The sequence below is a fragment of the Electrona antarctica genome (genome assembly GCF_951216825.1).
Source record: "Electrona antarctica genome assembly, chromosome: 4".
Taxonomy (NCBI): domain Eukaryota; kingdom Metazoa; phylum Chordata; class Actinopteri; order Myctophiformes; family Myctophidae; genus Electrona; species Electrona antarctica.
This window is the reverse complement of record NC_136809.1, coordinates 28,364,368-28,494,367: the sequence shown is the minus strand read 5'-3', so window position 1 is coordinate 28,494,367 and position 130,000 is coordinate 28,364,368. Positions and strand designations below refer to the sequence as shown.

The 130,000-nt window shown below is 42.5% G+C and overlaps 6 protein-coding genes across 11 annotated transcripts; 2 read left to right on the top strand and 4 right to left on the bottom strand.

The window, feature by feature from the left end:
- Nucleotides 1-45,112: 45,112 nt before the first annotated feature.
- On the top strand, nucleotides 45,113-76,618 carry LOC306921409 (calcium uniporter regulatory subunit MCUb, mitochondrial-like). Its single transcript, XM_079498531.1, has 8 exons — nucleotides 45,113-45,442; nucleotides 69,264-69,324; nucleotides 69,748-69,915; nucleotides 70,085-70,189; nucleotides 74,053-74,213; nucleotides 74,579-74,782; nucleotides 75,186-75,302; nucleotides 76,041-76,618. Exons 1-8 carry the CDS (start codon nucleotides 45,338-45,340, stop codon nucleotides 76,116-76,118), a joined length of 999 nt encoding a protein of 332 aa, XP_079354657.1. The 5' UTR covers nucleotides 45,113-45,337; the 3' UTR covers nucleotides 76,119-76,618.
- Nucleotides 76,619-78,549: 1,931 nt separating this feature from the next.
- On the bottom strand, nucleotides 78,550-85,157 carry LOC306921476 (caspase-6-like). 3 transcript variants are annotated; one of them, XM_079498616.1, is made up of 8 exons: nucleotides 85,073-85,157; nucleotides 83,522-83,566; nucleotides 82,342-82,372; nucleotides 82,041-82,193; nucleotides 81,507-81,583; nucleotides 80,524-80,699; nucleotides 80,222-80,363; nucleotides 78,550-79,987 (listed from the first exon to the last, which is right to left on the bottom strand). In XM_079498616.1, the coding sequence occupies exons 1-8, from the start codon at nucleotides 85,101-85,103 to the stop codon at nucleotides 79,743-79,745; spliced, it is 900 nt and encodes a 299-aa protein (XP_079354742.1). In that variant the 5' UTR covers nucleotides 85,104-85,157; the 3' UTR covers nucleotides 78,550-79,742. The 3 variants fall into 3 exon arrangements, with proteins under 3 accessions (XP_079354742.1, XP_079354743.1, XP_079354741.1); XM_079498617.1 differs by lacking the exon at nucleotides 85,073-85,157 and adding an exon at nucleotides 83,779-84,030 and having other exon boundaries at nucleotides 82,041-82,190; XM_079498615.1 differs by lacking the exon at nucleotides 85,073-85,157 and adding an exon at nucleotides 83,779-84,024.
- A 2,227-nt stretch (nucleotides 85,158-87,384) lies between these two features.
- Nucleotides 87,385-91,094, bottom strand: pla2g12a (phospholipase A2, group XIIA). The gene is made up of 4 exons (XM_079498619.1): nucleotides 90,673-91,094; nucleotides 90,277-90,353; nucleotides 88,998-89,163; nucleotides 87,385-87,863 (listed from the first exon to the last, which is right to left on the bottom strand). Exons 1-4 carry the CDS (start codon nucleotides 90,875-90,877, stop codon nucleotides 87,745-87,747), a joined length of 567 nt encoding a protein of 188 aa, XP_079354745.1. The 5' UTR covers nucleotides 90,878-91,094; the 3' UTR covers nucleotides 87,385-87,744.
- A 994-nt stretch (nucleotides 91,095-92,088) lies between these two features.
- On the bottom strand, nucleotides 92,089-107,231 carry dnajb14 (DnaJ heat shock protein family (Hsp40) member B14). The gene is made up of 8 exons (XM_079498704.1): nucleotides 107,020-107,231; nucleotides 103,364-103,538; nucleotides 96,630-96,775; nucleotides 95,826-96,014; nucleotides 94,662-94,747; nucleotides 94,442-94,551; nucleotides 94,075-94,247; nucleotides 92,089-93,032 (listed from the first exon to the last, which is right to left on the bottom strand). Exons 1-8 carry the CDS (start codon nucleotides 107,150-107,152, stop codon nucleotides 92,908-92,910), a joined length of 1,137 nt encoding a protein of 378 aa, XP_079354830.1. The 5' UTR covers nucleotides 107,153-107,231; the 3' UTR covers nucleotides 92,089-92,907.
- A 145-nt stretch (nucleotides 107,232-107,376) lies between these two features.
- Nucleotides 107,377-114,010, top strand: snapc3 (small nuclear RNA activating complex, polypeptide 3). Its single transcript, XM_079499242.1, has 9 exons — nucleotides 107,377-107,795; nucleotides 109,576-109,659; nucleotides 109,767-109,848; nucleotides 110,293-110,397; nucleotides 110,935-111,084; nucleotides 111,199-111,281; nucleotides 111,599-111,757; nucleotides 112,362-112,469; nucleotides 112,742-114,010. The coding sequence occupies exons 1-9, from the start codon at nucleotides 107,560-107,562 to the stop codon at nucleotides 112,887-112,889; spliced, it is 1,155 nt and encodes a 384-aa protein (XP_079355368.1). The 5' UTR covers nucleotides 107,377-107,559; the 3' UTR covers nucleotides 112,890-114,010.
- psip1a (PC4 and SFRS1 interacting protein 1a) lies at nucleotides 113,807-124,828 on the bottom strand. Of its 4 annotated transcripts, none has more exons than XM_079499239.1 (17): nucleotides 124,705-124,828; nucleotides 124,088-124,187; nucleotides 123,725-123,801; nucleotides 123,344-123,482; nucleotides 122,422-122,514; nucleotides 121,933-122,028; nucleotides 120,122-120,181; nucleotides 119,753-119,813; nucleotides 119,407-119,488; nucleotides 118,533-118,725; nucleotides 117,972-118,054; nucleotides 117,842-117,897; nucleotides 117,461-117,531; nucleotides 117,162-117,263; nucleotides 116,682-116,883; nucleotides 114,740-114,839; nucleotides 113,807-114,608 (listed from the first exon to the last, which is right to left on the bottom strand). In XM_079499239.1, exons 2-17 carry the CDS (start codon nucleotides 124,157-124,159, stop codon nucleotides 114,578-114,580), a joined length of 1,518 nt encoding a protein of 505 aa, XP_079355365.1. In that variant the 5' UTR covers nucleotides 124,160-124,187; nucleotides 124,705-124,828; the 3' UTR covers nucleotides 113,807-114,577. The 4 variants fall into 4 exon arrangements, 3 of the variants coding, with proteins under 3 accessions (XP_079355365.1, XP_079355366.1, XP_079355367.1); XM_079499240.1 differs by having other exon boundaries at nucleotides 119,762-119,813; XR_013789864.1 differs by lacking the exon at nucleotides 113,807-114,608 and adding an exon at nucleotides 115,140-115,266.
- Nucleotides 124,829-130,000: the final 5,172 nt, after the last annotated feature.

Below are 130,000 nucleotides of genomic sequence, written 5' to 3'. Positions count from 1 at the left end.
AAACCACTTCATGGTGTATAGGTCAATTCAACCACAGGTCTCTTACTTCACAGCTCTCACACATCACTATAGGTTCACCAGCCGTAAGATGCACTGACACAGAGTGAGAGCTCATTTTAGTGTGGTGGTGGTTGATGCGCAGACAGGAGGGCCGATCAGGAGCTTCACATATAGCCCACGGTAACAGCACAGTGAAGCATGCATCTTGTTTACATGCCTTACGGGTGTTTCTGGATTTGAGTTTGACAGCAGTTGGGATTAAACTATTCTGTTTTCTTTTTTTTTTCTTATCTACAAGCAGGATTCAAAACATCGGAAGTGGTGGGAGAGAGAGAGAGAGAGAGAGAGAGAGAGTAGAGAGAGAGAGAGTAGAGAGATGTACTTCAGCAGTGATCTAGATCATTACGCAATGAATTGTCAGGGGGCTAAAAAGAAGAAGATGTAGACTCGAGCTATATTACATATAGTTGCACGCAACACTATTACTCTACACAGTATTACCATTGCATGTTTTAATTCTGATGCAAAACTTTGCTCATGTGAGTCCCTTGAGATTCACCAACTGAATTCTTATATTACTAACATTTCCAATTAATTGACATTTTAAGGTTCTGATCATGTCAATTCTGTACCACCGTACCAGTTCATTGTGAGGATTCACGTACTGTAGGCACACATTGTTACACATACCACTATCACAATTCTTACATGACCAAAACATGAAAACATTACAGGCATTATGCATTGTATGAAGGTTGTATAACTTGTGAGGCTGGGCTTCAAAGCCCAGTCACAATCATTGTGCATTATAATTGTGCATTGTGATTACCATATAATCATCATGCTCTTCATTTGTGTCCAGTTGCTCAACCAATGAATGAATCACTACGGCATGGGTTCAGATTTAGCTCACAACCTGTTTCAAACGTCATTCTATAATGCATTTTAAATGTTTCATACGACACATTATAGAGTTTCTCATTGTGATTCATTATGATAAACAAAGTTAATCTGTTAGTCAAAGTCGTAGGATTAGTCACACACGTTACCGCAGTGAAATTTGTTCTCCGCATTTGACCCATCTCTTGGAGCGGTGAGCCGCAGCGTGCGCCACGCTCGGGTGTCATTAGTTGATTTGACCCCCAATCCAACCCATTGATGGGGGTCCAATCCAACCCATTGATGGGTTGGATTGGGTTGGATTGATGCTGAGTGCCAAGCAGGGAGGCATTGGGTCCCATTTTTACAGTCTTTGGTATGACCCGGCCGGGGATCAAACCCCCGACCTCCCAGTTTCAGGGAGGTACACTCTAACCACAATGCCACTGTCTGTCACACCTTACAAAGGAATCAGGTTTAAGATGGCACTAATAGAACAATGTGTATAATGAAAATAACTTGTGCATTACCCGACACTCAGATTATTCTACACAAGTGGAACTGGAACAGAGAGAGCGACATATAGCATCTATCAAAATCCGTCAGCACAAGGCAGCATCTCAAACTGATAAACACCTCTCCTGCGCAGTACTGTATAATGATCAGGCAGGCTCACATCAAATGGATGAAAGACAGACAGAGGGGTGGGGTGGGGCGGGGTGGGGTGGGGTGGGGTGCGGGCCAAACTCCAACAAAGCTACTGTATGTGCCGTTACATGCAGCGAGAGTTCATTAAGCCTGAGTATGTGCAGAGAGATAAAGGGCTCCAGCGTCAGGGGTTTTCCCCTGCTAGCATTTTGTCTGAACACGACTTTGCCCCGCGCTTCTTTGAATACTGCATGGACGCATGGCTGAGGGCGTATTCTCGTCAGGTTTCCTCAGATCCTGTCTTTCTTTCTTCCTCTCTTTTCCTCCCTTTTTTTCTCCACGTGCGCACACACACAGATGGAAGTTCCTTATCCTCTCCCCCTCTGTCTCTTTTTTTTAATAGCATGCTAGTTAAACGGTACATGCAGCTATAGAAATATGCCTTTGATAAGGGATGAGAAATTGATTTATGGCCGGACTTTTTTATCATCACTCGCTCGGGGGGGGCGGGGGGTTTGGGGGGCACCTGCTCTGATTTATGACCCCCATGGATTGGAAGAGAGAGAGGTACAGTAGAGTCTGGCCTGTGTTGAATAGAATTCCTGATGTCTGTCCCAGGTTCAGTGTTCATTGCTTGCCTGGCCTATGTGAGCAGTTCCAGTTCGGAATCAAATAGAAACCTTTGATTATGATCATTCAGTTTCTCAACAGGTGTGAATCGGTCCACACATCACTTTTTTTCTTCTTTTTTTAACAGAAACAGATAGTTGGGACACTACTGGGAATGCATACAGTATGGGGAGAATGTATTGGTATAGGCTTTGACACCATCATCATAAGCTATAAGCATCAAACCGGTTTATAAGCATCATAAGCATCAAACCGGTTTATAAGCATCATAAGCATCAAACCGGTTTATAAGCATCATAAGCATCAAACCGGTTTATAAGCATCATAAGCATCAAAACGGTTTGAGGCGGTATAAGTGCTGTATAATAAAGACGTATTATTGTCTCCACCAGGCCGAAGGCATGGGGAGAGAGTATGTTTTGCACTCCGTCCGTGTGTGTGTGTGTGTGTGTGTGTGTGTGTGTGTGTGTGTGTCCGTCCTTCCGTCCTTCCGTCCGTCTGTGAACAGCTAATCTCCGGCACCGTTAACCCGGTCGATGCCAAACTTTGCACACACACTCCCTGGATGCCAACGATGAACCTCTGCCCCACATTTTCCAGAACGGCCTGTTATAGCGCCACCATGAGGCAGCTTTTCACATTTTTTACCTAAAACTGCACCGATCTGCGTGAAACGTTCCATGCACACTCCCTAGAGGCCAAGGATAAACCTTTGACCTGCATTTTCCGCATCTGCCTTTTATAGCGCCACCAGGAGGCCGACTTTTGTAAAACACATTTTTTGATATTACTCCTCCAGATTCTGTCCAAAAATCTCACAAATCGTTACACAGTATCTCTATGGTCATGTGCTCAAGTCGGATCTGTCCGATATTTCATATTCCATCCTAATTGGCTATAATTGGCTTTCACAGTTTGCAAGATTGCCCCGTTTTGAACAAAAGCCTCAAATCATGAACGCAGCATGCAATTTACGTGAAATCTTTCACACATTTTCTTACTAGGCTGAGGAATATATCCCACCCTTTTCACATTGGCCTGTTATAGCGCCACCAACAGGTTGATTTTTGCAAAACACATTTTTGGAACAAAATGCCTCAAATCATCCAATTGCCATCAAAGGCGTTTGAAGAAATGGCACCCTTTTCACATTGGCCTATTATAGCGCCACCAGGAGGCCACAACCTGACCTGCCCTGGTGGAGACCTGTGCCCCGAGGGGCACTTTTTCTAGTTAGTATTATTATTATTATACTGTAGTATTTGGTTGTTATGTAGCAGACATAATAGATTCTCCTATATTGGCAATTATAAAGTTTGTTTTGAGAGACTGAAATCGTTAGATGGAACATGGAGTTGGACAAATGGCTTAGTTGTTTCATTTTGTTTTGTATAAGAGCTGACGCATACAGACAATAACCAGTAGGCATCTTATTTATTTTATTTGTATGTCAGGTATTTTTTAATTTTTGTTTATTTCATGTTATGTAGGCCTACTGTATATTGTGTAAGTGTGCAATACCCAATTGTCATTGCTGCCCCTTTGGAGGAGTTGATGGACAGAGACATTAACCAGAGTCTTGTGTATTGTATTTGTATGCCAGAGAGAGAGAGGGAATAGAATGAGATCAACTGTGCCAAAGAGAGAGATCCTGGGTTGTTTCATTCTTCCACAAACAACGCAAAGCTACACTGGTTACACCAGGTTTACAGTAAACTAGAAAAAGTGCCCTTCTGGGCACAGGTCTCCACCAGGAGGATAGGAGTGTATGTGATGTTTGGCAAAATGTTTAGGAGTAATATACTGTAAACATGTTTTTTTGTTCGTTTGTTTTTTGCAACAATTTTCTTCATTTTGTTGAGGAAATGCAGAGCCAGATCACTCATAGAATCTCTGAGGATAGAATTGTGGATGAGCAGGACATGTGCAGCATTTTGAACGAAACGGGCCACTCCTGAAAACTTTAGAAGGCAATGTTAGCCAATCAGTGTAGAATCTGATAGATCCAACAGACTCGTCTTGATCACATGACTACAGAGATCATGTGTACCGATTTGCGTGAGATTTGGATGAAATCTGTGCCTAACATAAGCAATGTGTTTAGCAGAAATCGGCCTCATGGTGGCGCTATAACCGGCAGATGTGGAGGGATGCAGGGACAATGTTTTTCCATGTCCTCTAGGGAGTGCGCATACATAAGTTGTATACAGATTGATGAAGTTATAGCTAAAAACAGGAATTGGCCTGTTATAGCGCCACCATGAGGCTGATTTGGAAAATAATGAGTGGCATGTCGTCCTCGGCCTAGTGGAAATGTGCGTGTATAATTTCACGGAAATTGCACACTGTGTTTGTGATTTGTGGCATTTTGTTCGAAACGGACCAATCATGTGAGCTTTGGAAGCCAATATTAGCCAATCAGGATGGAAGATGGGAAATTGTGCAGATCTGTGTTGATCACATGACTATGGAGATAGTGTATACCGAATTGTGTGATGTATGGATAAAATGTGTACGAGTAATCTACATAAATGTGTTTTGCTTAAATCGGCCTCATGGTGGCGCTATAACAGGCCGTTGAGGAATATTTGGGGCAGAGGTTCATCGTTGGCATCCATGGAGTGTGTGTGCACAGTTTGGCATGGATCGGGCCAACGGTACCGGAGATTAGCTGATAACGGAAGGACGGAAGGAAGGAAGGAAGGAAGGAAGGACACACACACACACACACGGACGGAGTGCAAAACATACTCTCTCCCCATGCCTTCGGCCTGGTGGAGACAATGAGTCCTTCCATAAAAGTGTGACTTGGTCAGCCTGGCAATGTCTATGCTGGAGAGTGTAGACCCACCATCCTTCATGAAGTAGCCTAATATAGACGTCACAGTGATACAATTACAGTATTTCTGTTTTTAGTTCAGTTCTTTTTGATGCTGCTGTCCTCCTGCAAACTAAGCTTCAGTGGAATACTCAGGAGATACTGTATATTCTAAAACCAGATTGAGTGGGTGCTGGATTGGGGGGCGGTGGAGTTGGGGTTGCTTCCGATAGCTCTGGGATCTGCATCAGAGATGAACTTGGGCCAGAGGCGCTCCCCTTCTTTGTTTCACGGCTATCTTGACACCCACTCACACCAAAACGGGGTGGGGGCGCGGCACACTGCACCCGTGGATCTGCGATCCTGTCACCGATAGGCAGAGCAGCGCCACAGATTCCATTAAGCTCCAAATTAAAGCAGGCACATCAAAGGGTGCCTGTGAGGAAGCAGCGCACCGAGAGAGACGTGAAACAGAGAGGAGGTGGGGGGGTGGGGGGCAAAGAGAGAAGCACTCATTTACGCAATCCCCAAATGTGACGGTGCCTAATCCAAATCGATATCTGTGAGTGGAGGAATACTGTTACAATGCCAGCATGAAACGTTATGATTAGCTGGAAGATGAAAGCCTCAGAGCGGTTAGCAAGATGAAATTATATATTTTATATTGCGAGATATAATTGGAAAAATATGGGTAACGGGTGAGGCTTGTGAGTTCGCAACACATTTAGTTGTTAACGCCATCATGGCACTGACTGAGCATAACACTTGGGTTTGGCACAAGAGAACTCAGGACCTTAATGCGTCAACGGTAAATGGTAAATAGTGCATTTACATTACGCCTTTACATTCACCCATTTACCCATACATTCGTACACCAATGGCGGCGGAAACCATGCAAGGCACCAACCAGCACATCAGGAGCTCAGTGCACCAACCAGCACATCAGGAGCTCAAGGACACTTCGACACTAACTCTGGGGGAGCCCAGGTTCGAACTGGCAACCTTCCGGCCACTCTACTCCAGTATCTGCCTGACAACTCAAGATGACGCTCTTGCCACTTCACCTGCCAAAACAATTAATTCAAACTTTCACACAAAAATGTCAGAGTATGTCATTTAATTTGAATTGAATATTCTCTCTCTCTGTATTTGTGTTGTTGTTATTTTTGTTATATGTGAAAAAAGGAATAAGGAATGCACGCCATTGTGTTTTACACAATGGCAAATAAAGGCATCTGAATCTGAATCTCTCTCTCTCTCTCTCACACGCACGCACTCGCATACTTACACGCACACCCGCACGCCCGCACGCACGCACGCACGCACACACGCACACACACACACACACACACACACACACACACACACAATATTTCACAATATCAGAATATAATATACTGTTGATAGTAATATAGCATACAGTACACACAGGCTATCCACATTGTCTAGTGTATATGCAAGGGACGTATTCCACTGTTATGTTCGTAGCTTACGTATGATTCACGATAACTAGTCTTTATGTTTATAATGTATCACCATGTTTTGTTCTTGCTTAATGTAAATCGCTCTGGATTAAGAGCGTCTGCTAAATGCCTAAATTGTAAATTGATGTTAATAATCTACTATGGTTTAACCATTAACACATAATACACATTTTTGACATTAATACTATCAGTTGCAGTAAACAGGGATCAAGTGATTAAACAAAATTGCATTGTAAAAGAAAAATTGGCTAGGCTACAATCTGTTTAATAAATCACACATGTTTTGTATTGGAAAATGGAAATACAGACACTATTTTCCAAGGCTGAGAAAATAACTACAGAGGGTTAATGTTGTGACGGCTGCGTTTTCTTTTCGTTGGGGAAGTTACCTTTTCCCCCTAAAGTGATGCTTGGAGGCAGCCCCCACCCACCCATGGTACAAAACTGAAAACTGCACATGCTGCCTTAGGGGCTGCGTCCACAGAAAGATGTTTTCAGCTGCCAGCACCTTTCTGCCATGCATTTGACAGCATGATCTTCATCAAAGATCCACCACGACTAGACCAGTCGCAACTTCGCAAGCATCCGGTATCTGGCATTCATGTTTACCATTTAGCATTATGTATTGTAATTGTTGGCTACATATACTGATTCATCAGGGATCTCAGACAGACAGCCGGTTACAACGGGTATTATAACAAGGTGGGCGATGCATTCCCTATTTGAATTGTTCCCGAGTAGGCTAGTACCCAACGGGCACTTGTCTAGTTTGTATTAGTAACACAGATGAAGCAAGGAGCAATACTAGCAAAAATAAATGTACCGTTCACTTTGGAAGTGCTCTGGAGATGTGTTATATCCAAAGGACTCCACCATGGATTAAGGAATGGAAAATAAAACCTTCCTGTGGACATAGCCCTTAGGACTTGATCACATAGGATGCAGCTGGGGGCATAGCTTTGTAATTGTTTCAATGTACAGTAAGTGAACATTTGTGCTCACTGCTTTTGCAGTGCAGGGCACCTTGCGTTTATGCGCTCTATTCGCCTCAGGTTTTTTAGAGGAATGCCCAGTAAGCCTCAAGCTGAAACGATTTCAACTCAAAGCTTTGTCTCTGTTCTGCTTTTTTGACTGCACAAAAAGGGCAGTGTATTATAGACACCCTGCATTTTGCTGCCTGCACAACATGTCCTGTCTAAGTTTGACCTTATATCCGTGACTCAGGGAATTGAGAGGAGGTTCAGAATCGACACGCTGTGACTGCTGTGGGATTTTTAATGTGTTTTTGCAGAATAAATAATACATTCATTTTAATCTTGTCTGTTAACAGTGATGATCAGTTAACGAGGGTCGGCTATCGGTCAGAAAAAAATAATCTCAATTAGCATCCGTTGCCTATCGTGTTCTGTATCAGTCTCTCTTGCGGAGAGCATAAGAGGTAAGTGAGGCCCACAGGGGACTGAAGCATCTCTCAGATAATCTGTATTTATTTATCTATCCAGAGTGGAAAATTTGTGGACGTTCCCTCTGGGGCTTTCCAAGTGTTTCATCATCGAGAGACTGTCCTCGTTGAGATGTGAACTTGTGATGGAAAGGGAAGTACAGTAGGCCTACTAAAGAGGATGCCCCACGTGAACCTCGTCCACGCAGGACACCTCAAACCCCTCCGTCCCTGTCCCATCATTGTCTCCACCAGGCCGAAGGCATGGGGAGAGAGTATGTTTTGCACTCCGTCCGTCCGTCCGTCCGTGTGTCCGTCCGTCCGTCCGTCCGTCCGTCCGTCTGTGAACAGCTAATCTCCGGCACCGTTAACCCGGTCGATGCCAAATTGTGCACACACACTCCCTGGATGCCAACGATGAACCTCTGCCCCAACATTTCCAGAACGGCTTGTTATAGCGCCACCAGGAGGCCGCTTTGTGCAAAACAAGTTTTTGGACAGTACACCTACAGATTTTGTCCAAACATGCCGCAAATTGGTACACAGTCTCTCTAGAGCCATTCAACTAAACGGGTCTTTCAGATTTCTCAGACTCCATCCTGATTGGCTAAGATTGGCTTCCAAAGTTCGCAGGAGTGCTCAGTTTCAAACAAAATGCTGCAAATCATGAACACATCATGTGATTTCCGTGAAATTGCGCACGTACATTCCCACTAGGCCGAGGAAGAAATGCCATGTGAACATTTTCAACTCAGCCTCATGGTGGCGCTATAACTGGCCAAAAAGTGATTTTACCTCCAACTGCACGGATTTGTGGATAACTTTGTTTGCCAACTCCCTAGAGGCCAAGGAAAAACCTTTGCCTGGAATTTTTCACATCTGCTCTTTATAGCGCCACCAGGAGGCCGACATATGTAAAACACATTTTCTAATATTACTCCTTCAGATGTTATCCAAATTTCACGCAAATCGGTACACATGCTCTCCATAGTCATGTGATCAAGACGGGTTTGTTTGATTTCTCATAATCCACCTTCATTGCCTACGATTGGCTTCTAAACTTTTCAGGAGTAGCCCGCTTTGTACCCGTTTTGTACAAATCGCCGCAACTACTCAACGCAGCGTCCGATTGCGGTGAAACTGTGCATGCATATTCCCACTAGGCTGAGGAAGAAATGCCCCTTGACAGTTTTCAAATCAGCCTCATGGTGGCGCTACAACAGGCCAAGCCGTGTCTCACTTCTGTTGATAGTAGTGATGCACGATATAATCGGTAGCGTATTGAAATCGGCCATATCGGCCATAGAAATGCCATATCGTATTGGATCGGTCTCAAAATAATCCTGATTATTTTCACAGATATTGACGATGCAATAATAATGTGACCGTCAATGGCTTTGTACTCACAGAGCAGCCAGTCTGCCTGTCTCTGTCTCTGTTTAAGAGTGTCAGCCATTAGTGGGGAGGGGGGGCTTACCATCGACTTTCACCAGCAAAATAAAAATTCAAGTTCAAAATACAATATAATAATGTAATATATCTGTTTCAGAATTGGTATCGGCCGATATGACCCTGAAAATAATCAGAGATCGGATATCGCATATCGGTCATAATTTCAATATTGTGCATCTCTCTTTGTGAGATAGAAATGTCCTAAATCTGATTGTATAATGATGATAAACTCACCTTGCATTGCACCTCTAAGGACAACGGACACGTGGTTGTCCTCTTTGCCTCTGCAAGCTTTGGTTTCACAACAATCCATTGTTGTCAATCATGTTATGTGCAACTTTCTGACAATAACTTATTGTTATTGTTGTTGTTCTGCATTGTTTCACACCTGCGACTGTGTGTTCTCATTATCGCCAGCTTGTATGCCGACAAGTTCAAATAAAGTTGTTTGGGGGAGTGCTTACATCACTCAATCTGTATACTGTATGCGCGAATGTGCAATTTTTAAACAGGCGAATCATAGCAAAACAATAAATAAGAGAATCAAGAAATAAGAGATAACACAACCCTAAAGCAAAAATGGTACAAAGATCTTCATCAATCACGGACAAAAACACACACTAATGAATATAAACGAGCAATTTATTTTTTGCTATGCTGAGGAAAGTTGATCAGAATCCCAACTTTCCATTTTGCCCTGGTAACATCCATCATAGTACTTGGATGGACAACCAGTTTTCTGGGTTAGAAAAGTACGACATTGGATACAGGGGGAAGGTGGGTGGGAGGGAGGGGATGTTTGTGGTCCCCCTACAGCACTCTGCCTGATTGCATCGCCACGCAAGCGTGCCTTCAAAGCGGGCCTCTTCCCTCCTAAAGCCCCCACTCCACCCCCACCCCACATCCCCACCCACCCTGTTTGACCAGATAAGGCCCCCTTCCCACTCGCCTCATGCCGCGGTTCAGATCGCGGACAGGAAGAAACAGAGAGGTCAAAACTAGGGCCATCTGTCCCCCCCCCCCTCCCCCCACACACACACACACCCACGCACGCACACACACACGCGCGCGTGCACGCACAAGGCATACCTTCAACTGCAACAAGCCGTTTTACTGTCCAAACACACTGTCTATAAAACAGACGGTATGGTCCCGGCCTGGCATCTTTACCTTTGATCAACTGTGTGACGTTTACAGGGAGCATACGCTGTGTAATATGTGCTGGATGTTTGCCCAGACGATTGTATACATTTTTAACAAGAAGGATCTTGACTGATATATTGACCGACAGATTGATTGTTTGTTCCTCTTGTTCTGTGCCTCAGACATGTGCCTGATGTGGCCTGCTCATGCACACATGGCAAAAGACAACAGAGAGAAAGCCAGTGAGACATTAGCTACGCCTACGTCAACCTAGCATCCCTATTTTGAGTAGGGCCCTATTTCCATCAGAGCCTTACCCCTTCTTTTCTTTTTTTTCTATTTTAATAAAACACACAAAATGTGTTCAATGAGCCGATCTACATCGACAAGTTTTGAGCTTTATAGATCGGCTATTTGAACTATTCAAAAATGTTTTTCAAAATAGTAAAAAAGCTTAGGGATAAGGGGTACTAATGCAATGCAATACATCCCAACACGCTGTGAGCTTGAAGATAAAACACTATTTGTTATACGATGATGAAGTTTAGGAAAGCAGTTCTCAACTTTTTCTGAATCGGCCCACTTGAAAATCTCAAAATCTAATAGAAGAGTTACGATATTGAGGGGGCAGAAACCGAGCGCTCGAGCGCTGTTCATGCAGCCTGAACTGAGACAAGCTGGAGTTGGAAATACATGGTTTTCAACGAGGGCGGCGCAAATAAGAGCTATTTTAAGCATGTGTGCAACATGACAACTGTTTTCAAGTATTGTACAGTAACAACTAAAGTCTCTTTAATGTTTATGTTTTACTATTACTACAAAACAATCTAAAATAAAGGGATTTAAGATCATTAAAGCTGGGCTGTTGCCCGAGTCCAATGCATTTCTGCCTACTTCCGGTCCAGGACATGTCCCAGTTGGTTGTCCATATTCTCAATAGATGTAGGAGAGACGCCATTGGACTGGCCCCATGAAGTGAACGCAGTTTGCGTAACTCTGTCTACTTAAGAACGGCTGCCGTGTTAAGTGGTCAGATGGGTGGGTCCAGATGGTTGAGTCCCAGGCTCCCGGCATGAATCAATTATGGAACTAACATTAAGTTCTTATTTATCGGTCACAATGAAAATAATTTACATTATCATTCAAATCATTAAAAAAGTGTTTTTGCCAAATAGATGGGGGACCAATTCCAATAGCTTTGTTTTCTTTCTGTTGTTAATGATCTCTATAGTTTGCTTGTATTTGTTGTGCTGATCAAATGTTCCGTATGCAACGAACGTTGTTTTTAAAATGTACTTCATAAATAAATGGGATTTGATTTGATAAACTCACAGCCCACCAGTGAGTTGAGCCTACATGTAGGATCTCCAAGATGAAATGTGATCCTGTAAACATCTGTCCTGCAGAGTGCACATGTCATACACGCACGCACGCACGCACGCACGCACGCACGCACGCACGCACGCACGCACGCACGCACGAACACCAACATATACAGACAGATAGTAACTAGGATGAGTGTGATTGACAGACGTGCAACACAAGAGCTCTCAGTCAGTCATAGAGTTGGAGGCACTTTGGAATGAGATGTAATGTAAAACGACCAATTCTCAACAAGAAAAAGGAAAGAAAGAAAAAGCATAATGTCATTTGCCCTGTGGTATTTTTGCACAACTTATAACACACAAGCACATGCAGACGCACATGCACACACACACACACACAGGCATGTGCACGCACACGCACGCACGCACACGCATGCACACACGCACACGCAGACGTGCACGCACACACACACACACCTAACCCCCGACTACACACACGCACACAATGACAGACATACACCCACATACGTGCCTGAGGACCCCCTCGAAAACGAGATGATGCATCTCAAGGGGCTTATCCTCCAAATACATTTCAAATAAAATATGCACGCACACACACTTATAGACACATTATAGATAGATTATTATAGACTTATAGACATGTACACACACACACACACACACACACACACACACACACACACACACACACACACACACACACACACACACACACACACACACACACACACACACACACGCCTCCTGGCCCAGGCTACAGCCGCACATATAGACTGTGGGTTGACACATCAGGCGCTGTCAGCACCTGTCACAGGTCGTAGATCACGTTGCAGTCAGACAGCCCGGCCAGCGCCTGCAGGTCTGCAGTATATCAGTCAGGTGGCTTTCTCTTCCCAATATCTCTCCTTTCATCTTTTATTATATCACTCTCTCTTTGTTTGTCTGCCTCAATCTGATGACCTCATCTGCAGTGGTAGGTAGCCAATACATGTACAGTACATGCATCCGTCCTATACATTTAGTACAGTATGTACACCATTTGGTTATTAGGGGTGCACCGATGTGGAAATTCATGGCCGATACCGATACCGATGTTAAAAAGGTAATCTAGCCGATACCGATGCCGATGTTCAAATCAAATCAAACTTTATTTGTATAGCACATTTACAACAGCCAAGGTTGACCAAAGTGCTGAACAGGGTAAAACAAATTGGATTCCGGGCGTTTATAAGGAACTAGGCTGCTATTTGCAGTAGGCCGTTACTTATTTGGTTACAGTTCCTGTCGAGCATGTTTTTTTTGTGCAAAATTAAAAGGTATACGATAAACATACATAGCAGTCTTTTGTCTTTTTGATTTAATATTGAGAATAGGGGAGCTTATAGGCAGCTCCTGCTCCTAAATTGATTTGACCCAGATTCGTGCAAACAGACTGACATGATGTCATTATTTTGGTAGCACAGCTATTCTAATATTATAAACATTTTAAAAGGCTGTCATATACTCTGAATATATTCTTTCAAATGAGGTTTGGTCTTATCAAAAATACATGTGCTCAGTTTTTTAATGAATACATTTTCAACTATTTTAATAAACACGCTGTGTATATATATATGGTAATATAAATGAGACTGACTAAGTTTGCAAATAACGGCCCATGGGCGCTTATACGGACGAGGGCAGACCCGGTGCCCAACTCTAAATGTTGTCTTTTGTTGTCAGTAAATGGGATCTCAGGAAAAAAGACGCTCAACTTGATCAGAAATGATGTCAAATCCGCTCGTTTTTTTTCTCCTTTTTTTTTAACAGCGGGAGATGTCCGAGACAGTCCGACTCACTCACACAGTTGATTTGATTGACACCCAAACAGTAACACGTTCTAATCTTTCCTTAATAAGACTATAGAGTCTTGTTTTCTCCTTTCCCCAACCGTGTTGGCCCCTGTTACCTCCTGACCGAGCTGACGCACCCCCAACACCCAGTATTTGTTATTTGGCCCAAAATGATTTTTATATATAGACTATAATCACACAATCAAAGACTGAATCGTTTGCAGCTGGCGTCAATTACCTCGCGCTGCGCAAGGATATTCACTATAGCGCTCACACCGTCACTAATTTGTGGATTATAGTTTGGTAAACTGAAAAGAAAAAGAAAAAAAAAGTCTTGAGTTGAAACGGTGCCCGCTGCCTGTGTGTGAGGGGAGGGGTGCGGGGAGGAGGAATATCACTGCACTCATCTCCGTACAAGGGTGTATTACCGGATTTGGCTGCAGAGCAGACCATCGGCCATTACCATCGGTGAAAGTCAAGTTTTTTACCAATGCGTCGATGGCAGTTAACAAGGCGAATATCGGCCCTTACAGATTGTCGGCAGATATATCTGGTGCACCCCTAATATATATATATAGCTTATATATTATTATTAACATACTGTATGGCCAGATTGTGTCATTATGATTCCTAGATAGAAAAGTACACCCACCAACATCACAAACTTATAACACGTTGATAACAATTCATATTTTTGACTTTCAAGGTGTAGACAGAGGTACATAAGAGATAATAGTGCAAATATATTGTTCTGGTTCCTCAGAACCGCCGATCTGACCGATGAGGGACAAGGGCATGAAAGCACATAAAGGGACATGGACTGACAGATACAGAGATCTCCATTACGGGCATATCAGTCGGATCGGCGGTGCAACGTATAAGTGTGAGAGCCGTGCCTGAACTCTGGATGTGACGGCCGCGTAACGGTCCGAACCTCTAGTCCTATTAACACACATTGACTGCCTGTGTGCCTGAGTTAAAACATCATCTATAGCTGCCCTTGCCAGTCATTCTGGGCGTTTTCACTAACCTTTGAAAAATCATAGAATATATATTATTCTTCACAACGATCCACCCACGATTGCTTTGAAAGACGCAGTAGAGTCTTGTAGAGTCACGGGAAAAAAACTGTGCCATCACAATAATCCTTTCCATAGTTATGGGCAGTTGTATGTGTCTTGTTTTCGCCAAAAAAACACCAGACAGACAGACAGACAGACAGACAGACAGACAGACAGACACAATGGGTACTCAAACAACGGGTCCTACTCCTATTGCATAACTGGGTGGGGCATGCATTCCCAACTTGCATTTTCCCTGACTTGCATCATTCCTGAGTAGACAGGAATGATGCCCATAGCTCCTGGTGCTTAATAATGTCCTTGAAGGTGTTGTGTTTCTATCCTTTCTGTTCCTCTAACCTCCTCCGTTTTAATTTAAACAAAATCACACTCATTTGAAGTGAGGGGCGCCTGGTAATGTTTAAAGCGCTCTAAACAAAAAGTCCATAGACTTGGCTGCCATATTACGTAATTTCAAAAGCCAGACTTTGGAGGGGCTAGTTCCCCATAATACACTAGTTCCCCATAGCACACGCGCACGCACGCACGAACGCACGCACGCACGCACGCACGCACGCACGCACGCACGCACGCACGCACGCACATACAGTAACAGCCTTCTTCCCGCTGTCTCTAATCAGCTACCACCATCAAAAACACACATCTCTTTAATGACTTCACCTGAATAGGTGCTTTCCGCTTCTCGTCGGGAGGTAAGACACCCGAGGGTTTTTTCTAGGCCTACCCCTTTTTCCCTTTCCCTCACCTCACTCCCTCTCTCTGCCCCCCCTCCTCCCTCACCTCACTCCCTCTCTCTGCCCCCCCCTCCTCCCTCACCTCACTCCCTCTCTCTGCCCCCCCTCCTCCCTCACCTCACTCCCTCTCTCTGCCCCCCCTCCTCTCACAAGCACACTCAAACACACCCCCCAGAATCACTAAAGTGCTGGCGCTAAAACACTTAATAATAATTACAATGTGTGGTTGGTTGCAGCCATTTGATGAATGAATGGAGGGATAGATACAGTCACACTCACCACATTAAAGACATAAACAGCTGATAAATAAAGAGAAGGATATCAAAGTGTTGAGTCAGGTTGAAGAGGAGAATGACTCAGAGGTGTGAGTCGCTCTGCGGCCATATATCACATTCTCTCTATGTCTCTCTCCTTCCTTCTCTCATTCTCAGTCTACTCTCTCTGCCATGCATGCTCACTTACTTGCTTCTTTCTTTCTTTCTTTTCTCCCTTCTTCTCCCTCTGTCTCCCCCTCTTTCTTTTGTTAATTATTTTCTCTTAAACAATGTTTCTCTCTTCATCTCTCAACTCTGTGTCTCTTATTGTCTCCACCAGGCCGAAGGCATGGGGAGAGAGTATGTTTTGCACTCCGTCCGTGTGTGTGTGTGTCCGTCCTTCCGTCCGTCTGTTATGAGCTAATCTCCGGCACCGTTAACCCGGTCGATGCCAAACTTTGTACACACACTCCCTGGATGCCAACGATGAACCTCTGCCCCACATTTTCCAGAACGGCCTGTTATAGCGCCACCATGAGGCAGCTTTTAAATTTTTTTACCTAAAACTGCACCGATCTGCGTGAAACGTTGCATGCACACTCCCTAGAGGCCAAGGACAAACCTTTGACCTGCATTTTCCGCATCTGCCTTTTATAGCGCCACCAGGAGGCCGACTTTTGTAAAACACATTTTTTGATATTACTCCTCCAGATTCTGTCCAAAAATCTCACAAATCGTTACACAGTATTTCATATTCCATCCTAATTGGCTATAATTGGCTTTCACAGTTTGCAAGATTGCCCCGTTTGGAACAAAAGCCTCAAATCATGAACGCAACATGCAATTTACGTGAAATCTTTCACACATTTTCTTACTAGGCTGAGGAATATATCCTACCCTTTTCACATTGGCCTGTTATAGCGCCACCAACAGGTTGATTTTTGGAACACAATGCCTCAAATCATCCAATTGCCATCAAAGGCGTATGAAGAAATGGCACCCTTTTCACATTGGCCTATTATAGCGCCACCAGGAGGCCACAACCTGACCTGCCCTGGTGGAGACCTGTGCCCCGAGGGGCACTTTTTCTAGTTCTCTTTCACTCTCTCTATCCCTCTCTTCTGTTTCTTTCCCTGGCTGTATCTCCCTTTCTTTCCTTCTCTTATACTTACTCTGTCTCCGTCCGTCTTCTCTGTCACTTTCTCTCCATCTTCCTCATTCTTTATCTCGCTTTCTTTATCTTCTCTTTCCCTCTCTGTCTCCATCAGTGTTCTCTGTCCCCCTGTCTCTCTCTCTCTCTGTCTCTCTCTCTCTGTCTCTCTCTCTCTCGCTTCATTCAGGTGAGTGAAACTGGCATGTGCATGTGGGGCCCTAGACAGAGAGCCAAAGAAAACAGAATTGGCTTTGCATGAAAGAAGAGAAAAGGTCTCACAATAGATCCTGTAATACCTGTTTAAACAAACCTGTGATTGATGTGTTTCCACCCACGATTTAAAAACTAAAACTTTGCACACGTGAACAGAGCGGTGGACTGCACTGCGACTCAGTGCTTCCCTCAGACTATGGCGTTTGTGGGAGACGCCTGCGTGCGGTCGGCCTCTTTTCACTCGGCATTAATCATGTTTTGCTAGGAGAACTCTCCCCGCTATTACAGCTAATGGGAAACAAATTGCGTGAGTATGCTGTTGTCTTGCCAATAAACCAAATGATCGACTAAGGGATTCCCTAACATCCAAATCCATAACGGAATAAAAGACAAAAAAAATACAGAGAGAGAGAGAGAGAGAGAGAGAGAGAGAGAGAGAGAGAGATTCTGTGTGATGATTTTCCTTTAATTAAAAGCAGAAGAGAATTGGGGGTAGATGGAGAATGCGATAGACAGAGGAAAGACAAACAAAAAGCAGAAGATGCAGCGAGAGTGAGAGAGAGAGAGAGAGAGAGAGAGAGAGAGAGAGAGAGAGAAAGAAATACATAGGCTACATACATTATTATACAAGATCGAGAGGAAGAATGAGAAAGAGACAGATAGGCAGAGAAATGCGGCAGACAGACAGCTATTAATCTCATAACTTCTAACGCCCTGTTTGGTTTGGCACAGCGAGAGAGAGAGAGGAAGAGAGAGAGAGAGAGAGAGAGAGAGAGAGAGAGAGAGAGAGAGAGAGACAGAGAGAGAGAGAGAGGACAAGAGAAAAAAGATGACATTGGAGACAGATCGTACTGGCTCCTGGCAGGGGCATGGGAACCTTGAGAATGAATAAATCACATCATAATCCTTGTCACCACAAGGAGATGAGACGAAAAGCAAAACACTATGAACGAGGCCAAACATATGGCCACGAAAGAGAATGACACAGAGAGAGAGAGAGAGAGAGAGAGAGAGAGAGAGAGAGAGAGAGAGAGAGAGAGAGAGAGCTTGGGAAGAGATTGAAAGACCACATAAGCAGACAGCAGAGAAACAATGAGGCTTTCATTTGGGGGCTAATACTGATGAAGAAAAGATGAGAGGGAAAAGGGAATGGTTAGATGGATGGTTAGTTGGATGGATGGATGGATGGATGGTGGGTGGGTGGGTGGGTGGAGGTGGAGTGTCTCTACATAGACACAGTACCACTGTCTGTAGATGTTCCCTGGCTGCCCAGGTCATATCAGGGCTGTTGATGTTCCCTGGCTGCCCAGGTCATATCAGGGCCGTTGATGTTGCCTGGCTGCCCAGGTCACATCAGGGTTGTGTGTTGATGTTGCCTGGCTGCCCAGGTCATATCAGGGCTATGTGTTGATGTTGCCTGGCTGCCCAGGTCATATCAGGGCTGTCTGTTGATGTTGCCTGGCTGCCCAGGTCATATCAGGGCTGTCTGTTGATGTTGCCTGGCTGCCCAGGTCATATCAGGGCTGTGTGTTGATGTTGCCTGGCTGCCCAGGTCATATCAGGGCTATGTGTTGATGTTGCCTGGCTGCCCAGGTCATATCAGGGCTGTCTGTTGATGTTGCCTGGCTGCCCAGGTCATATCAGGGCTATGTGTTGATGTTGCCTGGCTGCCCAGGTCATATCAGGGCTATGTGTTGATGTTGCCTGGCTGCCCAGGTCATATCAGGGCTGTCTGTTGATGTTGCCTGGCTGCCCAGGTCATATCAAGGCTATGTGTTGATGTTGCCTGGCTGCCCAGGTCATATCAGGGCTGTCTGTTGATGTTGCCTGGCTGCCCAGGTCATATCAGGGCTATGTGTTGATGTTGCCTGGCTGCCCAGGTCATATCAGGGCTGTCTGTTGATGTTGCCTGGCTGCCCAGGTCATATCAGGGCTATGTGTTGATGTTGCCTGGCTGCCCAGGTCATATCAGGGCTGTCTGTTGATGTTGCCTGGCTGCCCAGGTCATATCAGGGCTTCCACAATTCAACTTCACCTATGAAAACTACTGGAACACACAGTGGCTGTAAATTGCAATGCTAACGCCTAAATTGCGTGTGTGTGCGTGTGCGTGTGCGTGTGTGTGTGTGTGTGTGTGCGTGCTGTATGTGTGTGGTGAGGGTGCAGCGGGTGGAACAGAGGGTCCTCTCCAGCCCAGACATGAAAAGACATTCTTTCATCAGTGCTAATCTCACCAAACATAAACATGAGAGCATCCACACGTCTCTCTGTGAAGGCCAAGGGGTCACACACACACACACACACACACACACACACACACACACACACACACACACACACACACACACACACACACACACACACACACACACACACACACACAGTGTGCGCAAAACCACACATTAGTAACATTAGCATTATTCACAAGTACGAGTCCATTTGGTACTATTTGTACACTCTCAGAGTTAAATGAACACTGAGGACTTTACAGTGTATGCTCTAGTCTACTACTACTGGAGATGAGAGGACAGATGGGTGACTGTGATGAGAGGACAGATGGGTGACTGTGAGATGAGAGGACAGATGGGTGACTGTGATGAGAGGACAGATGGGTGACTGTGATGAGGACAGATGGGTGACTGTGATGAGAGGACAGATGGGTGACTGTGATGAGAGGACAGATGGGTGACTGTGAGATGAGAGGACAGATGGGTGACTGTGGAGATGAGAGGACAGATGGGTGACTGTGATGAGAGGACAGATGGGTGACTGTGAGATGAGAGGACAGATGGGTGACTGTGGAGATGAGAGGACAGATGGGTGACTGTGATGAGAGGACAGATGGGTGACTGTGATGAGAGGACAGATGGGTGACTGTGAGATGAGAGGACAGATGGGTGACTGTGGAGATGAGAGGACAGATGGGTGACTGTGATGAGAGGACAGATGGGTGACTGTGAGATGAGAGGACAGATGGGTGACTGTGATAAGAGGACAGATGGGTGACTGTGAGATGAGAGGACAGATGGGTGACTGTGGAGATGAGAGGACAGATGGGTGACTGTGGAGATGAGAGGACAGATGGGTGACTGTGGAGATGAGAGGACAGATGGGTGACTGTGGAGATGAGAGGACAGATGGGTGACTGTGATGAGAGGACAGATGGGTGACTGTGAGATGAGAGGACAGATGGGTGACTGTGAGATGAGAGGACAGATGGGTGACTGTGATGAGAGGACAGATGGGTGATTGTGGAGATGAGAGGACAGATGGGTGACTGTGGAGATGAGAGGACAGATGGGTGACTGTGAGATGAGAGGACAGATGGGTGACTGTGGAGATGAGGACAGATGGGTGATTGTGGAGATGAGAGGACAGATGGGTGACTGTGATGAGAGGACAGATGGGTGATTGTGGAGATGAGAGGACAGATGGGTGATTGTGGAGATGAGAGGACAGATGGGTGACTGTGATGAGAGGACAGATGGGTGATTGTGGAGATGAGAGGACAGATGGGTGATTGTGGAGATGAGAGGACAGATGGGTGACTGTGATGAGAGGACAGATGGGTGACTGTGAGATGAGGACAGATGGGTGACTGTGGAGATGAGAGGACAGATGGGTGACTGTGGCGATGAGAGGACAGATGGGTGTCTGTGAGATGAGAGGACAGATGGGTGACTGTGGAGATGAGAGGACAGATGGGTGACTGTGAGATGAGAGGACAGATGGGTGACTGTGATGAGAGGACAGATGGGTGACTGTGATGAGAGGACAGATGGGTGACTGTGATGAGAGGACAGATGGGTGACTGTGAGATGAGAGGACAGATGGGTGACTGTGGAGATGAGAGGACAGATGGGTGACTGTGATGAGAGGACAGATGGGTGACTGTGGAGATGAGAGGACAGATGGGTGACTGTGGAGATGAGAGGACAGATGGGTGACTGTGAGATGAGAGGACAGATGGGTGACTGTGGAGATGAGGACAGATGGGTGACTGTGAGATGAGAGGACAGATGGGTGACTGTGGAGATGAGAGGACAGATGGGTGACTGTGGAGATGAGAGGACAGATGGGTGACTGTGAGATGAGAGGACAGATGGGTGACTGTGATGAGAGGACAGATGGGTGACTGTGATGAGAGGACAGATGGGTGACTGTGATGAGAGGACAGATGGGTGACTGTGATGAGAGGACAGATGGGTGACTGTGAGATGAGAGGACAGATGGGTGACTGTGGAGATGAGAGGACGGATGGGTGACTGTGGAGATGAGAGGACAGATGGGTGACTGTGAGATGAGAGGACAGATGGGTGACTGTGGAGATGAGGACAGATGGGTGACTGTGAGATGAGAGGACAGATGGGTGACTGTGGAGATGAGAGGACAGATGGGTGACTGTGGAGATGAGAGGACAGATGGGTGACTGTGGAGATGAGAGGACAGATGGGTGACTGTGGAGATGAGAGGACAGATGGGTGACTGTGAAGATGAGAGGACAGATGGGTGACTGTGGAGATGAGAGGACAGATGGGTGACTGTGGAGATGAGAGGACAGATGGGTGACTGTGGAGATGAGAGGACAGATGGGTGACTGTGAAGATGAGAGGACAGATGGGTGACTGTGAGATGAGAGGACAGATGGGTGACTGTGAGATGAGAGGACAGATGGGTGACTGTGGACTGTGGAGATGAGAGGACAGATGGGTGACTGTGATGAGAGGACAGATGGGTGACTGTGGACTGTGGAGATGAGAGGACAGATGGGTGACTGTGATGAGAGGACAGATGGGTGACTGTGGACTGTGGAGATGAGAGGACAGATGGGTGACTGTGATGAGAGGACAGATGGGTGACTGTGGAGATGAGAGGACAGATGGGTGACTGTGGAGATGAGAGGACAGATGGGTGACTGTGAGATGAGAGGACAGATGGGTGACTGTGGAGATGAGAGGACAGATGGGTGACTGTGAGATGAGAGGACAGATGGGTGACTGTGATGAGAGGACAGATGGGTGACTGTGATGAGAGGACAGATGGGTGACTGTGAGATGAGAGAACAGATGGGTGACTGTGGAGATGAGAGGACAGATGGGTGACTGTGGAGATGAGAGGACAGATGGGTGACTGTGAGATGAGAGGACAGATGGGTGACTGTGGAGATGAGAGGACAGATGGGTGACTGTGGAGATGAGAGGACAGATGGGTGACTGTGAGATGAGAGAACAGATGGGTGACTGTGGAGATGAGAGGACAGATGGGTGACTGTGGAGATGAGAGGACAGATGGGTGACTGTGAGATGAGAGGACAGATGGGTGACTGTGGAGATGAGAGGACAGATGGGTGACTGTGGAGATGAGAGGACAGATGGGTGACTGTGGAGATGAGAGGACAGATGGGTGACTGTGAGATGAGAGGACAGATGGGTGACTGTGCGTGCTTGAGGTTGTCTGACTGTTTGTGTTTGGAAACACACTGTCTCTATCAATCAACAAATCAACTTTATAACTGCAGTGCGCTGGGAGTCAGACAGTCTCTGCAAAGAGATAGAGCGAGCGACGGAGCGTGTGTGTGTGGAACTGATATTAACTTTAGGCATAGAGTGATGACACATGCAGCTTTATCCAATCACTGTGTGTGTGTGTATGTGTGTGTGTGTGTGTGTGTGTGTGTGTGTGTGTGTGTGTGTGTGCGTGCGTGCGTGCGTGCGTGCGTGCGTGCGTGCGTGCGTGCGTGCGTGCGTGCGTGCGTGCGTGCGTGCGTGCGTGCGTGCGTGCGTGCTTGCGTGCATGAGTAATCAAGTGAGTGGGTGTGTTATTTGTGCATTTGTGGGTGCCTATAGGGTTGCCTTTTTATGTGTATGCATGCATGTTTACAATGGCATAATGTGTGCATATGTCGAATGCATATGTGTAAACATTGCATCTATGTGTGTGCGTGCATACGTACAGTACGTACGTAAATGCGTTCGTGTGTGTGTGCGTGCGTGTGAATGTGTGTGAGCATATGCTCGTGTGTGTGTGTGTGTGTGTGTGTGTGTGTGTGTGTGTGTGTGTGTGTGTGTGTGTACCTCAGGTTTGGTGACTTGACATGTGAGACAGCTCCATCTACACCAGCCAACAATTAGTCAGTTTTCCACAACAGTCATGTAAACCATAATTACATAGGCTAAAGCGGTAACACCAAGCTCATTTTCGTGCAAGTAAATTTCTGCTCCCTTGGTTTCCTCCTCAAGTTTTTCATTTCCAGATTTCTTTTTGTTGCTCTCTTTAAAGGCTATGCACTGTAATTCAACCTCAAGCTGCTTAAGTTTAATTACTGCAATGTTTTTTTATCAGGCTTTGTAGGAGATTTACTAGGCATGTCAGGGGTATGTGGTAAAATTCCTTTGTTCCCCAACGCAGTCCATAACTCTGCCTTGATTGTCTGTTTTCTTTCTCGCTTGCTTAGATACAGATATTTCTAAATTGATCTACAATTAACAATAGACCACCCTTGGTACACAAGTGGTACTTTTCCTAGGTGTGGTACCCTCAACAAGAGAATCACTAAGATGCCTGACTGAACTTCAAGTACAAACAAAAAGCAGCCTTAGACCCAGCATTAACCCCCAAAACTCAAATAAACACTGAACCCCAAAATGTAGAGAAAACTAACCAAGCCAGCCTTTAATAGCATCAACAAACAAACAATACTAAAGTAACAGTGCACACACCGTTCACATGGCTAATACATACAACAATATGACCAACAACAAAGCATTAATATACTGTTACTGCCACCAGAAAACTGTCAAACTAGAAGTCAGGGGAAAACACATCTGAACCATAACATGAGGTAAATCGACCAGAATATCTCAGATGTGTCCTCAAATGATGCTATGACCTCTTCAGTGGCTTGTTAACGAGAAGTCAATAACATAATTGACAAATTACTGTATACTGTAGATAAACCCAAAGCGATATGGGTTTATTGAAAGAAAATAAGCAAATAAAGAAATAAAAAATACAAGGGGAGTGATAAGCAGGCCAAAATCAGTGTTGCAGGGCCACTCAAAGACCAGACCAGCAACACCTGAGTAAATCCTAATTTATACTCTGAAGAACAACAATGTAATTTGTCAAAACTTGCACCCCAGGTCCTAGGGTTCTCATGGTTACGCTAGACGGTCGGCTTGTTTTCCCAATAGAAGCCCTCAGATTGTATTTTATGTCTAGCTTTGTTTGTCTTCATTCACCACAATAATACTGCCTCATGCATCTCTCTGCTGTGCATGCATACATCACTCCTTTCTCCCCACTCTCCATCACTTTCTTTGTAGCCCTCCCTCCCCCACTCTGGCTGTTTCTCTTTTCTCTCTCTGTTCTTCCCTGCCTGCTTTTCAATTTCTATCCCCGCTCACTATCACTCTGTCTCTGTGTATTCCTTCCCCTCTCTTCCTCTCTCCACATGTCTGTTTCAGGCTGTACGTATCATCCTCTCTGGGTCTCTGCATCAGCTTCCTCCCTCCTTCTCTCCCCAATAGCTGACACCGTGTGTGCCTCTATGTAAAACAGGGACGCTCGTTCTCAGGACTGTACGGCTGGCTGGCATGAAATAAGCTCACTAGAGAAACACACACACACACACACACACACACACACACACACACACACACACACACACACACACACACACACACACACACACACACACACACACACACACACACACACACACACACACACACACACACACACACACGGTTGTGCAAGCTTCCACACCGACCACGATTCTCTGTGTACATGGCAAAGCTGTTTTTGCAGAGCATTTAAAAGATAAGGCCAGCGAGTTAATGCAGACGCCCTGCCATAATCCAGTTTTCTCTCCCTCTGACTCTCTCTCTCTCTCTCTCTCTCTCTCTCTCTCTCTCCCTCCCTCACTCCTCCGGCAGCTCCTGGGTCCTTCAGCTGTGTATCTGTGACAGATTAGGGCAGATCACTGAGGATTACCTCCAGCAGACACAGACACTACACGCTGACCAGAGCCTCTCTGCTGCTCACTTCAGCAACGCACACACCCTCTCCCTCTGTGGCACTACACTGATCCCTCTGAAATGGAACTCTGGCAGTGTAAAAAAAGGGTCATTCTCTCTCTCTCTCTCTCTCTCATTATTTCTCTAATCCTTGGTTATTCTGAGGTTACTTATTTCCCTCTCTCGGTGCAGCCCATATGCATCGTTTTATTTTCATCACTCTCACGACTCTCACTTCTCTTCTCTCGTCTTCTTCCCCCCCCCCCCCCCGCCCGACCCCAATAGTCACACCTAATGAGGACTTCAGTGATTCATTCCAGTAGCAGATTGAAAGCCAGGGGCAGACACACACACACACACACACACACACACACACACACACACACACACACACACACACACACACACACACACACACACACACACACACACACACACACACACAGAGAGAGAGAGAGAGAGAGGGGGGGGGGGGGGGGGGGGGGGATGGTATGCGAATATTCTTAGTTTCGTCAAAATACATTTGCGGGATAACAAGTGACGTAGTTCACAAGTTGCTCTCATATTTGTTTCTGTTAGCAGCCCTAAACAGTGCCAGTGCCATGATGTAAAGGCGCACTGTCTGCTCTACCACTCAGAGGATGCTCAGCTCTCTTTCCTCTGGGATGCTGCTGCTGCTGCAGCGACAGTGTGTACAGTATATAGGTCAGACCCTCTTTTTGTTGATTGCGAGATTCATGGCATCTACACTCTCCCAGTTACTCGCTAATGATCACCCATTACCGAGTACACGAGGAGCACTCGGCATCCAATGCCAAATATCAAGATGAGAAATCATTACCATGTTTTCTTTGTTCTACGCTCTGGAACTTAATCGGGGTGCAAGTGTTTGCGTCACAGTGACACCCAGTGGGGGCATTTGGTACTGCGGTGAGAAGACAGGGGGGGATTAAAGATGAGGGGTTTATCGGCCTGATTGTGAGTTACCAGCAAGATGATCTACAACTGATATCTTATCTTTGCCAATTTGAAATGAGAGGCTTTTGGGCATTGGTGCACAAAGTACACAATTTTACTTAATTGTTTGAGTAAAAGTACAAGTATCTATACTCTTGGTTAGATATTGCTCAAGTGCAAGTGCTCAAATATTTACTTGAGTTACAGTACTGGAGTACCTGCTTTAAGAAATACTATAGTATAAAAAAGTTTTTTTTAATATATAAAAGCATTGTTGTATTGTTTGCCCAATGTATTTACAGAGAATTTTAACTGACTGAAACCACATAATGAATGCCCTGACTTACAGACAGTAGATAGACCTACATTATATATATGTGACCAACAGTATAGTAAAGGACTGTGGATGTACTGGGCAGAATGTGTATGTGATTGTGAAGCAGAACTTCTGCAGAGTCAATATGAACAATTATTTGGAGAATAACTTCTGCTGTACATCTCAAATGAGGTGAAATTGGTCTCTAGTGGTGACAGGTGAGAATTCTCAGCCTGGTTAAACTTTTCAAACTTAAAGAAGTCCTAAATTGAACCACTGATTTAAAAGTGATGCTTAAAAGTAACGAGAAATGACAACCTTCATAGCAATGTAATGGAGTCAAAATGATCTTTGAAATGTAATGGAGTAAAATCATGTTTCAAAAAAGTTTCTTAAAGATGGAGTGCCATGGTTTTTGTACTTTTACTGTTTTGTATGTGTCTATGGAGTTAACATTACTCTAATAGACCTACAGGTGTGGTTAGAATATTGAAATACAGTATGTGTAATTTTGGTTTCTCAAAAGGCACAATCGAAGCCCATGTCAAAATGCCCAATTGAAATGAGAGTGATATAGTGACATCCCCTCCCCTAACCCCTCCGCCTTTATCATACAACAACAGATGTGGGTGTGGCTTCAGTTCAGGTGGATCACCACATAAAATCATTATTTTATCACTTTCTGTACACTTTTTTTGAAAAAAAGTCTTTCTCATAGTATAATCAATCATAGTACCTGATGAACATGTTTTAGGCCGGGGGTAAAAATCGCGGCACTCTATCTAACTAAAGTACTCAAGTAAATGTACTTATTGGTTACTGTCCTCCACTGAGTTGGGGCATTTTAAGGACAGCATTTTACAGTCCAATAACTTGTTTAATAGTTTGTTTACTTCAGGAGGAGACTGCCATAGTAAATTATATTTTATCCTTCATTTATCCACAGCTATTTGACTGCAGCTACAGTATGTTGCTTGAAATCAATAATACATTTAATGAATACATGTATGTATGTATGTATGTATGTATGTATGTATGTATGTATGTATGTATGTATGTATGTATGTATGTATGTATGTATGTATGTATGTATGTATGTATGTATACGTATACATCTGTGTGAACTGTGTCAAAATGATGGATACAAACTTTAACCCTGAACCTTCCTGGATGAAATCCCTAATGGGAATTATAAATGTGGTAGTTGCACACAATGTAACGTCACTTATAAATGTACATTGTTTAATCATCCTTCTACAGGAAAGAAATATAATATCAAAGGGGTTATTTCATGTAAATCAACACATGTAGTATAGATGCTAAAGTGTCCATGTTCACTGGCATATGTTGGTATGACGACAAGAGCGCTTAAGACGCGCATCACCGAACATCGGAGTGATCGCAGTCCAGTGGCGGCTCATTTTATGCAAGCTGGCCATAATGTGTCTGCTTTAAGATACATTGGAATAGAAAAAGTGGAAAAACCTCATAGGGGAGGAGACTGGGAGTCTCTCCTGCTGAAAAAAGAAGCATTTTGGATATATGAATTAAGAACCCTTAAACCTTTTGGTATGAATTTGGACCTAGATATCAGACCATTCCTTTAATACACCTGCCTGACATGCCGCTCTATTATTATCTCTGTGTATTCCTTTTGTATTGTACTAGAATTTCGCGGGCCTTCGGCCCGCTCATCCCAGAGTTGCGTTGCCGCGCGTTGCGATACAGAAGTCCACAGATACAGAAGTGCACAGTGACACGCGTTGTATGCAGCTGTTTTGTGTTGCAGCGCGCGTGTAGTGTTGTTGTTCTTATCCATATATGCGCCTCGGTTCGTCCCGTTTGTTCCACGCCAGGTGTCGACACAGTCGTTGGCGCAAATTTCTTATTATTTTAACTGTGTATGTAATCGCGGCTAGTAGCACACATTATTTTTTAGGAGCACGATGAAAAGTTATCAAATAATGTGTTTGAGGGCCCTCCTATATACAGCTTTAGTCCCCACACGTCTCAATATTTGCCATTGACAAAGAACAGAGAAATTAGGTCGAAATGCCGCTAAATATGACGTAAATTAAAATGTATTATATATATATATGTTTTTAATTGAATGTAAATACTTTACTTATAAAAAAACCTGGCAACCCGCACCCCGCGGTCATTTTCCGCTAACCTGAGCGGTGCTCCCTAGCCTGCTGGAGGGGTTCACATCATCCCATGCACCCTCGAGAGGAAAAAGAAGGAAAATAAATGCAGCCTTAAGCCTACGTACCAATGTGGTCTTGTGGAGCTTGATCACCTCCTCCTCCTCCTTTTTTCCCCAAATTGCCAATCCCAATAAATGCCAAAGTAGCCTAGTGTGAATACTTCCACAGCCTAATGACTAAAGGATAAACTATCAGTGTTCTCCGAAATCTGTCAATGTTTGTCAACTCAGCACGTGTTGACAACGCATAGTAAACAGAAGCCGTGTGTGTGTCACAGCAAAAGTGGTGACCTATAGAATCCTGTACATAGAAGCATCACGCAATCGTCTCCCTCCCTGTGTGGGTGACGTGGTGGGCTTTGAGCAAAGTGTGTGTGGCTGGCTGGCCTGTGTTTTGCTGCGTGGGGATCGCCATGTGAGGGGGCTAGCCAATAAGGGCCCTGTGTTGCATGTGGAGAATTGTGTAGGTTAGTGTGTGTGGTGTAGCCGAACGGGGTGGTGAGAACATGAGGGGGATGTAGCACAGCAATCGGTGACCCCTACGTTAAGCTGTGTTGCTCCCAGCATGCAGTGCAAATGCGTGTTGTAGCAACCGTAGCCAATGGGAAAACAGGATGCAGTGTTGCCAGGTCCGCGAATTGTAAGCGAGTTGTAAGTAGCGTGTTGAATGGCATTTTTTCTGGGCTTGTTTTCATAGACCTGGCAACAAATTAGGCGGGGGTGTCGGTGCTTGTGGCGTGTTTGTGTTTATTATTGATAGTGATATTGTGTGTGAGTCTGGACGGGAGGCGGCTTTAGTGGCAGTGCAAGGACAATTTTTACGCGGCTGGTGTTGAGTGTGGGCGTGCTGCGCGACATGAGGAGATAGCCGCCGATCGACGCGGAGGGTAAGGCTGTGTCGTCTTAGTGTGTTGTTGCAGTGTGTGTTGCAGCGTGTTGCAGCGTGTGAGTGACGTAGTAGCTGGTGACTTTGGGTTGGGTCCCTTTTCCTTTTGGGCACACCTTTTCAAATGTATAATAGATATATGTATTATGTTTTGGTGTATTTATTGTATTTTAAACATATTGTTCGTGAGTGTATGGCCCCTTAATTGATGTATTTGTATTGCTCTGGAGTGGATCTTCACATACAGCCTATTGGCTTATCAATTGATTGAATGACGACACCCAGTTATGTTCCACCTATTTAAGGATTTCAAGGCCATACCCATGTAACTTGAGAAAGCCCGGAGGGGCGAAACGTTGTTGTATTTCTAGGTTGAAATAAAAAAGACAGGGAGCAGAATTATATTGTGTGCGGACATTCCACTTTTTTCTTCATTCAGTCATTTTTTGGGTCCAGCACCGTATTCTGAAACTGGGATGTGCATATCGTTTTCCTGCTTTACAACCTTTAACCCACAATCATTTCATTATGGAACATCCCATACACTCAGGCTAGTCTATGATCATAATGTATGTGCGCCCACACGCGCATCTGTGTGTGTGTGTGTGTGTGTGTGTGTGTGTGTGTGTGTGAGAGAGAGAGAGATAGAGAGAGCTTAAACTCACATGTTTGCCCAAATGTTTGCACTCAGAAGTTGGAGCATGCGTGTGTGTATGTGCATGCCATTGCCTACATTAGTATGTGCTGTAAACAGTCTGCGCACATATCTGTTTGTGTCTATGTGTGTATATACCGTACGTGTGCATGCGTGTATGCGTGTGTGTGACTGTGGAGCAGGTGTGTTAAGCTAGGGGAAGGGGGTATGCAGGAGGGGTGGAGGGGGAGGCTCGCTGAGACCACAGACAGACCCCACCTGGACTCGGAACAAGCGGGGGGGACAGGGGACCCGGGACACAACAAAGGGCCAGACGGGGTGAGGTGCACGGACGCCAAAACAACAGCCGAGGTCCCCATTGTTCTCCTCCTGTTTCATCTCCACCTCCTTCTCTCCAAATATTTGGAAGAAACCCCTCTGAATAACATACTGGTACTGAGAATATTGCACTCTGTATATTGTTGAAAGGAACTCTGGCGGTCCGAGTTTTTCGCTCTTCAAAGGCGTTCAGTTTGTTTTGTTTGGGTTTTGTTTGCTCCTGTATTTGAAACGCCGACTGTGATTTCGTGGATATCTCGTTGTTCCAGGATTTCAGATTGTTGGGATGGACGAGAAGTGCCTGCAGTACCCGCACATTTATTTTCATTGCGTCACATGACTCATTGTAATGTCAATACATGAGGGACACAGGGAGGTTGAAATGATGTAAGAACTAATAATAATAAAAACATCTAGGTCCCGTTTCCCTGTTCCGGTACTGCAGGGACATTTGCCGAATAACGTAGATTTTATTATGGCGTCTTCATTGTTTAAACTTCAAATGAAAGGGAATACAAAATATTCCTCTATATTATACATTTCCAGGCCTCACTTTAGCAATTTCATACTAGAGCAAATGGAAAGATGGTGATTAAAAACAAAAAGTCCACGGCTTTGTGTCAGTGTTCAAAAACTTGCAGCATTGAGACTGTGGAACCGCTCTCGTTAATGATGTGATCAATGGCAGCCAAGCCTTAAAGCAGAGGCACAGAGGCCTGGTAACGCAGTCTTCTTATGGGGGTCGTTTGATGGGCCCTGTTCTTGGGGACACCCCCCGGCATTGATTGGACCCTGAGGGTGCCCTGCAGCGATTGTGGCCCAATCGTCAGAGCCCTATAGCTGACTGACAGCTCTTAATGATGTGTGGCAGCACTGGGTGCGAGGGACCGGGCGCCAGAGCAACAAGGCATCGGCAGGAACTTCAATCGGCCCCTGTGACGTCCCATGAGTCTTTTTTTCCTAGCGAGCCGCGATAGCAAAGGGGTTAAAAAAGAGAGCAAGTATCCCCCCGTGGGAGAGGCAGACGTACAGTGCCCCCCACACCCATGGCTTTGAATATTCCCCCGTTTTGCTGCTTGTGTCAGTTCTCAGTGCAGGAGACTACACAGGACAGAGATGTAAGGGAGTGGTGGGTGTTGGTGGGGTGCTGTGCTGGTGTTATGGCATGCAGTGGCTTTGTGAATATTTCATAAGAAAAAAAACCCCAAAAAACATTCATTCGTGTACCTGTCGTTCAGTTAATGTCCCCCAAGTTGGATTAGGCCGGGATCCTGTCAACTTGTTTGTCTGTGTGGAACAGCTCTGTCATTGTGACACATTCACACTCTTCTTTTATAAATATGGTAGGTGGTAGGCCTATAGCAGTAATTTTTAGGCATAGCAAATGAGCCAGCTTCTCAATTCATGTTGGTTCAACAATATTTACGAAGGGTTGAAGACGTTTTGATACTCAGACCTCTCTTGCCCTCTGTATGTCTCTCTCTTGCTATCATATAGTACACACACACACACACACACACACACACACACACACACACACACACACACACACACACACACACACACACACACACACACACACACACACACACACACACACACACACACACACACACACACACACACACACACACACACCTCCCCAGTGATAGAGGGATGTTGAAGAGCAGTGATGGAACCTCAGAAGACTCGTTCCTCACTTTGTTCTATAATTCACGATCTCTGGCTTTAGAACTCTCTAGGATCTCTATGGGCCGTGGGTTCTGAGGGGGCTGCCGCATGGAGTCTGTTTACCCCCACAACCTCCATCCTCCTCCCTGGCCTCACTGAGGCCCTTTGGTGTCCCTCTTTGGCTTGCTAGAACTTAGTCCCTTCACTTCCATGATTCACAACAGTGGGGCCCTTCCATCAAATCCAAAAGCCAGACTGTTGCAAGCCATTTGTTAATCTGATGTTCGCTGGCACATTACTGGAACATCCTTTGCTATATGGCAGTGCCACGAAAACACTTGAATCCCTAAACAAAACCTCAAAACACGTCTGGGACTGGCAGGCCACTTAAAACCCACTGAACATTATTAGACTCCGGAGAGGGTCAAAGATGCTCAGTGCAGCAAATTGTACTGTTATTATTCTACGCTGGGTGAGAATCCTTAAAGGTAATTCAGATGTTCTAATGCTTAATTTATGCCCAGTTGTACAACAGTGTTATGCGCCAAAAATAGTTGATCTACCAGCTTATAGATCGGCTATTTTCACGTGTATCACGCATCATCAACTATAAAGAAGGCTTAAAGCGATTTCGTCTCGTCCAAAAAACGTTGGTCTGAGGAACTACGTTTTAGATCTTTCCACGCTCCGATACAACGTGAACTTCTCTCCGAATGCTCATTTGTACCAGCATAAATAGTTATTTGAAAGATAAAAGCAAACATGTTTGTTTTGTTTTGTTTGTGTTGCTGTTTTCTTTCATTTATTTTCTTCCGTTCTCCCTCGTCTCAACGCCCCAAAGGCATTTATAAGCACTTTGGTAATAGGGACCAGAGAAGAAGGGATTCATAGGAGAAGAGAAAGAGGCGCAGCAATTGGGAAGGAGAGAGAGGGAGGGAATGTACTTTGATGTACTCATGTAGATTATAAGTGAATTCTATGAGGCGATATCTGCAAAAATATATATCGTAATGTTGGGTACACCAAGCACAGCTGGACACATTCTCTCTTCCTTTCAGGATACCAAATGGCTTCAGAATGAAAAAGACAGAAGTATGTGTGCTCTGTAGTAGCTAGAGATTTGTTCTTTGACCTCGTAGACAGTTTCACAAAAACTGTTCCCCAAAGAAACGTTGGATGACTTGTCCTCCCCCCCCCCCCCCCCCCCCCCCACACACACACACACACTCCCCCCGCAACACAGGAATTTCCTCCTCACAGGGAAATCTAAACTTTTCATCATCATCTAAACTTTTAAGAAGGTACAGTTCATAGTTGCTTAGATGTGATATGTCTTGCAGCTTAAAAGAGACTGGGCAACTAGGCAATGCTCAGAGGGGCACCATCGCCTCAGCATCTAGTGTACGCTGTTAATGTTCAGTACTGATGTTTGAGAAAGAGAGGAGAGAGAGAGAGAAGTGGTGAAGAAAGAGCGAGATAGACAGAGAATGAGAAAACAATGCCCAACAAATGGAGGAAGAGAGTGAGAGGAAGGCAGATCAAGAGATAATAAGGAGAGAGAGAGAGAGAGAGAGAGAGAGAGAGAGAGAGAGAGAGAGAGAGTATATTACATAAGTTGTTATGAAACTGCCAACACCTTTGATTTTTACTTTTATCTTCAATTTTGAACATTGTTTGCAGTGTTAGGAGTCATTCAGCCAGAGGCAAGCAAGTGTCAGCTCCACATATAGCAGGCTTTCACACTCCTATAGCAAACTAGTTAGAATGCACTGCAGCAAGGCAGATGACCCCATATGTATATTATTAAAGGGGAATTTCACCAATAATTCACAAGATGTCTTGACAACCTCCAACTGAGAGCTTTCAATACAGTCTGTTGTTCATTTAGTTGGGATGCTTTGTTTGAACTTCTTAAAAAACTAGCAAATTAAGAAGCAGTGGCTAACTTTATCGGTCTACTTAATCATTTGGAACCTTTTTATTTTTCTCTATAGCTTCCCAATTATTTTTAAAAACATTTATTATTGTTTTATTTTTATTTTTTACGGATTCCTGACAGGAAATGGGAGGAGATTTTAACAGGTTCTGATAAGTAAACAAATGCAAACCAATATATCTCATGAACTCTTAACACAAGTTAATAGGTGAAAGACTGTTTATAATTTTAGAAACACTGTAGGCCTATGTCTGAAATTATGTGCTGAATAAATCAAGTGAAATTTTCTATTAATGTAGAACATACAATGTAGAACAAAGCTCGTGTTTCACAGTTTGCTGATTTTCCCACTATTTGTTCAACTTTGTGCAGTATGTGTTGTTGGTTAGTGGCCTTGAGCAGGGCTTTCCCATTCCATCAGGCTATGAAAGCACTTTTCTTCACTCCTGCTAATTTTGCAATATAAATTACATTCCATGGACTCTATTTAGCAGAGCTACTCGTAATCTTTTGTGTTCAAAAGGAATTTATACTCATGCTTATGTTCTATTATTACACTATTCTAATGTATTATGCCTTATATGTAACAGAAATATTCAATTCCATCATCATGCAATACCAAAAGCATTGTATCTCCATCTATTCAAATCAAATTCACTGGTCCAGTGTCTGTTTAGATGGAAGATCCACGGTGACTGACCATTATTTCTCTGCTTGGGTCTACAGATCAACAGACTGATGTTTGCTAAAGAAAACTCTGCCTGGCACAGTGTGTGACTGCCGCTGTTCCCTCTTTGCCGTGCAATTTGTATTTGTTTAGGGTGTTAATGAAAGGTTGCATTAATAATTCAACATAAATGAAGCATGTGATTCCAAATTAACAGCAGCACAAAAAGGGAGGGGGGAAAACGACAACAGGGTCTGTTGGTCTGTTGCTGCCCTCTTGTGGACAATTCCGGTTTCTGAATGAAGGACTGTCATGATAACTTGACTTGACTGACTACTGGTAATCTCCACCAGGCCCAATATTGTACAGTAGATATTGCTTTCGCAGATGCGCGTGTGTGTGTCTCTGTGTTTGCAGCTAATCTCACAAACTTTCACCAATTCTTTGTTACAGAAACATTACTGTTTCTTACACATCATATTCATTACACATCACTGTCCACGCTAGCCAAGCGCTTCGACAGTGATCTCCAAACCCAACTGCATGGGCATCCTAAAAACCCAACGAAACAAGCGAAGAAACAATGTAACTACCATGACTAAATCAGCTAAAAGTAACTTCATCAATGATAAAGCAGAGGAAAACAAAAACAATCCTCGTGAGCTCTGGAAGCTACTAAACAATCAACTAGGCTGCGGTCAGAAACTAAAAAACAGGTTTTCAAACATAAACATCAAATCGAACGACACACTCATCACTGACAAACTTGATGTGGCCAACTACTTGAACATCTTCTTTACAAACATAGCAACAACTAAAAACCAGGTTTTCAAACATAAACATCAAATCGAACGACACACTCATCACTGACAAACTTGATGTGGCCAACTACTTGAACTTCTTCTTTACAAACATAGCAACAACTCTGGTTAACAAACTGCCCTCCCACTCTGGGCTCTTTGGTGTAGAGCACATTAAAACCTTCTACAGAAACCTAGGTGTTTGTAAAGACGATTTTAAACTAGTTATGGTAACAACTGATGAGGTACTTAAGAAATTGAGTGCCCTCCAACCCCACAAGCCAAGGCCACTGGCCATGACAATATTCCCTCCAAATTTCTCAGTGACTCAGCCATCTCTATAGCTCCAATAATCACCCACATAGTAAACCTCTCCATCAAACAGGGACAGGTCCCCCAAGATTTCAAACTGGCCAAAGTAACCCCCTTGCACAAGAAAGGGAGTAAATTAGACCCCGGCAACTACCGCCCTATTTCTATTCTAAGCTCCATCTCGAAAGTGATGGAAGAAATAGTCTATGAACAGGTTGAAAAGTATCTTGCCACAAATAAATTAATGTACGAGTTCCAATCTGGCTTCAGAACATCCCACTCCACTGACACATGCCTTCTCTATTTGAGCGACCACATCAAACATGAGGTGGATGCTGGCAAATACTGCGGCATGGTCATGCTGGACCTCCAAAAGGCTTTTGACACCGTGAACCACTCCATACTGGTTAACAAGCTAAAAGCAATTGGTTTCGATAGCACATCAGTGAGCTGGATGCAATCCTACCTGGAGGGGAGAGAAAAGATGGTGGAGGTGAATGGAACACTGTCCCCCCCCCCCCCTCCCAGTGAGCTGTGGGGTTCCACAAGGAAGCATACTAGGGCCTTTACTGTTCCTAATATATGTAAACGACATGACATCAGCTTGTGACTGCAACTTGTTCCTGTTCGCAGATGACTCGGCACTGCTAATCTCGGACAGGAACAAACTGCAGGTTGAAAAGGCCCTCAGCTCTGAACTCGGTAGAATCTGCACCTGGCTCGCTGATAACAAGCTATCTTTACACCTGGGAAAAACTGAATCCATTCTCTTTGGATCTAATAGTAATCTCAGCAAGGCAAATTACTTCTTGGTTAGAGTGGGTGACAATGTTATCACACGTAAAGATGAAATTACCTACCTAGGTTCCATCCTGGAGGCTAATCTTTCAAAAAAGTCAACCAAAGAACAAGATTCCTTTACAGGATCTCCTCACTGGTCAACAAAAACACCTTGAAAACCTTAACAGGAGCCCTCGTAAAAGGTTGCTTTGACTAAGCATGCACCTCCTGGTACCACAGCACCTCAAAGGCCCTTAAAACTAGGCTCCAGACTTCCCAAAACAAACTGGTCAGGCTCCTACTTGGCCTCACCCCCAGAACCCACCTCACCCCTGCCCACTTTGACAGGCTGGAATGGCTTAGGGTCGACGACAGAGTACAGCATCTTGCAATGGGTCTGGTCCACAAGATTCAATACACCACCAAGATACCCATGTACCTAGATACTTCCTTAATGTTAACGAAGTCCACACCCACAACACCAGAGGGAGTGCAACGAACCATGTACAACCCAGATTCGGCACAAACAAGGGTGTAAATTATTTTCGATCCTATGCCACCAAAATGTGGAACGCCCTACCAACAGTCATTAAGACATGCAAATCCCTTGACTCCTTTAAAACCGCTCTCAAAGGGCACCTACGGACAGCTGCAATTCGAAATTGCCCCCCGTAAAATCTGAATCACCCCCACCTCTTTTTCCCCTCACTGTATATGTTTCTTTTCCCTTTTTACCTCCTTTATGATGAATTCCTGTTCTGTTCTTTGACTATATAGAAGTGTCTATTTGTACGTCTCTAAATGTTTTGATGAATTGAACAAGGTGGACCCTCTTGTAAACAAGTGCTTAATTGGGTCGTCCACTCACAGTTAACAGTCTTTGTATTGAGTTTGTGCTTGAAATGTACTGTAATTCTGCAAACTGTTAATAAATATTTCAATCAATCAATCAAAACTTCTGTTGTTGGACACTGGGGGCTTGCACAATTAGTGGAAGGGTCCATTTCAAAAATAAAAAGGGAAAACGGTATAGGCCTATAACATACCGGTAAATTAACGTCCAGTCAATCCCAAAACTGAATCACATATTGAGGGGCCTCTATAGAGTGCAACTCCAAAAGCACTAACAATAGAGGCTACAACAAATGGCAAGAGTTGAACTGTTTGTCGTAGGAACAAATGTTTCTCTGCAGGATTCCTCTATCCTCAACAGCCGCAATCCACAATTTGCGTCAGGGAAACCATACCCACTAACAAACCTACGCTCACTACTTTCAAAACCGATCCAAATACATGTGATATAATACGTATGAAGGACCGCCAGATGTGTTTGCATTGGTTCTGTGAAGCGGTTCTTTTCTTTTCATTTCTGAATTATTTCCACACAATTTAGGCCAAATCACTGACTTTAGAAGAGGTCACCAGACGTATAATTGGACTGTATGTCCACAGATGGGTTTGTCTGCTTTCTGTAAACAACTTTATTATTAACATATGGAATGTCAGAACAGGCCATATATGGAGATCTAAGAGTGGCAGCGGGGGCAGTGTCTTGAGTGTACTGCTGGGCGAGCGCTGGCTCTTTGGCATGGGGGGTCAGATCAACATATGGAATGAATTCTGTACTGGCCATACTGTACATGTATATGGAGCGTGTCATGACTCAGTGTACAGGGTCTGATGAGGTCAGATCAACATATGGAATGTCAGAACAGGTCAGCTCAATATATGGAGATCTAAGGGTGGCAGCGGGGGCAGTGTCTTGAGTGTACTGGGTTTGATGAGGGCCAAGGTAGGGCCGGGCCTTAATTTTAGGGCCTGTTGAGAACTCTAGTTTTCGCCAGCTGCCGGGCGCGGCTGCACTAATAACTTTGGGGCAGGCCCGTCTAGAGTTTAAATGGACAGGTATCAGTCAAAAGGGAGACATCGAAGAGGAAGGATGGATGGGGAAAGATCAACATTTGGAATGTCAAAACAGGTCAGCTCCATATACTGTATGGAGATCTAAGGGTTTGAGGTCAGATGTAGAGTTGCTGGCCAATATTGATGACATCAGGGATCTCCATATATGGGCATTCCCATATATGGGCTTAATATTGATGACATCAGGGATCTGGTCACAATTAAATGTATATTCTGTAAGCTACTGTGTAATGTTCTGCTTGTGAGGAACATCTCCTTAAACAGAGACACAATGTTTTCAATGAGCTTTTGCTTCACATTTGTGAAACTCTTTTTTAGCTGTCTGAGTGAAGCTGTCTATCATCCATCTCACATAGCCTACACAAACACATGAAACATCTACGCACAAGGGGTTTCCACCGTGCCTCAAGCCTATTATAGGCTGGTCCGGTGCATCTCAGGAGCAGGACTGGTAATAGGTAGAACATAAGGAAGGCACTGGAGCAAACTCAGAGTTCACAGACAGTTACAAGTACAAAAGACGTTTCGATGTAACTATAACATCATCATCAGGTCATATGACAGTATACATTCTAAATCGAATTCATTTGATCATCTAACTCAAACAGTCTGTGTGATCTTGCTAATTCATGGCAGTTCCAAGTCAAACCACCTAGAGTTAGTACATTTTCTTCATTTCTTGGCCTCCCTGCTACTTTCTGACTTCATCTACTCCCCACGACAAACTAGCCTACCCCGAACTCCATTCCCCTTGCTCAATTAACACTGCAGGTCCACGCACTTTCTCCGAGGGTGTGAATTATTTAACGATGAATTATTAATAAATAATAACAAAGGGCTCGTGGGAGAAGCGGGCGGTCAATTAGGAGAAGGGAAGAGTGAGCACACGCAGCAGGGGGGCGAGCCCATAGTAGCAGGGATCTCACACGCTCGATCTCGCGCCTCATCATTATCACCGCCCGTCAGACACAATTACCTCAGCTCGTGCGCCCCTTCTGCCTCTGTGCTCCGACACTTCAAACAACAGGCACGTCCCCAGCGCCTCCAACGCCTCGGCTTGACATCCCCCCATTTTATTCTCCTCCTTCTCCACCATACTCCCATCCCTTTCTATCTGTGCCACATTCCACTCTCAAGCGGTTCTCTGCCCTATCCCTCCATCTAATGTACAGGTTTACACCTGTAAACCTGTGATGTCATGTGACAATGAAGTTGATTCTGATCTAGTTGTCTTCCTCTCTTCCATAGTTGTCTTGTTACAATGTACAATTTAGTCATCAATGCTCCCGACTCTACAAACGACAGAGTAAAAGGTCACATATAGTGTAGGCAAAGAAGAGGTCATTATTAGACCTACATGTATTGTGGTCCAACTTCTTGTTTATGCCCAAAATGATACAGTTTTTGTTAATATTAAATATTTGTCGAATGTTGAATGTTCTAATCATTTAACTTTGCATTACTTTGCATTACTTAAAAGGAATACCAGTACTTCACCCAAATAATTATCTATCAATCACACACAACCTTGAATTTATGGAGATTTATTTAGGTTTTTTTTTCGCATTCCTGAGCCAATAATCCAATATTTGACTAATTGAAGTTAATAGGAGACCAATTTTATAGCAAGAGCAAAACCATTTTTAAAGCATTGTTCCGTATTTTAACTGTAATCATCGCCCATCAGTGATGACACAGTTGTTTTGTTATATTATTCTTTTTATACAGTTTGATTTTGGTCTCCTACCGCAGCAGAGTCCCCAATTTTGAATTATTGGGTCAAGAATGCGACAAAAACAAATAATCTCCATGAATTCAAGGCTTCATGGGTTGAGTAATTGATAGGAAACTGGATATTTCAAGGCAGGTAGCCTATTGTGGGACAGCAATGTTTTGCGGCAACACAGCGTCCGGCTGTGTTCATGATTTGCATGGCATTTTGTTCAAAATGGGCCACTAGGCCCGGGCGGCTGGCGTAGCCGTCTGGGCACCTTGGCTGGTAATCCAGTCTGGCAATGTGCCGCGGGTTCGAATCCCGATCCCGACAGCCTTTACTGCGTGTCACTCCCACATCTCTCTCCCCATTTCCTGTCAGCCTACTTTCATCTATCCCTCTATCAAGACAAATAAATAAAAAAAAGGCAAAAGCGGGCCACTACTGCAAACTTTGGAAGCCAATCGAATCTTAGCAAATCAGGTTGGAATATGAAACATCGGACAGATCTGTCTTGATCACATGACTATAGAGATAATGTGTACCGATTGGCTATGATCGGAGACCGGTCTCCTGGTGGCTCTATAACAGGCTGATGTGAAAGAGTTGGTGCAGAGGTTCTTCCTTGGCCTCCAGGGAGTGTGCTTGCAAAGTTTCACACTGATCACCTTCCTAAATTCCTACATTACTGAATGCATGGTCATGCATACTATATACCTTCAGTACTGCCACACTGGTCCACAGACTACCAGTTGAAAACTCCTGACTTAAAGGAGTGATGCCACTTGATGGCGCCAAATAGACCATTTACAAGATCAATATGGATTGGATTCCATGCATTTGAGATTCAGCTTTAGTTAATAATTAATCTAATCCAATATAAAAGCAAGAATAAACGTGTTGTAAAAAATATATACGCACACACTGTTTCGTGAAGGAATGACAGTTCAGAATGCTGACAATGTTATGTCATGCATTGTATGTAATTATTGTGTAATGCTATCCCGTGCCACAAGATGGTATCCCATACTAGAGTTCACAACAGTGGGCCTTTGTAATATGTATTCAACTCAATTTAGCTTGACAAAAATGATTATAGCTGGGGAGCCAGCCATCCGAAATTTGAGAGGACCTGTGATGTCATGTCATACTTTTTATTTGTATTTTTGAGTGGTGTAAACCACTCCTACAACTGGCTTTGTTAGTCTGTGCAGAAAAAATGAGCATGGTTGCTATGTTCACCCTGTTCACCCGGGTGTGATTTCATTACGTCAGACATGATTTTTGAGTGGTGTAAACCACAGAATGAGAGGTCTGCTCTGCCGGAAATATTGCGAAAAAAGGTTATGGCCATTTTTGTATACCCCACCATAGAGCGTCGCAGTCCCGCCCCCTACCATGGACCAGGAAATGATTCTCTGTTCATTTTCCTCATAGACATTTCAGAAAGTATTTATTTAAAGACGTTTACGCCGCGGACAAAGCCAACTCGAGTCGTGACAAATCATGACAACAAACACATTTTTTTGGGCCGAACAAATAATTGTAATTATTTGTTTGGTCCAAAATATTGTTTGCGGCGTAACCGTCTTTAAATAAATACTTTTTGAAATGTCTATGGGAAAAATGCATTGGGATTAATTTCCTGGTCCATGGTAGGTGGCGGGACTGCGACGCTCTATAGACAACCAATATAAGGCACAATTTCAACATACTTTAAGTAGCATGTGACATGTCAAACTAGGGGGTTTTCATGATTCTTAATCCATTCCAAGCATTAGTTTTGCTCCTTGGCCTAAATTCGACCATATTCACATTTTGTGATGACGACTATTGCCATTTTTAGGCCAAGGAGTATTTTTCGTGCAAAACTAATGCTTGGAATGGATTCAGAATCATGAAAACCCCCTAGTTTGACATGTCACATGCTGTATGATGAAATTTTGCCTTATATTGGTTGTCTATGGTGGTATACAAAAATTGCCATAACTTTTTTTTGCAATGTTTCCGGCAGAGCAGACCTCTCATTCTGTGCACCTTCATAACCAAGTGAGTAGAAAAAAATCACACCCGTGTGAACTGAGTGGTGCAAGGTCTTATATAGTCTGATCAGCTATGTCAGTGACGTCACACACTAACCATAGTAACCATGCTCACCTTTGCATGGACACGTAGGTATACAGGTACACAAACATACAGACAAAGCTGGTTGTTGGAGTGGTTTGCACCACTCAAAAACACAAATAAAATGTATGTCATGAAATCACAGGTTAATCCTTAAGCATTGAGCTTTTGGGCCTGTGGCTCCCCGGCTATTAACTTATACAAATGTACCGTGCCTTCTTCGATATCATGAATTCCCGAACTCACCTGTCAAGCTGTTCCGTTCCAGTGGTTTCGTCTTCTCACCTCAACCAGTAGTGGCTTTTCTGGTAAATAAAGATTCAGTACATTTAAGTAGGCCTACAAGCTGACTGGAGGAATCTGTCAATAAACAACCACATTAACATATTACTTGCTTAAAACATAGATGAATCACTTTATGAGGACCCATTTAGCAGACATCAAGGCAACAGGCCCACCTCATCAGCAGACTTTATTTTCAAGATGCAGGTATTCTCGCTGGATAAAGCACAACAACTAACTCAAAGAAATAAAACCTGACAGCCGGGGGTGGCTGTCAGGTTTTATTCATCAATAACTTCATTCGGCCTTGCTCAGCCTGCCTATGGCCAATAGAAAAGAACACATCTGATTTAGTTGTTGGCTAATGGCAACCTTGGCATACAATACACTAACTATTGGCAAAACAAATGTATTACTTTATTGGCTGTTGTCAATCTCACGGTTAAATTAATTAATGAATTGGTTAAATTAACAGTGATGATGACCCAGACTCAGTATGGGATCTGTCATTGAGATTACCAATGCATGAGATCTGGCCTGGGTACAGTAACAGCCACATGCAGAATTCATTGCAGGCAGTGACAATCTTGTCCAATCTTTCCTCGACAGTCTTAAAGAGCAAGACTTGAGTCATGTAGAATGACATGCATCACTGAGCTGTGTAGAGCGTCATTGTGTTACTCTAGTCTAGACATACTGAAACACTGGGTTTGTGGCAGTGTTTCTAAACATGATGGTCTCCTCCCCTATAGTCAGGCAGTATTAAAAAAGATCAGGGAATAAATTCCTTGCCGAGAAATGTGTTCACCAATGTGTTTGTAAATTTGTCCAGAAACACATCTCACAAAGATTGAAATAAAATGTCCCTATAGTGGAATCTGTGACAGCTGCTGAAAGCTGGGGTACCCGTCCATGCAAGAAACATTTAAATTTTTTAATTCTGCTTTAAGTAGCGTGTGAGGTGTCAAACTAGGGTTTTTTCATTATTCTGAATCCATAAGCATTTGTTTTGCACCAACGTTGTAAATTATTCTGATAATTCCCTGACTACTATGATGCGGTTGTTGTACTCTGCTACAAAATCAGTATAGAATCCTTGCTTGAATCCTGCAGAAAAGGTCAGCTAAATGTGCCATGAAAGAAGAAAATAAAATGTATTGCCTACAACCCAATCCTCCAATGAGGGCACATTTAATTTGAGTCTGTCAGTAAATGGTGAGCTTTGCAGCAAAACCTAGCCCTCTTACCTTGGCGTTTGGCATATTGATTGCAACTTATCTCTGATTCCCCTACTGCTTTCATCCTTCCACCAAGGTTTCTGCTTCAATACAGTTATCTGCAGGGTTCTGTAAGACATAAAAGTAATCTCCTGGTTTATTTTCTTTGGTGTGTGTGTGTGTGTGTGTGTGTGTGTGTGTGTGTGTGTGTGTGTGTGTGTGTGTGTGTGTGTGTGTGTGTGTGTAAAACACTAGTGACAATAGAGCTTTACATTTTCTAATTATACAGCTTTTACTGTAAGTGTGTGCTACGTTGCAACATATTTCTCCTATAGCCTATCTGCAAATAGTAGGATATATATATTTGTTATTTTAAGTCAAGTATGTGTACATACTGCAGAAAATATAGCCAAATTTGCACGATATTCATTGCCAAAGACCTGAAGGTCATGGTCTAATTAGATAAAAGGCTAACTTGCATAGAGTATACACATTCTAGCTCACAGATTTCTTAATAACCTGGCACAGGCCCCAGCTAGCGAACACACCAGGCTTATCCGTCAGGGGTTAAAATATTCATGAAGCACCCCGAAGGTGCTTAGTCTATTGACATTTTGTCCAGTGGCTGATGGTTGCCCGAAGGTTGGGACTGAGTGAGTGAGATCCTGCAAAAACTAATTACTCCTGTACAATCTATGTATTTATTTATTTTGAAAATATGTCTTGAGAGATGACAGCTGTACATTGATTAGTGTTGAGGCCAAACCCTAATAAATCCATACCCTCAGTCCTCCTCTGAGACACAGAAGAGAGCCACACAAAGCAAGTAGTAAATGGTGCCATCTTTTGTTCATTTAGGACCAATAGGCTATGAGGTTGAAAATGGCTATAGTCCCAGTGGTTATTTAATGACACAACTAACATTGTATTTATTTGTACAGTAGGCTACATATAGTATGACACATGCCTTCAACAATGCTTTAAAGTGCATAATAAATATGATATGATTTGCTTTGCAAACCTCACCCCATGGAAAAAGCTCCTATTTTGGAAAGTTGCTGACTTTTCGACTAGTCTATACATTCTTCTTACAGTTGAGTTAGGAGTATATACTGTACAATAAGATTATTATAAACATTGTAATATTATTGCTGACATTGCTCGGTCTTCCATTGTGTAAAACCCACCAATAAGGAGAGCAGAACGTCGTGCCCGGCGGGGCAGGGAAAGGTCTACGTAGCATTGTTGTCATCGAGCTGACTCAGAGACCTCCTCTCCTCCTCCTTACAGCTCAGTTGCGTTATAATATATAACAACAACACACGAACACAAATTAAACAAAACAATCTGTTCCGGGACCGGAAAACGGTGGTCTGGCACATCATTTTTCGACAGTAGTGCGGGAACCACTGCTATGCAACGACCGGATTAAGTTCAGTTGTAGCGATGGCTTCGGTGCGGATGGTCGCCAAACTCCAGGCGACACTATTCGGAAGTCCTTTCCACTCCGCTCTCAAAACATCCCGTGGTCCAGTTACCTTGTTTCAGAAGGTAAACATTCAAACTGCATGAAACTTTATAAATTGTTACATTAGACAATTGTCGGTCTGACTCGGTCAGATTATTGAAGTTGTGCTCTCCAGTCTCCTGTGTGGTTTGAGTTTTCTGCACGGGGGTATACAGACAGTAACTGCACGACACGATACATTCCTTACTTAACACTGTTTTGCCGGTTCTTCTGAATCTGAATATAATGGTCCTGGATGATGATCGGAATTATGGGGAGAAGATGATTGATTTCTAATATGACTGCGATTGCAATATATTAAAAAATGTATCTCCTGTAGCAGCTAAACTTGTTACTTTTTAGTAGCAGCTACTAAAAAGGAAAGCATTACTTTTATTGTGCTTGCTTGTGTAGGCGACTTCCTTACGCTAGTTCTAACATGATGATTGGCAATGCGCACTCAAAAGTCCCTGTCAAGAAGAGTCCCTGTCAGCACTTAGTCGCGCTTATTTTAGCACCGCTCCGCTGCCTGTCGGTAATCATAAAATATGGATTATTTAAGTAGGGTACCGGCATACACGATTTTCTATCCACAGTGCATTCAGGTGTAATAAAGCACCATTGTTGCACTCGTGCAGATTCCATGTTATTGCTTACTCACTGCCACTGGACATCATGTCCTTCTGTGTCCCACTGCCACTGCCATTTAATGTACAGCACACTGTCACGTGTTATCTGTTGCTGCTATTCTATAGCCTCCTTTATTCACATTTGAAACCCTGCAAATTGTAGGCTACATAATATCTGTTATACCTGCTGTCGATATTTTTAACATTCCATTCCATTCCATGTACTATTTAATTGTTTTAAACATATGCACCATTTGTGTATTTCTTTCTCTATTTCTTGATCCTTTCTTGAAACTGCAAATAATGGAGCTTGTATGGCAGTGCATTGCATTTCACCCACTTTTTTTACACTTGTAAAGCTGTGATGTGACAATTATGTTGAGTTGAATATAGATAGACTAGAGTCAGTATATAATGCAGCCCAAGTGTTTGTGTTAATTTAGCCAGCCATTGCCAGATTTTACAAGCACACATATGTAGCTAAGCTCAGTCAGTTTGCACACAGCTCTAAAATATGGTTTGTTTGTTTGTATGCATGCCTCCTCATAACTAAAAGCCTCAGCCTCTACTGAGCAAGCAATGCCATATCAGCATATGGCAGGCTATCTTGCTGTTTTTCATTCATCACCACCATACCATCCCACCACAGAAAGAATATGTGAAAATTCTTAGGCCATTTATTAAGTAACAGCTGTTGTTTCAGGAAATATGTGTTTGCCTTTATCCCTGTCCACTTTTGCCCAGCAAAATAGAAATAGGTTGTGAATTGGTCTTTAGTCTTTTGCAACGTGACCACATTGCTCCCGCAGGTCACCACAGTCTGTCACTGCAGAGGAAGCTAGACTGCCTATTCCAACCATGGCCACTCTAGCAATGGGGAGAGAAATGCTTTGCCCAAGGGCAGATCAGAATTTGATTCACAGTTATTAGACTGGACATTTGAAGAAGTGACCCTCAGAGGACATGCCTGCTTTAATCAAACGTTACCCAGTAAACCCAACCAAGCACATCTGAGGCTATATAACATAGTGACAACATGTACAGATCAGGCCAGCCGTTGAACTTCTGAACTGCTCCTCTACCATCGTCCTCTACAGAGAAAACAAGGCACATTTATTGGGGAGAAAGGCACTGAGATGTGCAAATAAAATCCATAATGAAATAAAAGAGAGGCATTTGACTAGTGTGCTTTAATGTAAAGTCAATGCTACTGCCTCAGTGATTACGGTATGCGCATTCGATACCACATGAGATTGTGGAATTGTAAATGAATACCCCAACCCGATTTATTTTTACTGGTATCTCCTTAGTCATGACAGCGTGGAAGAATTATGCTTTTCAATGGCGTAAGCCTACAGTACATTAGGCTACATAAAACCATGGGTCAGTTCTCTGTTTTTACAACATAGCATCAGTTGGATGTAAACATTTCCTCAAAATACAGACACTACAATCTTTACTTCAATGTTAGATTTGTTTATAACGTTACAATTCCTCAAAAGTGATTTGACTTAATTGATACTCAAGTCAAATGCCACTTTGAAAGGGAATTAGAAATATTGAACTCAACCAACAACTGATACTAGTCTACTACCTATAATAAAAGGCAAAACATGACTGTTGGTTGAACGTAACTGGAATGGGTATATTACTGGGCTGTTAAAATGGGTTGGATAGAAAGGGCCAAAATGGTTGTTCAACCTGTACTCTGCATTCTAGGTTGTATACTGTAAGTGCTGGGCTAATGCAGTGTGCCACTGCAGGTTAGTATCTAGGTTGGCCCTTTTCTTTCCAACCCATTTTAACAGCGCAGTATGATACAGTCCACTTATTCCAGTTACGGTCAACCAACTGTCATGAGTGTCTTGAGTGTACAGGGTTTGATGAGGTCTGACCATATATGGAGCGTGTCTTCAGTGTACAGGGTTTGATGAGGTCTGACCATATATGGAGCGTGTCTTCAGTGTACAGGGTTTGATGAGGTCAGATCAGCTGTTGGCCACCAGAGTTAACTTTGGGGGGGGGGGGCCTCTAGAGTTGGAATGGACAGGTATCAGACGAAAGGGAGACATCGAAGAGGAAGGACGGGTGGGAAAGGATCAACATATGGAATGTCAGAACCGGTCAGCTCCATATATGGAGATCTAAGGGTTTGAGGTCAGATGTAGAGTTGCTGGCCAGCTCCATATGCAGATCTATGTGATGATCCAGTCTTCTCCATTTATGGCTATCCAGGGTTTGATGAGGTCAGTGTCGTGATCTTCATATCTGGAGACGGCCATATATGGAGCGTGTGACGAGGCGTGATGGACTGACGGCCATATATGGTGGTGTGACGGATCGACAGACGGACTGACAGGTTTTACAGGTTTTCATAGTAATCTACTATACTTGTGTTGTGTGAGGACATCAACATTTTAGGACACCGATTTTATGAATGCCATATTTAAAAATGTGGCAATTCTTTTTACCGTAAGCCTAAAGCCAAAAAATAGCCGATCTACAATCTTGACATGACACCAGCACATAACTATGTGTCTTATTCCTTGACCTAAATGTGACTTCTAAATGTCTAATCCTAACTCCAACCTGAATCTTTTTCTGATTGTAAATGTATCTCTTCAAATCCTTTTTCAATGCACACACACACACACACACACACACACACACACACACACACACACACACACACACACACACACACACACACACACACACACACACACACACACACACACACACACACACACACACACACACACACACACACACACTCTGCTGTGGGCAGTTCAGAAACCTGTCCACCAGTGACATCATCAATGTGGAATCCAGGCTAATAGAAACGGCAGGCTTTCTATACCTGAAAAGTTGCAATGCGATAATGGAAGCCATTGTTCTCGCGATAATACAAATCTAAATGTATGTGTAAAAAGAAAATCACACTTGTGTGAAGTGAGGGGCGCTCTTACATCATCATACATCACATTCCGTGCTCAGCCAATCAAATCATCACAAATGTCATTCCGGCCAATCACTTTTGGCATCTTCACTTTTCTGCCCTCACTTTTATCCTTTTATATACTTTGCTCAGCCAATCAAATCATCTCTATGGGGTGATCAGCCAATCATCAGCCAATGTTTGTGTTCACACAAACACTCAAAGCTGGGCACAGGTGCCCCTCAAACATCTTGTTTAAAATCAGACCTTCTCTGAATTGAGTGGTGCTGTAGTACTGTACTGTACTGTAAAAGTCCTCCTCCCTGGCGTGTGTGTGTGTGTGTGTGTGTGTGTGTGTGTGTGTGTGTGTGTGTGTGTGTGTGTGTGTGTGTGTGTGTGTGTGCACCACTATAATCAAATATAATCTGCCTAACGATGATGTCACTGGTGGACGAGTTTCTGAACTGCCCAAGCCCTCCTATGAGACACAGACCGAGTAGAAACAAATTGTGATATTTTATCATGAACATTAGTGAGGACGGGGCACAGTTGGTAGTGCTGTCGCCTCACAGCTGTGGGTGCTGGGGGCGTGTTCTCTCCTCCGCATCATCAGTGTCCATACCCGAGGCGGGGTTGGCGAAAGGGCCTTTCTGTGTGGAGGGGAAAGGAACTGGTAGGAATAACGTGTTCCTTGAACTTCCTTCCACACGCTACGTCCGGCCGGGGAAACTCTCCCCTGTCGGGTGAAAAGAAGCAGCTTGGACTCTTCATGCATAGAAGGAAGCAAGAGGTCTGTCCGCTGCCCCCCCAGGTTGGCAGAGGAAGTGTAGCACCCAGGATTACATTAGATAATTGACACTGGGTGAAAATATGGGTTGCAAAATCGTGGGATAAGAACACCAATTATATGAAGATAGGTTGAAAAGTGGTGAAGTGGTCCTTTAATGTTAAAGGTGACAATATGGATAAAACATACCAAGACAAGAAAATGTTTATGAAGTAATTATTTTCTTCCCTAGTAGTACTGTAGCCGACAGGCCTGCTCATCTGTCAAAACCAATTAGTGTTAGCAATTACATCCCACTTTAGATCCTGTCCAGTGCTTCGCTCTGTAACTATGACTGCACAGCTGTACAGCACAGCAGGAGCACTTGATTAATGTTATTGACGTTTTGGACCACAAATATGACACCAGACACAAATAGTTTGAAAGTACATTTGCCAAAAAGCAGTACTATAACTACAGCTGAGCTAATCATCTCCTCTATTTTATGCACTGTGTGCGAGAATTGACTTATTTGAGGTGCTATTTCATGAATGGGATATGAGTGTGTGCACGCGCGTGTGTGTGTGTTCAAAAGGCCCTAATTGAATTGGACAATTAAGTCATTCAGTGCTCTTAATGCTCTAAATGAGTTTTCTGCTCAGTCCAAAAGAAGGAGAGATGAGGACAGGAGAGTGAAACACAGTTTGAGATGTGTATTTTCTCTAGATCTAATGTTTTCACTTGAATTCACTTTAATTTGATGAATCTTTGTGCGTCACTGACTCAAAGCAATTAAGTCACCAGAATGTGGGTCATTTCTGTTTTGCTTAAGCCAAATGCATACTAATAATCATCTGTTTGTTTGATTTCCTCTAACATGGTAACCATGTGTATATACAGTACTTCATTCCATTCTATTTCATTGTAATTTGGGGCTAATACAGAATATTGACATTATAGTTTAATTATGCTGTGTACATGTATGCTGTATATTGTAGTGATGTGTGTTTCGTGGAGTAGGATTGTTTGCAGTCATGGAGGAGTATTTTATTTGTTTTACTAGTATTGTAGTACTGTTGAGTATCTCGTCTCCCTCACTCTTTTAGAACCACACATACTAACCGAGTAAACAGACCCAGATTATTGTGTCTTTCCATACTGTGCTGTGCTACATTCAGCAAACACTGTGCCTACAAGCAACACCCCATCCTTGTCTCCTTGTGAATTCTTAACAATTCCCTGAGGCGAATACTACTGACCGCCTAATACGTCTGTGTGCGCGTCCCAGGTTGAGAACCCCTGGGCTACATCAGCCTATAACTAACGAGGTCTATGTTTGACAAATTAGGAAGAATGATGTCAGACTCAGCTCTCCTCAATGCCAAATAATAATAGTACCGGTAATGACACAACACGTTCAACAATATGTAGCTATCTGGCCTGGATATAAACATTTATAACATCTTAAAGAGTGTTCCGGTTACCTCAGCGAATACAAGAACACTCGCCCCAAAACACGGTCACCATCAGTTATACGAAACCTCAGTAAAAATGGGGGCAAGTCTGTACCGGTATTATTAGTATTATTCTATATTCTCTCTCTCGTCACGCTCACAGTGTTTGGCGACAGGGTGTCTGTGTATTCGGATCATCGGCTACCGTCAAATCAATGATCTTTTCTGCCATTCTGCTTTCAGTGCTTTGCTTGGGTGAAGGCTTTGGGTGTCTCGCTTTAATGTGATTTGACATCACTGATGTTGACGAGTGATACACATACTTTTTGTTGCACAATTTGCATTGCACTGTTTTATCATCAGTCTTGACAAAATCGTCCCACATCACACTAATATGTGAAGCTGCCATTTCCAAGCGGATCATGTTTTACATTTTGAACTGGCTATTTTGGAAAATGGTAATTGGTAACGTTTGGACAAGGCTGACATCTGGCTCTGACAGCTCAGGGTTCAGTCTAACATTCTGATTCAGTGTCCACTGTCCAGCCTGCTATTGGTAAGCCAGAGGAGACGAGATTCTGTCACCATCTGTTTGGCCCTGACTGATGAGTGAGGGGATTAACTCCAGCCCTTCTCCATTAGGATGCTGTCCACAGAAATAGACTGGTCTTGAGTGCCGAGAAGGAGCAGGTGGGCTGAACCCTCAGAGACTATTATATTCATGGTGTTGCCGTGGCCTCTGCAGATATGATTGCCACTTTCTAGTTTCTACAGAGCAATGATGCTTAACATTTTTGAAAGGAATGGCATAGATGCTAAATGCTGGATATGTTAAACATTGCTGGTTTTTAATCTCAGAAGTAGCTGAAATACTCAAGATTGGGAAAAGGGTTGAGAAATCTTCTCGTTTTCAACTTGAGTGGTCTTTGAACAAGACAATAGATTCAGAATCCATCAATCGACTTTATTGTCACATCATAGGTTTACAGGTGTAAGGTGTATGTCTCACCTAACTTTGTGTCTGCCTATGTCGTGGCCGTCTTTTTGAAAACCATTTTAAAAAGACAGCCTCATACTGCTCATAGGCAGAATGGCATGTTAAAACTGTGAAAATCCTATGCCCTCAGATGTAAATGTAACTGTCTGTAACATGTGCTTGTGTAAAATAGCATTCAATTATGCACTGTCAAGTCCCTGAAGAGGCTACAGTGAGAGCAAGCTACAGCTGAGAGATAAGAAATGTGGTATTTTCCTTATCTGGTGCTTTGCTCAAGTAATGGATGGAAGTGGAATATTAACTCATAGTCTCTTCTTTTGGTAAAAGGCTTTTCACTATCTTGGAGCTAGTCTTATATTGGTCTCTAGAGCGTTTACTTGACCATTCTCCAAACAAATTATCTATTAATTCCATGGGCAAATATTCCTTCACAATCAAATATTATACTGAATTCATTCATTGTTTCATTGAATGCTGCCCAATTGCTATAGATTCAATTAAAATGTATAGGTGATGTGCTGGACTGCCGGGTATACACACTCATTTGTCATTTGTAATATGATGAAAGCAGTTTGTCTCCTGAGTCATAGAGGCCTTGTTCTCTTAAGTGTCATAAACATGGATCCTACTGTATGCTGTAATACTGCACCCTTAACTGCAGTATTTATTTTCCCATAGAGATACTAGACTGTCTACCACCATATACTTAAGCAATATTACACATCATTCTTTATCATCATGAATGTGCGCCTCGCCGCCTACGTTTCCAAAAGGCATTGCAGAAGTGCATAAATGACGATAAAGAACACCCTCGACTGTAATATTGCTATTATACAACAGTTACCCTTAAAACTAAGATAATCGCCACCGAGTCTGCTGCTCTCTGGGAGAAAAGCACGGCTGAATTCTTTGTTTTGATTAGGTGTTCCAATATCGTGGTAAAAGCATGGCCAGAAAGCTGTTTCAATCAATGAGTTTGCTTCCTCGAAACGACCTGTTGTATAATACTTCGACTACTACTACTACTACTACTCGGTCTGCTTCAGCTGGACTTCAACTATTGATGGAGGAAGCAGCCAAGCAGGCATTATTAGGAATGGGTGTTGTGAAATTTCTGACCGATTTGTTATGGCATCATCTCATTCTGGCCAATCACAATTTGCGTCCTCACTTTTGTCTTCAATGTTTGTGTTTATGCAATGTTTGTGTTTACACTCTAGAAACTCTCAAAACTAGTCTTACAGTAGGTGGTCGTAGAAAAACAATGTTTGTTTACACAAACCCTCAAAGCTGGACATAGGAGGGGCTATCAAAATATTAATTTTGTCCATTTTGAAAAAAGGAAAATAATAATAATAATAAAATAGTGGCTAAAACCTATCCAATACCGGTTCAATACCGATATTGCCAACATCGGCCAATACCGATATGATGACTGATTACTTGCTCATTCCTAGGCATTAATACAAAACAAGCAAAAACACAACCAGCAGTGGTTCCCTATAGAGACACAAAAAGTCTCCTTTGTGTCTCTATAGGGTAGCATAGGGAGCTAGTCATCAAATTATTGTCTTAGGACAAAAAAAATACATGAATTCAAGTCTCCATGGAGTGAGTAATTGATAGAAAAAGTCATTTTGGGGATGAATGAACTATCCCTTTTAAATACTGTTGCAGAACTATTTAATGTCTGAAGTGAACTTTTAAAATCACCCAAAGGAATGAAGTGCTCCATTTTAATGTCTTTCTGGAGATCATTCCAGGACCATACAGCATAAAAACTAAAGGCCATTTCCCCAAATCCAATCTCAGGCACAAAACGAGCTAAATCTGTCAAGCAGTAGAACAGCAGAATGGGAAAACATGAGGTTCCCAGTTCAAACCCAGGCTCCCCCAGAGTTAGTGTCGAAGTGTCCTTGAGCAAGACACTGAACTCCTAACTGCTCCTGATGTGCAGATATATATTTTTTTCTGCAGAAGACCTATGACCATAGGATGGGGCAGCAGTGGCCTAAAATGTTAGAGGAGCACTGAAAGGTTCCCGGTTTGATCCCCAGGAAGAATCTTGGAGGGGAAGCAAATGGCCCCACTTACCAAATGATCATCATCATATCATTACTGCATTTCAATTCGAAATCACACTAATCTGTAACCAAGTTATCTCTGCCAGCCAGGACCGCAATGCAAGGGGTAGATTATGTTTTTTTCCTGTGTGTGTGTGTGTGTGTGTGTGTGTGTGTGTGTGTGTGTGTGTGTGTGTGTGTGTGTGTGTGTGTGTGTGTGTGTGTGTGTGTGTGTGTGTGTGTGTGTGTGTGTGTGTGTGTGTGTGTGTGTGTGTGTGTGTGTGTGTGTGTGTGTGTGTGTGTGTCTGTAAAATGGAACCCTATGGTTGGCACCCGATGCATCAAGGGTTGGATTGGGACATACTAGTTTCATGATGTCCAGGGGGTGTACTTGTAGAACGAAAAAATATCTCAGGGATGCACCTGGGACGTATCCTCCTCAGTGATGTAACCCAAGGTCATCAGGGTTATAAGTCTCGCAACATCATACCCCTCACTCAGGTGATCCAGCCGGGGTGATCAAGTCCCAACTTACATTCCTGTAGCTACCCTCGATCAGTCCCATTAGGAAAGACCAGGGCCACACAATCCGTTGCTCCGGAACTACTCTGCCAGGACTGGGAGGTACAGTAGATCAATCTGGAGCGTGGAAGGACTAGGCTCTGTGGGTTGACTCCTGTCCGGGCACCTCCTACGCGACGTCTCACCAGGTCCACTCCACTCCTGCTCTCACCAGGTCCAGGACGTGTGCGTTGCACCAGACTCTCAGCACCAGACACTTCATTCAGGAGTGGTGGATTCTTGAGCCACAATGGTTCTGCAGGCTCCTGCAGAACCAGCTCCTCACCAGGTCCACTCCTGCTCTCACCAGGGCCACATGGCTCACCGGGCCACATGGCTCGGGAACCGTTCATGGGACCCAAGTAGTGATGGGAGATTAATCGGCAAACACATCGTCCGTATCGGCCGATAATCGGAAATCTGTATCGGTAAAATAATATATCGGATTTAGCAGATATTTAATTTTATTATAATTATGTTGAAAAATAAAATTTAAAAAGCCTGAAAAAGCCTTTTGTGATGATGAAGGCTGCAAATTAAAATTATTGACTCGAAAGAGTCAATAGTTGGAACATTTAAAAGAAAAATACTACATTCAAGCTGTTTATGTTGGGATATGAGCCAACATTTCAATAACGGTGCAACCCTAGTTTTGGAATAAAAGCCTTTTTTCAGAATAGCCAAAATAATTATATATTTTTAATACAGAATGAGACCATATTGACATCGGTTATCGGCCATAATAGCAATTCATTATATTGGATATCGATAACGGCCAAATTGTCTCATACATCCCTAGACCCAAGGCTATTTACATGCCCCAGGAGTTTTCCCTATACTTCCATACGTTTCTCATTTATCCCTTTGACTTTCAGAACGTGAACTGAATAACAACAGCATTACTAGATGCGAGTGGTTTTCATAGTCGCACAATATTGGAGTGGCTGACTGGCTGTGTTCATATGGCAGCAGGCAGTAATCATGACACCCTCATTTTTCTGCCCCTGCCCTGGGCTCCTTATCACACAAACATGTGCTTCCCTTTCATTTTCTCTTATGACAGCCTAGAGAGATCTGTCAGCTTTATCTTCCCAACAGCCTAGAGAGCTCTGTGCGTGCGTGCGTCATGATGGACTGCATGATTATTGGTAATCTAATCAATCATAAAAATACAAGGGAGTGGCAATTAACAGGGTCCATGCACAGAAGGTTCAAAGTTCAACTTTATTATCATCAATACCAATCAAGTAAAAGGCACACAACAGCTACAGTCTCAAGAAGATAAAAGAATGAAGAGATCGATATTCAAAATCAGTTAAACCACAATGTGATCAGTGTCATGTGCAATGGGTGTGGCTTATATGGATAGATTTGTCTGGAGCAGCGGAATCCAAGACCTTTGTTTATGAGACTTATGGTTCTAAAGCAGTGCCTCTAAAGCAGTGCCTCAGAATGTAGAGCCGTAGAGCGGCAGCTTGGGAACCGGAACGTTGGATCACAGGCTCCTCCAGAGTTAGTGTTGAACAGAGTCGTATAGATGAGGCTCCTCCAGAGTTAGTGTTGAACAGAGTCGTATAGATGAGAGAGTTACTTACGACAACTCTGTTCACTTCATGGGGTCAGTCCAAAGGAGTCTCTCTCGCAGTTTTCTGCCCCCTCATTGGCAGAACTCTACTTTCAATGGCTCTGGTGTTGAAGTGTCCTTGACCTTGAGCAAGACACTGAGGCCCCTTTTCCACCGGTTGGTTCCCAATGGGAACCAGTTCAGTTCTTTTTGGTTTTTAGTCCATGAGCCAAAGCTCCAAAATTGAAATGTTAATTATGAATTGAGTGGGCAAAACCATACCTATATTAGAATGTTATCACCATTAAACTTCCCCAATTGAGTACTTACACGAAGACAATGATTTATTGTATTACAAATGTTACATTTTTAAATATGCAAATGAGGCATTATGTAGGAAAATATGCAAAATAATCGAAAATATGAAAAAGCTACTACTGTGGAAGGGTTATCTACCCCCTCCCCCCCTCCTTTAAGGACTTGGCTACCTGTTGCCCTTTTTGCACATTTAATCTTTTTATTTTCTTACATTGTCTAAAAGGACTCAGAGATTGCCATTCAATGCATTATTGATTATCAATGTGATGTGTATATATAATATTGTGAATTTGTCTACTATGACTGCACTTTTGGGTTCTTGTTGGCTATGTTATTTGCATCAACACGGACAGAGGAAGGTGTCGCACCCTACGGACACTATAAATTGTGACACTTCTGTTGTTGACACCCATAGTATAACGCTGACGAAGGCTATACGCCGAAACGCGTACATTGTGCTGTCTGCTCTGCAGCATACTGTGCGAATATAAAATAATAAAAAGTGCCTTAAACCAAATTACATGTCCATGAGTGCTGGTATTCTCTCCTTAGAGAATGTCTTGTAAAGCTAACTTTCCTCGACCACGCACCCGGTAAGACTGTTCAGAGAAACTAAGACATTGGAGTCGTGCGGGCGTTCTTGCTTTAAATATTTACTTCTTGTATTGATCCTATAAACAATTTAATATAGGGTATAGTTTGCCCACCAATTTTGGAGCTCTGGCTCAAGAACTGAACCGGGAACCATTGGGAACCAGCCGGTGGAAAAGGGGTCTGACTGAACCCCTAATTGCTCCCAATGAGCAGGTTGGTGCCTTGCATGGTTTCCCCCGCCGTTGGTGTATGAATGGTTTAATCTGCCGTTGGTGTATGAATGGGTCAATGTACAGTTGGGTGCCACCGATATTGTCCCTTATCATTTGACCCATTTAGGCCTGACCTCAAAATTTTAAAAAATCCTTCTAAATCCTCCAGTGTTCTGAAATAAATATTTTCACCATTTTTCAAAAATAGCAGACCTACAAGCTCGTAGCGCGCCACTCGGTGGCGCGCTATGAGCTTGTAGATCTGCTATTTTCCAATAGCTAAATTATAACATAATGTTTAAAACACCAAAAGGGGTTCCCGCCCAAAATGGGTTAACTGTCCTTTTGCGCAGATCACGCAAACCTCAGCAAAAAGAAAAGGACAATATCGATGGCCTCCAACTGTAAAGCACCTTGGTTAAAGGCACTATATAAATGCACCATTTACCATTTAAAATTAACTCTGAGGCTAAAACGGTAAGTTCATTGATATGCACCAATATCCACTGTAACAAAAGGCAACAGGAATGGTTGAAAGAGCAGTGTGGTTGCACAAAGATCAAACCCAGTGAGTCAGGCAGAACTACAGTCTCTTATGTCCAAGGGCTTTTATTGAGAACAAAACCCACAAACAAACAAACTTGTTAACAGTAACACAATAATACTGGCTCCAACTGGAGCTATTAAATGACTCATTGAAATGGCCGGACTGCTATCCAGCTCACCGGTGTAACAAAAAGATTACTGCTTACAAAGTATGCTTCCAATCCTCTATGCTCTGTATTGATAGCGGATTTGAATGTTATCAACTCATATCAACCAGTAGGTTACTTACAGTATCAAGACCATGTAATGGGGCCAGTATAGGCTCTACTGGAGTGGAGACGTTGTTGGGTGGGTGCGTGCGTGCGTGCGTGCGTGCGTGCGTGCGTGCGTGCGTGCGTGCGTGCGTGGGTGCGCGTTTGTGTGTGCATGCGTGCAATGCATGTGTGCGTGTGCGTGTGTGGACTGTGGAGCTGTCCAGCATTGAGCCAAACAGTCCCTCACACCATTCTGCTGATTTCCAGTTGTATTGTCAAATATTAGCTCAAATTAAAAATGTTTTTCACACAAAGTATAAATTGACCTTCATGGTTTAATACGACTCTGTAACCTGAGTATTAGCTGATAGTTTGGAACGATCTACCAAGTTTGGTGATTTTTGTTCTTATCGTTTCTGAGATCAAGCCGTTTTTATGACGGAAGAATAATACTCCTTCCAGCAGTGACTCACTGCCTCAGGCTGATGACTTAAAAGGTCTAATATCTCCCCTGGTCCATAGGGATATCCCTTTGGTCTAGTGGTTAAGATATCAGACTTTCAAGCAGGAGACCTGCTTACATTGGTGCTGTTTTTCTCTCCATATAGCATTGGTTTCCACTCCTGATTAGTCTCTCAACTCATTTTGATTCTTTTCAGTTTCAGTGATTTTTTTTTTTTGCGGCTTTTGCCTTTATTTTTTTATAGAGGGACAGACAGTAGGCTGACAGGAAATGGGGGAGAGAGATGGGGGAGTGACATGCAGTAAAGGCCGTCGGGATCGGGAGTCGAACCCGCGGCACACTGCCAGATGGACTACCGGCCAAGGTGCCTGGACCGCTGAGCCACGGCCCACCTCTCCCTCTGAACTGATATACAGTTATAATTTGCATTATTATTTGTTAGTATAGCATGGTATGGCAATCAAAAACAACTGAAAAGTAAGCTTACCATGAAGCATGCACAAACAGCTAAGAAGCTCATAGACGAGAGACCATGAGCACAGAGCGTACATGAGCAGACAGTCAATAAACAACAAACAACACAAATCATTGCATGCTGGCACCACCATCCCCTCTGAATACAAACCAACCCCGTCATCAATCAAAACTGTCATCAAGAAGACTGTCTGTGCCAAAGTGCAAACTGCTCAAAGATATCATTTGTTGAACTGAAAAACTAAAATGCTAAAATATTTGTGCAATCGAGCAGTGGCCAATAAATATAGTACTTGAGCACTTTTGACGTCAGCAGCTGTCAAAAATTCCCCTAGGGTGGCTGAATATAAACCAATGTGGGATATGTTAGTACTAGACACTGTTACAAACACATTGGTGAAGAAACTTCTTGGTATGAAATGTATTCCCAGATTTGACATTATTCTGACAATGTTCTCTGACCATTCGTATTGGAAATGTCATCGAGGCACTGAGTGGTTGTGTTAGTAGTGGTCATTATAACGACGCCATACAAATCATAAAAAACATCAACAGGAGCGTATCTTTAAAACAAAAAATCATAGTTTTTACAAACGAGAATATTAACCCATTAAGACCTGAGACCAGATGCTACAAAATGTTCATTCTTAGTTTATTTTTTAAGCCGCCCGTCATGTTGTTGATCGAATCGAATGCCTCTTTTGTGGTCTTTTTGTGTGTCTCAAACGCTTCTCACATTTTTGTGATGTTGTTTCTATGTGAAGCAATAGACTGTATCCAACAGGAAGCACACACATCTCCAGAAATTCTACAGGTGCTGGTCAAAAATATACGTACAATGAAAAGGAAGGGATGTCCGCATACTGTTTCTCTGCTCCCAGGAAAATTCTTTATTTATGTTTCGACCCACAAGGGTCGAAACATTGTTCAATAAATAAAGAATTTTCCTGGGAGCAGAGAAACAGTATGCGGACATCCCTTCATTTTCAAGCAATAGACTGTAACACTGTGCCCAAGACAAATTTCCCCTTGGTGACAATAAAGGTTCTCTGTAAGTATCATTTAATTAGTTATGTCAGTAATTTCTTTATATATTTAAGTTATTTGTCACATATGACAAATTTGTTTACAAAGCAGTAAACAGAAATGTAATTTTATGTTCCACTGTTCAATGCCACAAACACGATTAAATGGCTAATAGCAAATTTGCAATTATTGTATGACAATTAATCAAGTAAAATGTCATTATGGTCACTGACAGTGACGGCCCTAGTATTCACTATAGCAGGGCAGGGGTAACTACCATCCTGACAAGAGCAACCTGGGAACCACCACTATTTTGTCGGTGGGTTCATAATAGACCCACCTGACACGTGGGGGTTCATGCACCATTCATTCCATAGATTAAGATTCTTTCCTGTTACTCACTAATCACACTATCACAGGTTACATTCATCAGCTGGACAAAACTAAATCTAGTTTTCAAAGCATGTTATTACCAGTAAAGAGCAAAGATATCATTAGGCAAGAAGAGAAGCACAATATTTTTTGTTGGATACAGCCACATTTGAATGGTATGATGACTACCTGCATTCAATCACTCCCATGTAGTTGTTGTTTTATGGTCTGTTTTGTCATTGTTGGATACTTACTGTAGCTAAGCATGCGAAAATCACATCTCACTAAGTGTTACTGAGTGGCCATTAAAGCAGTATAAATCAAAGTTGTCTGACATTTGGTGATAAACAGCCAGTGATGAGGAGGAGCAGATGTGAACAATTGACAGCACACATTCACAACCTGCTACAGAAAATGGTTTTGTGTATAGCTGGCACTCTCGCATGCTGATATCCCCCCCGCATGCTGATATCCCCCCCTGCATGCTGATATTACACACACACACACACACACACACACACACACACACACACACACACACACACACACACACACACACACACACACACACACACACACACACACACACACACACACACACACACACACACACACACACACACACACACACACACACACACACACACACACACACACACACACAATGGCTGATTCTTCGCTTGCGAAGATCATAGGAGGAGTTTAGAGTTAGGGGTCCTTCAGCTTTGCTTTGCGGCAGGCACGTTCATGTTGGTATAATCCGATCCTTGATTTGCAGATTCTCGGGCAACTGGTGCACTTGAACCCCTGTCCTGATGCGGCTGCGGTAGAGGTCTGGGTGGGTTGGTCACCCTTTCGGCGAGCACGTTTGTGCATTGCAGCTGTCTGCCTGATGTTGCTGAGCTTCACAGCAGCTACATTTACAGCAGAGCGCCAATAGTTTTTGTCAGTGGCAGTGGACTCCCACGTTTTCGCTTGTAAGCCTGCTACCGTAAGTTGGTATTTGAGCTGGTCTTTGAAACGTTTACGAGGTCCGCTTCTGTCCTGCTTCCCCTGACACAGCTCACTGTGAAGGACTGCTTTTGGCAGCCTGGTGTCCTCCATGCGTGCGACGTGCCCAGTCCAGCGCAGCTGACGAACCAGCAGTGTGGCTTCTATGCTGGGTAACTGAGCTCTCTCCAGGACTTCAATGTTGGTAATGCGGTCCTGCCATCTGATGTTTAAGATAGAACGCAGGCAACGTTGATGGAAGCACTCAAGCAGTCTCAGCTGCTTCCTGTAGAGGACCCATGATTCTGAGCCATACAGTAGCGTACGGAGTACAACAGCCCTGTAAACTTGAATTTTGGTGGTCAGAGTCAGACGCAGTGAGTGGTTGTCCCACACCCGTTTGCGGAGCCTACCAAATGCAGTTTGCTTTGGAGAGTCTATTGTCAACGTCTTTTGTGATTGAAGCATCATTTGAAATGACACTGCCCAAGTATGTGAACTGCTTCACTGCACTTAGACAGGTAGTATCAATGGTGATGGATGGTGGGTTGTACTCTCCACGGGGTGGGGGCTGGTAGAGTACTTCTGTTTTCTTGAGGCTTATAGTGACTCCATATGCCTTTGCTGCTGCAGAGAAGCGGTTCATGATGAGCTGCAGTGCCTCCTCTGTGTGTGCTAAGAGGGCACAATCATCTGCAAAGAGTAGTTCTGTGATGTGTAAATCAGTTTGAAAATACCACCATCAGTTCGGTATCTAATGTATAGGCCTTTTGAAGCATCGTGCTAAAAAATATAGCGAATAGGGTTGGTGCAAGCACGCACCCTTGCTTCAACCCGTTGTTTACGGGAAAGGACTCTGAGATGCTGCCAGAGTGTTTGACCTGGCCTTTCTGCCCTACATGAAGTTGTTGAAGAATGGTGAGGAATTTGGGGGGACAGCCGAGTTTGTACATGATTTGTACTGACCGTATCAAAGGCCTTTGTGAGGTCGATAAAGGCAGCATAAAGACCCATGTTCTGCTCCCGACATTTCTCCTGGATCTGCCTCAGGACAAAAACCATGTCTGTGGTTCCCCTCCCAGATCTAAAACCGCACTGGCTTTCGGGCAGAACTTCTTTGGCAATAGTAGGTATAATTATATCGAGAAGGACCCTAGCCAGAATCTTTCCGGCGATCGAGAGCAGGGAGATGCCTCGATAGTTTGAACAGTCGGACTTATCCCCTTTGTTTTTATATAGGGAGACAATCAGTGCATCTCGAAAGTCTTGGGGGATTGTACCCTTTTCCCAACATGCTTTGAACAGGTCTGTGAGCCTGTGAAGAAGTGCGTCACCCCCCTCCTTGAAGACTTCTGCAGAAATCCCATCAATTCCACACACACACACACACACACACACACACACACACACACACACACACACACACACACACACACACACACACACACACACACACACACACACACACACACACACACACACACACACACACACACACACACACACACACACACCTCCATCTTATCTTTATGTCGGACCAATAGCAGCTTATGAGACCTCAATAGCACATGAATCAAAATAGACCTTGACAATGTCAGCCACTTTACACTATGAATATTGATTAGATATTGTGAATCTTCAATATGGGATAGATACAGAGTTATTACAGACCGAACATAGAACCTTGGTGATGGTGTCAAGTGGACTCAAATGGGCTCATTTTTCACTGCAGGCTGCATCCTTGTCATGTGTTCTATCTGCCTCAGCCCTGGTTTGAATCCTATTGTTCTTCAAACATAGATATTTATGTTCATCCATTAACTCTGATAATCCTGAGTATTCTGTTCTATGTATTGGCCCTTGCCTATCCCCACCCTACAGTATGTTCCAGCTGTCTAGGTGCAGTAAATAAAGCTTAGAAATCTGTAAAGGAAGATTAAAGACCAACTGAATTGCCTTTTCATGACCATATCCAGCTCAATGTTTAAATGTGTTACCTGCCAATTATGCGTTAAGTTTTTGTACGACAGGAACTAATTAGCCTTTGATATAGAAAATGCTATCTTTTGTTTTGGCAATTGCCATCTATTGTTAACTATGCCCAATTTTAACCACGGATATGCTTTAAAAGTGTAGAAAGAATTTCTACACTTCATTTCTACATTTAATTAATGAGCAATTTCCTACAGTACTGTATGCATGTCTACAGTACTGTATGCATGTCATAAGAGAGGCATTGCATTTGCTTATATTGCAGCATCCCATTACAAAATGACTGAACCTGTGTGCAGTATTTAGGCAGCACTAGTAGGCAACATGCTGCAGCTGTAACCTTGTAAAAGGAATCGCATTTCTGGAATTTATTTTATTGTATTGTGGCCCACGACCTTCAGGGCACTTTATATGACACAGTACTATATATACACATCCGGCATATAAACTGCTGGAGTCAACCGGGTGTTGGAATTTTAACCATGTTAGCAATCTCTCTTGTACACTCACTCTTATGCTCACACACACACAAGTTACAACCATGTTTCATCTTCAGTGAAGAGACAGATGTCATGGTCCGTGTGATTAATGCTCAACACTTGATCCGTGCACTTTTCCCATTAGCAGCGAGCCCCAGCATCTCTACTGAACAAATGCACCTCGACTACGAATGCTTCTCCACAAAGTACTTTTGACACAAAGCAAAGGCTGAGATAACCTACTACTACTGTTTTGTTCCTGCTTATCTATTCTGCAGAGCTGTTGGCATTTTACTCTGCCACTCCAGTCTGGAATGATAGTACGGTACATCATGCATTCCCATCCCATCCAAGGATGTTTTCAGGTTCAGGGTTAAGGTTATGCTTCTCCTTGAAGGTTGTGGAACAAGCAATAATGATAAATTATATAGTGCCCCCAGGGCTATAGTGCACACATAACAGTAAAGTAAAACAAGGTAATTAAAACAGAGAGCACTGAGGTGATACAACAAGCGGATAATTGAAGCGTAGATCATCAGTGTGTCTATATAAGTCTGAACGCACCAGGTTGGATGGTCCAGTAACCCAACGGCCGATGGGAAAAAGCTTTTTTTTAAACTGGTGATTCTGGTCGCAATACGTAGATACAGCAGGTCAAACAGTTCATGAAAGGGGTGAGAGGAATCCTTTCTGATGCTGTAGATTTTAACTTGTTAGTGGACCGTAACATTGTCAATACGTGTATGTCATTGTCAGTCTATTCACAGCTGTGGCCAATATACTGGTAAACGGACCGAAGTTAACTGGTAATTGCTTTGCATTGTAATCTATAGTAGATAGTTTTTCCTAGAATATGGTTGCTGGGGTGGTGGTTAAAACGCTACCAATAATAAATAGTCGATGTTGGCTGCATTTTCCCAGGAACTATTTTGTTACTAACTTTTCAAATCATTCTTGATTGAATACTTCATTAGACAGAAATGCAAACAGCACGATACAGTCAAACACGTGGGGCCCTATTTTCTTCAGTGCATTACCCCTTATCCCGAAACTTCTTTGCCTTTTTTTGAGGGGCTATATTCAGCTATTAGTGTAGAATTTCGTCTTACACAAACAAGCAAATCGGCTATTTTCGGCTACACAAACATTAACTTCCCATTGACAATGAATGGACTACTTTACGTCATAGTGTCTGAGCAAATAGACATGTTACGTAATGATGATGTACCAGGGATCTGCATTTCTTAAGGGATGGGGTCAGGGAATTCCACACTTGGGTGGCAATGCTGTAGAAGGAGAAATTATTTAAAGGTGGGTTGTACCAGATTGGCGTTGTCGCTCCCTCTAGTATTGTGGCTGTCTGTGTCGCATACATTTTTTAGGTTAGTCAGATGAGGACAAAGTCAATCCCATGTTCAATTGCCCATTTAGGGCGGGAACCCCTTTTGGGGTAGTTGTTGCTATGTACAGTATAGCAACATCATTGTTTAGTATTTTGTTTTATAAATATTTGAACTTTTTCAGAAAGCTTAGGTCAGGATTTAGAAGGCCTGAGGTCTAAATGGACTAACCCTGTCTTCTACCCTGAGGCATCCTAGGCTAGCAACATGGATTGGATAAAGGTGGGTCATAGCCCCAGGCCCAGAAGTTCTGTGCTTTAAAATGCATTGGGTATGGATTGTGTACCATACCACCTTTACATTAGCACACTGGCAAGTAGTACATTCATTGGAATGAGTCAATTTTAAAACACTGTGGAAATGCCTCTAGACATGAGGAAAAAAACAGGTCACACAGCTGTATGTTTCTTTGTATTTTGATTATTTTAAAGCTCGATCTTGGAACCAGTGAAGTGCAAGAAACTCCAGATATGCACTTGGCCTTGACTGCTCAATTGCTATGCCTCAATGGTTCTGTGGCATTGTCTTATCCGATCGAGGCTGCACTTCCTTACAGAGATACTGTAGCTATTGATTGGATGACATCCCTGACAGGACGACAGGATTGGGTAGCATTGGGAGTCTGAGTGGTTGTCAGGTTCCTTTTTGTCAGCACTTTCTGTGCTGAAGGAAACTAAGAGATGGCTATTATTTCAGCTATTACTAAATACTAATACTATACTATAAGTGTAACTATAATATAGATGACTGATAGAAAAACTTTGGACATGGCAGATCCTTATGTCGAAGTTTTCATTTGAAAATCAGTTCCACTAACGACACTGTCGTCGACAAAGCATATACTAGGCCAATAGTTACTTGAGCCTGCTATGCCAGCTGCTATACTTGTTCCACACTTTTCCCCTTCATATTTGTGTAAAGAATCTGCCATGCTAACGAGTTCTAACCAGTAATTCCATTTACATTTTAAAGGTGCAGGACCACAGGTTAATGTTGTGAATCAGCTAAACTATTAAATCAGTTGGACCATGAAATAATAGCAGATAACCCCAGTTCTTTAGATACAGGCTTGTTAATCTATTATGTGGAGCTATTATGTGGCTCAGGGGTAGAGTGGCCGGATGGGAAACACAAGGTTCCCAGTTCGAACCCGGGCTCCCCCAGAGTTAGTGTCGAAGTGTCCTTGAGCATGCTCCCGATGTGCAGGTTGATGCCTTGCATGGCTTCCTCCGGCATCTGTGTGTGAATGTGCTGTTAAATGGGTGAATGTAATGCACAATCTCTGTAAAGCACCTTGGATAAAGGCGCTATAGAAATGCACCATTTACCATTTATACTGTCCCAGTAAATTAAACATCTACTGATGCATAAACTTTGACACATCATCAGTGTTGTAAACCTGGAATCGTTGGGTGTTTCTGGGTCTTACAACATACACCCTCCTCCAGGCGACCCGACCAAGGCTGATCAGACCCTGGCCTGTGTCCAAGTGGCATGCTACAACCCCCACTGTCTCCAGAGACAGTCAATAGGCTGATGAGATGTTGGCGACAGCAGCTGAACAGCAAACATCTCAGCCTCGTCACCATACGAGGCAGATTGTAAACCCTCCCTGTAGCTTTTGGTTCCTCCTCACGGAGGATGTGTTTTGGGCTCCTCTGTCTCTCCAGATGTCACTACTGATGATCCCATATAGATATCATTTTGTGTAAGAACTGTTTGACTTTGTTCAGCTGATTACATTTATAATAAACGCTACTGACAATTGTGAATTGCAATTTTTAACAAAAGTGTTTACTTTAGCCCATTTAAATTATGCTTTCATGCTGTGTTTGGACATGAACTAAGTTGAGTGTCCAAGAAAATCTTGGATTTTGTTAAATCAGCCATATTCAGTTAAATAATACTGAATTCAAATTAAGCAGCAGTTTTGTTTGTAGCCCATGTGACTACTTTGCTTTTATATTGCACGTTCCTTCAGTACATACAGTACTGTAAACATGTCTACATTTACATAATTAAAGCATACCTTTACTGCATGACTGCAGTAGTTAATTAAAATCCATGTACATGTTCCCTACAGTTATTTACTGCACATAATTGAACATCTGATTCCATGGCTGTTGGAAAATTCTGATATCTCTGCTATGTTGATCAATAGTATTCTGGTTAAATAGTACTAATGATTACCGGTAGTTTTACACAGTGGTAAAACATGAAATGTGTCATAACTTCCCATAAGCCTATTAGTATAGTTATCTATGGAGAGAAAACAGTGTGCTATGTAATTAGGCGATTTGATTAATTGATTGATTGATTGATCATGCAGCTCCAGTTCAGAGGTTGGCACCTAACCAAAGGGCTGTGGCTGTTATGCTCAAACTCAAAGTGTAGTAAACAATGGGCTGGGCAGTAGTAATCCTCTTGGCTAGGCAGGATGATAAGCTGTCTATGTGGGAGTGTGTTCACCACAATCAATATGGTCCGGGATTTTAGCCTAGGAAGAAAAAGAAACGCATTTCAACACAATCATTTAAACAAGGCTGTGCATCAGTAAAGGTTATTGACGGATTGGACAGTTTACTTCCTTTTGAGAGCTGTTGGGATTTCTGTGTATTTGTGTAATGCTTAAATTAGGACTGCAGGGAGGATGGGGATTTAAGATGGGATTTAATATTTAAGATGTCAATATTGATGATAGAAATCATGTTTTCACACTAATCAAATATACTTTTGTGTGGGTGCCTGCCCATCATTAGACCTGTCACAATTATTACATAATCATCTTAAGGATATACTATATGGTCTTTTTTGGCCATAGTTCATTATTCATTTGTCATTTAAGTAATTTTAATTTGTCTTATCTGTGTGTATTTTTTGTTTACAAAGCCTAAAAGTCAAACAGTAATATATTTGATGTATTGTTCAATGCCCAAAACACAATTAAATCATTAACCACCATTTTTTACACCGTTTACAGTTAATCATCAACTAAAATGTCACGATCATGACAGCTCTACCCATGTTTCAAACACTACTCGGATCTACCTTTGTCCTTTGTGTGGTTGCCTGCCTGTTGAATCTCTGACCCCAACCACTCACACCTGTCCGGCTGCACAGATGGAATAGTTAAATTCATGCTGTAATACAGGCTTTCCAGGCACAGAGCCAGTACACCAAAGATAAAATACAGTTAAATACAGTAGATCTGCTGACTATTCCTCTCTACATAAGAATTTGCTGATGGTGTACTGTACACCTTTTATCTTTATGCCAACGTTTAAGTTTACTGGAGTCACCACTTTGAGTGGAATTAGAATATTCAATAAGCTTTTTTCTCTCTCTCTCTCTCTCTCTCTCTCTCTCTCTCTCTCTCTCTCTCTCTCTCTCTCTCTCTCTCTCTCTCTCTCTCTCTCTCTCTCTCTCTCTCTCTCTCTCTCTCTCTCTCTCTCTCTCTCTCTCTCTCTCTCTCTCTCTCTCTCTCTCTCTCTCTCTCTCTCTCTCTCTCTCTCTCTCTCTCTCTCTCTCTCTCTCTCTCTCTCCACTCTCTCTCTCCACTCTCTCTCTCTCTCTCTCCACTCTCATTTTCTCTTCCATGGCCAAATATGGAGAGCCCTGTTTGAATTTCTGTCTCTTCTTTCTCTTTTTTGTTCTCATTTCAATTCAATAGTGTATGCTTCCCCCAACCCCATAAATGTTAGATCAATAATATATTCACCATACTAAACTCTCTCATTCTCTCTCTTCTCTGTCTCCCTTCCCCTCAACTAAAGAGATGGCCACTGCTAGGGCATTATCAAGGTGTTTTCTGCAGTACACTCATACCCTCTACTGGTAAGTTACTGCTACTACATGTAGAGTACAACAAAACATCTGCTTTTATGATTGATGATTGCATTTGTATTACTTTAATCAATATTTAAACCCCACAAAGACAGTAACTGCAGAAGTTATGCAACTGAGACAAATTACGTCATAGTTTAATTTCTATCCTGGCTGAAGTTGTATCATTTATTGGTATAGGAGTGAATGATGTATTAGTCAATAATGTATCGATATTTGTCTCGCCACCGGCAAATGCTACTAATAAACAATACACTTCTGCACAAACTTAAAAATAATACTACTTTAGATTTTACTCAGTTTCAATGCCCAATTTCCCAGGTCATTTACTGTATGTCACTCTGTAGGGCAGTAAAACACACTGCAAACCCACTGCTGAGATCCTGCTACACCTTGGTTTGTGTGTGTCCCCAGATGTGTCTCTGCAGTACAGACATGGCCGTCCTGTGCTGGAGGTCCCTCTCCCCTCCAGGAGTGAGAAGTGTCTGTTCTTCCTCAGACCCATGCTGATGAGTGTGGGAGACCTCATCAATGACCTACAAAGGGAGGACCCTGGAGTCACCGCCTCTGTGCTCGCCAAGGGTAGGTTGCATACACTACAGTACATAATGGTGATAATACTATACATGCAAGTTGAATTTGCTGTAGTGTAGAAACCATAGATGTTTAACCATCAAATAACCACCAAACATAATCTACTAACTTTTTCTTCAGTCAAGGCAGCTTATAAAACATATTGTTTCTCTGCCAGACGGACAGTGTATTGCCAACAATACCCTGATCGACAATCTACTGGACAAGGACTTTCAGCTCATCATCAACAATGTAGTGTACAACGTCCACTCTCCCGAGAAAGGTATCCAGAACAACACAAAGCTCTCTAGTCACCAAGTAGCCCTAGAATGTCTCTGTTACATACATTGCAAAGTATTTCACATACAGAGCCATAGAACACCCTGGTTCATTTCTGTTCGGTCGCAACATGGTGGCATTAAATGTGATAAATGCTCCGTTTGTACTCACCCATTAAATAATTCCAAAGACGTGGAGTGAAATATGGTCCTCTAGTTTCATATCCATGTGAAAGTTCTGGCACAAAACATGTATTTAGTCAATTATCTCCACCTTTTCACGAGATGCACACGGACGTCTTTCTCTCCGGGCAAAGGGGCCCGGAATGACAGCTGGACTTCATTTCTCAAAACTTCCTCTGATCACCACAAACGTCATCACCAATTGACCAGGGAAGCACAAATGTTTGGGACACACAATTGGCAGGTGCCTTGCGATAGGTGCTGGGTAATTAATCACACCACCTGCCAATTGTGTGACCCAAACTTTTGTGTTTCCCTTGTCAATTGTATTGGTAAAATCAGTCCATCGATCCCGGGCCCCTCGCCCGGAGAGAAAGACATCCGTGTGCATCTCTTGAAAAAGTGGAGATAATTGACTAAATACATGTTTTGTGCCAGAACTTTCACATGGATATGAAACTAGAGGACCATATTTCACACTTTGGAATTATTTAATGGGTGAGTACAAACAGAGCATTAATCACATTTAGGCCGCCCATAATTCAATTCAACCAGGAACGGGTGGAAGGGATCTATGCCTGTGATACATGATAATGTACAAAGTCATATGAATGATCACAGACATTCTAGGTCTAGTCACCCAGAACTTATTGCACTGTTGGTGCTTTTCAGTTCTTCTACCAGTTCATTGGCCTTGTGTTTAGTGTGTACGCCTAGCCCCTCTCGGAACCCTCGTAAAAGGTTTCTGACATTTGGATGTTTACCTTTTACGGAGGGTCCCTTCTCAGTTGTCGCCCGCAACATGGCGATTCTGGGATACACACGGACTTGGCCTCGCATATGTTCTTGCTGCGCTATTTGAGTGGTGGTTATATGTCTCTAAAGAAGCATATAAGAGCTATAGGAGACAACGGAGACAACCGAACCCCCCACGAACGGTGCAGAAGCCGTTAAGTATTTTTTATCTTTGTCAGACCGTTTTGGCAGCTCTGAAAAACATCCTGCATGTATGCGGTCGGCCAATCAGAGGCAGTAACAGCTAGCCAGCCACCGCTCGGGATGCGGGACATGGGAAGTGAGGAAGGGAGAATTTCAGAGCTGCCAAAACGGTCTGACAAACGTAACGGCTTCTGCACCGTTCGCGGGGGGTTCGGTTGTCTCCGTTGTCTACTATAGCTCTTATATGCTTCTTTAGAGACATATAACCACCACTCAAATAGCGCAGCAAGAACATATGCGAGGCCAAGTCCGTGTGTATCCCAGAATCGCCATGTTGCGGGCGACAACTGAGAAGGGACCCTCCGTAAAAGGTAAACATCCAAATGTCAGAAACCTTTTACGAGGGTTCCGAGAGGGGCTATGTGTACGCCCTGAGATTGGGAGGTCAGGGCTTCAGTTCCTGTTAAATACTAGCGTCATGTCCAGAGATGTACACCAAGCAGCCTCATACTATGTAAGCATGAGGCAGTAGCCTTCCCAAAGCACATGGCTTGGGACAGGGGGGGGACAGGAACACGCACATGCGCAACATTTTTTGTTTGATTTATTTACTTGCAAATCACAGAAGCTAGACAGTCAATGACACACGACACACACACATTTTACCATTCCTGCACAGCGGCAGAAGAAGCAGCAGCAATAAACAATAATGTATGTCTTACCTATATTTGGGAGAAAGTGCCTTCCCTTTCCTCATGAATGTATCCAACCGAGCAATAGTTTATTAAATCAGTTTGCAACACTCTCCACAACTAAACAGAGGTGCAACCATTAACAGGTTCCTGTGTCACGCAGTGCCTGTTACAAAGGTTCCTACTACCTAAGCAACAGACATACAGCCATATTGTTCAAAACAAACACCTTTTTCAACATCTATTTTATTCCCCAAAGTTAAATACATTATGGTTGTAATAGATATATTTGTGTATATATACTTTTTACTTTTATTTTACAAAAACATTTATTAAAAAAAACCTACAAAAATATGTTTCTCGCCCTCAGCACCCTGACTTACTTACTCACAATTAGAGATGTCCTGATACTGTATCGGTATCGGCCCTTATTTGCCATATCGGGTCATATCGCTATTGGCGAATATGCCAGTCTAACCACCGATCCGACACAGGGGTAAGGGGTTGACACTATGGCAAGTAAATAAAATGTTGGGGCATGTGGAGTTTGCTTTGGAGTTTCCCAAATTGCAAGTGCACATATGAGTGGTAGTGAGGAGTCTGCTATGAACACAGCACAAGATATATAGCTAGATAGCTATAAACACAACACTGGTATAGGTATTCTGTATCGCTATCGGCTAATACAGAAATTGTGGTATCGGGATCGGATCGGGAACTAAAAATGTGTACAATTCTATAGGAAGTGATTTTTGTGTGCATGTTGTGTCATCAGTAGCTCTTCTTTAGCACACACTACATTTTCCTCCTCTGCTCCTTCTCTCCATCCCATATATTTTATATTCACTGAAAGAGGTGGTGGAGGAATGTTGATAGTTTGGCTTGAGGGTGGTGCTGGAGGCTATGTCATGGGGTCCCTGAAATGGTTATGGTTCACTCTAGCCGCAATTTGCAACACTACATTTTTTATAATGGGTTGAATCTAGATTTGCAACACCCTCCATTGACAGCCCATTCATCCAAATAGAAAAGTCTGATCTGCTTGTATTAAACAATGTCAAACTCACCAACATTGCAATTTGCAGCTGTATGGCAAGCTTGAATTATCCTCTTTCAATCTGCAAAGCTTTTGTTTCATAAAAATCCAGGGCTGTTCATAGCTTGCTTGATTGATTGAAATATGTATTAACAGTTTGCAGAATTACAGTACATTTCAAGCACAAACTCAATACAAAGACTGTTAACTGTGAGTGGACGACCCAATTAAGCATTACACTTGTTTACAAGAGGGTCCACCATGTTCAATTCATCAAAACATTTAGAGACGTACAAATAGACACTTCTATATAGTCAAAGAACAGAACAGGAATTCATCATAGAGGTAAAAAGGGAAAAGAGACATATACAGTGAGGGGAAAAAAACCCTAAGCCATTCCAGTCTGTCAAAGTGGGCAGGGGTGAGGTGGGTTCGGGGGGTGAGGCCAAATAGGAGCCTGACCAGTTTGTTTTGGGAAGTCTGGAGCCTAGTTTTAAGGGCCTTTGAGGTGCTGTGGTACCAGGAGGTGCATGCATAGTCAAAGAAGCCTTGTACGAGGGCTCCTGTTAAGGTATTCAAGGTGTTTTTGTTGACCAGTGAGGAGATCCTGTAAAGGAAGCTCTGGTCCATAGCCTTAAGCCTTGAGAAGCCGATAAGGCTATGGACCAGAGCTAGGCCATTCAGTGACTGCCGACAAGTGCTTCCAAACTCCAACACTTAAAATAAATGTAAAATACTTAAACTTGGAATTTTTTGCAGATTGAAAGAGGATAATTCAAGCTTGCCTTACAGCTGCAATGTTGGTGAGTTTAACATTGTTTAATAGAAGCAGATCTGACTTTTCTATTTGGATGAAAGGGCTGTCAACGGAGGCTGTTGCAACTCTAGATTCAACCCATTATAAAACAATCTAGTGTTGCAAATTGCGGCTAGGTTCACCCAGAACATCCACCCATTAACACCTTTTCCTGTAAGGGGTGAATGCTAATGCTCCAGTTTTTATTTTCTGCTCTTACAGAGTATTGTTCTAGTGAGCATGCAATGGAGCTAAAAGACATGAAGCACATGGTCCATCTGCTCCACGTGGCGCTCCACCTCCCCGACCACCACCTGCAGACAGAGAGGCAACTGCTGGAGAGACTTGATAGCCTCAATCAGGAACTCTCACCCCTGGAGAAGGTAGTGTGTATTGATTGATCGAATACTTTATTATAAACAGCGTGTGTGTGTGTGTGTGTGTGTGTGTGTGTGTGTGTGTGTGTGTGTGTGTGTGTGTGTGTGTGTGTGTGTGTGTGTGTGTGTGTGTGTGTGTGTGTGTGTGTGTGTGTGCATATCTCTACAAATCTCTCTACATTTAGATTTTCAGAAGATTATGTGGATTTCCTGTAATATGTTGGTGAATTATCTAAAGATAAATAAAACTAATCTATAATACCTCAAGCCTGGATGCTATACATTTCACTTATTCTTTCAAATGATCATACATACAACAATATTAATACATGAGGCCTGTGTTCCCTGTCCTTGTGTCATTTACCATCCAGATGAAGGCAAAGATCTCCCGTAAGGCTGAGTTCCAGGCATCCAGGGCTGTGTGGGGTGGCCTGGCCATGTTGTCAGTGCAGGGTGGGGCACTGGCCTGGCTCACCTGGTGGGTTTACTCCTGGGATGTCATGGAGCCTGTCACCTACTTCCTCACTTACAGCACCAGCATTGGAGTCTTTGCCTACTACGTCCTCACTAAGCAGGTCAGGAGATAGAAAGAACACCGTTCATGCATTAAATGTACAATTGCTCTTTTGTCATTCTCAGGGAAAACTCACCTTGTGGAGGTGGAGCTTCCCATCCCAGATTATGCTGTAATAGTAAAATGGCTGCCTCATGAATATGGTCACTTAGACGGCTCATGAAAAAGGGGATAGATTTCCTTTGTTAAAATCGATAACTATAGGGAGATCTGGTCCCACTTATTTACTATCTGGTCAGTGAGCCATCAGTGTGCCTCACACACATTGGCTTGCAGAGTAATCTAAACACCAACCAATATAAATGGTGGGACTTCACAAGCAGAATAAAATGGTTTATGAGTAATAACACTGTTAGCCTCAATTCTTCAGAGACTGTTAACAATCACAACTTTCCTGTCTGCAGGATTATGTTTACCCAGAGGCTAGGGACAGGCAGTTCCTGCATTACTTCTACAAGGGATCCAAGAGGCAGAATTTCAACGTGGAGAAGTACAATGAGCTGAAGGAAGATCTATACCTGGTTTGTTAGCTCCTGATTTGTCTTTAACCTGTCCACTTATTTCAGTTCATTCACACAAATACCTGTGTGAGAAAATATGAAAATATGAACTTAACTCTACAAAGCTGTTTTAAACAGTTTGAAGAAAAATGGATAGCAACTCCATTTCAGGGATTTCTTGCCCCTTGCGGTAGACTGCAGTATGGAAGATGAGAGGTAGACGGTATACATGAGGAACTTATGAAACCAAAGAGATGATATAGTGCAAGGGAGATGAAGGACTGTCAAATATCAGGTATTGAAGTGAAGGATAGTTGGAAAGTAACAGTAAAAGTAGTAGTAGAAAGGGAGTGGTAGTGGTATTAGGTACCGTCGCCCATAATCCATCTCGCCCTTGCTTTTCCCGCCACCCTCACATTGAACGCTCAGTGCGGCGGTTCTTATTTTGTTTTTTTACTGAGAATAAGGTTAGAAATACATTTAGGGTTAGGCATAGTTTTACTGGGGTTAAGTTTAGGATTAGGGTTAGGTTTAGGCATAGTTTTACTGGGGTTAAGTTTAGGAATAGGGTTAGGTTTAGGCATAGTTTTACTGAGGTTATGCCCGGGGCGAGTTGGTAAATGGGCGACTCGTTTGGTATTCGTGGTAGTACCAATTAAATCATGATGTCGTAAACCCAATATATTGCCAAATAACCATGATTGTCATGTTATCTATATAACATTGCAGCAGTAATATCAGTTTTTCTCATTATGTCAGGTGGAGGAGGATCTGAGACGTCTCAGGAATCCAACTGAACTACAGATGCCCGTAGAGCAGATTCAACCCAAGCCATGAATATATAGTATATATAGCCAACAAGCCATGAAGACACACATGCACGATTGCACGCACGCACGCACACACACACACGACGCGAGCATACATAAACATGTACATGCTTTTATGTACCATGCACATTAAATTAACTCATTCATCCTTGACACAGTAGTACATCAACAGATGGTTCAACTATCTCAGCTCTACACTGTCTTCAGTGTTTGACTGAAATGCACAGAATGTTGGCAATATATAAAGTTAAAGAGAATGAAGACCTCAGTCCCCCAAAATACACATTCATGAATTGAAAAAAACATCCAAGCATACACATAGACATTCATAAAAAGACCATAACAAAAAACAGTCTCATTGCATTTCTTCCACTTTATTTTGATACTGGTGCCTTTTTATGACCATTATTATCATCCAGTGTTATGTTTACAATCTTGATAATGAAGTCAACCATGTTCTTTTAAAGACTATTGAATAATATATAAAACATAAATATTACAAATTTCTTGAGCTTGTTCATGTGTCTTGTTTCCATCTGATATTATTATACGTAGTTCACTCAGATAACTCAGATAATTTTTATAGATAGGAAAACATGTTTTATTTATATGTATGTATTTATATGTAAATAAAGGTGTGAATCCTCACAAACCCAATATAATAAGTATTATAGAAATATATGAGCTGGCAGACACTGATCATTCCTTTTCCAGATGCTCCGGATACCATGTGACGTATGTGACTCAACAAATCTGATTCAGGCTAGATTTGGCTGGCTGCCAGTCTGAACACACAGATCTGTGACAGATCGGATCTGGTCACTTGCAAATGCAGTGTGAAATTCTGTGAATGGTCGGGCCAAAAGATCAGATTTGAGAAATAAATTTGATTAGAATCAGATTTGACTGGATAGTGCAAATGGGGCCTAAACGAGCTACAGGCCTGCCAGCTCAGCGTTGTCATGGAGATGAAGGTGCCACCAATCCTTCAGGGTGATCAGTTCCTCATGGCACGCCCCTGTGACCAAAGCAAGCACTAGTGTTGACTGAACTCCACCTTAACTAAACAAATAATAAATAGGGCCATGGGCCATATAACTTTGGGGTGGGCCCATCTAGAGTTTGAATGGACAGGTATCAGTCCAGACGGGTGGGGAGAGATCAACATATAGAATGTCAGAACAGGTCAGCTCCATATATGGAGATCTAAGGTTTTGAGGTCAGAGGTAGAGTTTCTGGCTGGTATGAAGATCTAGGTGATGATCCAGTCTTGTCCATGTATGTATGGATATCCAGGGTTTGATGAGGTCAGTGTCATGATCTTCATATATGGAGACGGCGATATATGGAGTGTCACGAGGCGTGACGGACTGACGGCCATATATGGTGGCGTGACGGACGGACGGACTGACAGGTTTTGCAGGTTTTCATAGTAATCTGCGACATAGTCGCAATGATCAATGGATAATCACCTGCTAAACTGAACTGCCTGCAAAAAACCCCATACAATTCTAATTATATCCTATGTATAGCTATGTAAGTATAGCTGTAAATGTTTGTAGGACAGCTCTGGTGATGTAAGTCAGAAGCGGAATGCTGTATACTGCAATGTACCTCCCCTGTGCACACAGTACAGTATATGTAAGTACCTTACATACACATACATGTAAGTAGATATTTATACACATACTTAAGTGCATTGTGGATATTTTGAAATAGAAACCATGCACATAGCAACTTTAATGATTATGTACTTTAATACTTCTCTTGCTATTGCTGATATTCTTTATTTCTTTATTACTGCTAAATTGTTGAGGAATTCCATCGAGGTCCAAGCATCATTATTTTACTCATCGAGTAGTGTGTAGGAGTACCGACTACTGTAGGGTTAATACTAGGCTCCAGCACATGAAGAGATATTGTTCAATAGTCACTTTATAATAGGCAATTTATATTTTCTTTGTCACAGGGCCCACCATTTGCTCCAAAAAGGGCTGTGTGACCTTCCTTACTGCCATGATTTCCTTTAACCATCCTCCTTCTGAGAGCAACACACTCCTTGTTAGTGAGAACTGTAGGCTAACTATTTATCTCTCTCGCATGCGTACGTACACGTACACACACACACACACACAGCAAAAAACAGTCCCATATAATTTCTTTATTTTCATACTGGTGCCTGTGACTAATCCATGTCACCCAGTATTTTGTTTACAATCTTTTTGGTCTTTTGTATACAATTTTTAAATACAATATATAAAAACATCTTTCTTCCACTTACCCCCCCATCCCCACACCAATCTACAGACCCCCACCCCTCCTTAACTATGACAAGTGAAAACATCCTGTTAGACATTGGAACATTTTAGGGTACAATTCTTATAGAATAGCAGTAGTCTGTATCATAAAAAGTAACGTGAATTTGTATCCAGGCTATAAATCATTAAATAGCTGCAGTTTTGGAAATTGCATGATGCTTTATTGTAATCAGGAAATGATTAAAATCCTTAATGTAAGATAATGGGGGTTTTCCAAAAAGTAGTACCGGTATTCAGAAAAATCATTGCTAAAAATTAAATGAACAGTTTACACACACAAATTATTTTCACCCACAGTTGACATGTAGGTCCCTTATCTTACATCACTGCACCTCAACAACAGACATACTGGTTTACAACTCACAATTCATGGAATAAACATACAGCATCGTCTTCAGAGTTTATGGTGTCGTTGCTAAGGTCTGAAAATCACTTGACACTTGATGACTGGTAAATATGGAAAGGAATCCTGAGTTGCTTCAGACATAGGATGGAAAACTGTATGTGTCATACAAGATTAAAATTGTGTACATGTTCATACTATAAAACGTAGTAGCTACGCTTTAGAAAAAAGTAGAAACAGTAGAGTACAAACTAACAATAAGATCATCACATGTTTAATTTGATATTTGCCATATCAAATGAAGCAATCGCTAGGATAGAGGTACATACATAAACTGTATAGTATATTGTATGTTCATACAGTATTGACTGATATTCCTGAGTCATTCATAGGTCCAGAGAAACAGCTGGTAGTGTATCTAGGCTGTCATTTCAATCCCTGAGGTATTTTCCCATGATTGTTTAGTTGGGTGCAAATACGCATAGTTTAATGTTTAATCACAAACAGCTACATTTCAACAAATTAAAACAAACATGAATTCCCTTTTTGATGGAAAAAAGAAAGAAAAAAGAATCAGGGCCAATTTCTCAGACAAAACTTGTTGATGTGGGTGATCCTCTTTTTATATCGATTTGGCCTACAAATCTTCAAGACTAGACACTTGAAATGAAGGCAACCTTTCTCTAGTACCAGATCCATTCCTGCACATTTGCAGTCGGACCAGTTTGCTTCAGAGTCTCTATGAATGAGGCCAATATTAACAAACTGCACGTTTGAAAAGACCTATCACTGTGCATGCATAGTGCATTGTGTCCTGCTGTATTTGTCCACGCAGACATAACTGGAAATGGCAATTAAAAATGGCATGACATCCAGTTAAATTACCAAATGATTTGAAGCATACATGGATGATGTGTGTGTGACCCTGAATAATAAGTGACACAGAGTTGATTACAAAACTAAAAAGGGATCAAACCATCACCTTTTTTGGTCGGAGGTAGAGTTTTTTGGTGAGCATGGAGTTAAAGCAGGGAACTTGTTTCTTTCCAATTGCGTTCCGGTCATTACAATTCATAACACTCCTCATAGAAACTTTCCTGTTGACCAGAGTAAGAATCTCTGTGAACTCAAGGGAATCTCCAAACTTCTGCAAGGCTTCAGACAGATCCTGGACGTACCAAGAGCCATTGATGGTCTCCCGGTGGGAATAGTATCCTGAACAAACGGACAATATGGATTACTCAACAAAATGTACAAAGACTAAAGCCTGTGGATTCAGGAATGCCTCACTGCCTAGCAAAGTGGTTCTAAAACTGTTAACAATATTTATCTGTGGAACCAAGTCAAACAAAATGTAATGCCTCAACCAAGTGCCTGCCAGGGTTGGGGGGGGTCCTAGCACACACTTTTCTGGTGGGACAATACTCTTCGAATGTGTGTGTGTCTCACCTTCAGCCACAGAGTAACACATGATGAAGTCTGCCCCAGCAGGAAGTGTGTAGAAGACCCCAGCATCCACCACTACCTGGTTGGCACTGTCTACTACATCCATCGGGGTCACTGGGTCATCATGCTTGTCTCCACGGCACGCCTGGCAATGGACATGACAACCAACCAGACAAAGTCATGTCAAGCTTCATCAGTTGAGCCGCTAAGTGACTGTAATGATTAATGAAGCTACAGTATGTATGTATGCATGTACTGTAAGTCACTCTGCCTGCAATGACTCAATACACAAATTCTGACTATACCTGTAAGATAAAGATCTTTGGCTTCCCTACGAGGCTTCTGCACTTGTCTCCTTTGAAGAGAGCATAGACATCCCGGATGTAGACCTTGTCGTCATGCGCATACACGTGGTCTTCCTCACCGTGGCTCAGGAAGACACACACAAAGCAGTCTGCATCGGTATGGTTGTCCTCCGCAGCTGGCAAAACATCAAACAGTTTTGTTAAATTCTACACTTGCAACCTACTCTAGAAAACAGACTATAGCGTACCAAAGACCTGACATCACTCGCTCATCCCCCTGGTGTGTGTAAGTATTTTCTCTATGGAGAACAACATTGGGTCATCTTAAAATCGTCTCACATAAGCATTGTGGTCCAAAAATAAACAAACTGTCTCTGCATATTGTTAGAGAGGTGGTGCTAATGCTCTGTATCGTTTACGATAATCAGTCCGTTTCTGGCCAAAAAATTACTAATTCGGCTTCAGTAACATTAGCATTTTTCTGCCGTAAGTTGATTCTTCATAATGCAGAGTCAACCGCCATGATCATTTGTTTCCGCCATGATCATTTGTTTATTTTTGGAACAGTTCTTATTTGACGCAATATAAAAGGTCTATGGGAATTCAGAATGTGGAAAAAATGCAAACCGGGTAGGATGTGATATTACTTCAAACTTCTGCGCTTTATATCCAGTAGAGGGCAATATTGGTCATAATGACATATCCCAGACCCCTCTCTCGCTTTGAATAGACAGTAGACACTCTTTCACTTTGATTAGGCATGCATCAGTATTTTGCTTTGAGATGGTATGCCTCACTTTCTCTTTGAGCAGGCACCCCTCTATACATTCTCATCGGGTCTGCACAGATAACAGATGATTTATAGAGAATTTCACCTAAAGGTGACCAGATTGCATGCATGCAACACAGTAAAAAGTGCAAGGGTCTGCCTCCAGTTCAAACAAAGCAGAGTATAATGCCATTGTGTGTTTGTGTCCATGTACCTTCAGTGATCTTGGTCATGATGTCTGCCTTTTTCAGGTCATCATAGGCCTGCACATCAAAACCCAATGCCTTAAATCTACAGCAGAAGAAAACATGATCAAACATGAGGAATATTCCAAGACAAGTATCAACTAAGCAGAAGCTAAGGAGAGACTTTACCCTGTATAGCTATACAAGTAACATGGCATAATGCTTCTATTTCTATGAAGACGGCAGCAAATGAGGCACCCCGATAGTCAGGGTGTATATCACATGGGCTTTAATGCCTGACAGTGAGTCTCTGGTTCGATTCCTAGATGCATTTCCTCTACGCTGACCTATCTAAAATAAAGCATACAAATTATATGAAATGAATAATCTTAACACAACAACATGACAGCAGCAAATATGTCTGCATTTTAATTACTATATAAAGGGGCAGGAATATTTATTAGACAATGTCAATGTGAAATGTAAGCCCTCACCATGACTGTGATCATTTTCTGATCTGAAATATAAAAAAGTTAGCCGTTTGATTTAGTAGGGTAGAGCACCTCTTCTCTAGGTTATATCTGTCCGCGTTGGTTCCACTGCGATTGTTCAACATCAGCTGCCAATAGAAGCTTTCCTGGTTAAAGATGAGTGCTAGACCTCGTCTCTTGTGGTCCATCTTGTACTCCTCTGCAGGATCCATGGAGAAAGTGCTTCTTCATAGAGAAGACATGAGAAGATACAAACAAGATTAGTGATGAAGGTAGGCAGTAGAATTTAAGACAACCACACTGCTTCATTTAAATGTCATCAGACTTGAATGGACTGGATATGACTCTTGACTTTCTGTACGTAAATGCTTACCTTCTGAAGAAAGCATCTGGCTCATCTAGGTCTATAAAATAAAGCAAATGAATGAATAAGCATTAAGCAATGTGCAATTCATTAAACCATACTAAAAACTGATCTCTTAAGCCGATCTCTTGTCTTGTGTCTTGCATAGTCTGATAACAACTTTAAAAATGTATTTAGTTGTACCAGAGTGACACAAATTGCCTCATATGGAGACAACTCTATTTTACCTCAAACCGTTGAACACTTGTCATTCTCTCTTCCTTTTTATATTTATACTTTTATTTGTTTTACTTTTTCACCCTGCAGAATTTGTACATCTCAAATTATGTGCGGCTGTGGCTCAGGAGGTAGAGCAGGTCGTCCAATGATCCCTGGGTCGGCGGTTCGAATCCCGGCTCCTCCTGTCCACATGTCGAAGTGTCCTTGGGCAAGACACTGAACCCCACATTGCCTCCAATGAGTTGGTCGGTGTGAGCTTGCCACCATTGGTGTGTGAATGTGGGAAGTGAGGACGCTGGCGTCGACTGTTCGCCACTTCACCTCCCAATGTATGAATGAACGAACCATTGTAAAGCGCTTTGAGCACTTGGAAAAGCGCTATAAAAATGCAATAAAAATGCAATTCATTATTTATTAGCTCAGGCCTTCCTTGAGCTAGCACTGTACTGGGATCAGTCATTGCTCAACAAAATCAAATCATACAGTTCGCAGGAGCCTTCAGTGGCCATCACAGTAAATGATTAATACAATGTGACACCATGCCTGCCTGCCACACCCTGTAGTCCTATACATTGCTAAACCTGTTGTGTTAAGGCCAAGTACAGAAGGATCTAAGCAAGGTTTTCTATTTGTAAAAAAAGAAAGAAGAGCTGGGATAGCATGACACGACGTCATTAGGGACAGAACAATAGCCTGCCATGACAACTGTGTTCCTTATTGATGCCATGTAGCCTATCACCTGGGTGTTGTGTGTAGGTCCACCTACTACCCATACTGATGGGCAGTAAAATAGTGTCACAAATTCACATGAGTATCACACCACACCACAAGTCTTTCGGTTTTGCTATAGTGATGATTTACTGGGGAGTGGGGAAAGTTGGGAAACACATAACACACTCAATAGCTTTGCCCTTAACAAACTTCCAAACACGTATGATATAGCCTGACACAAGTGATCTGAAGCACTTACCTGGCAATGCTGGCATGTACGTTTTGTTGTCTGTAGCAACACTCTCTGTCAAAGTGGAAAACAGAGCAATTAGAGCAATGACCCTAACAAAGGTGAATCAAATGTGTTTAAGGTACTATATAAAGACAGTTGTGCGCAAAACTGTCAACGGGGAATCTAATGTTCCTTTCGATGTGCTTGGGGAGACTCCGAGTCTCCGACGGACAACATTAGATTAGTATGGCATGAAGAAAAGACGTAATACAAATACAACGTACCTTCACCGGATTTATTTCCAGGACTAGACATGATGGTACAATATGTTACCTCCCGTTAGAACTACTACTAAACAATGGATTTGCTTTGTCAAACAAGCCCCAGTGACCATGCACGCATTGTCCCACCTCCATACTGTCATTGGTTGAGCATTTCAAGGGCAGAGCGCAATTGGTACTCATTCCAGTCAATCACGCCTTCTACGAAGTACTTCCGTATTTGCCACATTGTAGAAACAACCAATGGCAAGAAAGAACTCACTTTTAGGTAGAAAGGTAGAAAAATATAGCTCAAAGCAAAGGTGCACTTATGATAATGGCAGGGTTGCACGGGTTCCAAATCAAATGAGTACTATAGTTTAATGTAACTATAATTCAATTCACACACTATATGGGAAAAAAGACCAATGTTTCACTTTCAATATCACCACCCATATTAATTTATGACTCTAGGACAGAAGTCACCTTGGACATCCTGCATGACATAAAATATTATTGAAAGGAGGCTATTCAGGAACAAAACAATTTGAATACATGTATGAATTATATGACACACACACACACACACACACACACACACACACACACACACACACACACACACACACACACACACACACACACACACACACACACACACACACACACACATTAAATAGTATCTCCAGTCCAAATACCCAACTCTACCACCTAAAGCTGACATTGTTTTTTTCTTCATTTCAATAACTATAATGAACAAAGTGATCAGTTAAGAAATGGAAGAAAGCCATATTGATATAATACAATAATTAGAGCACAACTCTCCATTCAAGTTAGCAGCCAAACCTCCCTGAGAGAACATCAACTGAGTTTGACAGAAGTTTAGTTTGTGTGTGCGTGTGTGATTTATTATTATTATGTTATTCTTTGCCCGTATACTGTGCCATACAAATTACTCAATTCCACTACTTGAGTCAAAGTATAGATACATACTCCTCCTGGTCAAATATTACTCCACTACAAGTGCAAGTTGCTCAGTCAAAATTTTACTTGTGTTAAAGTACTGGAGAACTTGCTTTTATGTATTCAAAAGAACATGCTTGTAAAAATATTTAACTAATCAAAGGTTTTTTCTTTTTAATGTCCTCAAAATTAAAAGGTTTTCCAGACATTTTTCAAAACAAATATCAATAATAGTACAATACCTGTGTTTTAAAGTCACAAGTATCCAAACATACAAACACTCAAGGTTAATTTAGTATGGCATGAAGAAAAAGCGTAATACAAATACAACTACAATGTGTTGTGTAAAACGTACCTTCACCGGATTTATTTCCAGGACTAGACATGATGGTACAATATGTTACCTCCAGTTAGAACTACTACTAAACAATGGATTTGCTTTGTCAAACAAGCCCCAGTGACCATGCACGCATTGTCCCACCTCCATACTGTCATTGGTTGAGCCAACGGCGTCAACTTTGGGAGTGCCTGAGGGCTTGGGCACCCACTGAAAAAAGAATAAGGCAAATAGCACCCACTGAGATTAAGGCTGAAGATCCCCTCCCCCTGGTCATTTTGTCACGTAGGCACACACCTTTACGGTGTTCACAGAACAGGTATTCAAATGCTAATACGGTGGCTTTGTTCCAGTGACCGCACGGTTCATTCACACTCCGTCTCCTGCAGCAACACAACACTAACAGCGGAGAGGCTGCTGTCTGTGTACCGTCGGCCCGTCTGTAAAGAGCCATGAGTCGGGAGGGGAGGGGAGGGCAGCAACACCACCGGCCAATCTCCACACTGACTTGAGACTTGACAAACAGAGCCATCTCAGCAAAAATATCCCAAAACAATGTCCGGGGAACAGAACTGTTCCCTTTCCTCAGACTACTTTTACTTTAATTAAAAGGTAAGATGCAGTGGCTGTAATTTGGTCAAGGATCTTGCTTTCGTGAGCAATGGTGTACGAGATTGGTAATACATTGGTCAAATCATGAGATTGTTAGACCATCTGGGGGAAATAAATAAATAAATCTGCGTCGTCCCACCTAGCTAAAGGTAAAATCCACCCGCCGCTTATGGCTGAAACAATTTAATTATTTACTGTTGATCATGCTGAAATGTTGAAACAAGATGCTGAAACAATTTAATGTGTTCGTTAATTGTTGTGAACTGAAAGCGCGCACCACTGTATTTATTAGCAAACTGTAAATAAAGTACCAAAAAAAAGGTTTTTCCCCCGCTGCGGCCGGCGCGGGGGGGGGGGGGGGTGTGGCAGGGAGGCGGGGTGGCTGGGGGGCGGGGCGGGGGGCACCCACTGCCGTTATAGGAACCTGCCGCCCCTGCTCAACCGTTGAGCATTTCAAGGGCAGAGCGCAATTGGTACTCATTCCAGTCAATCACGCCTTCTACGAAGTACTTCCGTATTTGCCACATTGTAGAAACAACCAATGGCAAGAAATAACTCACTTTTAGGTAGAAAGGTAGAAAAATATAGCTCAAAGCAAAGGTGCACTTATGATAATGGCAGGTTTGCACGGGTTCCAAATCAAATGAGTACTATAGTTTAATGTAACTATAATTCAATTCACACACTATATGGGAAAAAAAGACTATTCCAATGTTTCACTTTCAATATCACCACCCATATTCATTTATGACTCTAGGACAAAAGTCATCTTGGACATCCTGCATGACATAACATATTATTGAAAGGAGGCTATTCAGGAACAAAACAATTTGAATACATGTATTAATTATATATCACACACGCACACGCACACGCACACACACACACACACACACACACACACACACACACACACACACACACACACACACACACACACACACACACACACACACACACTACCATTAAATAGTGTCTCCAGTCCAAATACCCAACTCTACCACCTAAAGCTGACATTGTTTTTTTCTTCATATCAATAACTATAATGAACAAAGTGATCAGTTAAGAAATGGCAGAAAGCCACAATTAGAGCACAACTCTCCATTCAAGTTGGCAGCCAAACCTCCCTGAGAGAACATCAACTGAGTTTGACAGAAGTTTAGTTTGTGCGTGCGTGATTTATTATTATTATTATGTTATTCTTTGCCCGTATACTGTGCCATACAAATTACTCAATTCCACTACTGACCTGTGTTTTAAAGTCACAAGTATCCAAACATATAAACACTCAAGGTATATTCAGTGATTGCACTTAATTGAAATATTTTTATTATTATTTTATAATCCTTCCTGCTATAGGCTTATATGACCATATAAGGAGTTCCTACCTGTCCCCAGTTAACCCCTGGGGTAAAAAAAACGTAGGTTCCGTTTTTGGCTAGAGGGCCCGGCCTTCATCCAATCAGAATGAGAGGGGCCTTCCTCCAATCATGATCGAGTGGGGGCGGGCCTTGGTGCACATGCTGTTGGCCTGTTGCACGTCCCCCCCCACTGTAGAGCGTGTGCATGTGCACAGGGCCGCGGGAAGATGTTTACACTAGCAGGTGCTGAACGTTTAGTACGGGGTGCGTGCACGCGCCTCGTGCACGCGCATTTTCGCGCAATTTCACGTAGAAAAGTGGCTTTTACTTTCCCTCCTCACACGCATGAGAAAACTGACACAGGCAATTAACCAGGATAAGGTGCTGATACTGTGATACAGCATATTTATTAAGCCTAGTAACAGAAATCTGTTTTAATTAAAATTATTATTATTTTCCCCCTCCCGTCTGAGGGGGGGCTGTGCCTGGGGGGAGGGGGTGCTCCAGCCCCCCCAGCACCCCTACTTCCCTCAGCCATGCATGTGCACATCTTGTTACCGGGGCGGACCGGGGGGTTTTTCAAATCACTGAATGCCCCTTTAAGTACAGATATTAAAACAAATAAACTGTGCTTGAGTAAAGTACGCACGTAAATGTACTTTGTTACTGTCCAGTGTCCACCACCGCATGTCACACATTTCTTGTCTGTAGAGTTCATCATAAATCTATCTTCTCTTCGTACAGACACATACAGGACTCTCGTTGGCTGTCCAGGTAGGGCTTGCACCCTAGGTGCATTACGGCATCAAACAGCAAGGTCACCGTTGATTCACATGCTACAGAGACAGATGGAGAACACAACCAGGATAAATGGTAAATGGTGCATTTATATAGCGCCTTTATCCAAGGCGCTTTACATAGATTGTGCATTACATTCACCCATTCACACAGGATAAATGTTATTAATGCTAATAAATAACTACAATAAACTGAGATAACATCCCCTGTTTGTTGTGATACTGTAGGTGTAGGATTTGATGTAACAATTAATAAGGGGTTACGGTCTTGCAAAAGTACAGTACACTTCAGTTGGCCTTCTCTTTCCACACACTGGCAGTCACTGGACTACACTGTTATTACACTTTCTCTTTTTGCCTTGATTTTCTTTACATGTTTTGTTGTTTAACTCTATTTACTGCTGCCCTAAATAAATCTTAATTGTACTAACATGGTCAATAGGAATGTAATAAAGACCCGTGGTCATGTTATAAAACATGCACAGGTTGCAAGTTGCATATAATGATGCCATGAGAATACTCCTTAAACAACCCAGAGGGGGCAGTGCTAGCCAGATGTTTGTCACTGCTGGAGTGAGGACTTTTAAAGCACTTCTAAGAAATCTAATGTTTAAGTTTATGAAAAGGCTGGATGTGTCAACAAACAGTATCATTGTAGCGCTTTCAAGCCCCTCAGTGAGCTGTTCACGTTATACATCAAGATTAAGGGTACACTGGCTAAAATGCCTGTATGTTCTGCCTGTGGGTTAAGATATGTAAGTTATGCATTTGTTTTACATTCTTTTATGATTTTTATTGACTGTTGTATCTCTTGTATGTTAACCCTGTGTATGTATCCCTATGGACCTGAGTCTGCTAATAAAGTTGAATTGAAAGAAACTTTGACAGGGCGTGGCAGCTGATTGAAACACTACTGTTTCTGGGAACAGCCAATGTGAACTCTTCACCTTTTGTCTCTATAGGCAAGTAGGCAGAATCAGAATGCCAATCTCAACACAATAATGTACTGTACCACGGTAAGAAAATCTCTTAAAGAAATGTGTGTACTGTAATAGTGTCTTGTCTAGTTTTCCAGGTCTGTGTAGTGTACTGTATTGTGTAATCATGGCACAAACAATAAAAAAACATGGCTCTCTCATTTGTGTAGTGTGTACTATATCTTCAACTGCTTACCTTGGACACTATGGGCCAATCCCAGAGTCTTTTGGAGATTTCTACAGATGGTCTCCAAGCAGCCCTGGAACTCCTCGTCACAGTCGCTTTTCTGATGCCCACAAGTGTCATAACAACGGTCGTGCTGGTTACAACATTTGGTCATGGATGGGATGCCTATGTCAAACTGTAGAGAGACAGACATATCACTGTGTGTTGTGTAAAAGTATTTTATTGTCTTTTGTCCTGTAGATAGAATATCTGGTTTATTTATCAAAACTTCTTCTGATCATCACAAACATCATCAACAATTGACCAGGTAAACACAAAATGTTTGGGGCACACAATTGGCAGGTGTGTAGCGATACTGTAGGTGCAGGGTAATTCATCACACAACCTTTGTGTTTCCCTGGTCAATTGGTGATGACACGTTTGTGATAATCAGAGAAAGTTTTGATAAATTAAGTCCAGCCGTCATTCAGCTGTCAGCCCCTCAGCCCGGAGTGAATGTCGTCTGTGTGAACCTCGTGGAAAAGTGGAGATATTTGACTAAACACACTTTTTCTGCCAGAACTTTAACATGGATATGAAACTAGAGGACAATATCTGACTCCAAGTCTTAGGAATTATTTATTGGGTGAGTGGACATGCAGCGTGGAGCAGATTAATGCCGCCGCTAGCCTGGCCCAGTCAGTGTGCTGCCCCCGTCCTACCCTCCTCTCCCTGGTAGAAAACAGCGGAGAAAACTGATGTCACCATGTTTCCAGCGATGCCCCTCTGCACTGTATAGTTCACTCCCACTCCTAGACCAGGAAATGTGTCGCGTTCCCCCAGGCTTTCATTTTTTGAGCCGTAGTGAACGGAAATAAAAGCCTGGGTACCGAGGCTATGCTGCCGCTAACCGTGCACCTATAGAAGTGATCTATGGCTGTGATTGGTGGAATATATGAAATATATTCTGTAACATCACAGACATTCAGGGGCTAGAGCCGCTAGAATATCAGGTGTCACATCAGTTGTACCTATACCAGCCCCAGCACAAATATAAGTGCTTTTTGGATTTAGTGTCATGTTATTGAACAATAATGGCTTGGAATGAATTATATAAAATATATAGTATGTATAGTTTACATAGATAATACTCTACTGTTACGTTCTTAGTTTACGCATGATTCATGATAACTACTTTTTATATATGTGATGTATGCCATGCTTTTGTTATTGCTTAATGTAACTCGCTCTGGATTAAGAGCGTCTGCTAAATGCCTAAATTGTTATAAAATGAAAATAAAATAATAACCTTAACCCCAAAGAGCGGGGATCCACATCCATTTGGTGATGGAGGCTTGTAGCCAGGACGTGGCACTGGAATATAACCTGTGAGCACAGAGCAAAGATAAAGACATGTGTTATGTGCTCCTCACTTATCTTTCTCTGATATGAATATGATAACCAACAGTTAGTATGAGAAAATGCTGGATATTTGAATAAATTGATTACTCAGCCAGTCACTGAAAAGGAATAGGCTTCATTTTAGGCTAAATCAAATCAGGTATTATAACTACCTATTCCTAGTCATTATTTTTAGGGAACAAATGAAACGTCTCACTGTATTAGTTTTATTGGACTGGAAACATACATTTCCCATATTTAAACTAAATAATGCGAGAAAGAGAGAACACACGCATGCACTTACCATCACCACAAGTGAATTGACATAACCCATCGCTTCCACCAAACAAGTCAAGTGCAACATTAAGATATTTGTCAATATCGTGTATTCCGTTACGAATGGTTTTCAAAGTCTTTCGCCAGTCTGGAGTTTCTGGCTCTTGTTTGCACGAACAACCATAGAAGTACAACAAGAATAGCAGAGCAGAGAGGCTGCTGTGCTGATGCATAGTCCACTTGACGAAAAGCTCTTGACCGCAGCCTCGATCGTCACATGCGAGCAAAGTTCAAAAGCTGAAATTAATGTATTCCTTCAAACGCCGACTTGTCATTTCAGTCGTCGCCTCGCCCGGTCATTTCACTGCTTATTCAAATGTGTATTTCCTTCAGAGAATGAACACTGTGTCTGTCTGACTCTGAGCTGTCAACAGCTTAACGTTGGACTTGTTTTCCTGTTTTAGTGCTAGTGTCGTCACGTTATTTGTAGTGGCTTTGCAGGTTGAGCGGATATGGAAATTGCATACAAAGTAATGGATACGGAAATCGGTCTCTACACCGGATCACACCCATGGATCACACAGGAACCTGCTTCGCATGTGGAAACTGGAAGGCATGTTGACTGTGGTGACGCGACCTTTTGGGACGTGGTACGGTGGTTTCATTACTGTAATATACGTTTGATCCCCCCCTCCCTATTACATTTAGTAATTATTTTATAATAGTCTTGGATATCGTGTATCTATTTGTACGTCGACGTCTCTATGTTTTGATGAATTGAACAAGGTGGACCCTCTTAAACAAGTGTAATGCTTAATTGGGTCGTCCACTCAGTTAAGTCTTTGTATTGAGTTTGTGCTTGAAATGTACTGTAATTCTGCAAACTGTTAATAAATATTTCAATCAATCAATCAAGTATTAAGTACTATTATAACCTGATTGAAGAAGCTTGCTTCACACTTGTGAACTCAATACCGCCCCCATATGGAGGAGTCAGGTTAACTGTGTATGTGTGTGCACATCTACCACTTATGTCGATAGGGAATGGGAATCCCCTCAGTCAGGGGAGAGATGTCCAAATAACACCTGCTCAGATTTGGAACACAGGTCTCCTGCATGGGAAACCGAATACGGTATCACTAGGCCAGGAGGGGATCCACATACACACAGCCTTTATTTGGAATGGGTGAGGACAGTGATTAGGGGACAAGAAGAAGAGTTGAAAGGAAGAACCATTGAAGTACATAATTGTAAAAAAAAGAAAAAAAAAAAAAAGAAAGTATGGATCATTATTCATTTATATTAAAATAATAAATATTATTATAGACTTAAATGGTTATTCGTCTCAACTCTTCAATGTCCGGGTGATTTCAAGTTAGTAGTAGTGCATACTATACATAAAAAAAACAACTTCTATAGTCACATAGGGTCTTGATACAACAGCTGATTCACCAAGGCAGTCCAGTCTGTGGCATTACCTTTTACTTTATTCAAATGATTAGTCGAGCATGAAAGAAAAATCTTGTTTTCCCTAGTTACTTAAATAACAGCATAAAATGTGAAACATTCAAAAACAAAATGTACAATATTGTTGAACAGTTTTAATGTCCTTCCATTAAGTCCTGATCATCTCTCACTTTTCGGATTGGACGACATAAAATATCTTTCAAGTAGTAGCAAAACAAAATAAAAACACAGTTGACTGCTGTGCCGATGGTCCACATGGAACTCCGTCCAAAATGTCTGAGATGAGTTTGTAAGCTAGGAAGCATTCAGGAATCTTCTGAGTTCTCAAAACTTGCCATGGTTACAGTTTCTCTTCTTTTGTCTTTTGAGCAGGTTGGAATGAACAGGTTGGAATGAACTTAATATCTAAGTCTGATTTGTTTGTGCAGAGCATCTCGGTTTTCTTGCTACCCAAATCCATCGTGGTGCAGCACTTTCTGCTTTACAATCAAGTATCCCTTGTCCTTCTCAAATCCAGAAAAACAATGGGTAAGCTCGGGGTGGAGTGGGGCACAGGTCAAGAGTATTGGCAGATTGGTTCCTTATGGTGCAACTGCAAGAATCCAAGTCCAGTAGTGCCATGTTGGAAAGGGGTTTAGGCAGAGAGAGAGGGGGGCAAATTCCACAGTAAGGCTAAAATTATTTTTATTTTTTCCTCCTAGCTCCAATAACTTTCCTTAAAAAACATACATACATAGATCTATTTATATATATATAATATTTATAATTCTGATCTAAGCGTTCAGTTTCTGCCCGCTCATCCGCCTCTGAACAGGTCATTTAGTCTGTCGAGCTCCCTGCAGTTGTCCATGGTCATGAGTTCTGCCTTCTTCCGCATTCGGTCGTCCCTGTACACCTTGGCAGCATACAACAGGTCTGTTTCTGGATGGGACATACAGAAACAGTGTGTAAACAATGGCAATGTTTCCAATAATCAATCGAAAATATTTAATAACTAGAACTTCACTCTGTCGAGTGCCTACTTGCTTGTTGCACACAAGTAGGCCTGTGCAAGCAGAGCGTGCAAGTACTGTAGACCGCTACAAACATTCAAATCTCAGCCTCTCTGTGAAGGAACGTTTGCAATATTGAATTATTAGGTTTAGCTATTTGCTACGTACCTTGCTTTTGGAGGAGAAAAAGTAGTATTTTGAAGTATGGTAATGATTACTTATGACTGTTATGGCAGTGGTGTCAGATTACATACATGTACTGTATACATAGGGGCATTACCTTTAGTCCACCCGACACTGAAACATGTCATCGTTACATCACCATCGACAACCAATTATACCCTGGCATTGGTACATATATTCATCACGTCATATACTCATATGTCCATATATGTGTATATGTCTATATGTATGTATATGTAGTTTCTGAGTGGTATAATGTGATTAGCTGGGTGGTTTGATGCGTATGTATTTGACACTGAAACATATCATCATTACGTCACCATCGTCAACGAATTATACCCTTGCGTTGGTACATAATCTTCATCACGGTTCACGGAAAGCATACCTGCACGGTCAGCTTCCGTATGTCCGTATGACATCATATCACGTGCATTCTAAGGGACATTGGTACATATCTTCATCACGTCATGGGACATAATGCTTCGTAGGATGACGGAAAACATACCTGCACTGGGGCCAGCATATGACGTCATAACATGTGCTGGCCCCGAACACGCGCATCGTAGCGCCTGACTGATAACATTACTTGCACGCTCTGCTTGCGCAAGTAATTATATAGATTAATTCTTTATATGAAAAGAAATACCTAACACTGCCAATATCTAGGTTGTGTTAGGGTAATATATTGAATATTTCCAATATGACATATCTTTTACCAACAATCATCTCTCTTTTTGTTACATTCTGCAGATGCATTGAGGGATATTTTGAAGACACATGACACTCACTTGTCTGTCTCTCCTTCCAGCAGTTATTTCTGATATTGGACACGTAGTCATCCTCCACATTCTTCTCAATTTTCTGCAGGGCTGAGCCCTTGTACTCAGATTTAAAATCTCTAGTGACATAGTAGTCCACCTGCAGGTTTTCTGTCTGCCGTCGTATGGTCTGACCCGTGGACCTGGGCAGGAGGGAGGACAAATCAGTCCATTCTGTCACTGCTGTAGTGTATTACTGTGTTATTGTTACACACATTGCTTCTTAGAACACTATATGGCTGATGCATCGCCGCCACATCTAGGTCAGCCTCCACTAAGACATAATTTGACACATGATATTTTGGAATACCCACTCTCTAGATGTGTGTGTACTTACGGTCTGGAGTAGAGACTGTAGGGGGGAGTGGACACCATCAGCTGACTCAAGATGGATACCAGGATCAACACCACAATGGGCATCAGCTGGATGAACATGGAGAAACCACCCTGCACACAAACAAGCACAATCTGATGCTATGAGGGAAACCAATTTTTTAAAACAAGTGATATTGACTCATACATGATTGAACATATTTAACAAAAGTGACAGTACGTACATCTCCTCGTTCCTCTGCTCTGTCTTGTCTGTTTTCAGTCTGCTGGCTGTAGCGTGCCCGGCCATTGGTGAAGGTGTGTGGGCTCGCTGTGGACAAGAGAAACAATTTTGCATACTGGTAATCAACATCTGTGAGGTTGAAAAGGAGGATGAAATCAGCTTCCAAGTTACTGGTAAACCTTTCTCAATCTCTCCATCAACAAGTGGCTTTGCATACTGATCAATAACAATAACCTGGGTGCGTATGTGTGTGCGCGTGTGTGTGTAGTGATGTAAACAGGCTTTCAATGTAATGGGTCCCAGGACCAAGGTGTGGTCTTTTAGATGGATCCCAGGGACATTTTAGTCCCACTTCAACAACGTTAGGTGTCATTTTTACAAATATGCAGCATTTAACTCGCATTTAATCTTATGGTTATAATAATCTTATGGTATATAATAATAATAATATAATAATATTTATAAAAATAAACAATATAAACAATTCCAATTCTGACATTTTTAATATTTGCAAAGTATTATGCAAACATCAGTGCAAAGTTATATATTATATTTATTTTTAGGCAGCTAGTCCGCAAAGCATTCCCTGGGGGGGTCTGTGTATTCCCCCTGACTTTGTTTACATATAGAAAGAAATGTAATTTGTACCACCCGGCTCGTGTGGTCTGTCAGCATGACAATGCTTGAAATTGTACTTTCTGAACCGCTGAACCAACGTTGTGGTAGTCTGCATCAATGAGTAGGCTAAACATTGTACAGACGCTATCCCTGCTTGGAACCTCACCCTCCGTAATTAGTGGACAGACACGGTTCACAAATGAAAATCTGTGACTCCTCTGTAGCCGACTGTGAGACAGATCTGCCTCAGCCCATGGCATGTACAGTAAAGCCTCCGCTGTTATGCTCAAACAAGCTACCATAAAAAAAATTATCTCAATGGTCTGAGCGTGTGCAAAAGGCAGCGCTCGTGTGTTATCATTTCGATAGTGTTTCTGGGAGTGGATTATTATTATTTCTTACGTGGATTCTGTTACAGTACAGTACTGAGTACAGTATTGCGTCCCAGCACCCCCGGAGGGCGACATGATTGCGTCCTTTATGAGGCCAGGCCATTTGCATCACTGCGTGTGTGTGTGCACGCAAGCCTGTTTATGTGTGTACTTACAGGAGGGGAATCCGCCTCCAAAGAACATGTTGAATACATCTTCAGGTGTGATGTCTGCTTCAAAGCCCCTATGGAAGTCAAAACCTGCACCATGGGCGTGGCCTGGACTAGCAGGCTCCTCCCCTCCTGTCAGGTCATACTGCCTTCTCTTCTCAGGGTTGCTCAGCACTGCATATGAATTGCCAATCTCTGGATGGAAAACATGGCAGAGGTAATAAGTAATAAGAGACACATTTTCAGTCTGTTATAACCCACTATGGACATATTAACGAATCTAAACAGCAAAATGTGTCCACGCAGGGGTTACATTTTCATAACATATCTTAAACCAATGATCTGTTTCGTGATAGTTTCTGTCCATTGCAAGTGTCTTGTAAGGTACTGTAGATAAACCAGTAAAATGCTCAAACAATCATAAAAAGGGAAACACATTGCATCAATTTAACTTTTAAAGGGATAGTTTGATTTGGGGTGAAGCTTTACGAGCAGTATTCTTCCTACGTACCCAGAATCAGACAAACTCATGGATGCCTTTTTATGTCTTTGTGTGCAGTTCAATGGTTTATTGACCAGTGAGCTTAGCCTAGCTCAACACCTTTATCTTAACAGTCAAGTTTAAGCTCCTCTAAAAAGGGAAGTACATGATGCAAGAAGCAAGCAAGCAAAGAAACTAGATTATGCACTACAGTATATAACAGTTAAGACAGTTGGAAAAGGTCAATTTACCGACTCTGGTTAAGCAGGAAGGTAAAAACAGCCCAAACAACAACATAGAACTATTGTATTAATTCCAAAGAACAGTACTTTTAAAGGCATCCGTTGCTCCAGGTGCATGGTTCTTGTCTGGATGGAACTTGAGGGCTAGTTTCCTGTAGGCTTTCTTTAGCTCATCATCATGGGCTTCTTTAGTGATTCCCAGCACCTCATAGTAGTCCTTACACCGCTTTATCCTAAACACAACACACAGACACATTGATGAAAATAACAACCATGCTGGTTTTCCGCAGAATGTAGGCATCGTGCCATCTTTTCAAACTGCAGAATACTGTGGACGAGGTTGTCACTATGTCCGTTGCATTATCCTTAGAAATCAGTGAATTAAAAAGGAGCACAGTCATTTTTGATTGCTTTTAATCCTCCGACAAAATGTTTTGTCCATCTAACCTTTCACGCAATACACAACAAAATATTTTGTTTGATTAAAAGTGATAGAAGATGACAGAAGAGTGAGTGTGACTCAGTCTCTGACAGTAATTGCTGCATTTTAACAGATGAGTGAAATTATCTTTAAACATTTTCCAAAGTGAGATTCACCAAGTATTCAGTCAGCAAGAATGTCAAGAGGTTGGTATATAACTGATTGGATGGGACAGGGTGTACCACTGGGGTTAAGAAAAGGGCATCCCAGCACTCTCCCACAAGGCTCAATAGTGGATTTAAGTACTAAAAGGTTTCTTGCAGGCAGAAATGCATTTTTTTTACTGACCGGAGTGAACTTCCGACAGGATTTGTAATGTAATCCACAAGAAACTGACTCCCTGAGTTTTAAGGAGAACCGTTTTATTATTATTATCTACGATTAAAAAAAAACAATCTACAAGTTCACAGCATGTCATGATGTGACACTTTGTGAGCTTGCAGATCAGCAACCTTCACCATCTACGAAAAAAATATTAGCAACTAAAACCAATATATATGAATCATTTATTACATCAACTAATTGTCAAACTCTGATTATGAATGTTCTGATTATGTGGTAATCTACAGTAGGTAATTTAGAGAACAATAATTATCTCTGCACAGAAATTAAACAGACATATAACCTGGTCTAGTGGGGACCCATTTAAAATTAGCAGTAGTTAAGTAGCAATATGATTGTAGTATTGTACACACTTGAGACACCTCACACAGCAATCATCTCCAGAAAAAGAGACTATGGTGATGCAATGCAATGACATAGTACGAGGTACAAAGTTAATCTTAAACCTGTGAACCTTTTATAAAAAGTTAAACATTTATATTTAATTTAATAAATTAGCAAATTTCAATAACTAGCTGTAAAATAGACCTAATTTACCATTTGAGCAATACTAAAAGCAAACAATAGCACTTAAAAGTACAAGATGTAGACCAAGTGTACAAAAAACATGCCACCACATATTGGGGATGGAGATGGTGTCAGTGCAAGAATTAAACTTTTATCATTCTTAATCGTATTTGTTTATTTGTGTATTCAATGATCTACAGTAATTAAAGGGCCACTTCACCCCTTTTGCAACCAGATCTTATTTGAATGATGTTTGGGAGACAAGAAACACTTTCCTGGGGGTTTTTATGTGGGTAATATGTGTTTTTAGATATTTCAGTATTTCAAGGTGTCCATGGGCTCCATGGCTGCGTTCGAATTGCTAGGGTTGTTCCCTACTCCCTACTCCCCATACGGGGACCCAGACTCAGTGGACTCAAATAGTGATTAATTCGGACAATACTCCCTGTATGGGGAGCACCGACTCTGACGTCAATATCGGTAGAGGGCGCTATAGGTCCGCGGGTTCATGTACTTTTTATTTGCATTGTAATCCCCATAGGGTTTTTTCAGATCGCCTCATAAAGAACTGTATGAAAAATAAACAAATCATCCCGGCCGTTTCACTCAATTGGATATGAAGAATCAACTGACTACAAAAAAACAGTCAAAACGCTGCTGCTGAAATGATGATAAAAAGGTTATTATTTTAAAATAACATAGGCCTATGATTATTATCAATAAATTAATATTATATCCATTATCCAGCAATATGAAAACAGTGCACCACCTTGACAATATGAAAATATCAGCAGCATGATTATGAACCCCCGCTAATCCTGGGGGGGGGGGGGGGATACGGTAAAAAATAGCCGATCTATAAGCAACGCGACGTCCGTGTTGTGAGCTTGTAGATCGGGTACTTTTGGTAAAGAATTACCAAAAGTAGCCAATCTACAAGCTCTGCTCACAATACGGACGTTAACAGAAACAGCAGTCCAATAAATTACTGCCTACATAATGAAGTTGTAATGTATTTAGCGCAATTAAATGAAATCATGTTAGATAACATATATTTTTTAATGGCAGGAACTAATTAATATGAATAAAACATATGTTCGGAGACACAATTAATATGTCTCACATGCATGTACAAAATATATATTGGACTTTAGCACATAGCTTTACAACCTCACCAACCTTAATCCAAAAACTATTAAAATATAAGGCCTTCTACAGCAAGCAACTGTTTTATTATAAATAAATAAAACAAATCAATTGCAAATAAATGCACAGATCATTTGTCTCGAGATCTGTAGCTTTGAGATCCGCCAGGGAAGAAAAGAGAGGGGAAACGAAAGTTTAAAAAGTACATTTGTGTTGATTTCTTTCGCTGGTTCAACTTCTGCCTCTTCTGAGTTGGAGCGCAATAAGCGCATGCATGCAGAAGCAGCGCACGTGCGCGCAAACGCGTGCATGTGCGCTCAAGAGCGAGCTTGCGCAATGCATTATGGGGCAGATTTGCTTCGCTGTGTTTTTGTAGTGACCATCGGATGGTCCCTACAATTCCCGGTGCATTGTGGGATACTTCAGTCCACTACATTAGGGTGCAAAAATGCTCACTACATATTCGGACACTATAACAAAATGGCGGAACCCCAAAGTAGTGCACTATATGGGGCATAGGGAATGAATTCGAACGCAGCCCATGATGTCCTGGCTGGATGTCATGGACACTGGGCTCACTTATTTCCTGTCTCATCCACCTATCCACAAGGAGGATCAGTGGACCAAAGCAAAGCATTATGGGAATTGTAGTCCAGGAAGGAAGTGAGCCCAGTGTGCATGACGCGTCCCCGTTTTTACTACCCCGTTTCACACCAGTAAGGGGAGGGAGGGGCGGGGGGGCAAGGCGACGGCCCTAGTTACAGTTAGTTGAATCGTCAAAACTCCTGCATTTGATCATCAATTTATTCCATTAGATTAGACTAGACAATTTTATGGTTGTATCCAGAATGAAAACATTCTCTGAGGTAAACGAGTTAGTGTACATTCCCCATAATAGCCTATAGCCAATATAATGTTTTAGTTATTACATAACTTAATATGCTACCGCCTGTATTCTTCTTGGACAACACCAAAGTAGTAGTAGTAGTTGTTGTTGTGAATTAGCAAACTGGACATTTGGACTGAATGTTTCTTTTATCCTCGTGTTGGGCTTCTGTTTTCGCCGAAGTTTGTATTTGTGTTGTTTGTTCAACATGTTGTGCTTCACGAGTTCACGTTCCACAGCCGTCTGCCTTGACTTCTGTGTGTGCTGACTGCGGCGGGCACGGTGTGGGCTAGCCCCTCCCTCCCCTCACTGGTGCGAAAATGGTTAGAAAAAAGGGGGATGCGTCCATGACATCATGGAGCCCATGGCCACTTTGAAATACTAAAATATCTAAAAACCCCAGGAAAGTGTTTGTCTCCCAAACATCATTAAAATAAGATCTGGTTGCAAAAGGGGTGAAGTGGCCCTTTAAAATCAAAGGTAAATGTCCACAAATAAAACCCAACTGAATTCAGCTAGTTTGAAAGAAGGCCTCTATGGACACTAAATTCACTTGCTGTTTATAATGTTTCAACACATACTTTAGTTTGTCTGTGTAATTGTGTATGCAATAATAACAGAGAGTTTGATAAATACAATGGCTTTCAGATTAACATCTCACAACAGAAATAAGTATAGACTAGAGGTGAATTTATTAACTCTTCAGATTCAAAACTCAATGTTTAATTTTCTAAATGAAATCAAGTAGAAAGGGCATGTTGCAAAGCTCATAACTGTGCTCTGCCAGGATGGGCTGCCTAATAGCCCCTACACAGTACACACTCACTGTAGGACTTTTAACATCATCGGAGAGTCATCGGATCGTCGAGTATTTCACACTACAGGAGTCTCTTTTTTTTAAAATCGGCAGTCATTATATCGTCGTGGTTTTCACACGAAACGATTAATCGCCGACAAGGGATCATCATCACACACTGCAAGAGTTCACCAAGATGCGATCCAGACCCAATACTTATATATAGGCTATATAGGCTAATATAGCTACCAATATGTATGATACCTGGATTTACGCATGGAATAAATATGACACCGGAATTTACCCACAGAATAGAGATTATATTCATCTATCGATACAGACAGACAGTCTTCACAGACACAGCTGTCTTGTGCTCTCATTGGCTGTAAATACGGACCTTGTTGGGGTGCAGTCCCAACCCCGTTCATACTGTATGATATCCAGTCGGCGAGAGAACCAAATAGCAAACCTGCTAGATATTCAGAAATGCTCGGGAAGGCATCGGCGAGTGCTTTTATCGCCGAGCAGAGCCTTTCACACACAGCGAGCAAAACCTCAGCGATCAAAGCCAGATCTTGCGTCAGATTGGGGGTATTGTTGGTGAGCGCCAAAAGAGCTCCCCGGCAGCATAATCGGAGCAAATATCGTGCAGTGTGTAGGGACCATAAGGCTGTTTAACTCATGGCAGTGTCTCAGGAGGTACTGGTAGGATGTCCACTACTAAGGAATCGTAAGGTTCCCGGTTCGATCCCCAGCTCTCCTGGCTTAGTGTTGAAGTGTCCTTTCCTTGAGCAAGACACTTAACCACAAATGCCCCCTATGCGCAGGTGTGTGACTTGTATGGTTGCCTATACTGTTGGTGTGATTGTGTGAATGTAACACATTGTAAAGCACTTGGGATAAAGGTACTATACCAGTAAGACACCTGAGGGCGAGAAGCGACCTCGCCCTAAAAGGGTGAGGTCGCATGCACGCATCCGCCTCGTTGACGGCAGACTGCTGGGTGAGCGCTGGCGCTTTGGCATGGGGGGTCAGATCAACATGGAATGAATTCTGTACTGGCCATATAAGGAGCATGTCTTGAGTGTACAGGGTTTGATGAGGTCAGATCAACATATGGCCTTCATTTTCGGGCCTGTTGAGAACTAGTTTTCGGGCCCGTTGAGAACTAGTTTTCGCCGGCTGCCGGGCGCGGCTGCACTAATACAGTAACTTTGGGGCAGGCCCGTCTAGAGTTTGAATGGACGGGTATAAGTCAAAAGGGAGACATCAAAGAGGAAGGATAGGGAACGATCAACATATGGAATTGACCGGAAACGTCTTTGTCAACCATGGAAATGGGCAGGCCGACGCCAAGGGCCTCCCGCATTTCTCAGTTGGAGTTCAGCTAACGTGCAGTGGAACCTGCTCCAGCAGATGCTGCAGCAGGCGGACAGGAATGTGCCTGAGCACAACGTGAGAAAGCGGGAGGCCCTCTGAACCACTACTGAACCACTAGTATGCTACTGCATCTTATTGCGACAGCAGCTCGCATTTACTATGACATCAGGGATCTCCATCCCTGATGATGTCACGAGACTTGGGCATGTATGGGGATTTTGAGTGACGGACAAAGGTGTAAGATTTCATAGTAAATGCGACCTGGCTGCAGTCGCAATAAATGCACCATTTATTTATATTTTATTAAAATACCTTTATAGTTAAGCTTGTGGGTGTTACATTGCTAGTTTATCATATTATCCTCAATGAAAACCATGGTTGTTCTTGTTGCCAAAAAAAAAAGGAGAAAAAAAAAAAGAAAAAAAATCTGACACTGAGACTCTTATTTACCCTACTGTGGCCAAACATCCTGGTTTGTCCGGTATTGTCCTGGTTTCAAGCTGGGTGTCCCAAATCTTGACAGATAACTGCAAATACACTAAAGTGTTCCAGTTTCTAACATTTACTACCTAAATGTCCTGGTTTTCACCACAATTAAAATAATGATACTTTCAGCACTTACATCTATAGACATTTATCATGTTCTACTGAAAAGTGCAGCGATATGCGTCTAAAAATAAGGTCTCCCATCCTGGATGGAAATGCTGAGTGTTCATCCTTGAGCATGCGCATTCATGTGAGGGTCCTAGTTTGGGTGTTTGAAAATATGGTCACCCTACACTAAGCTGATTATTCAGAGTACGCAGAGTATTATGTGCATGTAATTAACATCCCCCTGACTGTAGAACCACATCAGACTAGAGGAGGCCAAATGATCACCCAAACGTCTACTTTCTTCACACAAGTTTCATATTATAAACCACTCTATTTTATTTGAACATAATTATATTTATTCACATCCTGCAGATGGGATTAACAGATTGTCCACACACACACACACACACACACACACACACACACACACACACACACACACACACACACACACACACACACACACACACACACACACACACACACACACACACACACACACACACACACACACACACACACACACACACACACACACACACAGTTTCCTTAGACTGCAGCATAGTCCTGCTGCATTAAACTACTTGGAATTTAAGTTGTGAGTGAGGGGGATTACAAAATTAAGCATGCTCAGATTGCTTGCTCACATATACAATCACCTTATGGTGTTATGAAAGCGTGTTTCTCACCTCTGTACACCTTCAACCTGCTCTTTAGTGAAGCCTTTTGTTGACTCGCCTCCTCCAGAGTCATGGCTGTCCCTGTCTGGCTGGACACCAGTGCTTTCTGAGCCACCTGCTGGCCTCCTACAATATGCACCATTCCCCGCTGAACTCCCATTCTTTGTCAACGCATCCAACAAGGCTGGAGAGAGGATAGAAAAGAGTCAATCGGTGCAGCATGACACGTTGCGTTCAGGCATGGGCTGATACCTACTATTTGTGTAAACAAGTTAAGCAACATGAGTTACAGTATGTAAAGACTTTACACGGCTAGAGAGTCTGGGACTTGAAGACCTCCAAAGTGAATGAATGCAGTTATGCCGACATAGATAACATTTGTGTCAACAAAACCTCATGTCTTAGACACTGTTAAAGCTACCCTCTGTAACTTTCCTGTTCTACCCCGGATTCTTCTAACATGGCTCTGCTACGCAAGTGCTGACATTTGTACCACTTAGCCTTACCACTTGACAACTAACTAGTCGTCTCAAACCGACACAGAATTTAAATGACTCAATAAAGGAGCAGGGAGACCAAATACAACCACCCCAAATATCATATAACTTATATTGTATTAACATACTCTACCAGACAAAATAACATTGAATTAGTTACAATAGAAGCTTGGCCGGCCTCGCTCTAGCACCAGGAAATAAATAAAATGAATAAATAAAAAAGGTGTAATGCAGAAACCAAGCCTAGAACCATGGCAGAGTAAGTACTTATGAATAGTCTGTGGAAGTGTGGAGGCAAGTGGAGTGTGGTAAGCTCGGACCTAGCAAGTAGCAACCAGAAACCACTTCGACCCAATTCTGATTCTGGTAGTGGGATTAGTCAAGCTTTAAGATGAGAGATAATAGAAGAGTGAGGGAGTGTGACTCAGTCCGACAGTTATTGCTGCATTTTAACAGATGAGTTAATTTTATGAAATAGTATTCCCAAACCAACCTTAATATAACCACCTTATTTTATATATAGTTTTCCCATTCCTTGAGGAATATAATCAACAAAATGTTCACAATACTACTTGATAACAAACTGAAAATGTGTGGAAGTAAGCATATTATTTAGTCAGTACATTATTCTATCACTTTATGAGAACTGCGTATGCATTATGTAACATGAGCCACTGTCACACCGTCTCATCTGAAAGCTTGCACAGGTCATAATGTAGATACTTTAATAGATTATTTACTGAGCATCACAAACTGGGCAAATATAAATGAAACAATGTGCAAGACTACAAGTTACAACAAATTGCAGTTTGCACAGTGCCTCTTTCATACCCACGTCACTGCTGTTATACACGTTAAAGTAAGATTTTAACATGCATGCAAGAGTGTTTAAATTACAATAATGACTGATGAAGGCTTTTGGTTTGAAGCAGGAGAGTTGGACTTGTTGCTTGCAGAATCATGTTCCGTTTAACCTTTGATATCACACATCAAAATCATATCCATCTATCATCTATGAAGCGCAGAGTAATGTGAGCAGCATATTATGAGAACAGAGATAAGAGGAAAATGTTGGAGATGGCATTGGTTTACAAATAAATTACATTAATCTCTGCCAGCCAGAGTCAGCAAGCTGTTGTGTTGACTAGGGTTGGTTGGTTGTACTAATAACTAGGGCATCTAATGTGTGCTGCTCTCGTGCAGTGGTTTTGTGCTGTGAGTTTGCTCTTTGCACACGGGGGAATCTGTGGAACACCTGTGCGTTGTAATAAAATATCAATACTTGGCACCAGCCGTATATCAATTTGTCGCAAGAGGAAGTGTATATATTGCAATATTGATATTTCGTCCAACACCTAGACCAGGGGTCTTCAACAGGGGGTCCAGACTCCGGAACCACTAGGGGTCAGGGGGGCCACCAAATATTTGTGTAATAGGATTTTACATTAACCACTTGAAACCTAGCATCCCTATTCTGAGGAGAACTTTATCCAAAAATTGGATCCAAAATCCAGGTCCCTGCTTCATCTCTCTCTTAACTAGGGGGTCCTTGGATTGAAAAACGTTGAAGACCCCTGCCCTAGCCTAGGCCAAATCCCAGGCCAGCTAAGGTTATCCGTTTTCCAGAGGGCTAGGCCCCAATCACAACCATCTGCAGGCACAACAATTACATTTTAATTTAGTCTTAATCCAACAAAGCAGCCATGTGGTTCTTTTAGAAACAGCCAAACAAATGTATCCAAATGTCAAGGAAATGGAAGTATATTATGTTATGGTAAACGGAACTAAATTATATAGATTCTGTTCAGCACCACCCATCATTGACAATCTAGTTTGTAGCACTTACCGTATGTCTTTAAAAAAATCACACCCGTGTGAACTGAGTGGTGTAAGGTTTTATATAGCATGATCAGCTGTGGTCTGACGTAATGTCTGACGTAATGAAATAAGGTAAGGTATTATATACCCTGATCAGCTCTGATCTGACGTAATGAAATCACACCTGGATGTGATTTCACAACTGGCTTTTTTTGTGCAGAGAAAATGACCACGGTTGCTACGGTCATCCAGTTCACCCGGGTGTGATTTAATTACGTCAGAAATTATTTTGAACATAGCAACCATGGTCATTTTTTTATGCACACAAAAGCCAGTTGTAGGAGTGGTTTACACCACTCAAAAATATATATATAAATGTGTGCAAATATATATATATAGCCTGCCAGTCTCAGTCTGCTGCACCTGGAAAATGCTACACACAATTTGTTGGTTTAGCCTTGGATCCAGCCAATCTGAGTATTTTATCGATTTTGACATTTGCATTATCTATCATAGATACTAAAGTAAAAGTCAGACTCGATCAAATAAATCTATGATATTGATCCCCAAGGCTACTGTTGGTTCAAAGTCTCTCTCTCTTTCTCTCTGACAGCACAAACTGGTTTATCTTCTACATGCTGCTGGATTCATATCTTCAGGGTCTGGGTCAATCATTCAATTAATGGATGGGCAATGGCTAACCTCTTCTCTCTGCTCCACTAACCTGATCTGCTGTCACTGAAATTCCCCAACAGTTACCCCATGTGTGCAACTGTGCATTCTGTGCAAAACCCTCAGCCTTATGAAGTCCCACGATTTAAATCTATGATTACCTACGAAAGGCACTAAAAGGCAGATGTGTATTATCGTGCCTGTCGATTCGGGTAGTTAGATTTAAATGCAAAATATCTTCATATTGGCTAACTTAACCGTTCGCTGGACTTCACAACGAATACATTGTTCAAATTAAACACTCGTCCAGAAAACGGTAGGATCGATCGAGGAGCAGATGCTACGGTCCTCTGCATAATGGTGAAACGCTAAGGCTAGCTAACAGACGTTAGCCAAACTGGGGCCTAATATTCGACCGTGAGGAGTGGGTGTCAATGAATAAACATCACTATGCATCTGTTACGTGCTATCATTCATTGATATGGTAACCAGCATTTAAGTGTACAGAAGCCAGAGACGCGACAAGCGACAGATATGTGACAGTTATTATGTGACGGTCCGTGGACCGCTAGCTCGTCTGATATCCATTTGACAGCACTGACCACCCCCCCTCCTCCTCCTCCCCCCCAGCCGAAGAGACAGCGTTTATACTGTCAACAAACCCCGAAATGACGGTACCTTTGGCTCTGCCAGTTGGGTACAGCTTCTCCGCTTTATTCAGAAACTTCAAAGCCTTCTCTTTGTCGCCAGCTTCAATGGCCTTGGATGCTATGTTAATACATTTCTCTGCTTCGTCCCTGTTCCCTTCCATTTTCTTCCTCTTCCTCCCCCGGCTCTGTGTGTGTGGTCACCTGACCCTGCTCTGTAACCACGTGGTCTTGCTGTGTTTTTCTTCTTCATTCATGATTCACACGTACTTGCTGCTGCATGTGTATGGAAGGCGTCTCCCGCCACCTACTGGGAAAATAATGTATCATCATGTTTGTCCCTGAGCTGAGCAAAGATAGCTCTGGTCCATAGCAAATGCAACGGCATTAGAGCTGTGGACCAGAGCTAGAGCAAAGATAACCGTATAAACCCGCCAGTCCCAACACTTGTTTGTCACCCAACATCAACTTGATCCCGATCACCACCACTAATCATCTATTTACATATTAAATAATATTACACTACACTTCCCAAGAGCCTCCAATCTATCACGTGACTTTGAGACAAACCATGGCGGCCTCCAGCAGCGGCGACACAAAGAGCAATCCGAACATCCCAGATTATGAAATTGATGGTGTTAACACCACGATATTTCATATTGGGACATTTAAACGTTTATGGAAGGAAAGATTGAAGCCGTCCCTATACTCTTATCGGGTAGAAGACGAGGATACGTTTGACGCGGCCTTTGCAACGGAAATGGGCATATGTCCTGAGACCATGACTGAACTCAAAAGCACCTGCAGGTAAACGGACACTTGACTAATTATGTGAAAGTGACTAGTACTGACTAATACTTTGTCTGTTTGTCAATTGTCATGTAATGTTTGATTTATGACTGGGCCGGCGACATATGAAGTTCTCCCCCACCCACCCCTGTTCCCCCTCACTGTATATGTTTCTTTGCCCTTTTTACCTCCTATGATGATTTCCTTTTGACTATATAGTTGTGTATATTCGTACGTCTCTAAATGTTTTGATGAATTGAAAATGGTGGGCCCTATTGTAAACAAGTGTAATGCTTTATGGTGTCGTCCACTCACTGTTAACAGTTTTTGCATTGAGTTGTACTTGAAATGTACTGTAATTCTGCAAACTGTTAATAAATCAATCAATCAATCAGAAGGATACTAGATAATAAACGGTTCTGAAGAGATCAGTGAGGGGCCCCTCATATACACAGGTTTAATGTTTGTCTTTAGTTCAATGTTTGTTTTGTTAACGCCATTGACAATGAAGGGGAAATTTACGTCATAATGTAACTCATTATATTGTCTCTTTATTGTTAATGGCATTTAATGTTTGTGTTGGCACCGTTTGTTTTATATCACCATTACATCACCATATCAACATGAGTTAGACTTTATTATATTAGCGCCCCTCACTTCACACAGGTGTGATTTTTTCCCCTTGCAAACTTAATATTAGTCAATCAATCAAAATCAAGCCGACAGATGGGCAGACAAACTTGAGAGACCCCGGGTCAGCCTCAATAAGGACCAGCCAAGCACACTCCCAGGCCGGGACCGTGGGTTTCAGCTATGAAAAGAGGGAAAAAAGGGTACAATATGTGTGTATATATTGTAATGTTTAGCACCCGGAGCTGGAATCGAACCCAGATCTTCAACTCAGCAGACCAGGCAGGCAACAAGCCACGCCAAGAGAGCTAGCTCCCTTGGAGGAGCAAGTTACGGCCGGGTCTTTTGCAGGGTCGTTACAATACCCCCCCCTTTCTGAAGCACGGCCTTGCGCTTCTCACTTCACTCTAAGTCCCTCACGTCCCTCACAAGGGCACGCTCCAGCGGTCATCGACCACTTCCGACACCAATGTAACGTTTTCAGGAACTGGAGGCAGAGACGTAGATCAGAATCCGAGGCTCCGTCTTTATTGGTAACTTAACACTGCAGATTTTCAATGAATGAACATGTACCGTAACCAGTCACACACAACAACCAGTTTCCCTCCTCGCCCATCCACATAACACGTCACTTCCCTTCTCACTCAGTCCCGTAAGTCCCACACCACATTCACTCCTATTGGCTGAAGCCAATTGACTCGTTGTGAGCTTCCTGCCCCAAGTAAGGTACCCATGGTACCTTGGTGTCCATGAGGTGTATGGGGTACCTGGGGCCAGGGGGGCTGAACGGGGCTCTGTATGTCTCCCCATAGGATGGATCATATGGGGAGACACAGAGCACCCCATGTACCGTGGGTACCTTACCTGGGGTAGGAGTCTCAAAACAAGAGTCGACATCAACAGCAGAATAAGCTATTTGGCATAGGCAGAGATTCGTTAGATTTGTCATGCCAACCTACATAGCTGCACTGCTAATCCCAAAAATGCATGGGGCATTGGGGCACCATTTAAACGGAAATAAACAGGCTTTCCAACGGTATAAAGGTTATTGCGAAGAAGCATTGTTACAGCAGTATATATAATATATAATTTGTTGTCCAGCTTTAATTTTGCAGTTTTTATTTTGTCCAGTATAACCCTTACCCTGTTGTTTTGTTTCTCCTTCAAGTATTGATTCACTTCGGTGCCACCCTTTGGACGAACCCCCTGACACAGACTTTGTGCCCGAGGATCCAACTCTACAAACATTAATGTAGGAACAGCAGCTCAGCTTGTTACAGTTGCAAATCTGAAATGAAGTAACTAACTTTTATGGCATGCATGCATTCACATTCTCCTTCTGTGATTATATTTGAACAGACAAAGAAAGAAGAAGCAAGATTACAAAAATACTCTAAAGATCAATAAGATCTGCCGACACGATCTTTACGCTGATGAAATGGTGGGTCTTCTAATCTAAGCTATACAGTGCTGCTATGTAGTCTGTTGACAAGAGAGTGGGATGGATGAGCTTTTACAGTACATTCTTTCTGAAACATGCTTTGTTTTCCCTACATCACTGTATTCCCCCCAAAAAACAATAGATTTGACCAACTACCATCATGTGTGTGTGTGTGTGAGAGAGAGAGAGAGAGAGAGAGAGAGAGAGAGACACACACACACACACACACACACACACACACGCACACGCGCATAAACTGACCATGAGTGGCCTAAGAATAGCTGGCATGACAAAGAGACAATTCAAAATTGTAAATTGTAAAGAGCAAAGCCAAACTACTTGCCAAATACTGTTCTGTTTCGGCTATTATAGGCAGCTTGTCTGTGTGGAGGAGGAGGTCATAACTATGTCATACAGTACATGGTCCTGTGTTTTGTCTTCCAGGAAAGATTAACTGTTGGTAGATCTTCTGAGAATGTGGAAAACATGATCCCTGAAGGAGAGCTCATTCTAACCCTCAACATCTACTACCCAGCCATTTTTGATAGAGTGAGTTGATGTTTCCAAATCTGATATTATACATTCACCTTCACCAAATCAGAAATGGCATCAAATCAATCCAACATTCATTCAGCCTGTGCTCTGTATAGTCAATCAGTAAAATGGAAATGTTTTATACAGTACGAGAGCCAATCCTGGGTACAGTTGTTAAATCCAAGATGATGGCACGCTGTAAATCTAGCAAGTGTTTGTGGTGTACATGTGGGGAAAACAGAACTGGGATTGCTCATTTTAGGCCACGATTCGGCGCAGGCTAAGATGGCTAAGAAAGAAAAGGAACACTAATCGCTGCTCTGGCATCGAGGACGCATTTTACCATGGCGGCCGGGGGATGTTTTTTCCCTCAAGGGGTCTAGTCTCCAACGAGACCCGGCCACAGCCTGGCCCCGGCTTTCCGTTCCGTAAAATCTTCCGCTTTTCACACATGCACTGTTTTCCCACATTAATTGTAACGTTGTCATATACATGTATTTTACCATCAGAGACACAATGGCAGTACTGACCATTTGCCTGTTCTCCCATTAGTTCAGGCAAATGAGACCTCATATGACCGTGCTGATGCCGGGTTCCCACTTCCTCACAGAGCTGAGGGATGGCATTTGCTGTGTCAGTGACCTGCAGGTGTGTGGAGAGTTCAGCTTTGCGCCCGACATGGCTCCAGATTTTATCAGCAAGGTGAGCAACTGTACACATACACAAAGAGACTGGTTAGTGTCAGTAATATCTGAAGATGAAATGACTATGAGGCCAGCTTACCTTAAGACAAACCTGTTTCTCTCTCTCTTTCAGGATCATCACAAGTCTGCCTTCTTCTTTTTTGAGGGAGTCTTCTACAATGACATGCGGTTTCCTGAGTGCCAGGACATCAGCGCGTACGTTTTACCTCCCGATTCATTGATTGAGAAAGCTGAGACCTTATGAATAATGCTAAATGTTATGTTGTGATCTTTCTCTCCCACAGTTAATAATTACTAATGGCTACATATTGCATATCTCTGGCCTTTTGGCATTTGCCATTGTTAAGCTATTTACATGGACCATTTTTTGTGGATTAAGCGAAGAACAGACTTTTCCAATAAATGATAATAAACGTGCTACTGTTACTAATATTTTGTAAATTAAAAATCCTATTATGTTATTTTTCTTTTCAGCTTTACTAATCAAATGTGCTGTGGTGTTTTCCGAACAGGACCTCCATAGAGTGGGCAAAGACCCATGACTTCCCCTCATACAACACTGCCAAGATGGAAGGCACAAGGTTTGAGGACCTCAAGATAAAGGTGGGCTTCCCTTACCTTTACTGTCACCAGGGAGACTGTGAGCATCTCGTCATCATCACTGATATCAGGTTGGTGCTACCGTGCTGTCATTTGAGCTAATACTGCCACCTTCACCGTGTTATTGATTGTAGAGGCTGTAGGGACTTGAAATACTCAAATGTTGGCTTTCTTTCTTTGCTTTTTTTTCTTCCTCCTTTGTATTTCTTTAAGGACCACTTCACCACTTTTCAACCTATCGTCATATAATTGGTCCTCACTAATGCTCATGATAAAATTGTTTTCTATTCTGTCTGTCTCATAGGAGGGCTGTGGGCAGTTCAGAAACCCATCTTCCAGTGACATCATTGATGGGGAATTCAAGTTAATAGAAACTGCACTTTCTATTCCTTAAAAGTCACGATAATAAAAATCTAAATACTTATAAATAGCCTAACGATGATGTCACTAGAAGATGGGTTTCTGAACTTCCCACAGCCCTCCTATGAGACAGAGTAGAAAAGATGGTGGCATTTTATCATGAACATTAGTGAGGACCAATTATATGAAGATAGGTTGAAAAGTGGTCAAGTGGTCCTTTGAGCTTGAAGGTGTGCCACAAATGTTTTCCTTGCACATTACATTTAATTTACTAACTGGTGCTGTGTACATGGTTTTTGTATTCTTTCATTTCAGGCTGGCTCATAAAGATGATTGTCTAGACAGGAATCTTTATCCATTGCTCACCCACAAACACAGGGTCATGACCCGGAAGTGCGGTGTGTGCCACATCTTTATCGGCAGGTTTGTAAAACAGAACAGAAACATCCATGAGAAACCTTCTTTTGACTTCTCAGCTGGTAGAAAAAAAGAATAAAGATAAAATCATGGTCATTCCTTTATTGCATAATATAAAACTTTATTAGGTGTGAAAATGCTATTAGTTTTAGTTTACTTTGGGTAATTTGTCAATATAAACATAACCAGCAACCATCCACATTTTGTTTATAATCTTCTAACTTTTTTCTTCGCTAACTATACCGTAATAACCTTAATTAAACGTTAATTAATTCCAGATGGCTAACGATCAACGACCGCTTTGCTCCGAGTGAACCCTGTCTGTTCTGTGACAAATGCTTCCGGATGTTGCACTACGACACTGAAGGAAACAAACTTGGAGATTTCCTGGCCTATCCTTATGTGGACCCTGGTGCCTTCAACTGATGTATTTAGTTAACCACTGAGTTCCATTATTTAATGCTGTAAAATACTGTTCCATTAGATCTTTGAGCGGTGCACACCACTCCAATGACTGGCCGCATGTCCCTATTTTCGTAAGGAGAAATGTTTTGATTTTTTTGTATACTGATAGTTTCTATTTCAAATAAATATTTCATTTATAAAAAGCTTGCGATGTAAGTTACTTACAAGTTAAGTTAATTCCTTCAACTTGATGCTTCTCAAATAGCAAATCAGGACCCCCAAAGTACTTTAAAATAATCTGATAGGGTTGGAAATTGTTATTTCATATAGTGGATCATGAATTAATCCTAAATTAAACATTTGGGTCCTGGACCTGGTGCAAAATCAGTTAAATCTGGGAACCCAACCCATTGGCAAAACAAAGGAAAAACAGCACCCTCTTTTCCTTTGAATGCAAGTTTCTAGTTTTTTCTAGTTGAGAGACTAGGTCACCATTGACATACTAGAGTAGACAGTAATAAATTATAGTAATATAGAGCAGATGCAACAATTGTATAATACAATTCTGGATCAATATACCAAGTAACCAATAAGGCCATGACACAATTCAGCGATAAGAGCCAAGACACACAATGGAAACTATAGTAAATGTATTAATTTACCAGCAAACCGGTAAAGGTGTGTAGAGGGAATATATATCTTATGAGAGGTTGTCAGGAGCACTGTTTTGTTTCAATAAAACTGGATATGTGCAATTTCAAATTGGGTAACCAAACGGCTTAAAAATTGGCAATGCACCACATCCCCCACGAAATGTAGATATTTCCTGTGTCATACATACTTTGATAATTAGATAAGGAGGCCTCAGATTCATCAGGTTTCCAGTCTACTCATACTGGACAATATCCTATATCTGACTTAAACAGTAATAGTCAAAATGGAGAATGAGACATTGCTTTATTAACAGACGAAACGGGTCTTCAGACAGGCACAAATACATATTTTATACACTACATAAAAAAAGACACTGCTGAATAAAGCATTTTCTTGGCAAAAGAAAACTTTGGCAAACTGCAATTTAGGATCCTTCCAGACCCCTTTACATGAACGTACTGCACATACAAATAAGTAAAAAAAGAAAAGCATGCAGAAGTAACAAGTTACAACTGTTCTGTCAAGAACTAGAACTCACATCTGATGCAGCTGCAAGTTGTAGGAATGTCAGTAACAGAATTGCAGTTGAGTGCAATCTTGTAAATTTAAGCTTCTCAGAGAAAAAAACAACCTCAAGACACCTTTGACCACAGAACTGCTCCAACAACATGCCATCAATTTATAAGCTCACAACACTTCGCTTCCGCAACTCATGAGCTTGTAAATAAACACGTAGCATCTGCGACTGGTGACACTGTACTGTATTGTAGGAGGCATTGTCAGATGTGATATTCTGAGTGGGATAACTTTATAAAAACAAAACATCTGTGAAAATAAAAAACTAAAATAAAACGTAATACGTTTGTCTCTGGACATGATCTTCTAGAACTGAGAGGTCTAGAACTCAACTAGAATGTTTCTAGTGTATGTGCTGTGTGATGGGTCGGTCATTGACAGGACTCAGGTGACCTTCAAAAGACAACATTGGACACAAGGTCCCAAGCCAACTTTTGGATGAAGCCATCTGAGGAAATCCGGAGCTAAATAGTTTCTCTTCAAGTGGACTCCTCCTGCGCTTTTGAAGCACTGCAGATTAAATAACCAAAACATATTTTAAGATATACAAGTAAAAGATATTGCTATGGTGTATTATTTGCAGTGTATACATGGATGTACCACAGTAACATACAGTACGTGACTATTGGTTTGTTTCCTACCGGCTCCCATCTCCTGCTGATGCCTCCTCAGGTAGATTCTCTCTGTCAGTGTCCTGCTTATTATCCTCTGGGTTGGAGTCACCATTTGTCATCTTGTTATCTTTACAGCAAAAACATACATGAGTCAAAATAAGATTTGTGCTTGTGTGACATGAATCCCACACAATAAATACATTCTTTATAAACTCCTCACTCTCCTTTTCTTTCTTTTTGTTCTAAAATCGTATTTGGGCCGTGACAAAGGCCTCTGCCCGAGCTCTGGACAGGGTCCATAGACTCCATATTTGGGCATGCCATATATGGAGCTGGCCTGTTCCGACATCAGAAACCCATATATAGGAATAAAGGGACACAGAAACAGATATAAAAATCTCCATATATGGGCAAGAAAGGGACATACAGATGGGTGGAACGGGTACCCTGACATGGGTACAACGGGTATTGCATTGCCGGGTGGGGCATGGATCTTCAACTTCCATCGTTACAGACTCAGTGCTCTACAGCCGGGCACCGGCTGTACGAGGCCACTGAAAAAAAAAAAATAATGGATTGAGAGGATTTTTGTCCAACCAAGCAACAGCAACAAATGGTTGCAAAGAGGGGTCAGACCACTGGCGGGACTTGACAAAGAGTCAAATGTATATTTTGAAAAATGTTGTGAACATTTTCACATATTATGACATACCAAAAATAGGGGTGCCAGGTGCTACTTTAAAAAACAAAGTAGTTAATGCAGTGAAAACTAGAAAGGTCGCAATTTTAAAAAATTGCAAAGTGTGGTTGCCGCAGTGGCTTACATATGCCCCTCCCACTGATATTGCCAGCCAATTACAATGTCGCGTCACCCCTGCGAAGTAATTTGGAGGGGATTTATCCCCCCAAAAAAAAATGTTCTGCAAGAAACGGTTACATTTTTCGCATTTGCGGCGCCCCCTATGGATGAAAATGGAATCGCTTTTGGCTTTTGGTTGATTAAACCACCCGCGACATCCGATTCAAATTTGGGATGGATTGGACATTCCGTTCGTGATTTTAGGCATTTTTTGTAAAATAGGCCCCTCCCACTAACTTCGGACGACGATTAAGGTCGAACGATACGGACAAAAAAAAATCAATCAAAAAATCTGAAAAAAATGAAACGCGGTCCGATAGGTCCAGAGATCATGTGTACCGATTTCTGTGAGATTCGGACAAAATCTGTAGAATCAGAAAATAAGTGTGTTTTGAAGAAAATTCAAAATGGCGGAAAATCTATCCTGACGCAAATGGGCGTGGCCTATATGGGGAGATGTGTCATGACCCAAGGAATCCATAATTTTGATTTGACAACCTATGGTTCAAGAGTTATAAGCCAAAACATAAAGTGGGCTTCCCCATTCTATGGAGAACTAATTAATTAATTAATTAATTAATCATCAATTAAACTATACAAAGGATCTCTTAGCAATGAGCAAGCACACGATTCCTGATGAAGCCGGTCGATTTGACATATGGCTCGAGTGTGTGTGGCAAAAACTGTGGGAGGAGTAATGCGGCAAAGTATCCACATTTACAATAACAATAGTCTGGTTGACCTTTGGGCAACCACACTAATAATGACTTCAAGTCCACTCAACAGAAAAATCTGTTCAGATGCAAAAATGACCTCTTCTTTTTGTGCCGATGGAAAAGAAGGCATGGCTACAGTAAATGGCTCCATGTTGCAGTTTTTGTAAAAAGAACATCTCGGGTGCAGTATAGTTACTGGGCCTAGCATGATTTTTGTTTCTCTGCAATTACTGGATATCTTTTTACATTTTTAGCAAAGGGTAAATTATTTTTCCTAAAGATAAAAACAATAATCAAAAGTAGCCTATATGCACTGGCTAGTATTTTTTAATACGGTAGCCTAGGTATAAAATACAAACAGGGTTTAAGTAAGTACAGTATGTGTATGAGGTACCTGAGGATTGTTCTCTGGCCTGCTCAGCTCTCTTCAATGCACCTTTCTTGGCATCCTCGTATTGCCGCTGTTCAGCCAGAGACTTATTGAGCACCTGGCTGAGCACACAGTCCCCCTCCCCCACTAGAAACATACTCTTGAACTTGTTGTACAGCATGTCGGCCTTGTCCATGATGTCCTGACTAGCCTTGAACTTGCGGAGCTGACAAAACACATAGAACTTTAGTTTACATGAGGCACAGACACAGAGGTGTAGCCACAAAAGAAGCAAATAACTATTTATTTTCCCAATTTTATCAAATTATTTGCAAGACAACTTTGTTTGTATAGTATATTTCAACAAAATGATTCAAAATAAGAGTAAAATTACAGTGCAGAAAAAGAAGTAAAGAAATCTCAATAAAAGGCAGTGGCAACTGGCTATGTTCATCTTATGGGTGAATACATTCTATACATTCCATCTGGAGAGGCGTTGTCTACCTTTTTGAGCGAGGCGATGAGCTCGTTGTGTTTATGCAGGTGCTGTGTGGTGACCTGGAGGGTGCACATCTCATCTAAGGCATCCAGGCCCCTTTTCACATCCTAGAATAGGAGGGAGAAATAAATAGAATAAACAAGGGCTCTGAAATAAGAATGTTTAAGGCTGTGAGCCTGTGATAGTTAAATGAGAATTGCAGCATGTACTTTGTCACGAGAGGATTCCTACGGTTGGATCTGTGCTGGTTTCTTGTTAGGTTGATAAATAAGGACCACTGTGTGTCTCCAGTGGTCAAACTTACTGGGTTCTCAATCTTCAGCGACAGTCTGATCTCATTGTGTAACTTCTGGAGTTTGGACTCTGTCGAGGTTTCTGTGGAAAAGAAATGTGTTGCCCCAAACAATAATTTATTGCTACTACTGTATACTACAGTATATGAACTAATATGTAATACATAGAGGTGAGTTCATGATTTTAAGAATGACATTTCTGTTGATATTTTCAACATCATTAAAGGCGTTAAATATTAAATAACATTTATGTGACCATTTGTTGGAAAACATGGTTAATCTCCTGGAGTGGTGGCTCAACAGTGCATTAACAACATATTTATGATGGGTTTGAATCCGTCTCAGTGCCTGTTCCTGCAATGCACGTCATGCCCAATTATAGGCCAGCTCACCTTTCTTCTTGTCTCCTTTGCTCTCTTCAGTCTTCTTACCTTCATCCTTGTTTTGTCTGCAAAGAAACACTCAATTATAAGCGAGTTTATGCGTGTGTGTGTGTGTGTGTGTGTGTGTGTGTGTACATACTCCCTCAGTTCATCTGCTTTGCGTCGCCGTCCATCTTTCTCGGTTTCTATGGAGTTCTGCTGTCTCTTCCGGCCTTTGGTTTTCTGCTCATTACAAAACACGAGGGAAACTTATCAGTCATTACAGAAGATGACCTCTAGAGTCACTGCATATTTTGTCTTGACGCAAAAAACAGGTTGACATGCTGTCAACTAGTCAACCTGTTTTACTAGATCCCCCACACATATTTTAAATGGCATAGTGGAAAGCTGTAGGCCTGTGCCAGAAAGTATCACCACTTTACTACTGTATTGTATGAAGGAATGGCACCTCAGATTATCTTACTCTTCATGTGACCACCACGCTGACTTTAGGTGCGTTACCCGTTCATAAATAACGGTAGTGGGTCGCACACACCAAGACTGCAGTTCAAAACATTAATTTCATTTTTGAAAGTGACAAACGTTTCGGCTATCCAGCCTTCATCAGTGTCACACTGATATATATATATATATATACACACACACTGATATATATATATAGTTTTTCAGAAAAGTGGAGTGGACTGTCGCCCTCACTTACCTCTTCGTCATCAGAGCCAGAGGAGCTGTCATCTTTGCCCTGTCTCTTCCTCTTGCCTTCAGGTTCCTTCCCGTCTGCCTCCTTCGCTTTGCTCTCCTCCTTCTTCCGACCATCCATCCTCTTCTCCTCATCTCCACTCTTAGATTTGTCATCCCCTGCTCTCTTCCTCTTCTTTTCTGACTCAGTGGAGTCCCTGAATGAATGGAGATACTTTAGTGTTACGTCCAAGGAAGCTTTGAGAAGGAAAGGACATGGTCACGTGACTGGGCTGCACCATTGTGTACACTGTGTAATTTTATAGAGGTATGGTATCTAAAGAGCACAAAGCACCTTTCTGAACATTCCAACTAAGTATCGCAAGACTTCCCACCGTTTCCTGTCCATCCGTCAAATATCGCGATACCTCCGAGCCAGAAACGATACCTGCTGCTGTTTAGAATCCTCAAATAAAATGATATACTGTGCAGTTGCACTCTGTGCACATCGAAAAGCAAGTGATTAGAAAACAACCTGTGATATGTCTTATTTTATATTCCTGAACCGATTATATGACAAAGGTCTCAATTGTTCAGAAATAATGTTGTAATGTAATGAGATGGTCAGCTGGCTCCATTCACTGCCATGTATTCATTCATTGAACTTCCAGTGTGAGTTTGGCTCCCATGAAAGTGTCCATGAAAGTGTCATGGCGCAGCCCAGTCACGTGACCATTTCCTTTCCTTCTCAAAGCTTCCTTGGTTACGTTCAGGAAATAAATTCAGTTGCCAGTATAAGGAATTGGATATACAGTATATATTATCGCACTGTAATCATAATCAACAGGAATAAGCTTATTCAAATTCTAAGACATTTTAAAGTGTGATTTGGATTTTACATTTCACTTCCAGAGCCTTGTCCATCCTGCATCTGAAGGAGACTTTTGGGCTTCCTGCCTCTACGTTTAGGACCTTCTCCACCTGGGGAGACGCACGCACGCGCACACACACACACACACACACACACACACACACACACACACACACACACACACACACACACACGCACCTTCATATACTGTAGTGACATCATAAATTCTTTAATCACCATTGCACTGAGCACATTGCTTAATATGACACAATTTGCTGCCAACATAGCAGGTTTGAAAATAATAACCGTCTTGTTTTTGTTATTTTCTGCCTCTTAATGCATGTCACTGGAGAGACAGTATGGTCTACTAGTACCTGATGGACTAGATGGACAGGCAGAAACATCCTCTTTATCAGAGTCCTGGTCAGCCTCACTCTAGGAAAATAAAGATAACATTATATCCATGTAATTCTATTATAGCACATTCACTGAAAAGGTGATTCACTAAATTATTCTTTACCAATTTAGTTTGTGTATGTTAAAGCCTACAGTGGCTGAATGATATCCAAATAAAATGGCATAAGAACAATGAAAAACATGTTATTGGACTTTTTGAATGCACCTTCTAGTTACTATCAATTTCTTTTTGTTGTTTTAAAACTTCCCTCCCAATTTAGTCAATTTCCAATTCCCTCTAATATTGTAGTCCCTAGTCACTGTGCTGACCAATGCAGAGGACCAACCTTTTTCTTCCTTCCTCTTTTGGGTTTGGGAATGTCTGTGGAGTCCTTCTGTGAAGAGTCCTGAAACATGAAACATTTAATCAATTTCATTACAGGTCATGACCCTCCTTTTCACCGGTTGTGCAGTTGTCATGGTCTGTAACGGCTTACAGAATGGTTATGAACACAGCGAATGGAATCCAAAAGGATAAAACGTATTACTATGATCAATCCTGTTTTTCTCACAGCTAATAAACCATGTTTTACATGTTTCTCATTTCTAAACAACATACATATAGAACAGATCACATGAATTGGTACGTGGTATTGGTAATTACGTGCAAAGAAAGGGTGCAGAAGTGAGATAAGTCTATGCATTGCAAAGTGGCAGAATAAGACTCTTTGCCTCCCTTGACTCAAATGTGGATCATGTTTTTGGGCTCTTAGCACCATCTAGTGGAAGAACAAAATGTAACCACAGTCATCTGTTTGATTGCAAGATGAGGGATAGGGTCAGGGAGGGAAGACATTATGATCATCCTCATTACAAGTAAGAGCTTGCGCTTAAACCAGTATTCATGTCGTTAAGTGAGCACAAAAACACAAATGACTAAACACAACTTACCTTTCTCCAAAGTACACAGACAGCCATGCAAAACTACGATTAAACATGAATTAAAATGCAGTTAACACAACTGTAATGCTATTAAACTGACAGCTGTCTCAGTGTCATCTAGATAGCAAGTTGACATAGTTAAAGCATCACAGGGAGGGAAAATGCAAAGGATTGATATGAGTTGAAGTGTTTTCTGAGCATATATAGTACTGTATATACACACACACACACACACACACACACACACACACACACACACACACACACACACACACACACACACACACACACACACACACACACACACACACACACACACACACACACACACACACACACACACACACACACACACACACACACACACACACACACACACACACACACACACACACACACACACACACACACACACAGCATTTAATAGGGCTTTTCCCAAAGCGCTTTCCATTACAATCATATTCACCCATTTACACACCAATGGTGGAGGAAACCATGCAAGGCACCAACCTGCTCATCGGGAGAAGTTAGGGGTTCATTGTCTTGCTCAAGGACACTTTGACGCTTATCCAGGAAGAGCTGGGAATCGAACATGGAACCTTCGGATTCCATGGACTGCCACTCTACCTCCAGGGCCACTGCCGCCCCCCCAGTGTATGTGTAAGAATGCTAATCAGCTGTGCCAGACAGTTCCAATTTGCACATAAGAAACAAAGTCACCTGCTCACCATACAAGTATATTATACAAATAATATTTGTACGTACTATGCAAATAATATTTGTATAATCACTGGTTTGCAAAAACAAAGTCAAAGGATATATTATATCCTTTTACTTTGTTTTTGCAAACCAGTGATGACCACCTTGAAACTTGACAAAGACAGTGGTGTCACTGTCAAGCACCAATATCTCCTTGTAGTCCTACTAAGGGACTGATTGATGAAAGGAAACATAAAATACCACAAATGAAAAACCACTAAGTGCTGCATGCTTCCCCGTTAGGTGGTGAGACGGGTGGTGGTGGGAGGACCTACAACTTCAGTGGTTCTCAACTCCAGACCTGGAAATCCATACGCCTACAAGTGTTTAGGTACCTAATTACATTTAGCTGGTGTTCCAGGTCTAAATTATCTCCATGGTGCCAATGGACTGGAATGAACAAACAGGCTGGAGCTGAGAACCCCTCATGTGATATCCCAACATGCATAGTACGTACATCCTGGCTCTGGGGGCCCTGCTCAGAGGCCTCCATAGACCTTCCCTCCACATCCTCCTCCTGCTCATTCTCCTGTCCAGTCTCACTTCCTTGAACCTGAATGGACCCAAGACATGGCACAGGATGCCAGGGGGTGGTGGGTGCAGGGGGGTTAAATGAGTCTTTTAAAAGCTAGGGTCCTATCCCCTCTGGTTGTGCCAGGCCTTGACATTTCTATATTAAACTAACTTTGTGCACGGACCAGGTAGGCAAGGGGCAATTATTTATTTTTTGCAAAACGCTTCATGCGCTATACACATATACACATTGAAACAGAGACGCAATGGTGAAGATATTACAGTCAGCAGAAGCAGATAAAGTATGTGAGCAGACAATGTGGGCACGGAAAAGCAGGACTCAATGTAGCAGAAGCAGTGATAATCGAAGCAGTTAATTTGGTATTATTAGTATGTGTATGACTTAGGAATCGTTTTCATTGCAAGGACTTACTCTGGATTTTATAGTCTTCTCATCCACTTCCATTTCATCACCATCTGGGCTGCTGTCTGGATCCTTGTTGGCTGGAGGACCTACACCGACCGGCTTAAACCCCAAAGAGGAAGAATCAGTGAGAAAGACAAACCATAACATCTCACTTTAGGACAGACAGTTTTGCATATCCATATATCTTAATTTTAATATTGCACCAAAGACTTTTCACACTTCATACAAGTTAGCTACTAAGTAGCCCCAAGTAGCAGAAAAGCAACTCTTTTCTCTTAGTGCCAGTGTACGTTCCCGACAGCTGAAGCGCATTACGGTAAATGTCCAGCATTTTAGTCGAGGGCAATGGGCTCATGGTACAAGTTTTCAATGACTTGATTTAAGGTTTACAATACAAGAACTGTATTTTTGTTAAGAAAACCTCCACTTAAATTTGAACAATGTAGATTTGGTATACCGTTACAGACAGCATACGTGCAGTATTGTAAGTAATTGCATGTTAACAGAACATTTCTGGTCTAAATTGTAAATTTCCTGTAGATTACATAATCAACGTTAATCAACAATCAATGTTAAGATGGAAGATAGAAGATCAAATTAGGTGAGACCCATCTGTGCCTGAGGCCAAGCAGCGCTGCGAGCTTGTAGATCTGCCATTTTGGAGAAATCGCGGAAATTTTGTGCAAATCTTTGAATATAATATTTTTAAAGCGAACAGAGTTCCCCAGAATCTTTGCTTCTGGGGGTCCCTGGAACAACATATTTTGAGACGTGGGTCGGCGGCCAAATTAATACATTTTTTAGGGGTTCTTGACATGAAAAAGCTTTGAGATAGCACACTGATATAGCAATTAGCAACATAGGTTTTTCAGAAAAAGCCATTTGTATAATCTGCCTCAGAGGCGAGCAAGAAGACGGGGCTCTCTACCTTGGGGGCGGTCAGCTCCACCTTGGGGTTGTTCTCAATCTCCCACAGGCCTTCATTGAAGCCCTTCCTCTTGTTGGGCTTGGCATACTTGTCTTTGTTTGGCAAGTAAGGAAAGATGTCTTTTGGACCCAGGAATGCACTGCAAGAATGGGAAGTATGCTGACATAGTGAAATCTGAAAAGTCAAGTGTGTATAATCTGACCCAAATGGAACTGTAATGGATTTTACTTTATAGGAGGTATGGTATATTGTGTTCCATGTCATCCATGTTGATGATAGGGGTCACTCTAATGCAGACTGATCACTGAATGGTTTAATTGTTGACGAGCTTGAATACATGAACATAAAGCATATATACCAATTATAATTAACTCTACTTACGTTTCATGGGTGCCAAAGAAAAAGATGGGGAACTTGATATTGGATGGTTTCACAGCACCATCAGGTACCTCATCAACCTGTGGGGGAGAGAGAGAGAGAGATGGTACATATTTATGCATCTGTTCCTCATTAGTAGAGGAAAACAAATGAGCTTTTAGTGTTGAGAATAAGTAAGCTCAACAGTCAGGAACAAAAAAAAGTACTAGTGATACTAGTACTCACTGGACCATTCAAATGTGTGACTACAGAAAAGAAAGACATTTCTATGTATCATTTTGTTCCATCTGAAACTACAAGCTGCAGTACATGGTAGAATGTGCTTAAACAGATATATTACATATTACATATTATATATACACTTACTCTGGCAGGCCAGTGTGGATAGCCCTTCATCTTGGCAAAGATCAAATCACCAGATTTGAAATCTCGAGCCATGTCGAACGTTTTGGCAGAAATTGGCACACTGCAAGAGACCATGAACTTGAATTATTGTTTTCAATGAAACTATACGTCAGATAGAGATAACGTAAACTATACGTTGTGGACGTTCATTTATCTGTTCAGTGGGTGTGTACTGTACGCTCGCGGTGTGATGTCCCACCCCCCTTATCTACTGAGTGTCTACACAAAAACCTAGAGTAGACAGTTCATTTCATTCAAACACAACCCTCCGTTTCAGTACTATTACAGAAATGCCAAATCTGACACATTCACCGACGCAATGTAACATCTGGGACGTCTGACGCTTACCGAGAAAATGTTGCATTGAAAAAGAAAGACGCCAGCGCTACAGTTTTATCAACAGTTGTGAATGTTGTGAATGACAACAATAACAACATACATGCTAACTGGATGCACCACGTTACGCTATTTAGAATACAGCCACTCAAAGCTACAGCTACGAGTACACATAGACATAAACACAAACATATATATCCATAGTTTATACGAAGAATAACCGTCACATCGTTCGTGTTTACCAGAAGAAAATACAGCCACTGTCTTTCTTCCTCCCGTACTGGTGCGCACGCTTCTCTCTGCCCGCGCGGCGTGGTAAAGGGACATACCACTAATGCTAAAAAATAGGGGGCGTCTCTGTTCGTCACCTGCCTTACAGAAGTCGACATTCATCACATTTCCATGTGTGTTATATTACGGAAAACAACTTATTTTAATCATGCGTTTCTATACTTTCTGCTAAAAACGGACAACTATTAGAGAACGAGTTTTATATGATTCCTGATACTTTATGCGGAGACAGAGAGGCTGGACGACCCCTCCCTGTTGTATCGATCTTAACGCTGCTAACGCATCTCTGCACAAGTGAGTGACTACTATTAGCTGAAGAGCTGAGGGTGTTTTGTGGTACTGATGCTGAGTCAAAACAAAACGATCAAAAATTGTCTCCACCAGGCCGAAGGCATGGGGAGAGTATGTTTTGCACTGCGTTCGTTTCGTCCGTCCGTCCGTCCGTCCGTCCGTGTGTGTGTGTGTCGTCTGTGGACAGCTAATCTCTGGCACCGTTTGCTTGATCACAGACAAACTCTGCACACACACACTCCCTGGATACCAGAGGTGAACCTCTGCCCCCCCCAAAAAAATCACACGGGCCGGTTATAGCGCCACCAGGAGGCCGATTTGACAGTAGGCCTACACCTTGGCTACCAGCTCAGTGGCCGTGTGGTTAGAGTGTCTGCCCTGAGACTGGGAGGTCGGGGTTCAATCCCTGGCCGGGTCATACCAAAGACTCTAAAAAATGGGACCCAGTGCCTCCCTGCTTGACACTCAGCATCAAGGGTTGGATTGGGGGTAAATCCCTGCGACATACTAGCGTCATGTCCAGGGGGTGTACTTGTACACCAAGCTGCCTCACGCTACAGAAACAGGAGATAGGCTCCTGCCCTATGGGCCTCATGGCTCGGCAAGGCTACTTACTTACTTACTACACCTTGGCTACAGATCACAACATCACAAAAATTGGTACACAATCTCTTTATAGGCATTGAAAGTTTTCATACTCCATCCTGATTGGCTAAGGATTGGCTTCCAACATTCGCAGGAGCTGCTCCGTTTTGAACAAAATGCCTCAAATCATGAACACAGCGTGTGATTTCCATGACATTTTGCACGACATTCTCAATGGTGGCACTATAATTGGCCTATTCGTGTTTTTACCTATAACTGCACTGATCTGTGTAAAACTTGTATGCACACTCCATAGAGGCCAAGGAAAAACCTTTACCCTGAAATTTTCACTTCTGCTCTTTATAGTGCCAGTGCGCCACCAGGAGGCCGACTTATGTAAAACATTTTTTTATATTACTCCTTCAGATTTTATATTAATTTCACGCTAATTGGTACACATAATCTCTCTAGTCATGCATGTGATCAAGACGGGTCTGTTTGATTTAATATATTCCATCCTGATTGGCTAAGATTGGCTTCCAAAGTTTTCAGGAGTGGCCTGTTTTGTACAAAATGCCACAAATCATGAATGTAGCATCCGATTGCGGTGAAACTGTGCACGCATATTCCACCCAGACCCGAGGTCACTGAACCTTTGGGTCTGGCCTGTGAGAGGATAAATCTCCATGACATAGGCCTGCCCGCGAATGTGGTTACCACAATTCAGGGGGCCAGGGCCCCGTCCACCATCAAGGTGTACAACATAGCATGTAAGGTTTTTGAGCACTGGTGCTCAAAAACAACTCATGCAGGTCGTGCCTTTTCAGGCCTCGGAGAAGGAGGTTCTTACCTTTCTACAGGGACTCCTGGCATAGACAACAAGGCCCTGAGCGAGGACACCCTCATAAGGCGGTTTATGAAGGGTGCGCGTAAATTACGCCCGGTGACCCGGTCTCTAGTTCCACCGTGGGACTTGTCGCTGGTTCTGGGGGCTCTTTCAGAGACCCCATTTGAGCTAGAGACAGTGGGTCTGATGGCCTTGTCCCCTCTATACAAGGGCATTTCGGTGCAGTATGTTTGTTTGGCGGCGAACTGGTCGTCACCTTCAACTTTTGCAAGGTATTACAATCTGGACGTTACCGAGCCCTCAGTGGCTCATGCAGTCCTACAGGTTGCTGAGGAGCATGTGAACCGCCCTTAGGCCCCCTAATGAGGGGGTTGGGACCGGTATGGTCAGGTCAGGGCTTGGGCAACTGCGGTTGCCAGGCTCCTGGCAAGTGTGCGAGGCCCTTGGGTCAGGGACCCGTTTGGCCTTAAGATTATGAACCTATCTCTCCAACTCAGACCAAGGTCTGACTGGTAGATTGATAAATCCCAGGGGAGGCGTGTTCACTGTCCGAGGACGGGTTCAGCCAGGGATGGTTGTTCTCTCTCTCTTAGTGATAACGAAGGGAGTGTATGAGAGTCTCACAAGCGATCTGGAAGCAAATGTTAACAGTTAAAATAACTGGAGGTTATATAATAACCATGGTTATTTAACCATAACATTTGCGACAGATTCGCTAAGTGGCCCTTCTCGCTTGCTTTTGCTTGCTTGTTTACCTGGGGAGAAGCGGAAGTCACAGAGGGGTTTTATAAAGCGTGCTGCGTCATCACGCACAGAGCCCGTGGCCTTAAAGCAACAGGCCGCGGGAGTGTATAAATACATTTTTCTGTAAAATGTAACAATTGGTATGTTCTCACATTACTCCGTGGAGTAACAACCCATGGCAACCCATATGGCCCATATTGCCATATGGGCCGCTATCTGCGGGTGGAGGGACCAATCCGAGTAACGGAGTGGCCCTCTGGATCTGCTCCTGTGTTCAGGAGCCCTGGGACATGGCCGGCGTTGACCGAGAGGAGGTGCTTGTGTCTGTTGTGAGGACTTTCCTGGAGAGGACTCTCCCTGTGGGGACTCCATCTGTGAGAGCTCTGTGTGATCTCCACCACTGAAGTGCGTCTACACATTCATGTGTGATCAGGACTTTGTGGTGTGCGTGCTCGTTCGGGATCCGCAGAGACAACATCCATGCCTGCAAGGGTCTCATGTGGTGCCTGGCTAGGCGAGCTAAAGCAATGGCTGAGGCCATAAGACCTGCCATGCGTTGGCACATTCTGAACTGAATCCTGCGGCCCACCCTGAACAGGGAGATGCACCGCCTGAAAGCGGCTATCCTGTCCTCGCTCAGCCTTGCTGATGAGGATCTGGAGTCCAGAGCGATGCCTATATAGGTTATCGTCTGGGCTGGGGCCACGATGCTCTTTTTGAGGTTCAGAGAAAAACCTAGGGAGGACAAGAGGTCCACTGCCCATGTGGTGTGGAGCGCTGCTTTCTCCGCTGACGCTGCACATATAAGCCAGTCGTCCAAAAACATGGCTGCAGGGGTCTGATGGCGACGTCTGTGCATTTCACGAATACTCTCGGTGACAAGGATAGCCCGAAAGGCAGGACCATGTATTCGTAAACCTTTCCCTCAAAACCGAATCTCAGGAACTTCCTGTGAGGCGGATAAATCGGCACGTGGAAGTAATAGCTAATGCTATGTGTTGCCAGCTTATGCTGCCCTGGCCGTGAAGCGGGGGCAATGATAAGCTATATGTGGCTAATGCTTTTTCAGTTTTTCACTCAAAGTGACCCAAAACTTAGTCTGCGTTTGTCGCTGTGATTTGTAATTACCACTGGGTAGAAGACAAGTCACCTCGAGGTAAAGTGTGAATGTGTGCGGCCACTCGTCTTTCCCTTTTAGTGATAACACAGCTTGGTTCGTTCTGTAAAGGCAGAAGAAAAGGAAATGGGGAGAGAAGCGGAAGTCACAGGAAGTTTTATCCCCTCGCGCGCGGGAGCGCGCTGCGTCATCACGCTGCGTCATCACGCACAGAGCCCGTGGCCTTAAAGCAACAGGCCGCGGCAGTGTATAAATACCTTTTTCTGTAAAATGGAACAATTAGGATGTTCTCAAATGTGATCTGGAAGCAAATGGTAACAGTTAAAATAACTTAATTCACTTCTGTATATTTGAGTATGTCAATGGAGAATTGTCTCTAAGCTCTGACAAACTAGAATATTTGATCATTATGCAAAACATATGCTTTCAGGCAGTTTTCAGCCAAACTACATCCCACTTATAAACGTCACATCCGGGGTGAATTTCCTATGGCTGCCAATGCAACTTGGTTCAATCCTTAATCACATACGGACAAACATCTATGCTGATGCTATCTAACTTGCGGAGGTGGCGTGCCTTGTCCACGGGCAACAGATCTTTCAACGTATGGCATTGCAAATACGTTTGATAATCGCTACTCTGCTCAATATTGTTTTGAAAATGCTACAAATTGCATTGCAGTGAACGAGCGAAAATCACAACTTCCCCCGTTTGTGGGCGGAGTCACAGTTTGAGGCGCTGTTTACGTGCCGTGGTGTCAGTGTATAGAGCACCGAAGTCTGACGTCACTTTCAGTAGAGGGCGCCTATACACAGGTTCATGTCTTTTTTTATGTGCAGTGAAACCTCCATAGGGCGATTTTAGGTCGCTTCATATAAGAACTGTGTTTGAAAAATAAACCGACCACCCCGGCCTTTCTGTCAGGGGAGTGGCTGTGCGTCGTTAATCATGTCCATTCATATTTGATACAGCCAGTTTCTGGAGAAAATGGAATTAATGTAGCCGCAAAAGCCTTGAAACTACATATGAAGGCAATGTCGCTGCTAATATACGTCATGCCCAGCTGTCAACACATTGCGTTCCTGAGATTCCTCGTTGACGTAAGCTCAACTGGTGGTGACTCGACTCGTATTAACCACGAAACATTAAATATCAATAAAATTAAAATTAAAATAAACGTAATTATCGGATGCAGCCACCCTGCCTACCCGGAAATGTAGTCTCTGGGTTGTTTGAATCGTTTCTAACGCTTATTTTGTTACTCTTTGGGTATATTTGTACAGTTCCACCTTCAGTCGATACTTCATATCCATATGAGTGAAAAGGCCGGGGTGAACGGTTTATTTTTCAAACACAGTTCTTATATGAGGCGATCTAAAATTCCCCTATGGAGATTACAATGCAAATAAAAAGTACACAAACCTGGGACATGTCTTCAGATTTTCAATGTAGGGTATTGCAGCAGGCTGCAGGCCTTAGTGTTTGGTGATATGACTTGTTATCATAATCATACGACACGGTAGGCTACTTAATGTGTCAATAACGAAACCCTTTCTTAATTCATGTATTTTTATGAATTTTAACATTTAGATACGGAAGTAAAAGTCAGACTCAATAGTCTTTATCCAAGGTTAATATAGGTAGGCTAATATTGTCCATTGAA

Coding starts and splice junctions, on each gene's coding strand:
- LOC306921409 (XM_079498531.1), top strand. CDS start 45,338: ATGGCTTCGGTGCGGATGGTCGCCAAACTCCAGGCGACACTATTCGGA. Junction 69,325..69,747: donor TACACTCATACCCTCTACTG/GTAAGTTACTGC, acceptor GTGTGTCCCCAG/ATGTGTCTCTGCAGTACAGA. Junction 74,783..75,185: donor ACTACGTCCTCACTAAGCAG/GTCAGGAGATAG, acceptor TCCTGTCTGCAG/GATTATGTTTACCCAGAGGC.
- LOC306921476 (XM_079498616.1), bottom strand. CDS start 85,103: ATGTCTAGTCCTGGAAATAAATCCGGTGAAG. Junction 82,194..82,341: donor CCAGATGCTTTCTTCAGAAG/GTAAGCATTTAC, acceptor TTCTCTATGAAG/AAGCACTTTCTCCATGGATC. Junction 79,988..80,221: donor GTGTTACTCTGTGGCTGAAG/GTGAGACACACA, acceptor CCGTTTGTTCAG/GATACTATTCCCACCGGGAG.
- pla2g12a (XM_079498619.1), bottom strand. CDS start 90,877: ATGCATCAGCACAGCAGCCTCTCTGCTCTGCTATTCTTGTTGTACTTC. Junction 89,164..90,276: donor CCCCGCTCTTTGGGGTTAAG/GTTATTATTTTA, acceptor GTCTCTCTACAG/TTTGACATAGGCATCCCATC. Junction 87,864..88,997: donor ATTGGCCCATAGTGTCCAAG/GTAAGCAGTTGA, acceptor CTGTCTCTGTAG/CATGTGAATCAACGGTGACC.
- dnajb14 (XM_079498704.1), bottom strand. CDS start 107,152: ATGGAAGGGAACAGGGACGAAGCAGAGAAATGTATTAACATAGCATCC. Junction 94,748..95,825: donor TGGAGGCGGATTCCCCTCCT/GTAAGTACACAC, acceptor TCTTGTCCACAG/CGAGCCCACACACCTTCACC. Junction 94,552..94,661: donor GAGCAGAGGAACGAGGAGAT/GTACGTACTGTC, acceptor GTTTGTGTGCAG/GGTGGTTTCTCCATGTTCAT.
- snapc3 (XM_079499242.1), top strand. CDS start 107,560: ATGGCGGCCTCCAGCAGCGGCGACACAAAGAGCAATCCGAACATCCCA. Junction 111,085..111,198: donor CTCCAGATTTTATCAGCAAG/GTGAGCAACTGT, acceptor TCTCTCTTTCAG/GATCATCACAAGTCTGCCTT. Junction 112,470..112,741: donor TGCCACATCTTTATCGGCAG/GTTTGTAAAACA, acceptor AATTAATTCCAG/ATGGCTAACGATCAACGACC.
- psip1a (XM_079499239.1), bottom strand. CDS start 124,159: ATGGCTCGAGATTTCAAATCTGGTGATTTGATCTTTGCCAAGATGAAG. Junction 123,802..124,087: donor ATCCACACTGGCCTGCCAGA/GTAAGTGTATAT, acceptor TCTCCCCCACAG/GTTGATGAGGTACCTGATGG. Junction 116,884..117,161: donor TCATCGCCTCGCTCAAAAAG/GTAGACAACGCC, acceptor GTGTTTTGTCAG/CTCCGCAAGTTCAAGGCTAG.